The sequence below is a fragment of the Heterocephalus glaber genome, unplaced genomic scaffold (assembly GCF_053883595.1).
Source record: "Heterocephalus glaber isolate CG9 unplaced genomic scaffold, H.glaber_assembly_v1.0 deba00001733, whole genome shotgun sequence".
Lineage (NCBI taxonomy): Eukaryota > Metazoa > Chordata > Mammalia > Rodentia > Bathyergidae > Heterocephalus > Heterocephalus glaber.
Genome location: NW_028258444.1, coordinates 9,121,740 through 9,265,579, shown reverse-complemented (window position 1 = coordinate 9,265,579; position 143,840 = coordinate 9,121,740). Strand labels below are relative to the sequence as shown.

The following is a 143,840-nucleotide window of genomic DNA, read 5'->3' as shown; positions in this document are numbered from 1 at the left end:
AAATCCATATCTTGATTTGAGATATCATTACATTTGTTCTCATTATATACTGCTTGATCACATTAAATAGAATATCAATGTAATCCTAAATATTAATTGGTAATATAAAAATCAAATCATCTCTGGAAATATAACATAACCTGTATAGAAATCCAGCAGCTTAATCTAGAAACCCAAGAGTTTTCCTTGTTCCTTCTTCTCCTTCACAGTAAACCACCAAGTTCTGTCAATTTTGCCTCTAAAATAACACTCCAATCTCACTACCTCTCTCCATCTCCATGGTTACACCCCTGGTTAACTTATCAAAATCATTTGCCATGATTCCTTCAATAACCTCTATGCTTTTCTTAACCTACTCATGTTCTTCTCCAATCTGTTCTCCATTTCACAATCAATGTAATAGATCAAAACACCATCTGATTATTTTAGTACTTTTATTAAAACTTCTCCCTACTGTAGGCTACAGTATCCTCGATAAGACTTTAAGGAGCTTGCAAAAGCCTCCTGCTGCCTGACTCCACAGTGCATCTGCTTGCCTTCTTTCCCCCAACTCTCTCTGCTCCCAAACACTGGACTTCAAAGGCTTCCTTGCACTAACGCATACCATCGTCTTTGGGATTCTACACTCTTTCCTCTCCCTGTGATGTTTGTCTCCCCTCTGTTTGTCAGGCTGACTTTTTCTTCTGATTGTTCAGACTTCAGCTCATTCCCCAGTGGGAGAGTTGAAATCTAGAAAGTCCCTCAAAGCCCCATGTGTTCAGAGATGAGGCTTTTGGAATGCGATTGGATCATTGGACCTATATTCATGAGCTGACACATCCTTTGATGAGTTCGGTAGCTGAATGTGCTGTTAGGAGGTGGGGCCTGGTTGGAAGAGGGTCACTGAGGGTGTGACCTAGAAGTGCATCTCTCTCCCCAGCTACTCTCACTTTTTGCTTCCTGGCTGCTATAATCCTCCTGCTAGCCCATTCTTGCCTTGGAGCCCGCTGATTATGGACTGAAACTTGAGCCAGAATAAACTTCATGTCCTTTAAATTGTGGGTGTTGAAAGACTAAGATACACAGAAAAACCTCTACTATATATAAAAGCCATATTTCCTGTAGTTGGTTATAGCTTTCACTTCACAACAACCCTTCATTTAACGTCTCCGCCTTCCATAGCCTATGAGGGTAGTAACATGATTGTTATATTTATTTGGCATGGCTAATTAAACAACAATTATTTACTGAATGAATGACCAAGCAAAAATTATATAGTATTATGGAAACTAAAAGAAAAAGATCACTTTTCCTGGCTGGGGACGTAGCTCAGTGGTGCCACATCTGCTTGGGAAGAGCAAGGGCTTGAGTTCGGTACCAAAAAAAAGATCATTGCTTCTGAAGGAGAGGAAAGGGCAAAGAACTTTTCAGAGGGAACTATATTTGAGATGAGTGTTGAAAACTAAGTAAGAGCTTGTTGGGTAAAAAGAGCTCTTGGAATAGTCTCCACCCTGGGCCTGTGTGAGCAGAAGTGCTAAGTGAGTACAGTGTTCCAGGAATAGGGAGTTTATCAGGACTACAGTGAATGATGGATGGGGAAGTGATGGTATGTATTGCAAGTGAAGCTTATTAAGGCTCATAACAGTGAAGGCTCTTATGCAGCATAAGTAGTTCAATTCTAAAAGGAAAGCAAGATGATTATGATGATTACAGAAATTACTTAGGTGACACTGTATTACAACTGAGAACACCTGATACAACAGTGCATATCTTTCCTCTTTTTGTCAGAATTGTGTCAGCTAAATTACTTTTTGTTTGATTCTTTGTGACAGGATCTTGCTATATAATCCAGGAGGGTCTTGAACTCACTGTTTAACCTAGACTGTCCTCAAACGCTCAGGGACCCTTCTGCCTCTGCCTCCCCCATGCTGGGATTATAGACACGCACCACCTGATCTGGTGTGAATGAATTCATTTTCAAATATAAAATGTCTTTCTTATAATTTATTTTTCACATATGTTCTATGTTGCTTATAAATTTCTAATGTTTTATGAAAAAAATCTTATTTTTAATTGAATAAATTTGCAAATTTACATTTTTTTCTTTTCTGAAGATATCACATTATCCATTTAATTTATAAATTAGAAGTGTCTGAAATAAACACATAAATATCAAAAGAAAAAATCCATTGATGTTTTAAGTATACCTAGAAAATAATCATAGTTTAATATTCTTTTTTCTTATTCATTTTTTGGGGGGAAGTACCAGGGATTGAACTCAGGACCACCACTGAGCTACATCCCCAGCCCCCATAGTTTAATCTTAATTGGGGTAAAATGAAAGGGGAAGCATGCAAGAAGTAACTCTTTGCTGCCATCTGCTGGCGGTTCATTTTGCCACCAGACGGTCCTTCAGGTCCTACTTCCTATGAGAAGCCCGCAAAACCAATGACTCAGCAGTCTCTTGAGACTCGGAGAATCTTCTCTAGTCTGCGACAAAGCTACTCTGATTGCTCTAGTTTTTGAAATGTTCAGTAATTTCACTACTTCTTTAACAACTAGCAGATGGAAAGACTGAGATTGGTAATGAATGTAATAGATCCTTAAACTGGTTAGAAACTATGAAGGAACTCCTAGTCCTGATGTTAACCCAGAGCCTGTTGGAAACTGGCCCTGACCAGAGTGACTTCTGACCAGGCTGCTCTTGGTGTTTTCTCAAACTACAAGTTAGACTCTTGACTAATCAATCAATTCACGTATTTAACAAATGGTTAGGATAACATACCAAATAAAAAGACATGGAGTGTACATTGTAGGAAGGGTAACAGAAATAAAAACAAAAATAGACAAACATGCTAACATTTGTGAATTGTAATAATAATTTCGAAGGAAACAAGAATCTGCTGTAACATCAGTAAACTTACCTGAGGAAACGCGGTCAGGGAAGGCCTTAAATTGAGCCCTAAAGGAAGAGACTGCCTTAGTCATGCAGAAATGTAGAATGGGTATGTTCTAAACATTGGGCACAGCCTCGGCACATGCAGAAAGATAGGACGCACCTGGAAAACTCTACTAACGCAGGATTTAGAGGGCTATGGTGGGAGTGTGCTGGGGCAGGTCAATGAAAGATGAGCTATGATTAGGCAGTGAAGGACTTTTAAATCACTGAGAGGACTTTGGGTTTTATTCTGAGTTCAATGAATAACGCTGGGAAAGTCAAGAAAAAGAATAAGATGACACAATTTACATTTTAAATTTACTCACAGCTGACAAACAATGATTTATTGAGGGACTGGAATGAAAGTAAAAACTAGGTGAGGAAGTCAGCACCACCCTCTCGGTAATAGTGTTACTTTGTACTTTGTGATGAAAATGCTTGCAAAAAAGCAAACAGATTCAAGAAATCTTTTAGAAATAGAATCATCAGGACTTACGTGAGTGAAGCAAAGCGATGATGTTTTGACTTGAGCAACTGATAGGACAGTAGATTTGCCATGTACTCAGACAAAGAATGGGGGAGAAAGACGAAGGGGTGGAAAATGCAAGATTTCTATTTTGAAGCCTAAGCTGTGAGATGTCCTAGTAAAGATGCCATGTAGCTGTAAGTTTGTGAGATTGCTGCTTAGAAGGGAGATCTGGACTTAAATATAAATTCAGTAGTGACTGCATGACAATGATATTTTAATCCCTGATAACTGAAATATCTAGGAGGATATATGGCAAAAGAAGATAAGACAAAGAAAGGTATCATATCCTGTTAGATGAGCTTCACCCATGGTTTCTTTCTCTCAACTCACTGTGACCATGTAGTATCCCAACATGTCCTTCCTAAAATTCTCAGTCTTCTACCAAACTGTAGCCTCTGTTCCATGTTCCAGGTTTGACCTTCAGCCTGCTTTTGTCTAAGAACTTATCAGTGGCCAATTCAAGTGAATTCAAGTCCATCTGTGAACTCCAATTCCAAGGTATTTTTGCAGCCAGAATCTTGAAGGTGAGCAAGTGTCCACTCTGACTTTAGTAAAAGTTAAATCTACTCCAGCAAATCAGAATTCTTAGAGACTTTCATGAAGAGAAGGTGGTATGGAAAAGTTTCATGAAAAATTAAATTTCTCAGGCCCATTCCTTAAATTCTGTTTATTTTAGAAAGTGGGAATTTGTTAATGAAAAGTAAATATAGAGATGAAATTAGTGAATTCTGTGCATTTGCATTACTTTAATTCGTGCCATTTTACCATACATGGTTGAGATAGATAGATAGATAGATAGATATAAAATCTTCTCTAAAAATAATATCTGTTACTTTACAAGCAAATGCAATTTCTACAATTTAAAAGTATTCTAGTTTTAACCACAGGGATAGAAAGAGTTTATTTTCTAGAGACCACACAGAAAGAATGGTGGAGTTTTTTTCCTTGTATACAGTTTGCCACAGAAAATGACTCCTCAAATTAGTTTTGTAATAGTTCTAAAACATGGTTGGTACTGTCAACTAGAGAATTGATATTGGAAATTGTAAAGGAATTGTCCAGCTGTGATACTCCAAGAAAGTCTGTTTCAACCAGCAATAAAGATGAAAGCGTTTAGTTTAAATATACATTGAGCTGGCAGTACAAAATCCTTATAGATCATGATTTTAGATGAAAAGAGACTCACCTGCTGAAGCCTTTTGTTCTTCAGCTGGGATAGTGGCACATCCGGTCTAGCCTCCTCCTTTTCTAAGTGAAACTTGTGTAAAATCACCAAGTGATTTTTAACTAAAAACAATAAAATTTTTTTACGAATCACATTTACATGCTACATAAGTTTTCCCTCTGGTCAATGGACGTTAAGTTGGCTTAAATCTGTTTTCAAGTCACAAAACAAATCTTTGCAATTGAGAGGGAACTGGAGGTCAGAATGACAAACATGAGCCAAAAGAAAATTCAGGGAAGTCTTTCAATGACTCTTTTTCTGGCTCTGGAAGATGTTAGAGTGATTATGGTTTTATAAAAAGTAGTAATTACAAATTTTTAAGAACTTACTGTTTTCCATAGTATAAGCAAATGGCACAGAAACAGGAAGCCTACTTCCTGTCCTGCAAAGTAGATGTGTGAAAGCCATGAACCCAGGCAGGTACAATTCCAACATGCACTTCTGCTCACTGCACATCCTTGGACATCTCAGTTCATGTCTCTGAGCTTAGGAACACCACAGTGAGGGAATAAAACCTATGTGTGGTTCTTGTGAGTGTCAAAGATAATGATTATAAAACTTCTGGCATGTAATAGGTGTCTCATTAATTATATTGCATTGAAGGTTTCTCAGTCAGCGTCTGTGGGTAAAAACAAGCTGAGGTGCACTGCAAAATGCGTCTTTCCACCTTTCAAAGCCAGTCCTTTCATGATTGTGTTTTATGCTGCAACACAAGAAAGATTTACTACTAGTTCACTTTGAAGCGGTAAGCCATGATCCAATTTCCTAAAGCCAGATGGCAGTGTCACTTCCAGTGGGGCAGATGGGCCTATTGATTTTCGGTCCCATGAAAACATCAGGCTTGGATGATTCTCTGAGATCCAGCTAACGTACCAAAAAGATAGAGGAATGCCTTTGATATTGGTCTGAGTATCAGGGAAGCAAAAAACTGTCAGAAAGACACGTGTAGTTTTAGACACTTGCACAGTACTGAGGGCATGAAAGGAAACATTCAGAGGAAGCCAAGTTGCTTTCATTGGCACTGACAATACTCAAGAAGCTTCATCAACTAACCCTCTTTGTGTGAGATTTCAGCAGTGCTTCTGAGTACCAGACGTGCTCGCCCTGAAAGGAAATGGAAAAACTGGACATTCATATTCATTAATTAGGTAATATCAAAACTAATTTATGAAGGCACACTGTCACACTGACAACAAACATTTAAGACAAATATTACTGCAATAGAAAACATTTTAAGGATTATCTTCCTCTTGAAATAAATATAAATTATATATATTGAAAATAATAACCCACAAATCTAATACCCTGAACAGGAAAATGTATCTATTTGTCATACAATACATTTAAACTCCAAGAGAAGTTCTACTGCTTAATTTGTAGAAGTTCTACCCTTAGCAAGACACTATAAAAATAGAAGACAGATTTGAGTTAATAAAACACAGAACTTGCCACTAGTCAGGTATTTCTAAAAATAGAATTAATAACCTTAGAAATTGTGAAATTCTACCCCTGAAATACAGATATGCCTCACACACTATAGAAGATATTAGAATTGGCTCCCTAGGAGTGGCCATGCCATGGAACTTTATTGATAAGTCCAACCCTACATTTATCTCTTTCTGTAGGTTGAACTTCACAGACATTATCCTTTTGAAGAGTCATACAAATAGCTGTTATTTCCACTTTTCAGAACAGGAAACAGGAATAATAGGATTAGAATCCAGGTTTGAATCCAAGAATGCTTTATCTACAGCGTAGTTCTCTGATCTCTTTTATGTACAAACTACACTGAACCCCCGAAATTCATGGGGGTTCCTAGAGCACTTGCAAATTGTGAAAAACAGAATTTCAGATATAGTCAGAAAAATTCCAATAATGCTTGTTTTATAATTTAAGCCCTAAATATGCTATGTCTCCCACAGTTATGTAATTTAATTTAATAAAATACTGTACTAATAAAGCCTTAAAGGTGCAGGTTACAGGGCAGCAGCCAATCAGCAGCTGGGAGAGTTGAATAACACTTTTGGATTGACCACTTGCAAACCTCCTGCCAAAACAACAATTGTAGAAGATATTTGTGAGCTCCACAAAATGGCAGAGGTTTCTGCAAACAATTATTAGTTGGGTTCTAAGGAAAAATCTGCCAACCACTGAGGCCGTGAACTCTGAACTGTGACTTCACAGAAGAATATTGTAATATGTAATCTTTAGATATAAACATGCACTTATAGATCACTCTTTCAGGCAAATTACAAGTTAGAAATCATTAAATAAAAAGCACATACAGCATCTATGGAGACACTTTCTTTACCTATTCAATACATATTCTTATTTAACGTCAAAATCCAAATTTTATGTAGGGCATATATATTTATCTCCTTATGTTGTTCCTTGGCAGATATGAGTGACCTAATAATCTAATTCTGCCAAAGGTTTTATCAATGGAAGTGTATTTGGTGAGGCTTTGGGGAAAGGAAAATTCCTCCTATTAGGATAATTTTAATTTATATTTGTATTATAAAAACACTGCATATTATCATAGAAAATACAGGTATACAAAAAAGTAGATTCATCTAAAGTCCTACTTACACAGGTAACCACTGTGTGTCACTTAATATATAATGTTTTGCATACACACTCAGAATCATTTTATAAAAATGGTATAAGGTATATCTGCATCTCAGTTACTGCTTTTATCAAGTAATACAGCATAAGCATTTTTATGCCATTAAAAATTCTTCTAGTTTTAGTTATTTTCTTATCTCTGGGAAAAAATATCCACCAGCTACAACTTAAAGGAAGAGAGGTTTATTTTGACATATGTTTTCAGTCCATGGTTGGCTGGCTGGAAGGCAGAAATGGCATGGCAGAAGGGCCTGACCAGAAGAAAGCTGCTCAGAACATGGCAGCCAGGAAACAGAGTGGGAGGGAAGGAGCCAGGGAGAGAGATATGCCCTTACAGGTCACACCCCGGTGACCTGCCTCTTCTGATCAGAACCCCCTTCCAACTGCACAGTCAGCTGCTGAACTCACCAGTGTGTGAGTCCACTGGTGAGTACAGTACCCCATGATCTAAACCACAACACCTGCACACGATGATATTAAAGGCTCCAGTATGTGCCTTTATGTGATCATGGATACTCATGACTCTAAGGGTGAGAGTGTCATGGTGAGGACAAGAAAGGCAGCTGGAAAACCCTGTGTTTTTGATGATTGCCTCCCACTGTGGTACTAGCCATGAACTACTGACTTCCAAACTCACTTTTATATAAAAAAAAAAAAAGATGAATTCTAGGGTGTTATTAGCTATCTGTACATGATATCCATCTACACATTAAACAGGAAATAAATCATTGAAGCTCAGCAATTTAAACACATTTAAATACATTATCAATAAGGAAAGGTTACATTCATTTGATAGCTTCTTTTTAGAAAAGTGTAACCCACTTTAGGAAGTATTATTTGTGAAATATCAACAGATCCTCCAGTTTTCCATTGGCATGCAGAATTGCCACAATAGCACGAACAAATTGGGAAAACAGGATCTGAAGAGATGCCATTACCGTGACTTTAGATATGTGGTGAGCTACATGAGAAGAATAAAATCATGCAGGATTCAATCAGTCAATAGATTCACTGAATCATATTAAGTGGAAATAAGTTTTTCTATATGGAAGGAGTAGGCAAGTGGCTACTTGAACATGGTGGAAACATATTGAAAACCAATCCCATTTAAAATCTGTGGATGTAGGCTGCGATATCAAAGAGGGGCTCATTGAATTTTGTACATAATCAGTCTTCATTAACATATCTTTGTTTTAATCTATAAACTGATAAGAAATTGCATCAGTAACTTCAGTGGTCCTGAGTTGAAAATTTTTCAACTGAGTGGGTGGGTGTATTGGTCAGCTTTCCCACTTCTGGGACAATATACAGTGGTACCTCAGTTAAACTTAATTCTGTGAACAGAGTCATGAAAAGAATTAAGTTTGTGAACTAAGGTGCCACTGTAGCTGACACACCCAGAATTTGAAGAAGTTTACTTTGGCTCATGGTTTTAGAGGTTTCACTGCATGGTCAGCTGGCTCCAAAGCAGAAACACAGCAGAAGAGTCTAACCAAGCTGCTCATTTCATGGTAGTGGGGAAGTAGAGAACAGAAAAACAGTGCCAAATAGGAAAAAGCCAGTAACTAGATATAGTCCTCAAGATCATAATCCCATGCCCTGCCCCCTAGACAGGCAATGTACTTTGCTAATCTCCTAGGTGTCTCCCAAGCCAATCAAATTGACAATCAAGATGAACTTTGAGTGGCTATCTTTTCAACTCAGGGAGGATTTACAATTAAACCTGAAAAGGATCAAATTAATATAACTCATGATATGATGATTTTAATATTACATATGGGAGTAACTTGAATTTTTATTAATACTGTATTAGAGATTTTAAACTGAAAGCTTTAAAGCATTTGATTTAGTTTATAAATAGAATTGGAACACATAAAAAGCTGACAGTGTATTTCTGCATTTACCTTTTTTTTTAGATCTATAAGAGTTTTTTAATGTTAAGGAATTTTTTTATAGAGATTGTGAATTTCTCTTGCCAGGAAGTTGAAATGCTTAACTGGGTATCAAATATATAATTTAAACAGCTTGATTGAATGTGGTAGGCAGAATAACAGCCCTAAAATGTCTATACCCTGTACCCTGGAACCTTTAAGAATAGTATCCTATTTGGCTAAAGGGATTTTGTATTTGTAATTAAGTATCTTTAAATGGGGACATTCTCTCCCACTGTATGAATGTAGTCAGTATGATTGCAAGGGAATAAATGAGGGAGAGAAGCAGAAGTCAAAGAAGAGATTATGACTCTGGAAACAGACATCAGAATGTTTTGGACAATGAACCAAAGAATGTAGGAAACCTCTAGAAAGTGGAAAAAGTGGGAAACTGATTCTCCCTTCAACCCTCTAGAAGGAATGCAGCCCAGCTGACATGTTGGTTTTTAGCTCAGTGAGACCCATTTTGAACAGGAAACTAATATATTGAGGTATGATTCATATTCCATTACATTTACTAATTTTGGATGCATGATGAAATGATTTTAGTAAATTTTTACAGATTTATAGTCTTAACCATCACCTTTAATCTTTCCTGGCCATTGAAGTCACTCCTGTTATTTGTTTTCTATTTTGACTGCTATGAATCACTATAAAACCAGTGATTTAAAGCAACATAAATGGATGATTCTTATGGATCTAGAGGTCAGATGTCCAAAATTTAGTCTCATAAGACTGAATTCAAGGTGCTGACAGAGTTGCAGCGCTTCTAGATGCTCCAGGGGAGAATATGGTTGTTTGCTAGTAGCTCTTACAGAGATAATCTGTTCTTTCTCTAGCTTCTGGCAGCAGATGACAGGCTCTTGCTCTTGACCTCTTCCTCCATCTTGAAAGCCAGTAGCATAACACATTCAAGTCTCACCAACTCTAGCATTCTTGCTCTCCTCTTATAAGGACCCTCGTGATTACATTTGAGGCAACCTGGATATTCCAGAATGGTCTCCCTGTTAGGTATTTCAGAGCCCCCACAGAGCAAGCCCCCTCCTCTCCTTTCCCTTTGCCCCACTTGGGCCACAAAGAACAGGGAGCTTCCACATACCTAAGGCCTGACCTCCCTTTGTTAGTGACTCTCTGCCTTGTTAAGGTCTTTCTGCCCCACCGGTTTCTGAGTCAGATATTCCAGTGAGATAGCCCGCTTCCGAAACCTCTTGCTACATACCCCAGCCCAATCACCCACCCCCACCAATGGCCTAGTGCTCTCCCACCTGCAAGATCCCTATATAAGCTTCCAGCTCAGCCCATGCAGTTGCTGGTCTCCATTCTGTGAGTCAGCCCAGCAGGCTGCAGACTGCCACCCCAATAAAGCTTGCTTGAACGTCCACGTGTGCCCCCCTTCTTCGGTGACCTTTCACTCCCCACCTCTCAAGATTCTTGGGAGAGGAGAGGGGAGGCTTAGGGAGAGTTCAAGGGAAGTTGATTTTTTAAAAACAGATTCTCAAATTAATGACATCTACATAGTCCTCATTCCCCATTCAAGTTAATACATTCATAGATTTTGAGTATCAGGCTTTGGACCTCTTTCAGAAGGGGGCATTTTTTGACTACCACATTTCCTTTCCTTACATTCAACTCCTTGCAACCAAACACTAGTCTATTTTCTGTCTCTATAGATTCACCTTTTCTGAATATTTTGTATAAGTAGAGTAATATGTGGTCTTGGTGTCTGGCTTCTTTCACTTAGCATAATGTCTTCAAGGTTATCTATGCTACAGCACCCCTCCTTTTTATTGCTGAATAATAATCCCTTTATGAATAAACTAATTTTTTAAAACCTAGTCACATATTGATAAATATTTAGATTGCTTCTACATCATGGCTATTATGAATATTATTATGCTGCTATGAGCATTTACATTGAAACCTTTAATTTCTAGTGAGTAGGTCCCTAGGAATAGTATTTCTGAGTAATACGATAAATTTATGTTAAACTTTTCAAGAAACTGCCAAATTATTTTCCAAAGTGGCTGCCCCATTTTACATTTCTACCAGAAAAGAGGATTCTGATTTCTCTATATTCCTATGAATACTTTCATCATCTGTCTTTATGAGTGTCAACTCATCTTTCTAGTGGATATAAGGTGACTTCTTATGGTGGCTTGAATTTGTGTTTCCATAAAGACTAATTATACTAAGCATCTTTTACTGTGCTTATTTGTAAAACTTTGGTGAGATGCCTATTAAAATATTTTAACTTTTTTAGTTCAATTATTTTGATATGAAAAAGTTTTAGATAACTTAATATATTAAATATTAAGGTAGTTGTAAAAGCAAAATAAGTAATGTGTTCTTTTAAGATTTGCTTTTCCTATAACTCCTTGTTTAAGGTGAGGATTATCTAACTCTAACCAGTAACTTCATTAACCTAACAAGGTTACCATGCCAGGGTGAATTTACAATGTATATGGCCTATCTTTTGTCTGTGACTTGTAAATAGGAACTGGAATTGTATTTACATATCAAAGACCACTAGGGATGAGATAATGGCTAAAAAGGATATGAAAAGGGAAATGCTGAACAAAGTGGGGCGGATATTGACCAGACTAGTTTCTGGAGTTCCGTCCGCGAGAAGAAATTTTATTATTTTATCCAAATTCTGTGTCTCTGTGTATTTCTTTCTGAGATTTCCATAACAATTTATCTTCTTATGGAGTTATCAAAGTTTAAGGTATTCTGGATACCATTACTTTATCAGATATGATTGAAAAATATTTTATTTTCTCTCTATCCCTTTTCTTTTCACTTTTTATAATCTTTTGAAGTAAAAAGTTCTTAATTTACTGATTTTTTAAAAAATCACTTACACTTGGTTTAACACCAAAGAGCTTTGAGCCTAGTTTAAAACCATAAAGAATTACTTGAGCTCAGTGGCACCACACCTGCTTCCCAAGCGCAAGGTCCTGAGTTTGATCCCCGGTACCAAAAAAAAAAAATTGCTTCTTTATTTTCTTCTAGGGCTTTATACACATGGGTATTCAGCCTTTCAGTATATAATTCCTGAAGTAGAAGTTTTGGATCACATATAAAATATATAGTTAGAAAGGAACTATAAGTAACAAGTAATGAAATTTCCTTTATTTTTAAATATTTTTATTTTAAAAAATTAGTTAACACTAAACACTGTAGTTTTAAATCTACAGTCCATTTTGAGTTAATTTTTGTGTAGGATATGATGGAGGGATCTAAATTCATCTTTTGGCATATGGATAACCAATTTTCTCAGCATTCTCAGGCAAAAGGGCTACTATATCTCCATTGAATTATCTTAGTAACTCCATCTAAATTCATTAGGCCATACCTAGATAGAAGGTTTTATTTTAGACTTTCAACTCTCTGTGATCTATATATCTGTCTATTTTCCTTTTTGTATTAAAATCTTTTATTGGTACATTGTAGGTATACAACACAATTACATGTCTCATTGGGAATTGTACCTTTACATAATGCATCTTGGTTCTTATTTTTTCCCCATTCCTAGCCCTCCCTTCACGCCCTCCACCCTTCCCTATTTAAAAAGACTTTATTTCCATTTTTTCCATTTCTCAGCATTTTTCCTTTCCGTTCTTTCCTTTCCCCTGCCCTTCCCACTACCCCTACCCTTTTGGACCTTTTCTTCCTATTTTACATTATCGATTATTCATTCTAATCATTGGTACCTTTTAGGTATACAATATAATGACATTCATCATTGGAAATTTGCACCTTTACATAGTCTCTCTTGGTTCTTATTTTTCACCCTTGCCCAGCCCTCCCTTCAACCCCTCCATTCCTCCTTATTTACAAAGATTTTGTTCCTATTTTTCCATTTTCTCTTATTAATCCCATTCCCTTCTATCCTTTCCCCTAGCCCTCCCACTTCCTTCCCCTTTGCCCCTTTTCTTCCTATTTCACATTACCTATTATACATTTAGTTCTTATTTACACTTTCAGTTTCTCACACCAGAGAAACTATTTGGTATTTAAAAATGTGTGTCCTATTGATTTCAATTAAGAGTAACACCTCAATGTGCATCCACTTAGCTATAAATGTCTCTAATTTCTCATTTTTTATGGCTGAGTAGTACTCCATTTTATAAAAAAAACACCACATTTTCTTTATCCAGTCTCCAGTTGATGGGCATTTGGGCTGTTTCCAAGTTTTAGCTATTACAAACTGTGCTGCTATGAACATGGGAGCACATATATCACTGTGGTATGATTCTTTTAATTCTTTGGGGAAGATACCCAGCAGTGGAATAGCGGGGTCAAATGGGACTTCCAGTCCTAGTTCTTTGAGGTATCTCCATACTGATTTCCACAGTGCTTGCACCAGTCTACACTCCCACCAGCAGTGGATCAGGGGTCCTCTTTCCCCACAGCCCTGTCAGCATTTGTTATTGGTTGATTTCATGACAGCAGCCATTCTTTCTGGAGTGAAGTGAAATCTCAGCATTGTTTTCATTTGCATCTCTCGAATGACCAGTGATGTTGAACATTTTTTCATGTATTTATTTGCTATTTCTACTTCTTTATCTGAGAAATGTCTGTTCATTTCAGATGCCCATTTTTGGATTGGGTCTTTAAATTTGAGAGGTCTGATCTTTTTAAGTTCTTTATAGATTTGAGATAGTAGACCTTTGTCTGAGGAAGAGCAGGTGAAGATTTTTTCCCACATTGTGGGTTGTCTCTCCACACTGCTGGTGGTTTCTCTTGCTGTACAGAAGCCTTTTAATAAGAAGAGATCCCATTTGTTGATTGTTTGTGCTAGTTCACAGGCAACTGAGGTTTTGTTCATAAAATCTTTTCCTACACCGATGTCTTCAAGGGTTCTACCTGACCTCTGTTAAAGCCGGTTCAGAGTTTCTATTTTAATATTTAGATCTTTAGTCCATTTTGATTTTAGTTTAGTGCATGGTGAGAGATATAGGTCTACTTTTAATCTTTGGCAATTTGAAGCCCAATTTTTCCAGCACCATTTATTAAAGAGGCTATCTTTCCTCCAGTGAGGGTGTTTGGGTCCTTTGTCGAAGATGAGATGGCTGAGTGTGTCTGGCGTTGTTTCTACATCTTCTAATCTGTTCCACTGATCCTCAGGTCTGTTTCTTTGCCAGTACCATGCTGTTTTTATCACAGTAGCTTTGTAGTATAGTTATAGGTCAGAGATTGTGATACCCCCTGCCATGTCTCTGTTACCTAGAATTGCTTTTGCTATTCTGGGTCTCTTCTTGTTCCAAATGAATTTTTGGATTGTTTTCTCGAGGTCTATGAAGTATGCTGCTGGGATGTCAATTGGAATTGCATTAAATCTATATAGCAATTGTGGAAGTTAGGCCATTTTCACTCTATTAATCCTTCCTACCCAGGAGGAGGGGATGTCTGTCCATTTTCTGATATCATCTTCAATCTCTCTTTTCAGAGTGCCATAGTTTTCAGAGAAGAGGTCTTTGATTTCTTTCTTTAGGTTGATTCCTAGGTATTTCCGTTTTTTGGATGTTATTGTGAAAGGAATTATTTGCCCTATTTCTCTCTCAGTGAGTCTGTCATTGGTGTAGAGGAAAGCTATTGATTTTTGTGTGTTGATCTTGTAACCAGCTACTTGACTGAATTTGTTTATTAAGTCTAGATATCTTTTGGTGGAGTTCTTGGGGTCTTCTATATAGAGTATCATGTCATCTGCAAATAATGACAATTTGGCTTCTTCATTTCCTATCTTTATTCCTTTTATTTCTTTCTCTTGTCTAATTGCCGTGGCTAATGTTTCCAGAACTTTATTGAACAAGAGTGATGATAGTGGACATCTTTGTCTTGTTCCTGATTTTAGTGTGAAGAATTTCAGTTTTTGACCATTTAGTATGATATTGGCTGTTGGTTTTTCATAGATGGCTTCTATCAGTTTGAGGTAGAGACCATCTATTCCAATTTTTTGTAGGGTTTTTATCATAAATGCATGTTGGATTTTGTCAAATGCTTTTTCTGCATCTATGGCGATAATCATATGGTTTTTGTCCTTGGCTCTATTGATATAGTGTATTACATTGATTGATTTTCGTATATTGAACCATCCCTGAATCCCTGGGATGAATTCCACTTGATCAGGGTGTATGATCTTCTTGATGATCTTCTGCATTCTGTTTTCCAGTATCTTATTAAGGATTTTTGCATCTATGTTCATTAGTGAGATTGGCCTATAGTTCTCTTTTTCAGTTGGGTCTTTCTCTGCTTTGGGGATCAAGGTGATGCTTGCTTCCTGGAATGAATTTGGGAGTATTGCTTCTCTTTCAATTTCATTGAAGAGTTTAAAGAGTAGTGGCAGTAGTTCCTCTCTAAATGTCTTGTAGAATTCAGCAGTGAAGCCATCAGAGCCCGAACTTTTCTTAGTTGCTAAGTTTTTAATTACATTTTCAATTTCATTGGTTGATATTGGGTTGTTCAGAATTTTTAGGTCTTCTTTGTTCAACTTTGGTAATTCATATGTATCTAGGAATCTGTCCATTTCTTCTATGTTGTCCATCTTATTGGCGTATAGGTTCTGGAAGTAGGTATTGATGATCCTCTGGATTTCTGCTGGGTCTGTTGTCATTTCACCCTTTTCATTCCTAATTGCATGGATTTGGGCCTTTTCTTTCCTTTTTCTGACAAGGTTGGCTAAAGGTTTGTCAATTTTGTTGATTCTTTCAAAGAACCAACTCTTGGCTTCATTGATTTTTTGTATCATTCTTTTAGGCTCCATTGCATTGATTTCTCCTCTGATCTTTATAATTTCCTCCCTTGTATGAGCTTTGGGGTTGTCCTGCTCTTCTTTTTCTAGAAGCTTGAGGTTCAGCATCAGGTTGTTTAATTGGGCTCGTTCTGTTTTCCTAATATGCATATTCACTGCTATGAATTTCTCTCCTAAGACAGCTTCCATTGTGTCCCATAGATTCTGATATGTTGTATTGTCATTGTCATTTAATTGAAGGAACTGTCTGATTTCTTCTTTAATTTCCTCTGTGACCCATTGGTTATTCAGAAGTATGTTTTTCAATTTCCAGGTATTTATGAAATTTTTTGAGTTTCTTTTGCTGTGGATCTCCAATTTCATCGCACTATGGTCTGATAACATACAGGGGATAACTCCAATTCCTTTGCACTTACTTAAACATGTTCTATGTGTGAGTATATGGTCTATTTTGGAGAATGACCCATGTGCAGCTGAGAAGAATGTGTATTCTGATTTTGTGGGGTGGAAGACTCTGTAAACATCTGTTAAATTCATTTGTTCAAGAGTTCGATTGAGTTCTAGTATTTCATTACTTACTTCTAGTCTAGTTGATCTATCTATTTGTGACAGTGGGGTGTTGAGGTCCCCCACTACAATTGTATTAGTGCATAGATGACTTTTCATGTCCATTAGTATTTGTTTTATATAGTTGGGCGCAATAGTGTTTGGTGCATAGATATTTATGATTGTCATCTCTTCCTCTTGGATTGTTCCCTTTACAAGGATATAGTGTCCTTCTTCATCTCTCTTAATCAGTGTTGGTTTGAAATCTACTTGATCTGCAAAGAGGATAGCTACTTCTGCTTTTTTTTGAATCCCCGTCGCATGGAGTATTATTTTCCACCCTTTAACTTTCAGTCTACGAGTTTCCTTTTGAATGAAGTGTGTTTCTTGTATGCAGCATATTGTTGGATTTTGCTTCTTGACCCATTCTGCCAGTCTATTTCTTTTGATTGTTGAATTGAGACCATTAATGTTGATGGTTATAACTGAAATGTATTGACTTGTCATTGCCATGACTTTTTCTTTTTGTTGGGTTCTCCCCCTTCCCATTTAATTTCTTGTCATGCCAGATGGGTTCATTCTGCTTTGCTTCCTGGGGTTGTGATCCTCAATGTCTGTTCCTAGGATATTGTGTAAAATTCTTTGGAGTGCTAGTTGGGTATTCACGAAGTTCCTAAGGTGCTCTTTGTCATGAAAGTATCTTATTTCTCCATCCATTTTGAAAGATAGTTTTGCAGGTACATCAATCTGGGTTGGAGGCTGTTTTCTTTTAGGGCTTGGAATATGTCATTCCAAGCTCTTGTTGCCTTGATGGTTTGTGTTGAGAAGTCTGCTGTGATTCTGATGGGCTTTCCTTTGTGTGTGATTTGTTTCTTTTCTCTGACTGCTTGGAGAACTTTGTTCTTCTGTTGTGTTTCTGGAATCTTAACAATTATATGTCTATGTGTAGATTTTTTTTGATCAAGGCTCATTGCAGTCTTATATGCCTCACTTATCTGTATGTCAAGCTCTTTTCCCCTGCTTGGGAAGTTTTCTGCCATTATTTCTGTGAAGAGATTTTTTTACATCTTCTCCACTCTCTCCTGTTTCTTCATTGAGCCCAATCAGTCTTATGTTATTCTTTGCATCATCTAGCAGCTGCTGGATTGATTTCTCATGTTCCCTTATAATTTTGAAGCAATTTTTCTTTTCCTGGTCACTAATTGCAATCTTATCTTCTATATCTGAAATTCTGTCCTCACATTGGCTCATTCTGCTGTGTTGCCTTTCAATGGAGATTTTCATGTCCTGGAAATCTATTTGCATCTGTTTTATGGATTCCATTTATTTCTTATGTTGGGATTCCATCATGTTCCTCAGCTCCTCTCTAGATTTATTAATCATGTCTTGCACTAGGGGCACAATTTCTCCTGTTATCTGAGAAATTATTTCTGATTTCATTTTTTCCAGATCCCCTTTTGTTGCTAGTTCAGTGGGTCCAGGTGGTTGAGTATCAGAGTGTTCCATCTCATTTCCCTTTGGGGTTGCTGTAGGTGATCTGGAAGTCTGGTTTTGAGACTTATTTATGTGTTTTCTCATTTCGATTGGGGGGAGGGTTCTGTTGGCACCTGCACGGATTACCTCCTCTGAGCTGGGTGAGGTGAGCCAGGGGCCGCGAGCAGCAGTAGGGATGGTGACCCAAAAGCCCTTTCCTGTGGGCTGGGAGCAGCAGAAGGGATGGTGGCCAGGAAGCCCCTTCCTCTGGACCAGGAGCACTGGGATGGTGGCTCAGAAGCCCCTCCCTCTGGTCCAGGAGCAGTGGCAGGGATGTTGGCCTGGAAGCCCCTTCCTCTGGGCCAGGAGCACTGGGACAGAAGGTAGCCCAAAAGCCCTTTCCTCTGGGCTGGGAGCAGCGGGAGGAATGGTGACTGGGAAGCCCCTTCCTTTGGACCAGGTGCAGTGGGATGGTGGCTCAGAAGCCCCTACTTCTGGGCCAGGAACAGCGGGACTCAGTACCTTGGTCTGGTGGTCTGGTGTCCTCTGCGTCTTTGTAGTGTGGAACCAGGTGGCTGCCTGTCTGCAGAGGGGTGATTCGGTGTCTTCCGCGGGACTCAGGACCTCGGTAGGGCGTGCACAGACCTGCCTGTCTGCAGCGGGCTGATTTGGCATCTATATACCTGTCTTTTAACACACTGTCTTGATTACTGTAGCTTTGTATTAGTTATTAAAATTAAGCAGTAATACAAGCTCTCTAAATTTTTCCTATTTCAGGAATTTTTCTCTATTTCATCTAAGTTTTAAAATTGTCTTGCCAATTTCTGCAACCACAAAAAAATTCTGTTGGGATTTTGATGGCCTTTACACTGAACTTACAGATCTATTTGGGAATTATTGCTATCTTCATAATTTTTAATCTCAAGCTTTGAATATGGACTATCTCATTATTTGCTTAGATATGCTTATAAGAAATATTTTGTGGTTTCTTTCATCAATATTTTGAAGGTCAAATATGTTGAATTTGTAAAAGCAAAATAAAAATGCTCCAGAAAACTTAATAAATTAGTAAATGAGAGTACTACTACTTGCTTAAAGAAATTTATTGTTTTATTTAAGTTAATCAGATACTAATTCAAGGAAAATTAGAGACTTTCTCATTTTACTGGATTTATAAATAATAAGATTTGTGAGTAAAACTTGAAGATATAAGGAACACTAGACTATCTAAATTCTTAACTTTATTAAGTTGAATATTGATTTAAATCCCAATAATTGTAAGCAGTGCCTTCTATGCACAAAAACTCTGCTTATTTTTAAAAAACCCTTATTGATACTATTAATCACAACATTTTCTTTTTACACTACCCTCAGAGTTTAGCATGTTTTTGTGTAATGCCATCTGCTGAATAAAATGGTGATGTCAGCATATACCTCCACCTAGAAATATTAAGATTGAGGCAGAGAGGAATTGTAAAAATAAACACTCCACAGAAAATCCCATCTGGCCTGCCTGCTGATGCTCTCTTATCACTAAGGCCTCAGTTTCTCCACTGATTTTCTTCATATCCTATCTTCTGTCACATCTTCCCACAGTCACATCTTAATATTAAGAGAATCCTACCCAGAATACTCCTCTTCTTTTGCAAAAATGATTTTATTAAAGCTTTCATATCAAATCATACCAAATAAATATGTTCCCAAAGAGAAAAACTGGTAATCGTAGCAAGGGTCAAAGCCATGCCTAAGGCTGTTCTGAAAATCAATCGCAGCCCTCTCTGTGAAGACTATTCCTTTCATAGTGGAGACAGTTCTGCAAAACTAATTTTATAAACTTAACATCTGAGGAAAATGATTTGCTATCCTTGTTATGCATAGGATCACCACAACAATGAGCAGATAATGAGAAATGGTAATAATGTACTTTGGAAGCAATTAAGTAACATATAATGTGGGATTATAGGAGATTTTAAGCTGTTATTTTACCTTTAGAAGCAACTATTTAACTGTAAATTTTAAAAACAGTAGTGTATACTAAGTGAATATATAGATATAAAATTCATCAGAATCAAACTATTATGGGAAATGTAATTGACGTTAAGTCCTGGTACTACATAAAGCACCAAATTTATCTTCCTTTTGTGGGTTAAAAGGGTGTTTTAATTGTACTAATTTTCTCTACTGCTATTATTCCTCCAGGAATCCTGAAGATGAATTTGAGTGATAATTTTTTCATTTCATCATTTTCCTGCTGAGCTTCCTCTACTAAAAATTTCATGGCATTCTCAAAGTCCCAAAATAAATGCATCATTTAAACTAACTACTGTACTTCCTTCTCTATCCAGTGTTTCCCTTTTTGGTTAATATGTGTATCTGTCAGTGATAAATTGTAAGCTTCTGGAAAAATGAGGTTATGTTTATGAATATTTGCTTAGGGCACAAATCTAGACATAAAAGCTCAATAACAAGAATTAAAGGAATAAAATATGGCACTATTTAATTTTAACATCTATATATAAATGGATAATATATATACTCATATTTGTACTGTATTTTATATTTCTACTTATATTCATGTATATATATATACTCAGTAACTAGTCTTTCTAGAAAAATATTTGACAAAATTTTGCCTACAACTTTAACATTTCAGATTTTACTTTAGTAGCATAATGATTAGTGTAATTCTCCAGTTAAAATCAATCATTGTAGGGCCGACAGTGTAGCCCAGTGATAGACTGCTTGCTTAGCAGGCACAAGGCCCTGAGTTCAATCCACATCAACAGAGAAGAAATAAAGAAAGAAAAACTTTTTCATCTCAGCAACAGTATATTTGTTTTCTTGACTTGGAACATGAGAGGCCAGGGGTTGGGGGAAATATGCCAATATTGGGCATCTAAACTCTATTCTTATAAAAATAATCATGCCATTCAGTATTACTCTTTTACCTCATTTTCCTCTCCTATCAAGCCTAGTGCATTCTTCATCTTTGAATTCCTGTTACATAGCAGCATTTAGGTGTAGTATGAAAAATAAAATTAATTCTAGTACTTTGTCATGAGCAAACTATGATTTTTAGATGAATCACCTAATCTGTCTTTACCTGCAAATTACCAGAAAACTTGACAAGATTGTTCATTAAGTTCCCTTTCAGCCCAAGAATTCTATAAATGCAAGTGCATATGTACTCAAATCCCATGCCCTATCATAGACATTTTCATGATACTATTTTATTTCATAAAAATATTTACTTTTTAGAAGATTATGCCATGGATAACATTAGACCAGCTATTTGGTCCCGAAACTGATTTGCTCTATAATAACCAGTAAGACCACTGTATGTCTCTTGTCATCATTGTATGCTTGTATGATGTGGTTGGTGACACCTACCACTTTTCTTTAATATAATAACATTTTATTAAAAGCTTTTTAAGAGCAAAACAACTATAATGGGCAGCTAAAAATTAGTAGTATAAAAAATCTTGTTAAGGATTTCTCCAATACATAAAGCTATCCCTAATTCATAAGAGACACTCCTTAATTGAATTTCAAAGTTAAAAATTTCTTATATTAAGTCAGACAGTAAGAATAATAAACATAATCCCCAAATTTAGAAAAATTTGGCTAAATCTCATACCTGTCCTCTCCTGAGTTCTCCCATCTTCAACATTAATCATGTTTCTTAGGTGCCTGCCTATACCTGGATACTGTTCAGAGCCAAACCTATGATCCCAACTCAGCAGTAAAGTCACTGGCTGTGGAGGGCCCTGAAGCATATTCACTTATCCTTTCACAAGAGTCTGGTTATATCGAAACAATTACATGTTTAAGAATCACTAGAACTAATACTCAGCTGGTAAGCAAGAACTAGAGATGTCTTTCATTTGCTTTATGCACTGTTCTGTCTTCTAAAAATGTACCACTGGGCTGGGGATTTAGCTCAGTGGCACCGTGCCTGCCTCAAACGTACAAGGTTCTGAGTTCGATCCCCAGTACCAAAAGAATATATATATATATATATCACTAAGCTAAGGAAATGAAAAGATGTAAAGGAATGAGCTGTGTCACATGCTGGGTAGGAGGACACATGCTGAAATAACACTGAATTTGAATCCCAACTCTGCCACTTCCCAGCTGATTGACCTTAAGCAAGTTACCAAACATCATTTTTCCTGCTTGTCATCTATAAAAAGGGAATGATACTAGTATCCTAAATTGTAAGGTTGTTATGAAGACTAGATGAGCTGAGAACATAGTTTGGCACACAGTAAATTCTCAACAAATGAAGTTTTATTATTATAATTATTATTGCTTTAAGTGCCTGGACAGACCATTTAAGATAGGAACAAATATATTAAATTACAAGGTAAAAAATTAATTGTATATAATTTAAATTGTTAGCACAGTTTGAGATTGATGAAAATTGTCAATATCTTAAATATAGTGATTTCATCTTTGGAGACATATGTGAAAGCCACGCTTACCTCTACAGTTAGTAATGTATTCTTTAACAAAGAAGATTAATTCTCATGATATTCTTATGTCAGACATTTCCTTTCCAAAAGTAGATATAATATAGTTGCAGAATTTAATCTAGCATAATAGAAATTAGAATGAAATTTACTGCTTTCAGAAGAGTGTTTTTCATGCTTTATTTGATTCAGAAAATTTTTGACATATTCTTTTTTTTTTTTTTTTCAGTATCAGAGATCAAACTCAGGACCTTGCACTTACCAGGCAAGCACAGCGTCACTGAGCTACATCCCCAGCCCAATTTTGACATATTCTTTTTTTTTTGGTACCAGGGATTGAACTCGGGTCCTTGCGCTTGCAAGACAGGCAGCGTAAACACTGAGCTAAATCCCCAGCCCAATTTTGATATATTCTTAATGCTGGCTTATAGAATATATGGACCCAAAAAATTTTCTAGAGAAATAAGATTCAAAATGGATAAATATGCATTCACTTAGCTAAGATTATTTTAGGTATTTTTAACTAAGAAAAAGATGTTTACCTGTCCAGCTGTACCATAAATAATTGCTACACCTGTAATCCAGCAATATTAAATATCCAGTTTAATATTGGATGATTAAAAACAAAATTGTGCAAATAAATAAATAAATAAAAATAAATAATAAAAAATAAAAAACAAAACTGTGCATCTAAGATCATCCAGAATGAATAGACCAAACCTGATTTTATCACCTTTCATTTTGCTTTCCTTTACAACTCTGAATAATTTGGGAGTAGAAATCACAAGTTCTAATTTGACACCCTATGCTCTGCAATCTTTTTGCTAGACAGTATAGTCTTCTCCATCACTGAGAATTAGTTGGGGATTATAATCTGTGACATCAAAAGATACAATAAGGGCTGAGGATTTACCTCAGTGGTTTCGCCACCTGCTGCACAAGCACAAGGACCTGAGTTCAATCCCCAGTACCAAAAAAAAAAAAAAAAAGCTACAATAAGATATATTACAGTTAGATATAAGGCCTGAGTGTGTGAAATGACTAAAACAAAGCTCAGGGAAAGCACTTTTTACATCTGTATGCCCAATGATATTTTTGGCTATGACTCCAAAATTGTAGGGAATAAAAGCAAAAATTGACAAATAGGACTGCATCAAAATAAAATCCTTCTACACAACAAAGGAAACAAAAGGGTAAAGACACAAGCTATGGAATGAGAGAATATATTTGCCAATCATGCTTCTGATAAAGATACCCAAAATATATAAAGAACTCAATAGCTACAAAACAACCCAATTAAAAAGTAGGCAAAGAACCTGAACAGACATTTCTCAAAAGAAACATAGAAATGACCAAGAGCTATGTGATATGAAATGATGCTCAATATCACTAGTCATCCTGGAAGTGCAAATTAAAACCATAACAAGATACCACTTCACACCTGTTAGAATGACAAGTGTTAAAAAGACAAACATGTTGGCAAGGACACTGTTAGTGGGAATGCAAATTAATACATATTTTAAACAGTATAGTGGTTCCTCAAAATATTAAAAATAGAACTACCAATTAATCCAGCAATTCTATATAGGCAAAGGAATTGAAATCAGAATCTCAAAAAGATATTTGTACTCCCATGTTCACAACAAGCAAGCAGTAGAAATAACCTAAATGTCTACCAATAGATAAATAAAGAAGATAGATATGTATAGCATTTTATATATGTATATGTTAAAATTTATCCTTTATAAAAAAGGATTTATACTTTATAAAAAGCAAAAGGAAATCCTGTCATTTGTGAGAATGAGAATGAACCTAAAGGAAATTAGGCATATAAAATAAGCCAGCCACAGAAAGACAAATACTGCATGATCTCACATGTGGAATCTAGAATATCAAGCACATAGAAGCATAGAGTAGAATGGTGGATGTTGATAGGTCTCCCACTACCTCAGCAGCTATTATGTATAGTAGCTGCCCTCTTCCTATGGTGCCTTGCCCCCTCCCCTGTGTGACATCATGCCAAGATTGTTGCTCCCACCAAAGAACAAACCCTTCTTCCCAGCATGCCCCTGTTCCCGCCTAGAAAGTAACCTAATACTCGCTCACCTCCTACCACCTAGTGACATCACTGGCTCCTCCATTCCCTAGTCACTACCTCACTCAACCCCACCTCAGCCCCTACAAACCCCACCCCAGTCTCTATAAAAGACTCCCTGCCCCGGCCATGCTGCTTTTGTCTCTCCTTTGTTCAGAGACAGCCTGGCAGATCTATTCCCCTAATAAAGGCTTGTTGTGGCCTGGTCTGGTCTTGGTTTTTGGCCCTTTTACCTGACATTTCTGGTGCTGTGACTCGGATGGTAGATGGTCCATTAATGGATGATCCCCCGAAGGACAGGGTTGATTGACCTTTTGGCCATCTCTACCGGACCATATCTGCCATTGCCAGGACCCTCTGGGCTTTCTACCTTTGCCATTGCTGAGGCTACACATCCACACCGGACACCAATGTCTGGGTGAGTAGAGAGTTCAGCCTCCCTCTCGTCGGGTTGTCTGTCTCATTCTCTCTCCCTCTGGGGACTTCTCAGAAAACCAAGCGCTTGGTCTGAGAAACCCCCACGGCCGCTGGCCCCAGGACAGTGCCCCTGGGAGACATCCCATTGGCCTGCCTCCTCTCGTTCTCTCCCTTTGGGAGACTCACTTGGAGATTGTCAGAGGAGATAAGGACGCTTGTCCCCTTTGCCCTTCTCCCAGGGGGCTGCCTCCTCCTCACCTGCTGTAACCAGGGGGCCCAACAATCTAAACCCCACCCCTCAACGCCTCCAGGCTGCCTTCTGGCACAACTCAAACCAGACTTTAAGCCGAAAAGACTTGTTTTCTATTGTAATCAGGTTTGGCCTCAGTATAAAGTAGATAATGGGTTTCCATGGCCCAAAAATGACACTTTCAATTTTAACATACTGTGTGATTTACACAACTTCAATGCAATGGCAAATGGTCAGAAATCCCCTACATACAAGCCTTTTCTACCCATGCTCTTAACCCTCCCTCTGTCAAACCTGTTCTCCTTCTCAAGTACTCCTAGCCTGAGCCAATCACTCACCGCTCATACCTCCCCCACTTTATAACTCTGTTGATAGAAAAAAGTTTTAAAGTTTAATAGAGTAGCTATTAAAGTAGTTGTGGAAACAAACTAGGTAGTGTATCCCTTTAAAAACTTGCCTGAGCCCATTGCTTCTGCTGTTTAAAGTGAAGGTTATATAGCTCCTTTGATTTGTAGCTCCACTATAGATAACATCCTAGCTCTAAAGAACAAAGTGGGAATCCTTGAACAAACTTGTGATATATGTGCCTTAACTGTCATGTGTTTAGGGCTGTAATCAGTGACAGAAACCACCTGTGTCTAACTATTAAACAGGAATTGGAACTTTATTTACTTAACAAAGACCACTAGGGATGAGATAATGACTGACAAAAGTATAAAATGTTTATAGTGAGTCGGAGATAAAATATTTAAAAAGCTATAAGTAAAAGATATATTTTTGATATAAAAGGATTTTATATGTTTGTCTTGTTAGCAGGACAAGACCAAAAGGCCTAGGTATGTCAAGAAGGTGTGCGGAAGTAATTTATAAAGGAAATATATATGTTTACTTGTTGGTTTCAAGTTTGTTATAAAAGGTTTACAGGAATAGAGGTTTCATTCCTTCTGATTTTAATTCTACAAGAGATCTCTGTTAATTAACTTACAAAAAGTTTTAAATAGTCTTATTTATAATTATAAACCTAAAATTATAAAGAGATTATAATTCCATTGGGCTAAATATATTTGAGTGCACTCTAGTTTTAGAAATTGTCTTATATCTTTGTTTTTTGTCCAATCGTACAGCTGTTTTGTTTATAGATAAAGGTTATTAAGTTCAAGGCATGCTCCCCTTGGTGAGCAAAGGAGTGGCCGCATGGAAATATTTTCCAGTCTTTGTTCACTAGGGGGACCTCAACAGTTTTCATCTTACAACAGGCTGACCCAATAGTTTTCATAGCCTTATAAAAGACTTACAGAAATAAATATTACTTAAATATATTATTATACTATGTTTACATCAGTTGTCATCAAAGGGATAAATTCTAAATATGTTATTATGGTATGCTTACACTGGTCATTTTCAAAGAACTAAATATCCTGTAAAAAACAACAATAATAAGGTTTTATTTTTTTCTAGTGTATTAATGTATTTGTACTTTCTGACTATACAGGTTTTCTAATATTTGTTTATGATAATAACCTTTTGATTCAGGTATTTGCCTTTTGATACACTCCAGCTATTTATGACAACAGATACATATATGGGCTGAGATATTTTCTTTAGATGGTATCCTATCAAAAGATAATTTATTTATTTTTTTAAAAAAGATAATAATTTAGATAAAAACTTTTGGTGTTTTTAAAAAATGAGTATGTTTAACAATGGCTATTTTATATCAAGATGGACATTTAAATGTGTTACAAAGGTAAAGTCATCATAATTGTCAATTTAAAATATTATTTTCGGCTCTTTTTCTGTTAATATTGTACAGGAATTCAACTACTAAAAAACAACCATGACTGATAACAGTAAAAATTCTCTATATTTTAAATTCCAACATGCTTGTTATTCAGGTAAAACTATAATAGTTAAGTTCATTACTCTTGTTATAATGCTGACGCTATTGACCTTCTCTTCTGGGTGTTCAACAACTAAAGTTTGGAGACCAAAACTAAAAGGTAACTGGGCTATGAGGACAGCCAATATTTTGGCCCTGGCTCCTCAAGGTCAACAAAGTTCCAGGACATGAGGGAACCTTCTCTACAGGGTCCTACATCTTTGGTAAGTCACTCAACCTTCTAAACTGGGAGATTGCTGGACACCAGAGGACAATGTACTGTGTGCCAAAAGAGAGTCACCAAGAAAAAAATCTCCAATGCTTTCACTGAAAGCAACTGGGTCAAGCAAGGCCATGACCCATCCTGACGGCTGTCACTGACAGAAAAGCAGAGAGGCACTATGCATGGTTCCAAAGTAATGGCCTGGGGAGACTTAACTGACCTTAATAGATAACAAGAGGTTCATATTGATTGACACAGGTCTCACTTTAACTTGGTTTTAAACACCCAGCAGAAAAAATAACCAAAAGACGTATAAAACAATGACATAATAATAAAGCTAGACTTCAGAAAAATTAAGACATAGCCCACCCATTAAAATCTTTTGGTTCACTCATGACACAGCCATTTCAAAAAGACAAAACTTTGGGTACTAAATAGAAGGGAAAATCATTAATTAGCTACAACTGTGTACAGATTCTTTTCAGAAAAATTAAAAGAAGTTCTTTACAGGTGTCCAATCCTAGAAACCACTGGTCTCCAGATCTTTCCTTTTAGATAAGTATTTTTCTGATTCTGTGATAACTAACTATCGTGTAGTGATCAAAAACAAAAAAACAAAAAACCATAAAGTAAGAGTATTGGGAAAAAATCTCCTGCTTGTCAGCCACAGTCAGGATAAGTTCTATACCAAGCAGCTACAAGAGTTATTCCTTTTAAAATAATGTACCTCCTTGTTCTCTGTTTATGATGCCTCTTCTCATTGTGCTCATATTTCCTGGATGCCTACCTGTGTCTAAAAAGATCAAGCCTTTTATGTTGCACTTGATCTCCTTAAGTTGGCCAGTGTCCTTGTTGAGGTTATCAGTTCTCTTTATTTTTAAATATATCTAGGAGGCCTCCAAAAACTGAGAGATACAGGAATAAAACTGTCCTTTACACAACTATTCCATGGCTTTGCTGGAACTATCAACCTAAAATGTGTGTTTTCATGGCCTTGAATTTAAAGGACAAGTCAGGTTCATAGTAACACTACACTCATCGGTGTGTTGGCCTCCAAAAGACATTTGCTCAGTTACGTACACCTTTTATATTAAAAAAAGGATTATAAAGATTATATAAATTGTGTTTATCACTTTTCCACTCATTCTCTAAGAGCAAGGACATGACACATGGGCCCTTAGATCAGGAGCTGTGATCTCTTACTTCCATAACAGTCTCTTACTTCTATAACAAATGAGCCCCTAAACATCCAGCTGTCTCTGTAAAACCTATGTAAATAATGAATAAAAAAATTACATGTCAAATGAAAAAAAAATAAAACTCAATGGGCCAGATAGATATGTCCCCCAAGGTACTAATCAATGGTGGGGTACATTTGGTTCCTGGAGCTCATAGCTCCCCTGGCTATTACTATTCTTGGTACCCCTCAGTATTATCTGTTTAATTCTCTGTTTTGGACTGTGCCTGGTCTGCTGTTTTCAAAATTTCTTGCAGGAACGATTGAGGGCATTCACCAATCAGACAGTCACGGAGTTCATCATGGCAGGGTACCAGCTGGTACGACAAAAGGAAGAGGTCCCCACTTGCCACAGACCTCATCAGATCCAGGTCTAGCCCCAATCTTCACCCTTTGTCAGCAGGAAGCAGCTCCAGAAGAAGAGACCTACGCCCAACTGTCATAAAACAAAAGCCTGGAATGATAGGTCTCCCACTACCTCAGCAGCTATTATGTATAGTAGCTGCCCTCTTCCTATGGTGCCTTGCCCCCTTCCCTGTGTGACATCATGCCAAGATTGTTGCTCCCACCAAAGAATAAACCCTTCTTCCCAGCATGCCCCTGTTCCCGCCTAGAAAGTAACCTAATACTCGCTCACCTCCTACCACCTAGTGACATCACTGGCTCCTCCATTCCCTAGTCACTACCTCACTCAACCCCACCTCAGCCCCTACAAACCCCACCCGAATCTCTATAAAAGACTCCCTGCCCCGGCCATATTGCTTTTGTCTCTCCTTTGTTCAGAGACAGCCTGGCAGATCTATTCCCCTAATAAAGGCTTGTTGTGGCCTGGTCTGGTCTTGGTCTTCAGCCCTTTTATCTGACAGATGTCAGGGGGTGGAAGTGAGGGAGATGTAGAGAAGTTGGCCAAAAGGAGCAGTATAAAATTTCAGCTTGACAAGATCAACATATTCTGGAGATCTATAGTGTGGTATGCTGCCTATAGTTAATAACAATAATACAGTGTATCCTTAAACATTGATAAGAAAATAAATCAAAAATTTCTCATCACCAAAAAATAAGTATATGAGGTGTTAGATATGCTAATTAGCTTGATGTAATCATTTCATAATATAGTCATATATCAAAATATATACCAAAAAACATAATTTTTATTTGTCAAGTATGTCTTAGTAAACTATGGAGGAGATAAGATACCTAATAGTTATTCCTGAGCTTTAGAGCAATTTATTAAACTCACTTTCTACAAAAAAATGGATGAGAGGAGGACCGAGGTGTTAAAATTTTTATCATATTTAATATTGCTGCTGCTCTATGTCCTTATATTTCTCTGGGGGTACTCATTGCAAATTAGATTATTTTAATAAAGTAAATGACATCTTGTCAGTAAAAGTAATATCTTTATGAATATTTATATAATTTCAAGTAGGATCCTCTATTCATTTTGGAAGATGTAATGACCTTTATGACTAATTAATTTTTTTTCTCAAAAACTCTCTTCTATCCAAAAAAATCCTTTTCCTGTGAGGGGCTGAAGTAAAGTAATTTTTAAATCTCTTCAGGGGGGCTTTGACAAAAATTATATATATATATATTTATTTATTTATTTATTTTTGTACCAGGGATCTAACTCCGGTCCTTGCGCTTGTGAGGCAGGCGGCGGAACAACTGAGCTAAATCCCTGGCCCCAAAAATTATATATTTAAAACATAATTAGCCTCAGTATTTATGTTTAACTTTAAAATTTTTCATTGTAGTATTTGCTATATTTTCAATGTTTGTTTCTAATCACATTCTTTTAAAACAATTTTAATCAGTCAGTTGAAAATTCCAGAGACTGAGTTTGGGAGGCAGTGTGGAGACTGTAAGGAAAAGTCGGATTTACTATGTATTCTTGAGTTATGGGGAGGGAGGAGAGGAGCAAATCAATGTCTCCAACTTCTTTTCATTACCAATATTGTACTGACAATTATTGGAATAGATACTGGATTCAAATATGATCTGTAGAGAAGTAGGGAGAAGCAGCCAATGGGGGTTAGATCTGCAGAGACATTCAAGGCATTATCATTGAAGACCCTTGGTGAACACCCAGGATTTTCTCCTCCCACTCTGGGCCTTCTTTCTCTACTCCTTGGAAGGCCTGAGGATCCAGCATCAGCATCTGGACAGACTAAATCCATAAGTGATCCACAGCAATGATTTCATGATTACCTATCATTCGTGAATCACTCTCTAATGAATTTCTAGTACAAACCATTCCTTGAACTTCAGATTTAGATCCTCAACCCTCTGGCATCTCCACTTGGTTTTCAGTAGATTCCTTACTTACTCTATGCCAAATTTAGCACCCAAAACTCCTCCCCCAGTGTTTCCTATCTCAGAAACTGGGTCCATTCAGTTGTTCAGGACCAAAGCTTTAGTGTTGCCACCCCGTGCCTACTCTGTCCCATCCTGGCTATGTCACACTGTCCCATTTGTTCAGCCACAGCCATGACCAACGTCATCTTTTGGCTGAACTACTACAATTGCCAAATGATCTCTCTCCCTACTTCGTCTTTTGCAGTCCTGCTACAATCAACACTAGAAGGGTAACTGGTAATCATTTAAAAATTTCAAATTCAAATCTCAGCCTATAAGTCTTCTTTTTTCATTGTTCCTTTAGGGGAAAAGAACCAGAAACAAACAAAAACAAAATCCAATGTCTTTCCCATTGCCTTCAAGTTCTATATGACCTGACCCTGGCTCATTTCTCTTACCTCATTTTTGGCCATTTTCATCTCACTCACTCCTCTAGCCACCCTAGACAGTCAGGAAAACATAAACCATATTCTGAACTCAGTGCCTTTCAGTTCAAATTTTCATTGCCTGTAATATCCACCCCCAGGATTTCTAGGACACGATTCCTCATTCTTTTCATGTCTAGGTTCTATGATCACTTTCTCAAAGAGGCCTCCTTAAAATCTCAGTCTAGCCTTCTCTTGTCCCCTCCCAAATCTGTCTATCTCCTTGTCTTGCTTTATCTTTATTTCTCACAGGACAGCCTAATATTGTATTATAATAGTTTGCTTAACTAAGGCAATCTCCTCCAGCATAAATATACTCCTTGAAGACTTAGATTTTTTTTTTTAAAGATTTAATGCTGTGTCAGAAATACTCAGAATAGTGCCTCCCATACAGTGGACACTATACATATTTGTTGAAGGAATCATTGGTTTTTCCCCTAAACCCAGACTTCTAATACAATAACATTAGCACATACAAATAAAAGGGACCATCCTGAAACACCTACCTATGGGAATTCAGGCAAACATATGACAAGGAATTTTGCTGAACACCCAAATCCCTGTGAGGAAGTGTGTATATACATGTGTATCGGTACTTACATATTCAAAGGGAAGAGCTGGCAACAGAAGAAGGAACACAGAGTGTCTACAAAAGGTGGAATAGACACAAAATTTGCTAAGTGATAAAAGCAGTTTTCAGGGAAGGATGCTTGGCAGTTGTTTCTGGTTTCATAGTTGCATCAGCAGGACTATTTTATGGAGAGATTACTGTTTCAAGACATCTTTGAGTTTTCCTTTGGGTACTAAACTCACCAAGTAGTGGTTACGTGAAGTATTCCAACAAGTCTGCTTATGAGAAACTTGCTAATCTTTTTTTTCCCCCAGTACCAGGGATTGCACTCAGGACCTTGTGCATACGAGGCGGTCACAGTGCCACTGAGCTAAATCTCTGGCCCAGAAATTTGCTAATCTTATAAAATTCAATGAATCAAAGTCCTTCCAGAGTTGATCATTTCTTGTTCCATTACTGTATTTTTAGAATGTGACATGAAAGCCATGAGGGACACATCAAAAAGGCTTTGATGAAACTGACCCATGTAAATAATTACAGCACTGCCCACGATATGTGTCATACTTCCATTCCTAGGACATGATACTGAATTCTGAGAAAATACAAGTACATAACTAAAACATTTATTTGCTCTTATTTATTTTTTCTATTCATTTGTTTTTAACAGTCTGTCCCATCCCTGTTTTAGTTACTTTTCTTATTGTTGAAACAAAATACTCGACACCCAAAGTTAAAGAGAAAAGGTTTATTTGGCTCACAGTTTGTAGAGGTTTCAGTCCATAGTTGGCTGGCTCCAAAAGCAGAGTGGCATGGCTGAGGGGCATCACAGAGGAGAAACAGTTCATGGCAGGCAGAAAGTAGCAAAGCAAGCAAGGAGTAAGACAAGCGTCTTTTCGTGCCTTATACTGTATCCAAGCTACTGGGATTAGAGTGGTGCCAAACCAATCAGTGGGCTGATTTACTAATCACTCACCCTTAATCCCAGCACCCTTAATCCTAGCACTGTACCATGAATCAATCACACACTCTAGATTCAGCCACCTCTGAAAAAGCCCCACCTATGACTGCAGGAAGCTTTGAGGGGACTTCTAGACACAGCCATAACACTATCTTTGGAGCTCTTATTGTGGACATTGGAAATACTGGACTGTTACTGGAAGATAGGAGGGTCTAGAATGTCTGAGTAGAGCCTTATGGATGGCTGAGGGTCAAGCTGAGGAGGCTCTGAGCAAAGGCTTTCCAAGGGGTGGAAATGAAATTGAATACTTAACCTGAATCTGAAGTGGCTACGTGGAGAGTACAGTGTGACCTTTAAAAACATCTGACCATCCAGGAAGCATCCCAAGTGGCTCACTGGGCCTGAATTCAAAATGGAATGTGGTAGCCATTTGCTGATTTTGGATGCGGGGACAGCAGATCGCACACAGTCTGGTCCTTGTAGCCCTTGCTCAGAAATGTTCCATTTCAACTGCCAAGATAGCCTCAGAAAAGTCACACTTCCATACCTGGACTTAATAAATGAACTATGACCTGCAGTCAAATGTAAGTCTCAACCAATCAAGTTAAGCTTGCTTGCACCTCACATTTGCATAGCGGACTGCAGTGGGAACCTGGGCCAAAACTTTATATAAACTGTCCCCTTTTTCTGTTTTATCTGAGTACTCTTTGGTTTTGTAGAGATATTTGTGTTTCTCTGATGTGCAAACTGCTTATTGAAATAAATCCTCCCTTTTTGTCTTAAATTCTTTTTCCTAGTGAATTCTTGTGGACAAAGACAACGAAAACAGCTGAATATCCAAGCAAGGCAATTTAGAGAGGAGGGCAGAGTCCAGAGTCATGGGTCTATGAATCTGCAGTTCTCTTTCATGGGGTGCTACCACATTGGCCATGCATAATAAGGGGACAGTTAGAGGCACTAAAGTGGCCTCCTAAAGATGCAATTGCTTTAGGTATGGAACTTTGTAACCAATATCTGCCAAATGAGGTAGTATTACTAAATCATAAATCAAGTGCAGTGGTGCACACCTGTAATCCTAGCACTTGGGGGGCTGAGGCAGGAGAATTGCATTTTCTTATAAACATATGTCTACAGATACCATCATGTAACCACTACTTGGGAAATTTAGTATGCAGGCCAGCCTGAACTGCACAGGGAGATCCTCATAAATCTGAATCATCTTTCTATTACTTTGAGATATACTTTCCTTCTTATACTACTTTTACTGTAATAGTTGCTTTAGGAATATTTTCCATATTTATAAATTTATGTTCTAAGCTCCTGGTTAATTCCCTACTGATAGGATGATACCATACTTCCTTAATAAATTCATCCTACTCATACATTATTTCCTACGTAAAGTCTACTTTCCTTGTTCAGTCCTCTAAGATGTTACTCAGTTTGGCATAAACCAGTGTTCATATTTGGTTTCAGAAGTGCACTTTGAGAGAAGGCAGGAGAGATTAGGGAAAATTAATTTTGGGTTCTTCATTTCTTTATGTAAATTTTTCTGTAATCCATTCTTATATTTCCCTCACAAAAGAGGAGTTCCTTCCCTACCCCCTTGAACCTGGCCTCAGCCATGTAGTCACCCTTGGTCATACATTAGCAGGTGTGGTGTAGGTCACAATGTGGTGCCTGGGGCGGGGGGTGGGCAGTCCCCATGTGCTCTGCCTTCATCACGCCAGGGTACTGAGAGACACATGGGATAGAGGCACTCAGATGTTGTGAGTTGCGAAGTTAAACTACCCCAGCTGGCCTGCAAATTCATGAGCTACAAAGGGTGCTTGTGTTGTTTACCACTGAAGTTTTAAGTTTGTTAGGTAGCAACAGTTTAAGTTCATTAGGTAGCAACAGTTTTAAGTTAGGTAGAGTCCAAGAGTTGACTCCTCTCCACACTCAATTCCCTCAATTTATTCATTTATATATTCAGAGTTTTTCTTGAGTTTCTCTTCTGTACTATGCATTTATATGATTCATATAGTAAACAAAAATTCCCATAAGTATCTATATATTATATATATGAGTCCATATATACAATAATATACACACATGTGTGTATAAATTTAGTGGCTTATACATATTAGTTTCTTATTACTTTTATAACAAACAACCATAAACTTAATGATTTAAATCACTACAAATATGTGATCTGTTCTGGAGGTCAAAAGTCCCAAATGAATCTCACTGGGCTAAAATCAAAGTATAGATCAGGCTGTGTTCCTTTCTGGTTTAGAAGATAACTCATTTGTTGCCTTTTTTTTTAACTTTCAAGGGCTGCCCACACTTACTGGCCCCTGATCCTCTCCTTTTATCTTCAAAGTTAACAACCCAGAACTAATTCTTTCTCACACCCAACATCCTTGCAGTTCTCTGTCTTCTGCCTCCCTCGTGATTGCAGTGGGCCCAGCCAGTTAACTGAGGATCATCTTTCCACCTCAAGGTCAGTCAACAGCAACCCTATTCTATCTGCAACCTTAACTCGCCTTTGCCACATGATTCGACATAGTCTCAGATTCCAGGGTGTATGATGTAGACATCTTTGGGGAGCCTTTATTTTACCTATCTTAATACATGAGCCATATGATAAATCCTAAGGACCAGTTGTAATTTGGAATTAAGAATTTTTAATAACTAAAGGTAACATTTCCAGTGGTTTCTCTAATACCTCATATCCGTGACATTAATTACTCCTTGGGAAATGTTTAAATATTCATCAAAAGTGGGATAAACAAAGACTATTAATAACTGCATGTCAGTTAAGGTCAGAATTTGTCTTTGATGAGTTCAGTTCAGGTTAAAATTTTTTTGCAAAATGAGCTATTTAAAAGCCTTGGGTATTGAACTTTGAACACTGCAAAAGCACAAATATTATGTGTAGGTATATACAAAAATATTAACATCCACCGTGGTTTTCTAAATATCTCTTTGAAATTCAAGAAGAAAAGTCAGAGTGAAGATCAAGGAATATTTTGAAAGCTAGGATGAATATTAAAGTAGAGGTGCTGTTATGGCTTGTGTCGAGATGTCCCCACAAAGCCTCATGCAAATACAATAGCAAAAGCAATTCTAGGCAACAGAGACATGGTAGGGGGTATCACAATCCCAAATTTGAAACTATACTACAAAGCCACTGTGATAAAAACAGCATGGTACTGGCAAAGAAACAGACCCAAGGATTGGTGAAATAGATTAGAAGATGCAGAAACAACTCCAGACATACTCAGCTACCTTATCTTTGACAAAGGAGCAAACCAACCATCCTCACTGGAGGAAAGATAGTCTATTTAATAAATGGTGTTGGAAAAACTGGATTTCAACTTGCCAAAGATTAAAACTAGACCCCTATCTTTCACCATGTACTAAACTAAAATCAAAGTGGATTAAAGATTTAAATATTAAAACAGAAACACTAAACTTGCTGGAAGATAAGTTAGGTAGAACTCTCAAAGACATTGGCATAGGAAAAGACTTTATGAAAAAATTCTCAGTAGCATGGGAGCTAGCACAAAGAATCAATAACTGGGATTTCATATTTTTAAAAAGCTTCTGCCCTGCAAGAGAAACCACCAACAGAGCTAAGAGACAACCTACCATGTGGGAAAAAATTTTTATCGGCTGTCCCTCAGACAAAGGTCTACTATCTAGAATATATAAAGAACTCAAAAAAATCAGACCCCCCAAATATAAAGATCCAATTTAAAAATGGGCATCTGAAATGAACAGACATTTCACAAAGAAGTAAAACCAGCAAATAAACATATGAAAAAACTTTCAACATCACTGGTGATTTAAGAGATGCAGATGAAAAAAACACTGAGATTCCACCTCACCCCAGAAAGAATGGCTGTTAACAAGAAATCAACCGATAACAAATGCTGGTGGGATTGTGGGGAGAAAGGAACCCTTCTCCACTGTTGGTGGGAGTGCAGACTGGTGCAACCACTGTGGAAATCAGTATGGAGATACCTCAAACAACTAGGCTTAGAAGTCCCATTTGACCCAGCTATGCCTCTGCTGAGTATCTTCTCAAAAGAGTTAAAAGAATCATACCACAGTGATATATGTGCACCCATGTTTATATTGGCACAGTTTGTAATAGCTAAAACTTGGAAACAGCCCAAGTGCCCATCAACTGGAGACTGGATAAAGAATATGTGGTTTGTTTTTTTTAAATGCAGTACTACTCAGCCATAAAGAATGAGAAACTAGGGCCGGGGATTTAGCTCAGTGGTTCCAGTGCCTGCCTCGCAAGTGCAAGGTTCCAAGTTTGATCCCCAGTACCAAAAAAAAAAAAAAGAATGAGAAACTAGAAACATTTATAGCTAAGTGGATGCACATTAAGGCCATACTCTTAAGTGAAATAAATAGGACACACATGTGTAAATACTGAATAGTTTCTCTGGTGTGAAAGATGAAAAGTGTTAATAAGGATCAAAATGTATAATTGAGATCATGCAATAGGAAGAAAAGGTCTAAAGGAGTAGGGGAAGTGGGAGGGGTAGGGGAAAGGAAAGAAGGGAAAAGGAAAAATATGAGAAAAGGAAAAAAATGGAAACAAAGTCTTTGTAAATAGGGAAGGGTGGAGGGTGTGAAGGGAGGGCAGCAGAATGGGGAAAAAATAAGAACGAAGATATGTCATATAAAGGTACAAGATGACCTTGAGGGAATATATGTTATGATTTAGATCTAAAATGTCCCCCCAAATGCTCATGTGTTTGGAAGATGACTGGATCACTACACTCATTAGTGGGTTCATCCAATAAGTTCAATAGCTAAATGTACTGTTAGGAGATGGCTCCTGGCTGGAGTTGGGTCAGTGGAGGTGTGATCTGGAAGGCTGTATTCTTATCTAGGGTGCTCCTTTCTCCCTATGCTACCTGCCAACCACGGAATGAGCAGCTGTCCTCTGCCAGCCCCTTCCACCATGCTGTTTCTGCCTTGGGGCGAGCTGACTTTGAATAAAAGGAATGGAGGGGGCCAGGGATTTAGCTCAGTGGTTCTGCTCCCTGCCTTACAAGTGCAAGGACCAGAGTTCAATCCCCAGTAGCAAAAAAAAAAAAAAAAAAAGGAAAAAAAGGAATGGAAACTGTGAGCCAAGTAGAGTCAGGTATTTTGTCTCAGGGTTAGGAAGGAGGTGGCTAATACAATACAATTGAGGGTTTTTTTCCTTTTTATCACTCAGCCACTTGTTTTTTCACTCACTGATTCATAACCACTTGTTAAGTATACACCCTGGTGGACACAGACATGTAAAAGTGCATGCAGCAAAGATTAATGGGGGATGCAAGATAAACAGGTATGGGATATATGAGTGTTATAAATCTTTTTTCTTTTTTGGGGGGGGGGGTACCAGGGATCGAATTCAGGTCCTTGCGCTTGTGCAGCAGGCGGCGAAACCACTGAGCTAAATCCCCGGCCCCTAAATCTTTTTAATATAGTGGCTGCTCAATATAGATTCTAGGCCTGAATAACAGTTGTTTGAAACCTACCCTGTCACTTTTGACCTAGTTAAAACTTTACCCCCTGCTGTGATTGAGCTATAGCCCACTTGTTTTTCATCTCATCAACTCAATACCTAACACATACACAGCTGCTCATCGCAATAAACCCTGATGGCCAATACCAAAGTCCTGTGAATAAGAGCCTTATTTGCATATGTTTTCCTTGAACTAGCCAATCCACACCAAGAAAAAGCAAGGGGACGGTGCCCATGCCCCTTAACAAAGGAATAGTACTAGTGGTCTTCTCTCTTTTTCTCCCTGCTGCTGATGGAGCTCCGCTGCCACCTCTCTAGGTTTACCGTTAGCTTCCTGTCAGCATTCCTGATTTCTCTGGAATCAGTAAGCAATATATTTCTTTTGCTTTATGTATTTTAATTTTACTTTCTTATTGTGTTTCACCTGACATACTCCTGAACCTGACTTTGCCCAGTCATGCTCTCGTAGGAAGTGGCAGTCTTGGTTTTCTGGATAGAGAGAGCTCAAGACTAAAAAAGAAGCCATAATAATAAAGGAACTAACATTGAAGCATCTGAGAGGGGTCTTTCTCCTGGGAGAGATGACTGTGGGACTAGAGGTGGTGTTAATGTAATAATATGTTAGGTCAAAAAAGACCTGTAGCAAGACCAAGAAGACAACTAGTGCACGAAAATTTAAAGTGAAGGCTTATCACCTCTGGTGACCTCACACCTGAGTCTTGACTGTGGGAGTCGGGCCCCTCCCAGGAGTGTTTGAGTTTTAGGAGACGTGGGGAAGGGTGACTGGGCAGATAGGCACAAAGCAGGGTTGCCTGACAGGTTGAGCTAAATTCTGTTTTTCTAAGTTGGGTTTTTATTTATCTGCAGTGGTGTCACCTGGTCAAGATTGAGGTCAAGATTAAATTGTACTTTACCAAGTTAGGTCTTCATGTCATCACAAGTGACATGGCCTGTCTGGCTGGAGGGGGGGGGAGGGTGCTGCCCTCCTCCTGTTCCCAACTTCTCAAGGACAAAATGGTTTGAGGAGACAGATTTTTTTTTTTTTTTTTTTTTTTTTTGGTACCAGGGATCAAATTCAGGGCCTTGTGCTTTTGAGGTAGGCTCAGTGCCAGTGCCCTGGGGAGACAATTTTTGATTTGGCAAAAAAAAAATTACTCTTTCTATAAGGATAAACAGATGCTTCTTTTCTTGGCAGGTGGGTTATCCAAGTCCCTTCAGTGTTTTAGGGCTGTAGCTGCTTGGATTGAGCCAGTGGAGGTTTTTTTAGCTTTTTTTAAATTTAGGCAGGGGTGGGTAAGTTTAGGCAAAGCTAAGTAGGTAATTAGGGTCTGCTACCAGGGAAGTAAGCTGTTTGAGTTGGATGTAGACAGGACATAGGGTCCAGATGTGAGCATGAGAACAGAACATTTTGACTCCTAAGGAATGGGGGCACAGGGTAAGGACCCCACAACATAGTGTTCTAATAAAAAGTTTTGGTGAAAAGTATAGAAGCCTACTCCAGTTAGCTTGAAATGAAAAGGAATTCAGTTTTAAAAATGGCAGGAAATCACTGCAGTGGGGACAAAAGGTTTGGACTCTTGAAGGTGACACATTTACACGTTTTCTCTTTTTCTGACTTTCTAGACAATGTGTTCTCTCAATTCTGCTTCTTTCTAGTCTTCCTGCTTCTCTAAAATTCTTCAGTTCTGCCTTCCCATTACTTCGGCTTTCATGTGGCTTGGTTTGATGGCTGCAGTAGCACCAGATCTTATGTGATCTTTCTGTTCCATGACCTCCACTGGCTTGTCTCTCTTGGTGTCTCTTATTCAATAGCCTGAAGCACCTCAGTATCCCAAATGCAAATTCCTGGGGAAGAGGGTGTGAGTAGCCATGGTTGAATCAGTTGCCTATACTGATCCTGCTGGCTATGCAAAGGATGCAGCAGGGATTCTTGACAAGTAGGACCCTGTTCCAGAAGTTAAAAGTATGCCCTTGAGAAGAACTTGTGATAAGATAGGCAAGGATAGGCCAGCTGTTGTTTTCTGTATGAACAAAGTAGAAAAGAGAAAAAACGTCAGAGATGAAATAGAACAACATGTTCAAGAAAAGGCAAGTACTGCCCATGAATCTTAGAACAGAGAAAGCTTAAATATTAAGAGAAATGAAGAAATAGTAGAAAATGATCAAAGGGAGTATTGCTCTAACCCTTCATATATTGTGGCTTGAAAAGAATATCTAGCTTCAGTTATTTTTCCATGAAAGGACAGTCACCAAAAGGAATAGGTCCATGAGTTATAATGAAAGGAAACAGTCTGTGAAAGACAATTTTGAGAGTGGAATGACTTGTATATCCTACACTACTTCTTCAATTATTTGTATGTAGATTATGAGAAGTTCCTACTAATTCCATTCATTAAAATGCCAAATGGAGTTCAGAGATTTTTTTAAAATCCTACTTTTGTGATTAAATTAGGCCCTGGATTATGAATTGCACTGGTACTTGCTATTTGTGCCTGTATTTTGTTAGTTTTCAATTAAAATAAGCTTCTGGTAACAAGAGAAGATCTGTGCAGAAATACATGTCAAATATTTCAGGGAATGTTGAAAGAGTTTCAAAGATGTGAACCACAGGGGATGCCCTCCCTTTCGGCCCTGCCATGGCAGTGGGCAAAGGTTTCAGTAATACTGAATACATTAGAGGCTAGGTCAGTGGGCAATGAATTAAGCTGCCAAATTCTTGCCCTAGAGAATTCTTTAGCCCATCCAGCAGTAAGTGAAATAGCTTCTAGAGTCCTTCAAATATGCATTAACTGGACTGTCCTTTTTTAAAAGTAAATGTTATAATGGGTCTATTTGCTCACCCTTAATCTTAATTCTTTTAAATATCTCTATTTGGGTTGGGGATTTAGCTCAGTAGTTCTGCTGCCTGCCTTGCAAGCACAAGGTCCTGAGTTCGATCCCCAGTACCAAACAAACAAACAAACAAACAAAAAAAACCTCTTAAATATCTCTATTTGATGACTGAAGAAATATAAACTTAAATGAGAGCACTGGGAAATCTAATTACTATAATCTATTATTCCTTCATATGGATGAAATTCTATAATGATCAACATCACTAATTAATAATCATTCAAAGTTTGGTTCTGGGATGGAGTTGGATCCTACATTTATTAACACTAGAGTTGAGGTTATATTTATTCCTTGAAATTCAGCCTCCTTATGAAAATGTTTCTGAGCCTTCATGATTTTAATTGAGTTTATTCCACAAGTATTTTCTCCCTTTCTAAATTAATCCAATTTATGAAATGAATTATTAGCTTAATCTTCAGTGTAAGGTATTAAACATGTTTGTTAGTATGTTTGGATTTAAACTTGGTTCATGTTAGACAAGAAACTAATTCATATAAATACAAGACTAGCTAGCTGTGTAATATTTTGGTTCTACATATAGACATTTACAATAATTTTTTACTTATACCTGGGAGAGAAAGATAGTTAGGCCCACTCTTCTTATTCCACAACTGTCCATGACAGAGAGCATGTTTGAGTCTGGTAGAATGATTATAAGCTGGGTAACTGACTTAAAGGTGGATGAATGCAAGTTGAGAGTTTAGAAAAGACATAAACACAGATATTTGGGTGGGTCTGAGGTTTGCATATTTAGCTATAAGCGATAATGACTTAGTTGCAGTCTGAATTCAGAAACAATGCATTGAGTAAAAAAATGAGAAACACATCTCTAGACCAAATGATGTATTTCCATAAATTTCTTTCTCCTATGAGAAGTTGAGTAGCACAGGCTGCTTTATCATATGTAGATGATGGCAAGCTTCTACATTGTATTTTCTGCCTGTTGTGCTCATCTCAGTGGTATTTGCATGGCCAGGACTTTCTCATCTTTGTCATTTTATCTGAAGCCTCAGCTCCTCAGAGAGGCCTTGCATTATGCCATAATAAAGTAAGTTCCCTCTTGATTTGCTTTGTAATCACATACCAACCATCCATGAGTGCAGAAACATGCTGAGGGCCCACTTACAGAACACATCACATAATAGGTGCTCCATTAAAATTTACTGAATAAGTGAACAAAATAAGAAATAGTGATTATTATGAGATGCAAATGAGTATTCATCTGGCTTCTTGAGTTCAACCCTATTAAACTATCAGAATAACTTATTCAAGCAGTGTTTGTGCCTAGTTTCCTTCATGGCATTTAAAGTCTTCATGCCTGTTTCTTTCTGAAGGTATTCAGAAAGAATATAAAGGTATTCAGAAAGGTATAAACTACAGTGACTTGTGAAATCTTACAGTCCAGAACTAGCACAAAATTAGTGTCTTTTTAGAGTTTTTGGGGGTGCATATCTTAGTTGATTAGAGCTTTAAGATATTGTTTGTGTTGGTGAGTATCTTAGTCCATTTTCTGGTGCTATAGGTAAATACCTGAGCCTGAGTAATTTACTGGAAAAAAAAGTGTATTTAGCTCATGTTTCTGGAGCAAAAATTCCAAGATTAAGTGGCTCCATCATGAGATGGCAGAAAAGCACAAAGGGCAGGCAAGCCCTATAGAAAAGAGGGGGCCAGACACCTTCTTTTCAGGAAGACATTAATCTTTTTATGAGACCTTTACCTCTATGATCCAAATACCTCCATTGGATTTCAAATCTCAACACTGCCACAGGAATTCATATTTCAGCTTGTTCACTTTGGGGGACACAGTCAAACTATAGTAATTTGACAACCAAGTAGTTTAGATGTGAATTCTGCTATTTTCTCTCTGCCTTTTTTTGTCTCTTTTTTACATTTTGGCTATCTATTACTAAACCCATCTTTAGAACCAAGGTATGGCTTTTTAAAAATTATGGTTGATTGGACAGGAGGATTGGACTTCCCAAATTCCACTTTGGCCCTGTATTCAATTCTCCCACTTGTCAGATTTTCCAATACCTCTGACACAGCTGAGAACTCCTAACATTGAAATCCGGCTCCATGCCTTATTCTCTCTTTTCTATATCTGCTACAATCTTTTGCAAACCATAAAATAAGAGTATTTACCTTTTAGTTGGAAGCGCTTATAAATTTATTGTAAAAAGATATAGATATAAAGTTTTTTTAAAAATTATTTACCAAAAATCCATGCACTCATCAGTAATTTCGGTCCATATGACATTAACTTCCAATGTATAACAAATATTAAAGGAAATAGCCTCTAACGGTGGTGACAAACCTATGACATGTGTACTTCAGCCAGCTCTTTGTATCATTGACAGCTCTGAAAGATTCACCATCACTGGCTACAGGCTATTTTAAAAGAAATTGTTGAACTTTGACCATATCATTTAGTTCATTTCAATATTTTGATGAGGAATTCAAAAGATGTATATGTAGCTCTATTATTGGGAATACCTACCACAATTTTATATGATTATTATAAATGTAATTAAAATTTTTCATATAATCTAGTTTCTAAAACAGTGATGATAGAAATGCCACATTTAGAGCACAGTGGAACTTTTGGTACCACAACAGGTACAGTAATGTGATTCTGAGCTTCTGCTCATTATATGCCTCAGACCACAAGAGCAGGCCAATTTTTCCTCTTTGCAAGTTAATTAAATATGAATATTGTGATGGAAATGTCAGACAATGAAACTTTCAAGCTGACACCAAAAATAGATGTTGTTTTTATTGAATTATGCAAGAACTTTTAACTTGCAAATGTATAAGAAGACATGATCAGGGCAATGACCCACAGGTACAGTGCTGAAGGACAACCAAGCCAATGGTGTGATAGCAGTGGATGCTCCACTCCCATTGTGGGCTGTTGTCACATTGAAAGGGAATATACTGTAATGCTTATGGGTTTATTTCATGTCACACTGGGTCTTTCAATCCTTCACATTTGCCAAGGGCAACTGTAATAATTCAAAGTGAGGAATGCACACAGGACTGTTGTGAACCTGGTATAACTTTGGTTTAAAAAGAAAGATGTGGTCTAGGTGTTTTTGTGAAATATAAATGAATTTTATTTCAAATGTTCATATAGTCAAAGCCTGGCATTAGCCCTTTATACTTCATTGTCTCTAGAGAATCTCTTTTGTAAAATTCCATCTACCATTTAAGTATCACTACTCTTTGTCCAAGAGTACTTATAAGCAAATCATCTCACCAGAAAATACTTTAATGCATATGTCTCACAAGCCAACATGAAAGACAAAAACATAATCACAACCAATGAAATTAATATCAATTCTTTTATATTATTTAGTGTATAATGTATGTTCAGCTTTCCATATGCAAATATGTCTTCTTATGATTTTTTCCAGGCACCACCTGGACAAAATTTTCAAAATTGAGACCTTTAAATGACATCATTAAGGAAATGAAAAGTAGTCCTTAAACAGACCATATTTATAATACATATAACCTATGACAAGCTTATGTAAAGAACTCTTACAGCTCATTCATAGATAACCCAATTAAAAAGTAGACACAAGAAGATAATAAACAGCCAGTACATCACAAGGAAAGGTGTGCAGCACTAGAATCAGAAAAATACTATTCAGTACAATAATAAGATTGAGTTATACACTCAGGGAGATGAAGTTTAAAGTTTTATATGAACAAATGTCAGCTTAGGTATGAACCAGTTAGAACTGTCTAATGCTGCTAATGTGAATGCAAAATGAAAAAACCATTTTGGAAAAAAAATATAGAAATTTCTTGTATTAACCAACGTTCTGTTCTTAAGTTTTTACTTAAGAGGAATGAAAACACGTTCACAATAGATTTGCACACACAAGTTGACTATTGCTTATCTGAAATTCTTGGAACCAAAAGTGTTTCAGATTTTGGATTAAAATCTACTTGATCTGCAAAGAGGATAGCTACTCCTGCTTTTGGGGGGGGGGGGTTCCTGTCACGTGGAGTATTGTTTTCCACCCTTTAACTTTCAGTTTATGAGTTTCTTTGTTAATTAAATGTGTTTCTTGTATGCAGCATATTGTTGGATCTTGCTTCTTGACCCATTCTGCCAGTCTATTTCTTTTGATTGGTGAATTGAGACCATTAATATTGATGGTTATAACTGATATGAATTTAATTATCATTGTCATGACTTTTTATTTTTGTTGGATTCTCCCCCTTTGCATTTAATTTCTTGTTGTGCCCAATGGATTCATTCTGCTGACCTTCCTAGGGTTGTGATCCTCATTGTCTTTTCCTAGGATATTGTCTAAAATTTTTTGGAGTGCTGGTTTTGTATTCATGAAGTTCCTAAGGTTCTCTTTGTCATGAAAGTATCTTATTTCTCCATCAATTTTGAAAGATAGTTTTACAGGATACATCAATCTATGTTGGAGGCTGTTTTCCTTTAGGGCTTGAAATACGTGACTCCAAGCTCTTCTTGCCTTGAGGGTTTGCATTGAGAAGTCTGCTGTGATTCTGATGGGCTTTCCTTTGTATGTGATTTGTTTCTTTTCTCTAACTGCTTGTAGAATTTTGTTCTTCTGTTGGGTTTCTGGAATCTTAACAATTATATGCCTATGTGTAGATTTTTTTTTTTTTTGATCAAGGCTAGTTGGAGTCCTATATGCCTCACTTATCTGTATGTCAAATTCTTTTCCTCTGCTTTGGAAGTTTTCTGCCATCACTTCTGTGAACAGGTTTTTTATGTCATCTGCTCTCTCTCCCATTTCTTCACTGACTCTGATCAGTCTTATGTTATTCTTCTTTGCATTGCCTAGGAGCTGCTGGATTGATTTTTCATTGTCCCTTACAATTTCAAAGAAATTTTTCTTTTCCTGGTCACTAATTGCAATCTTATCTTCTATATCTGAGATTCTGTCCTCACATTGGCTCATTCTGCTGCATAGACTTTCAATGGAGTTTTTAATCTCCTGGAACTCTTTTTGCATTTGTTCTATGGATTTCATTTGTTTCCTATGTTGAGATTCCATCATGTTGCTCAGCTCCTCTATTTTTTTTAATCTGTGTCCACTCTGGATTTATTAATCATGTCTTGCACTATGGGCACAATGTCTGCTGTTATCTGAGAAATTATTTGTGATTTCATTTTTTCCAGATCCTCTTTTTTTTTCAGTTCAGGGAGTCCAGGTGGTTGAGTATCAGAGTGTTCCATCTCATTTCCCTTTGGGGTTGCTTTAGGTGATCTGGAATTCTGGTTTTGAGACTTATTTACATGTCCTCTCACTTTGATGGGGGGGGGCAGTTGCTGTTGGTCCATGCATGGCTTACCTCCTTTCTCTGGGGGTGGTGGTATGGTGGCCCAGAAGCCTCCTCCTGGGCACTGGCAGCAACTCACCTTCTCTGTTCTGGGCGGGTGGTATGGCAGCCCATAAGCCTCCTCTTGGGCACTGGAAATGGCTCACCTCCTCTGCACTGGGGGGGGGTATGGTGGCCCAGAAGGCTCCTCCTGGGTGCTAGGAGTGGCTCACCTCCTCTGTGCTGGAGGAGGTAGTATGATGCCCCAGAAGCCTCTTCCTGGGTGCTGAGAGTTGCTCACCTCCTCTGTGCTGTGGGTGGGTGGTGGAAGAGGATTCCTTTTTCACCACAGGTATGCTAGCATTTGTTATTGTTTGATTTTCTGATGATTGTGATTCCTTCCAGAGTAAGATGGAATCTTGGGGTTATTTTAATTTGCATTTCTCTAACTGCCATAGATGTTGAACATTTTTTCATATATCTGTTGACTATTTGTAGTTCTTCCTCTGTGGAGTGTCTATTCATTTCTCTTGCCAATTTCTTGCCTGGGTCTTTAATTTTAGGTGGTTTAAATTTTTGAGTTCATTGCATAGTCTAGATATTAGTCCTCTGTCTGAGGAGTAGCTGGCAATTTTTTTCCCATTCTATAGGTTGTCTCTTCAATCTACTTGTTGTGGGAAATATGAAGTATGAAATATTATATTTTCCAACCTGTGAATTGTATGATATTCTGAGTTCTTATTCTCTAGAAATGGAAGAATGAGTCCTAGGAATTATGGAGTTTAAAAATAGCAAGATATTTATTGATAGTATTGCAGATGGGTAAGTTAGTTGGATATCTTGTATGCAGTTAGATGGGACCAGCCCTCCAGAAGCCAACATTGCAAGGAACCCACATGGAGAAAAGTTGAGGCACATTCACTGGTTAGCATTATAAAAAGAAGAGGCACTACTTCCTCTAGAGACAGATAGCAGTGATTGATACTCTAAATGGGAAATTCCTTGTATGTGACTTGTTTTCTCATTTGATCCCCATTTAATCAATATTACCTGGGTGGCTATACTTGTAATCTTATTGGTTGGTTGTGGTTTTGTCCCACCTCATGCTCACCCTGTAAATTTCCATTGGGTCTTACAGTTTTGTCCCACCTTGTACCCACCCACCTCACCACATGGCTTTGCTGTATAAAACAGCTTTGAAAAGTGGTGTGGGCAGGCAACCTACTTTTCAGTCCCCCTTCTGTCTCTCTTAGGCAGAAGCTTTCTTTCTCCCAAAAAGAAACTTTCTTTCTCCTACTCTTAACCTCTGTTGTTCCTAGAATTCATTCTTCAATTTTAGAGAACATGAACTCATACTTTGGATATCTAGTAGGTTTGGGAGTTACATCTCTTCAGCCTATATCAATAGGAAAGCTCCTGAGGGGCAGAAGGGGTCCCAAGTGGGTAGCCCAAGGACCCCATTTTAAAGAGAAATTTTATAGGGTGAAACCCATGTGGGTACAACATGGGCCACAGCGATGAACATCCAAAAAAGTTACAAGTATAGTCACTTAGGTAATGGTGGTCCAATTGGGAACCAAGTCATGTAGCAAGAGTGGATGCAAAGAACAAGGATTCTCCTAGGAGATGGTGGGTCCAGAGGTCTCTGGTCATCCCCAGAGTGGTCAATGCCTATCTATACTTCACTAAGTCCAGTTCTTCGAAGAAGAATGTAGGTCTGTTCATCTTGTCTCCATCTTGAGGTCTAGTTTTCAGCTAATGTGCCGCTGTGGTGTGTTTCACCTTTGTCCTGGCCCTCTCAAAGACTTAGCCCTGTCTGACTGCCTATAATATTTCTACCTAGCTCATCTATCTATAATATACTGACTGATTATTTTGCTGTACAGAAGATTATTAGTCTGATATAATCCCATTTGTAGATCCTTACAGCTATTTTTTGTAAAATTGAGGTTCTGTTTAGAAAATCCTTTCCTAAACCTATATCTTTAAGAATTTTACCCATTTTGTCTTTCAGAAGGTTTAATGTTTCTATTTTAATGTTTAGATATTGATTTTATTTTGATTTTAATTTAGTATATGGTAAGAGATGAGGGTCCAGTTTCATCTGCAAACAGGTAAACAGTTTTTCCAACCACTTGTTGAATAGATTATCTTTCCCCCAATATATGCTTTTGGCCCCTCTTTCAAAGATCAAAGATTTGAATATTTCCGGGGAGGTACATGTGTCCTACATTCTGTTCTTTTTTTTTTTTTTTTTTTGTACCAGGGATCGAACTCGGGTCCTTGTGCTTGCAAGGCAAGCAACAGAACCACTGAGCTAAATCCCTGACCCAACATTCTGTTCTATTGATCCATGTGTCTGTTCTTGTCTCAGTACCATGTTATTTTTATTGCTACTGCTTTGTAGTAGAGCTTGAAGTCAAATATTGCTATGCTGCATGCTTTGCTCTTATTATTAAAAATTACTTTGGCTATTCTGGGTCTTTTTTGGTTCCACATGAATTTTAGAATTGCCTCCTCTAGATCTGTAAATTATGCCATTGGTATTTGAACTGCATTGAATCTATATAATAGTTTTGGAAGTATGGTCATTATGATAATAACAGTTTTGTCTATCTAGGAGCAGGGGATATCTTTCCATTTTCTGATGTCTTTTTCAATCTCCTTCAGTCTACTGTAGTTTTCTTTGCAGAAGTCTTTCATTTTCTTGGTTAGATTAATTCCTAGATATTTCATTTTTCTTGAAGCTATTGTGAGTGATACTGTTTCATAATTTCCTTCTTATCCCATTCCCTGCTGGTGTACACAATTTTTGTGTGTTGATCTTGTATCCTGCTATATTGCTCACATTAGTTGTCACTTCTAAGTGTTTTTTTGGTGGAATTCTTTGGGTCTTCTATGCAGAGTATCATGTCATCTGCAAATAATCATAATCTGAGTTCTTCCTTTCTGTCTTAATTATTTTTATCATTACTGAGACAGAATACCCAACACCCAAAATTAAAAAGGGAAAAGTTTATTTAGCTCACAGTTTGTAGAAGTTTCATTCCATAATGAGCTGGCTTCAAGGAAGGGTGGCATGGCAGAGGGGAACAGTTCATAGTGGAGTAAAGATAGCAAAGCAACAAGGGAATCTTAATAGCATCTTTGTGCCCCTTTTACCTTATCCAGTCTACCCAGATGAGGGCAATCCCAAACTAATCCATGCACTGGTTTAGTAATCACATGTTCTTAATCCCAGAATCACACACTATGGTTCAGCTCTGAAATTTCTTTATTGGTTTTTTGCTTAGTTGATCTATCTCTTTGCAAAAGTAGGATGTCAAAATCCTCCACTATGACTGTGTTAGTGTTTATTTGATCTTTTAATTTCAGGAGTTTTTGTTTTATGACAATAGGTGCTCCAGTATTTGGTGCACATATGTTTATCAACATTATCTTTTCTTGTTGGATTTTTCCTTTAACTGGTATGTGGTGACCTTATTTGTCCTTTGAATCCATTTTAACTTGAAGTTTACCATGTCTGATATTGAAATTGCTACCTCTGCTTTCTTTCATGGTCCAGAGCATGAAATGTTCTTTTTGATCCTTTAATTTTTAGTCTGTGAATTTTTTTTGAAATTCAATGAGTCAGTTGAAAGCAACAGATTGTTGGATTCTGTTTTTCTATTCAGTCTGCGAGTCTGTGTCTTCTTTAAAATTTTTTTTTTCAATCTGTGTCTTTTAATTGGAGAGGTCATGCCATTAACATTGAGAGAGATTATTGAGATCTGCTGGTTATTTACTATCATTTCCTTCTTTATCTGTTGATGTATCATTTGATTTTCTTTTCCTGATACTTTTTGTTGTTGTTTATCCATTGACCTTGCTAGTTTCCTGTGTTTTTAGCTGTGTCCAATTAATGGTTTCTATTAAGAAAGTTCTTGTATATTTCCTTTAGAGCTGGTTTAGCATACATATATTTTCTAAGCTGGCCTTTTTCATAGAAATCTTATTTCTCCATCTGTTTTGAAGGATAACTTTGCTGGTAAAATAATCTCGGTTAGAAGTTATGTGCTCTTGGGGATTAAAATACTTCCCTCCAAGCTTTTCTGGCTTCCAGCATTTTGTTGAGACATTTGCTGTGATTCTAATTGGTTGAACTTTGTACATGATTTTTTGTTTTTCTCTGGCTGCCTTTAAAATCCTGGGTTTTTGCTGAATACCTGTGAATTTAATGAGGATATCCCTTAGTGGACTTCTCCTTTCATTGTGATTGTGTGGTGTTCTATAAGCACACTTACTGGTATTTTAAATTCTTTTATTATATTTGGGGATTATACTTCCATAAATTCTGTAAGTGAAATGTTAGTGAATCCATTAATCTGTGAATCTATCTGTGCTATTTTTTAGTTTTTCTCTATCTCTGATTAGCTTTAGATTAGTTTTTATAGTGTCATCTAGTAGTTGCTGGAGATTCTTCTCTTTTTCTCTTATTTTCTTTCTGGCTTATTTGAGCACTTTATCATAATTGACTATTTTGTCCTCAATATCAGACACTCTATCTTTACATTGGTCATTTCCACAATTTATGAATTCTATACTGTTTTTTATTTCAGATATTTGTTTGACATCTTTTTAAGGATTCTGTATCTTTGTTGAATCTGTCTTTCAAATTTTGAACTGTTTTGATTAGCCTATCCAATTTTTTTTTTACCTATTTCCTTCAAATTCACCATGGGAATATTGAGGAATTGTTGTGAACTTTTGGTTCATTTCCTTTTTGAACTCAACTATTTTCTTCATTCCTTCTAAAAACTTTTCATAGATTTCTGCTACCTGGTATTTGTTTTCTTCCCTTTTTTTCTCCTTGCTCTCCCTTGGGAGAGTTGGAGGGGTTTGTTTTTCCTTTTTGTATTTCCTTGTTTCCCCATTCTCCTACTTATATCTGTGTCTGTTTGTTTATATATCTCTATATACCTTTTTAAAATTATATATGGCTCCCTCTTTCTTCTCCTCAATTTTTGGAGGGTTCTGCAGGTTAAAGACTAGAAAAATTAGGAGAGTATGTGGTTATATGGAGCTTTTTAGTAGGATATTGATTCCTCGTGAATAATTTCCAGGTTTTTATGTCCAGTGCTAGTATGTACTCCTTCTGTTATTTACTTTATGTGATTTTGCCTTTGTCCCTGTGTTTTCCTGAAGGAAATGCTCCTATTTATTACAGCATCCACAAATATACTCTTACAGTACTTCTGTATGATAGCCCTTATATTTATTTTCCCCACTTTCTCTATTCTCTATGAACACTATGATAGTTTATTATTTGTGGTTGCTTTGCAGTGAGTTATGTAAGGTGTAGTGGGGAAAATGGGAGGTGGTTGGATATGTAGTGTTAGAAACTAAGGGGAGGTTTGAAGGGGAGAATAGTGGTACATGAGAAGGAAAGACTGATGTGGGGTGTGATTTTATTGGAGTATGTATAGTAGAGTTGAAAGTTTAGTAATGAAATTTTCCAGAGGATATGTGAGGGTTAGGGAAAGAAATAGGAGAAAGAGTTTCAATTTGTAATTGAGAAAAGCTATGTGGTTATCCAAACTAGCTTATAGGACAAACTTGCTCATAGGACAATAAGCTGGGTAAGATATGAAAGATCCAAAGGCTTAGGATATGGAGGATTAAGGACATTTACTAGTGATTATGAGGGAGCTATGTGTGTTGAATCTTAAAACTTGGGAGTAGGAGTTTATGTTTAGAAAAAGACTAAAGAAGTATGTTAATTATATTGTTTCAGGGAATTAAGATGAAGAACATAGGTAAAGAGTTGAGAGGTGGGAGAGAATCTAGACACCTATTAAATCAGTCAATGAAAGAACAAATATACTAGGATGTCAACCTAATAAACACATGGAACCATACAAGAGCATAACATAACCCCATGTTAATAAATCAAGAAACATGTCTCAGTATAGTGCTCGCATTTTTCATGCGCAAAGTTGTTCATAGTTTCACTTTGCCTCTGGCAGCTATCCAGCCACTGCTGGCAGCACCATGCAGTTTCTTTCCTCTGCAGCATTCTCTATGTCTTCTGTATCACTTATTTCTTTGTTCTTCTCCTCTATCAGTTCCCTGATGGTCCTGTGTTGCCTTCACTCACTTCAGTTCCTCCCATGCTATAGTTTTCCAGACCCTATACACTATGTTCTGGATAAGCTGGCATTCACTGCCCTGCCATTGATTTCTCCTGTTTTTGAATTTTATAGGGGCTCACAGTTAATAATTTGCCTTAAGTCTCAGAGGAGACACTGGACTTGGACTTTTCTGGCAATTCTGAGACTAAAGACATTAGCAACTATATAAATACACTAAATGTACATTGCATGAGATGAATATGAACCTTTTGAAGACTCAGGGAGAAATATTGTTTTAGATCTAAAATGTCCCCCCAAAAGGCTTGTGTTCATAGGTGAAGCTTTTGGATAGTAACTGAATCATGATGGCACAATATTTACTAGTGATTTAGTCTATTAATGAGTTCATAGCTCGCTGTGCTGTTCAGAGGTGGGGCCTGCTCAGGAGCGGCAGGTCATTGTGGAAATGACTTGGAAGCGTCTTTTCTTATCCTGGCTCCTTCATTCTCTCTATACTTCCTGGCCACCGTACTGCTCTCCTGCCATGCCATTTCTGATGTGAATCCAGCTGATCATGAACTGAGTCCACTGAAATGGGGGAAAAATTAACCTCTCACCCTTTACATTGTGGGTGTTGGGTATTTTTTCTCAGAAATGGAAAAGCTAATTAATACAATTCTCTTTTAAAAGATTATCAGATCTCAGCAGTGAAACCATGTAGTCCTGAGTATTTCCTTGATGGAAATTATTTTGGTTAGTGATATAATAACATTACTTATTATTGGTCTATTTGGGTTTCCTTTTCATTCATAATTCAATCTTCATAAGATACAGATGTCTAGAAATTTGACCATTGCTTCTAGGTTATCAAATGTGTTTCTACATTTTTGTTAACAATAATCTTAATGATTTTTGTATTTCTGTGGTGTCACAATGTTTCCATTTTCATCTCTGATTTTATGTGTTCTCTCTTAGTCTACCAAAGGGTTTGTTTGTCATCTTGTTTTTTCAAAGAACAACAATTTTATTTCCTTAACACTCTTTCTCTCTCTTTGCTTTTGTTTATGCCTATGTTTTAAAAAAATTAATTTTAGGGCCGGGGATTTAGCTTAGTGGTTCCACCACCTGCCTTGCAAGCGCAAGAACCCGAGTTTGATCCCCGGTACCCAAAAAACAAAAACAAAACCAAAAAAATTAATTTTATTGGTACATTTTAGGTATGCAATATAATGACATTCATCATTGGAAATTTGCACCTTTACATAATCTCTTTTGGTTCTTATTTTTTCCCAATTCCCCTGCCCTCCCTTCAATCCCTCCATCCCTCCCAATCTACAAAAACTTTGTTTCCATTTTTTCATTTTCTCATATCAATTCCATTCCCTTCTATCATTTTCCCTACCTTCCTACTTCCCCTTCCCTTTTTCCCCTTTTCTTCATATTTCATGTCTATTATACCTTTTAGTCCTTATTTACACTTTCAGTTTCTCACACCAGAGAAATTACTTGGTATTTACACATTTGTCCTATTTATTTCACTTAAGAGTATCACCTCAATGTGCATCCATTTAGCTAGAAATGTCTCTAATTTCTTATTTTTATGGCTGCATAGTACTCCATTAAAAAGCTCATTTTCTTTATCCAGTCTCGAGCTGATTGGGCTGCTTCCAAGTTTTAGCTATTACAAACTGTGCTGCTATGAACATGGGTGCACATATATCACTGTGGTATGATTCTTTTAATTCTTTGGGGAAGACACCCAGCAGAGGAATAGCTGGGTTAAATAGGACTTCCAGTCCTAGTTCTTTGAGGTATCTTCATACTGATTTCCACAGTGGTTGCACCAGTCTACACTGCCATCAGCAGTGGACCAGTGTTCCTCTTTCCTGACAGCATTCCTCTTTCCTCTGTCAGCATTTGTTATTGGTTGATTTCATGATAGCAGCCATTCTTTCTGGGGTGAGGTTGAATCTCAGCATTGTTTTCATCTACATCTCTTCAATGGCCAGGGATGTTGAACATTTTTCATCTTTATTTGCTATTTTTACTTTATTGTCTGAGAAATGTCTGTTCATTTCAGATGTCCATTTTTGGATTGGGTCTTTAAATTTGGGAGGTCTGATCTTTATAAGTTCTTTATAGATTCTAGATAGTAGGCCTTTGTCTGAGGAACAGCAGGTGAAGATATTTTAACACATTGTGGGTTGTCTCTTCACACTGTTGGTGGTTTCTCTTGCTGTACAGAAGCTTTTTAGTAAAAAGAGATCCCACCTGTTGATTGTTTGTGCTAGTTCATGGGCAACTGAGGTTTTGTTCATAAAATCTTTTCCTATAACAATGTCTTCAAGAGCTCTCCCTAACCTCTGTTCCAGCCTGTTCAGCATTTCTGTTTTAATATTTAGATATTTACTCCATTTCAATTTTAGCTTAGTGCATGGTGAGAGATATAGGTCTAGTATCAATCTTTGGTAAGTTGAAACCCAATTTTTCCATCACCATTTATTAAAGAGGCTAACTTTCCTCCAGTGAGGGTGTTTGACTCCTTTGTCGAAGAAGAAGAAGAGGTGGCTGAGTGTAACTGGAGTTGTTTCTGCATCTTGTAATCTGTTCTACTGGTCCTCAGATCTGTTTCTTTGCCAGCATCATGCTTTTTTTTTAATCACAGTAGCTTTGTAGTATAGTTTCAAGTTTGGGGTTGTGATACCCCCTGCCATGTCTCTGTTACCTGGAATTCCTTTTGCTATTCTAGGTCTGTTCTTGTTCCAAATGAAATTTTGGATTGTTTTTGCAAGGTCTGTGAAGTATGCTGCTGGAATTTTAATTGGGAATGCATTGAATCTATATATCAGTTTTGGAAGTATGGCCATTTGTACTATGTTGATTCTTCCTACCCAGGATGTCTTTCCATTTTCTGATATAGTCTTCAATCTCTCTTTTCATAGTGCTATAGTTTTCAGAGAAGAGGTCTTTGATTTCTTTTATTAGGTTGATTCCTAGGTATTTCACTTTTGTGGATGCTATTGTGAAAGGAATTGTTTGCCCTATTTCTCTCTCAGTGTGTCTGTTGTTCGTGTAGAGGAAAGCTATTAATTTTTGTGTATTGCCTTATATCAAGCTACCTTACTGAATTTGGTTATTAAGTCTAGAAGAGTTGGTGGAATTCTTGGGGTCTCCTATATAGAGTATCATGTCATCTGCAAATAATGACAATTTAACTTCATCATTTCCTATCTTTATTCCTTTTATTTCTTTCTCTTGTCTAATTGCTGTGGCTAATGTTTCCAAAACTATATTGAACATGAGTGGTGATAGTGGACACCTTTGTCTTGTTCCTGATTTTAGTGTGAAGGATTTCCATTTTTCACCATTTAGTATGATATTATAGGCTGTTGATTTTTCATGGATGGCTTTTATCAGATTGAGGTAGAGACCATCTATTCCAATTTTTTGTAGGGTTTTTATTATAAATGCATGTTGGATTTTGTCAAATGCTTTTTCTGCGCCTATTGAGATGATCATATGGTTTTTGTCCTTGTCTCTATTGATATATGGTATTACATTTATTGATTTGCATATGTTGAACCATCCCTGCATCCCTGGGATGAATCCTGCTTGGTCAGGGTATATGATCTTTTTGATGATCTTCTGCATTCTGTTTGTCAGTATCTTATTAAGAATTTTTGCATCTATTTTCATTAGTGAGATTGGACTATACTTCTCTTTTTTGGTTGGGTCTTTCTCTGCTTTGGGGAACAAGGTGATGCTTGCTTCTAGGAATGAATTTGGGAGTATTGCTTCCCTTTCAATTTCATTGAACAGTAGTGGCAGTAGTTCCTCTCTCATTATCTTGTAGAATTCAGCAGTGAAGCCATCAGGCCCTGGGCTTTTCTTAGCTTGTAAGTTATTAATTAGGTGTTCAATATCATTGATTGATATTGGGTCATTTAGAATTTTCAGGTCTTCTTTGTTCAACTTTGGTCATTTATACATATCTAGGAATCTGTCCATTTCTTCTGTGTTTTCCATCTTATTGGCATATAGGTTCTCGATGTAGGTAACAATGATCCTCTGGATTTCTACTGGGTGCATTGTAATTTCACCCTTTTCATTCATAATTGCATGGATTTGGGCCTTTTCTTTCCTTTTTCTGATAAGGTTGGCTAAGGGTTTGTCAATTTTGTTTATTCTTTAGAAGAACCAACTCTTGGCTTCATTGATTTTTTTGTATCATTCTCTTAGTCTCCATTGCATTGATTTCTCCTCTGATCTTTATAATTTCCTCCCTTGTATGAGCTCTGGGTTTGTCCTGCTCTTCTTTTTCTAGAAGCTTGAGGTTCAGCACCAGGTTGTTTAATTGGGCTCATTCTGTTTTCCTAATATGCGTATTCACTGCTATGAATTTCCCTCATAAGACTGCTTTCATTGTGTCCCATAGATTCTGATATGTTGTATTGTCATTGTCATTTAATTGTAGGAACTGTCTAATTTCTTCTTTAATTTCCTCTGTGACCCATTGGTTATTCAGAAGTGTGCTTTTCAATTTCCATGTGTTTATGAAATTACAGCAGTTTGTTTTGCTATTGATCTCCAGTTTCATCGCAGTATGGTCTGATAATATACAGGGGATAACTTCAGTTCCTTTGCACTTACTTAAACATGTTCTATGAGTGACTATGTGGTCTATTTTGGAGAACAACCCATGTGTAGCTGAAAAGAATGTGTATTCTGGTTTTGTGGGATGGAACACTCTGTAAACATCTCTTAAGTTCATTTGCCCAAGAGTTTGATTGAGTTCTAGTGTTTCATTGCTTATATTTTTGTCTAGTTGATCTATCTCTTTGTGACAGTGGTATATTGAGGTCCTCCACTACTATTGTAGTTCTTATTTGATTTTTCATGTCCCTTAGTATTTGTTTTAAATAGTTGGGCACACTATTGTTTGGTGCATATACATTTACAATTGTCATCTTTTCTTCTTGGATTTTTCCCTTTAGAAGGATGTAGTGGCCTTCTTTTTCTCTCTTATTCAGTGTTGGTTTGAAATCTGTTTTATCTGCAAGGAGGATAGTTACTGCAGGGTTTTTTCAGGTTTCTGTCACATGGAGTATTGTTTTCTACACTTTAACTTTCAGTATATGAGTTTCTTTTTGAATTAAGTGTGTTTCTTTATGCAGCATATTGATGGATCTTTCTTCTTGACCTGTTCTGGCAGTCTTTTTCTTACAATTGGTGAATTGAGACCATTATATTGGTGGTTATAAGTGATATGTATTGACTTATTCTTATTCTAACCTTTTCCTGTTATTGGATTTTCACTCTTTGCATTTAATTTCTTGTCTTGGCTGATGGATTCATTTTGCTGAGCTTCCTTGGACTGTGATCTTCATTGTTTATTCCTAGGATATTGTTTAAAATTTTTTGGAATGCTGGTTTGGTGTTCATGAAGTTCCTCAGGTGTTCTTTGTTATGAAATATCTTATTTTTCCATAGATTTTGAAAGATAGTTTTGTAAGGTACATCAATCTGAATTGGAGGTTGTTTTCTTTTAAGGTTTGAAATACTTCACTCCAGGCTCTTCTTACCTTGAGGGTTTGTTTTGAGAAGTCTGCTGTCAATCTGATGGGCTTTCCTTTGTATGTGATTTGTTTCTTTTCTTTACTGCTTGTATGATTTAGTTGTTCTGTTAAGTTTCTGGACTCTTAACTATTATATGCCTAGGTGTAGTTCTTTTATAATCATGGCACATTGGAGTCCTATATGCCTCACCTATCTACCTGTTAAATTTTCCCCTGCTTGGGAAATTTTTTGCCATTAGTTCTGTGAATAGGTTTTTATGTCCTTTGCACTCTCTCCTGTTTTTTTATTGACTCCAGTCAATCTTGTTATTCTTCTTTGCATCATCTAGCATCTGCTGTATTGATTTCTCCTGGTCCCTATGTTTCAGAAATTTTTCTTTTTCTGGTCATTAATTTCAGTCCTGTCTTCTATGTCTGATATTCTTCCCTCACATTGGCTCATTCTGCTGCATAAAATTTTCAGTGGAGTTTTAAAAACTTTTTTCATTAATTTCATGTGTACATTTTATGTATACAATATAATGACATTCATCATTGGAAATTTGTACCTTTAATGGAGTTTTAAAATCTTCTGGATATCTGTTTGCATCTGTTTTATGGGTTCCATTTGTTTCCTATGCTGGGATTCTATCATATTTCTCAGCTTCTCTATTTTTTTTTAAATTTGTGCTGCTCTAGAGTTATTAATCATATCTTTCACTATGGACACAGTCTCTGGTGTTAAATGAGAAATAATTTCTGATTTTATTTTTTTCAGATCCTCTTTTATTGTCAGTTCTGGGAATCCAGGTAGTTGAGTATCAGATTGTTCCATCTCGTTGCCCCTTGGGGCTGTTTTAGGTAATCTGGAAGTCTGATTTTGAGTGTTTTTTACATGTCTACTCATTTCAACAAATGCATCCTGCTGCACCTTTATTGAGGTGATTCTTTGCTTGCCCAGTGGTTTCTAAATTCTCAGCAAGCCTCAGAGAGGCCTTTTCTCTGCTGCTCACCACTGCACCAATTCCTGGGTTTGGAATAGTGGCCTTCTGGACCCCTGAGTTGCACTGTTGTCCAGGTGGGGTTCTGGCTGGGGCCTGTGCACACTTAGGATGGTGTCTGTGCATGCCTTTGGCAGGGTCCTGCCCCTTACATAGCTGTTGTCTGGGAGGACCTTTGGGTGGGGTCTGTGCACTGCAGTCACTGGTATCTGAGTGGGTTTCTCACTGGAGCAGCATGCACTTACTGATGGTATCTTGACAAGCCTCTGGATGTACCCTGTGTGCTTGTGCAGGTGTTTTCCAGGTGGGCCTTTGGCCAGTGGTGTCTGGGTAGGGCCCTGGCTGTGACCTCTGTGCCTGCACAGCATTTTTCTGGGCAGGTCTTTGGCTATGGCCTGTGTGCCCAATCTGCTTTTGTTTGTGGAGGGCCCTGGCTTGGGTTTTGTTTCTTGATTCATTCTGTCAGTCTGTGTGTTTTGATTGGAGAATTGAGACCATTCACATTGAGAGTTATTCCTGAAAGCAGCTGACTTATTCCTGTCATTGCATTATTTTCCTATTGCTGATTTCTTCATTGTTTCCCATTTTGCTTAGCTGATCATCCCAGTCTGTGTATTCATTCTTTTTGACATATTAACATTGTTGGCTTCACAATCTTTTTCTAGGATATCCCTAAAATGTTTTTATAATGCTGGTTTGTTGATCATGAAATTTTGAGGTGCTTCTTATCATGGAAAGACTTTATTGGTCTAACAACTGTAAAAGAAATTTTGCTGCTTTCAAAACCTGGGCTTGGAAGTTGCTATCTTTTAGGGCTTGAAACACTTCACTTCAACCCTTCCTGGCTTTTAAAGGTTGTGTGAACAAGTCTACCATGATCCTTATTGGTTTATCTCTAAATGTGATTTATTGCCTTTCTCTAGCAGCTTTCAAAATGTTGCCCCTGTGATAGACATCTGAAACTTTAAGTAGGATGTGGAGTGGGTGAGGTTCTCTTTTGTTCATGGCTATTTGGGGTTCTCTGTGCTTCACTCATCCAAATGTTTCTTTCTTTTTCTTTCTTTCTTTCTTTCTTTTTTTTTTTTTTTTTTTTTGTACCTTGGGTTAAACTCAGGACCTTGGGCTTTCCAGGCAGATGCAGCACCACTGAAGTACATCCCCTGCCCTATATGTTTATTTCTTTCCATTTATTTGGGATATTTTCTGCCACTAATTCTGGGAGCAGGTTTTTATGGCATTTGTGGTATCTTCTGATTTTTCACTTATTCCAACTATACTTAGATTACGTTATCCAATTATCCTTATCCTTCATTGCATCTTCTAGAATTTTTAAATCCATTTTTCATGTTCTCTTGTTACTTTTAATGTGACTCTGAGTACTTGGTCTGTGAAGGCATGATTATCTTCTAGGTCTGAGATTCTGTCCCCACATTGGTTGGTTCTACTGCCTATACTTTCAGTATGATTTTTCATCTTCTGTATTTCTGATTGAAACTTTTTCAAAACATCTTATTCTTTGGTAAACTGATCATTCATGTTCCCTCTTGTTTTGTTTAGCTTGTCTAGCTTTTTATTAGTGTCTTCTGAAAGCTTCTGTATCTTTTTGGTTACTATTTCCATTATATACTTTTAGTTATACCATCTCTAATTCCAGCAAGTACTTTTTTGGGCTGCTTTATAACCTTCTCTCCTACCCTTTCAATTAATTTTGGTGTATAGCTTATGCTTTTCCACCCTTAAGTACTCCCTGGATTGGCTCCAGGGGACTTGGGAGTTTTGGGATCCATTTTGTTGCTTTTCTTCTCATGTGTTTGTTGTTTTTGTTTTTGCTTGTTTTGTTTTGTCCTAAGGTTTGTGGATGCTCATAGTCCAAAGACTTTGTTATTTGTACAGAGATCTTTTTAGTTGGTTTTCAGTGATGCTTTGGACATGTTTAACTATAGTCACTTACCGTAGACCCAAGATCCAACCACCTTGGTCAGTTTGAAAGGTGATGATGTTGTGTAGTTAGCCTAGCATGAAATTTCTCTGGGAATGTACTCTAGTATTGTTAGTGTCACAAAAGTAATGTAAGTGTTGGCTTACAGGGAGACAGCAAAAAGTATGTGACCCTTTTAATATCAAGCAAACCAGGTACATTGATATTACCCAAGACAAAATATATATTAACATACCATGAAAACCAGTTATGTACCACTCTTAATCTTAGAGAAAAAAATCAGCAATTATGAGATAAAGAATTAATGTAATCCTTAGTGGTATTGAGTAATAGCTAGAATGTGCTAATTGTGACAACTGCATCTTTGCTAATGGTAGAAAAGAAGTTGATGGTAATTTTACAATTAAGCACCAAAAGATTAACAAAGCTTTATGTTTGTACTATTAAAAATATAGGATTTGGGAGTGGGGAAATGCAAGAGAAAAACTTTGAAACCTTAAACTCTATAATATAAGAAGAAGGAAAGAAAAATGTTCCAAGGGATCTTATTGGGAAATAGAAGGATATGTATAGAATTAGATAAAAATAGGTGAAAAACTTAGCAAAAAAAAAAGAAGATAAAATAAAAAGAGGCAAAAAAAAAAAAAAAAAGAAATTGTGTAGATAGTGAAAATAAGAGAAAAACCCTTAAGAATAGAAAACTTCAAAAGAAGAGAGAAGAGAAGAGAAGCAGAAAAAGAGATTAGAAGCAAGGCAGGGGACAAAGGAAGATCACCTCCAGGAAACTGATGACAATGAAAGGAAGGAAAGAAAGAAAGAAAAAAATATAAGAATAAAATCAACCCCCCCCCAAATCTAAATACAATGTTCCTAGTATAGAAAAACACAAAATAAACAACAAAACCAAAAAGAAAAAAAAGGATAAAAAACAACCCAACCAAATGAATATTCAAATGTATGATCAACTTCCAGGGGACAATCCTGGGGGAAACATCCAATTCAAGACATGTCCCTGGGTCTCCTTGGCAAAGAAGACAGTCAAAGTCCAGGTCTGCAATGTACACAGTCACCAGCAAGCAGGAAGTAGGACCAGAGTGGGAGTGCTACCCCTAGGGATTTCAAATTCACAGAGACTCAGGCTGAACCTGGCCTCTGGGTGTGGGGCCCATTTAAGCACTCTGGGTATCTCCTGACCATGGCTCTCTAACCATGGATGTCTCCCATGACTGACCTTCACTCAATCACTCTGGGAGTATGAAGCTGGAAGCCCTGAAATAAAGCCAACCCATGGCTGCTCTGAGGCACAAGCTTAGTCAGTCCCCTCCCTGGTGTGATGTCTGAGTGTTTATTTCAGGGAATATGGCAAGTTCTTGGCCTGGAGTCACTCACCGACTTGTAACTCACAGCATCTGCTGGTCTGTTCCACTGCTGCCTTTCTCCCTGAGGGATTTTGGAAACCCCTACTTTCACTGTGTCTCCTGTAAAATTCAGCCCTACTTTCTCACAAGCCATAAGCCAGGAGCCAGGGAGAAAGTGCAGATTGCTCTTTTCTTTTTCTGCATTATCTCCTGTCTCTTCAACTTCTCTGCAGGCCAAAACTTTCCCATCAAATTATTCCTGAGTCCCAGGACTCCACCTCTCTCCTTTTTTTTTTTTTCCTCTCTCCTTCTTTTCTGCCTGAGGTTATTACTTTCCTGAGAGAGCCTGATTTGTTGCTGCTTACCACTCTGCCATTTTCCCAGAAGTCCAAATGACTACTTGCTCCAGCTAAGTCCTTCTTCATAGTTTTCAATATCTCCCAGTAGCACTACCAGCTTTGAACCAAGCCATCAACACATGAGACCTTGGGAGATATGCCAGACTGAAACTCTAACACAGACTATAAATAAGAGAATCATTCTTTATCTATCACCTGTTAGGGTTTGACTTTGATATATGTTGGGGTAGACTTGGATGAGCTAAACCTGACTAGTGACCTTTGACTTTTCTGTACTTGGACTGAGCTACATAGCCATACCCAATCCTTTTTTACATTTTTTATCATGAGACAGAATCTCACTAAATTGTTCAGGCCGGGGTCAAACTTGAACCTCAATAACCCAAATACTTGCCCACTTAGTACCCTTTCAAAATTTCCATACTCTTTCTTCATTCTCTTTCATTCTCTTTTCTTTTCTTCTCCTTCAAATGAGCATTTTCATATAGCCTATCTTCCAGCTCACTAATTCTTTGTTTGGTATGATCTATCCTACTATGTATACCCTTTGTTTTGTTTTGAATTTAGCTCAGTATATTTTTTTTGCATCTCAATTATTTCCACTTGATTTATTTCCTTCCATGTCTGTTAAGTTTTCCTGTTAGGCTATTGAAGCATTTCCCTGTTCCTGAAGCTCATGGAGTCTCTTTAAAACAGCCCTTCTATGGGCCAGGGATTTAGCTCTACCTCAGTGGTTTCACCGCCTGCCTTGCAAGTGCAAGGTCCCAAGTTTGATCCCCGGTACCAAAAAAAAAAAGCAAGTAAAACAGCCCTTCTAAATTCTTTTTTTTTTTTTTTTTTTTTTTTTGGTACTGGGGATCAAACTCAGGTCCTGGCTATTTCTTTCTTTTTTTTGGTACTGGGGATCGAACTTGGGACCTTGTGCTTGCAAGGCAGGCAACAGAACCACTGAGCTCAATCCCCAGCACCCACTTCTAAATTCTTGATACCAGAGTTTTTCCTCACTTGTTACTATTTGGTCATTTTTTTGCATCTTATTTTAACTGTTAGGTGAGGCCAGGGGTCTATGAAATTTCTTGATACTTGTTGATGTCCTAAATCATCTGAAAATTAAAGAATTAGATTTTTTTTTCCATTTTTGTATTCTGCCTGTATTTATAGGTGTGGCTTTCTTTTCAGAAATTCTAAGGAGGCTGTTTTCTGTCATTCTGGATCATTTCTACTATTTCATCAATAGATGACATCCTAATTTCACATTTTTCTGGGAATTTTCTGTTATTGTTCTTGCTGTTTCATCAGTAGAGGCCAATCCAAGCCTAGGTTTGTCCTAAATCAGCACCTGTATGTTATTTAGCATAAATTAGTGGAATATCTAAATAGTGAGTCTGTCCTTGAATGTTTCTTTCTAGGGCTAGTGCAGACCCAGGCCTTTACTCTGTGGTCACTGATCTGTAGTCAGGCACTATGGTATTCTGCTCCTCCCTGTCCAGAATCACCATGGAGAAACCACCATGGGTTCCTGTGTCATTCCAGTGGCCACCCACACCATCAAACTGTCACAGTGAGAGACCACAGTTTGCTGGGAGCAATGCAGCACATGATAGGTTCTAAGCCTGCCTGCTGCTTAGATGGATTCATGACCCAATCTTACTACAGTCAGCCACAGGTAATGTTGGGCAGAATAGAAATCTGACAGACTGGGGCCAAGTTTCTGCATCCAATACCCAGGCTGTTCCAGGGACTCTGTCCACAGGTGCATCTAGGACCCCAAGGCCAAGTCCTGTAGTAGCTTTCATCCCATACTCCCCAGCAAGTGGAGTCTTGCTCTCCTCCTTTGCCTGGAGTTGGAGACAGAGTGATACAGGCAACTCTATCCTTCTCCCTTCTTCATACATGGTGTCTTTTCTTATTGTACTAAAACCAAGAACTATCATCTCTTTCCTGGTTTCCTTAGTTCTTGTGACAGTAATTTGTTCTTAAAGGGCTGTTGAAATTGATGTGTCCATGGGGAGACAATTACTGAAGAATGTTAGCCACCATCTTTGATGCCATTTTATTTAGCCTAAAGATATAGTTTAATATAAAAAGAATGGCCAGGCCGAATGCAAACAATTCTCCATAAATAGTTTAAAAAATTTTTTTTAATTAAATAACTTATTATCAAACACACATACAAAAAATTAAAACCACTCAAAGAAGAACAATGCAAGAGGAAAAAACTATAATAATATTCCAATACAGTAGAACTCAACCAAAACAAAACTGAAAAGCACTTAAACATTTTTCCATACAACTTAGAAAAGCATCTCAAGCACCAACAAGACACCAGAGGACGTGATTTATTTCAGAAAGTTCCCCAAAACCAACATTGAACAAATAATGATCTGGGAAAAAAACTCCAGGTAGTTAGCAGACTCTACATAAGCCAAACTTCTCCCTAATTTAAATTTCGATACAGTCATATGACATGCAATGGAAACACAATCTGAGAAATATGTTATTAGGCCACTTCATCCATGTGTATCCTTAATTACACCTTCAGTTTCTCACACTAGAGAAACTATTCGGTATTTACACATATGTGTCCTATTTATTTCACTTAAGAGGATGGCCTCAGTATGCATCCATTTAGCTATAAATGCCTGTAGTTTCTTGTTCTTTATGGCTGAGTAGTATTTCATTTTATTAAAAAGCCACATCTTCTTTATCCAGTCTCCAGTAGATGGGCACTTGGGCTGTTTCCAAGCTTTTGCTATTATGAACTGTGCAGCTATAAACATGGGTGCACGTATATCGCTGTGGTAAGATTCTTTTAATTCTTTTGTGAAGATACCCAGCAGGGGGATACCTGGGTCGAATGGGACCTCTAAGCCTAGGTCTTTCAGGTATCTCCATACTGATTTCCACAGTGGTTGCACCAATCTGCACTCCCACCAACAATGGAGAAGGGTTCCTTTCTCCCCACACCCCTGCCAGCATTTGTTATTAGATGATTTCTTAATAGCAGCCATTCTTTCTAAGGTGAGGTGGAATCTCAGTGTTGTTTTCATCTGCATCTCTTGAATGACCAGTGATGTTGAACATTTTTTCGTGTATTTATTTGCTGCTTTTACTTCTTTGTTTGAGAAATGTCTGTTCATTTCAGATGCCCTCCATGAATAGTTTTTAAAAAACAACTTTTCACAATAACTAATCTTTGATAATAATTTCAGAGCATATGTTTCATTATAAAAATATATCTTTGAAGTGTAGTCCTATGTAAGTAATTGAATTAACTGGTTGTCTTTGATTTCATCATTCAATATTCAACACATATTTATAATTATCTAGTATATGCTAAGTCCCTTCTAGGTATTGGAGATAGAGCTACTGAATAGAAATACAAGCTTCCTGCCAAGTTCAGAACACTTATATTCCAGAACAAAGAACAAATAAACGTATTAGAGATGACTGAAATTAAAAATATATGTAAGGTTACCAAGTACACAGATGCAGATAAGCAGTGACTAATATATCCTTTTCTCTCTACCTGTATTCTATATAATAGTAGAAATATTGAGTTTTAAAAGTGTTCTGACAAAATTATAACTCTAGATTTTAAGGATTAACCATCAATTTTTTTCACTAATTTTATGATTGGATCACTTATTTGAAGTTGCTAAAATGATATCATTGACATATAGAAAACTATCTTCATGGGGGCCGGGGATTTAGCTCAGTGGTTCCAGCACCTGCCTCAAAAGTGCAAGTTCCAGAGTTCGATCCCCGGTACCAAAAAAAAAAAAAAAAAAAAAACCAGAAAACTATCTTCATTATATAAAAAAGTGAGAGAAAGGAATGAAAGATAGGGTCATAGATGAGGCTTCATACATGGAACTCATTTCAAAGCTACTATCACAGACTTGAATCCACAGGGTGGGCTCATTTCTGCATTCTTCCTCATTCAGTCCTCAGGCCCCAATCCTACAAACCATTGGGGATCTTAGAAAATGATGCTAACTCCCCCATGAGAAATACAGGTTAGGTTCCCTTGGAATAGACTCTGAGATGAAGATTTACATGAAACAGTCTTCTTATAGAATGCTCTTGGAATCCAAATTGGAGGGAGGAAGGCAGATGGACAGACAGACTGGGTGGATGCAAAAGTCAAGACAATATGCTTCTTCATTGAAAGTCTCTACCAACCCTGTAGGTAGCGCTTAGACTCAAGTTGGAGTGAGTGAGAGAGATTAGACTTTTCTTCAATCACTGGATGCTCCTCTTTCTCCAGAAGCAGGAGGTAACAGAATGTGTGGCTCTTTTCAACCAAGGCCATTCCCCTAAGGAGGCTGACAACTGAAAGCAATCTTCTGACAGTACTCTGGATGCCTGGGAAATATATACTTTATATCTGATGGGAAATCTAGGCAGTGAATCTCAGTATTTCCTGCAATAATCTTAATTTGGTGGTGACTCAAATCTCAGCTTCTGCTCTGGATGTTTCTGTTACTAAGGGGAGCGATATGCCCCCTAGAACTTGGTTTGCAAATATTTATTTGGCTACCTAATTTTGTGATCTATGGACCAGAACTCTCTGAAGATGAAGTTGATATATATATGTATTTTTACAAAGATACCCAATGTAGTTCATAGACTTTAATTTTGGAATTATTGTTCCATAGGTAGCCGTGCCTCTGTAATTTTGGCCAATGGGATGTTAGTGGAGATCTATGTACAGCTTCTGGGTCTTGCCCTTAATAAGCAGGAGTATACACTCCCTGTTTTCCAATTCTTCTTTCTTAAAAACTGGAATGAGATAATAGATACAGCAAACCATTATAAGTCATCAAGATAGAAAGTATATATTGAGAATGGCAGAACAAATAGGTGGAAGATGCTAGTAATAGCCATACCTGGTCTGATCACCTACCCAGTCTTGTGAATGAAAGAGAAATAAATTTTTATCTCTCTTGAATTACAGTTACTTTGGGGTTTCTGTAATCTATTTAAATCATAATAATACAGAGATAATGAGCCCTTACCTTTGAAGGACAGGCTTTTGTACTTTGTTTACCTACACCAGGAAATGGACCCATTTGATTTTGGAAATAAGATCTTTTGTAGGTCCATTCACTGGATGATGTAAAAATTACTAATTCTTGAGAACTGATCAAAGCAACAGCTGTTCAGATTATCAATATTTCAATATAATCTATACCAATCAAATGGTTCTGGAAGAATCTACAGCAGAAAAATAAAATGTAGTGAGGTCAAATACAAGTTCTAATATAATTATAGCAATAGAGCCTTCTGGGGGTTTTGAGCAAGATCAAGCCACTTTTTGGAGCAGCTATTCTACTTTTTTTCGTTTGTTTTTTTCAGTACCAGGGATGGAACTCAGGACCTTGCATTTGTGAGGCAGGCGGCAGAACCACTGAGGTAAATCCCCAGCCAGCTATTCTACTTTTTAACAAATAGCCTTCTTCAGTAGTGCAATAACATATCACCATGAACCAGAACAGCTCATCCTGGACCTGACCATGAGCTTGTCTACATGGCTATGAAATTATAAATTTGAAGCAGCAATCCATGAATCTAAAGTCATATATACAGGATAGGTCTCACTTGGAACCATTCAAGTCTCAAAGGTGCAAGTAAGATCCATGAGATGATTTCTTAATGCCCACAGCGTGCTACCACTATATGGCTACCGCATTTCTCTAAATTTGTCCTTTGTTCACTTTTGCTCAAAGGAGGTAGTGTGGTTTAAATACGATTTGTCCCCACCAAAGCTTATGCTGAGGTTTAAGTCCTAGGGAGTTGAAAGGTGGAGTCTAATCGTAGATATCTTGATCTTGGAGGCAGAACCTGCACAAATACATTAATGCTGACATGTAGGAGCAAACAAGTGAACTCTCACAGGAGTGAGTTCTCACATTCATGGGGCCGAGTTAGTTTCTGTGAAGATGGACTGTTAAAGACATTAAGCCTCTTTGTGATAAGGCTTTCATGTGATACCATCAGCCATGTTGTAGCACACAAGACCCACATCAGACACAACCACCTGATCTTGAATGTCTATATCTCCAGAACTAGGAGCTAAATAAATCTTTCCTTATTAATTATCCAATCTCAGATATTCTGTTAGAGCAACAGAAATGGACTAAGTCAGAGTAGTTGCTTATGTCCCTTTGACACAGGGTGAAGAGTCAAGGTTGATATTGTATGACCCTATTATCAGTAAAAAGTGAGCCATGCAGGATTACAACCTAAGGGGAAACATAAAAACTACCATCAAAGAAAATTATCTGCTGGGGATTTAGCTCAGTGGTTCTGCCACCTGCCCAGCTAGTGCAAGGACCCGAGTTCAATCCCTGGTACCAAAAAGAAAAAAATTGTCTTTGGCCATTGTGCATGCTAGAAGTCAGATTGGTTTGAGTTCAGGATTTACACTGGTTCTGAGAAGTAGCAAATTTGTATAAACAGCTAAGGATTGAAAAGAAAGAAATTGGCGGAGGATGCCAAGAAGAGGAAGGGTTAGGGTAATCCGGAACTGATCTGGGCCTGAACATAAGTAAGCAGCTGCTCATCCAAGATGCCCTACCAGGTATTTTGATGGTAGAATTTCAATGAATGTGAGTTAACTTTGATAACTTGTAGTTATCAGAAAGCCTTCTCTTTTTGCCGAGTAGTTGCTAAATGAGGTTAATGAATACAATAACAATTGTGGCAGGGATAGAGGTCTTGCATGGGCTCAGCAGCCTAAATTTCCTCCCCTGAAGTCATTTGAATACCACTGTGCCAGTGATAGAATGCTTTTTCCTTATTGTTATTGTCATGGAGTGCTAGTCATCAAGTAACTAATCTTTTTCTGGTGAAAAGAGGACAGTATTTGTTTTCTGAAGTAACCAATTATTGATTTGTATTTTTTTCTTTTGTCTAATATCTTTTGGCAAGCACTGCTATGGAATTATTGAATAATCCATAACACTGCTATCAAATCTTGTACACACTGCTTCCAATCAAGGAATTTATTTCCAAGAAAAGAAAGGTAACAGGGACATACAGCATTATTGCCTAATTTTTCAGATGGTAGATCTTAAATTTGGCCTATGGACCATACAATTCTGACAGTAGCTGAGGGATATGAACTTGTGAGATGGTATACCAATGGCAGGATGTAACATACTAGCTTAAACAGAAATCAATATTGACATTATCTGTCATGTCCTAAAATTCTCAGCTCACTACTTGGGGTTTTTCATAATTCTAAATTAAGCCTTGCAAAGTAGAAGAGGTTATTGTTATATCATCTGAGATGATCAATTCTGACTATCAAAGGAAAATAGAGTAGCTACCCCAGTAAGGTGTAAAATGTAGGTACATTGTTGGCTCTATGTTCTACCATTCACTGAGATGAACGATATCTCTCCCTCCTTTGGATTATCTAGGATTCAAACTCTTTATAGTTTTTCCACCTGATTAACTGCAGTATGTTATGAAAGGAAGAAAAATTTAGAATCAGTGACAAGAATAGAGGAAAGTCTCAAAGGCCTTGAGACTGTCTGTTGAAGTGACATCAGTAATGGCCACCTTTATAGAGTTATTTTCCATCTTTGGTGGCAGTTATCAATATCCTAATGAACCAGTTTTCCACCCACCATTGGACATACAATGCTCGATGATGGTGAAATTTAAATTTTCTCCAAATGATACAGAAAAGTGAGGGGTAGTACATAAATGGGTTGAAGTCAGTCAGATTTGCCTGCATGTTGGGAAAGGGATAAGTGTTTATTGCACATTTTTACATTTGTAAATAATGCTATCCAATGTCCCCTTGAATATTAATGCACAGGAAGGATATCTGTGAGGCAGTAAGCAACAGATATACTGAAGATGATTGCCATAATGTTAATCTACTTCAACTTCTTTTATCTAAAGCTACAACATACAGAGGAGTGGTGGGTGATATTTGACTGTGGTCTTGCTGAGGTTGTGATATAGAACATAAAGAAGGAGATGATAAAGTCCAAGTGGCACCTGTGTGTCTGGAATTCAGGGAAGAGTTTAGGGTTAGTGACAGATACTAGAAATTCTCTGTGCCTAAACACATATGCATTTGAGTGGACAAAATCTGTCAAAGAGCCTGAGTAAACTAAGAGGAAAGAACAGAAGGCAATGAGAAAATGAAAATGTAAAGCTGAGAGGAATGTAAATGGAGAAGTAAAGTTGTGCACAAAAGCAGTAGTGCTAACTTAAAACGATGAAAAAATGTTTCAAGAAAGGAGTAGAAAAGATGGCGAACTCTAGGGAGAAAAAAATTGAGGGGTCACAGTGTCCTAGGAAAGGATGCTGGGGTAGAAGAACGAGGGTGATGCACCCAGCATAGAGCACTGGGAAAAAACAGCTACATTTCCAAGTAGTGAGAAGAGGAAACAAAGCAGGTTACTGGCCTAAGGAGATAAGGCAGCAGAAACGTGCGTTGGAAAGTGACGACATGACTCTATATCTATTTAACGTGCAGGGTTTTTTTTCCCAGTACTTGGGGTTGAAGCCAGGGCTGTTACACTGAGCTCTCCCTATCCTTTTCCTTATGCTTTAAACTGAGACAGTCTCTCAGTATGTCTCAGAGGCTGGACTTGAATTTGGCATCCTCCTGCTTAGCCTTCCCAGGTGCTCAAATTACAGATGTGAACCACCCTGCTCAGGTGACTTGCAGAATTCTTATTGCTATAAAACAAATGCATACACTCACCAGTTGCTTGCAACATTGTATTTATTTTTTCAGAGCCACTCAACAAGAGAAACAAATGTCTCATTACACGTACTCATGCTCTGGGTAAGATACAAGCGTTACTCTTACTCCTTCATGACTTTTTCTTCACTCATAAAATAAATACAACTAGAAAGGTGGTTTCATCATCTAGATGAAGATAGAAAGGTGGTGTTAGAATTAACGGGTCACGGAGGTTTTTGAATTTTCGCACAGGTCAGCACAGGAGCAGGTTGTGGTGTGTCTGTATCTGTAAGACAGTGTGCTGCCATCCGGGCAATCCAGGGTAATGTCTCTGTACTCATAGTTTTCTTCTCGGCAGCAAAGGCATGAATTTTCCAACTGAAACAGATCATAATTGTACCTGAAAGAAAAGAAAATTCAATAATGAACATTTTTGAAAAGGCTTTTGACATAAACTGCCACCAATGTTTAAATTCTAGTTGTCTGCATGACTTAAGCTTCTAGGCAATGTAGTCTTTTCCCAGCCCTTGCACCTCAGCCTTGTAAATTTCTGATGCAGGTCAATGATAATTGGTGTGTAATGCCACAAGAATAGGAAACCATAAAAGATGATTTATAATTTCACAAGTAGAATATTATGTTGCAAAAAGTAAACAAGATAGATTTCTAAACATCACATATACTGCCAAATTTTCTTTATCAATTAATCTATCTGCAAAATGGTACATAAAGGGAAAATATATAATAACTAAAATTCAAGTTGAAAAATAACTTGGGAAATATACTTGCTTATGTAATCACTATAGTCACTGCAAAAAGATGAATACCTTTGGCCACCAATATTAAGGGATGTTTGTAAAACTATCTCAGAATGACTCTTCACTATAATGCTTGGTTTTTATTTTATTATTTTTTTTTGTACCAGGGATCGAACTTGGGACCTTGTGCTTGTGAGGCAGGCAGCAGAACCACTGAGCTAAATCCCCGGCTCTATAATGCTGGTTTTAATATTCACGTCTTAATTTAGATATTTGTTTCATGAGGTCTAAATCATCAAACAGTATTGCTCTCATATAAAAATTTATCTATGTAATGTTTAAAGATTAATTTCATCCACAAGCTTACAAAGTACATGCATAATGGACATGCACAGAAAAACTCACTGGACAGTCTTTTTACACTCCCCTACACATCTCGCCATCACAACTTTTTTCTTGCAGTTGTTGTAGTTCACAGTCACATTCACAGGAGAAGCTCTGCAGTTGTTGTTACCTAAAACAAAGTAGGTAACAGAGGCACAAGTGAGACCTAACCTCTTAACAAGTGTTAAATCTCCATTGTTTCAGCCAGAGGAAATAATCATCTCAAGTATTAATGTTAATAAGGGTATTAACTATTTCAGCACCCAGGACTAGGCACCTGGTTATCATTACCAATGAAGGAGGGGAGGGACTAAGTAGAAGGAATTGGGAGAGGGAAGGAAGGACATGCATTAGTTTTGCCAAGCATTTTCTCACTGGTGATCAACACCTGTAGGCTTACAACACAACTTGATGTTAGGAGAGCCAGGTAATCTTTTTCTATGAAAAAAAGATTTTTCCCCTTGTAAATATAACTGGTTTATACAGGGCAGGATGGAGCAACCAAGAAAAATAAGTAACTATAATATATAAGTATCTTTGGTAGTTTAACACATAGATTAGAAAACCTGAAAACTAACTTAGGGCCGGGGATTTTGCCCAGTGGTTCCGTCGCCTGCCTCGCAAGCGCAAGGACCCGAGTTCGATCACCGGTACCAAAAAAAAAAAAAAGGAAAACCTGTTAAAAGTATAGGAAACTTTCTGTTCATATCTGCTATTTTGTTTTAAAGAAATGTTAAACTCATCAACAGCTTATATTTTCTCTATATGTGCAGGTTAACTTACATTTATAGCAACATTTGTTTGAGTCATAGATTCTTTCTTTCTGTAAAGAGGAAAAAAATTAGAAAATTAATACTTTTTATAAGCCACATAGAATCAGAAATGGGGAAATGGAAGGGATGAACATGTTAATGTCAGATCCAGACCAGACACAAGAAAGGAGGAAGGGGAGCTCAGTAATAAAAATTAGACTCAGAATTTAGACACAAATTTCCAACACTAGTTAGAAAAGGAAAATAATGTTTAACCCAAATTATTTTAAAGGAACATGTGAAAAATAAAAGATTGTTCCTCACTTTAACAACCAATGATACTAGTAGTTTCTCATAATCAAGATCTGTACCTTAGGCTCTGTTATAATTTCATACCTACCAGTGTCTCAAAGTAAACACTCAATGAAATGTTAAAATACAGTGTTAGAGTTATAAAATCTGAAATTACATTATATACTGTAACTTCAGAAAGAAAAATGATAATTTGAAATGAAGATTTCATTAATTGAACTGAGTCACTAATAGGAAAACCTCTATCACATTTGGGGGCAGAAAAATTAAGGTAATTGTGGCTTAAAGATATGTACGAACAGTACACATATATGTAATTATGGAAATTTTATATTTTTATAGAAATTGATTAACCTGAGCCCATAAGCTTTTGGAAAAAAATGTTGGGTTTTGTTTATAAAAATAGCAAAATGTTTTGTATAACAACTTACTCTTACAGTAGCACTAGAGTTTTATAGAGCCTACAAAATGTGAGTCTTACTTAGGAAAAGGTAGATATACCAGGAATCATTTGGCTCTTGATGTGATAAATGAAAGATCTAAGTTATCAATGAGATTTAAGTCTGTTGGCCAGATGCAAACTTTTCCAAGTGAGAGAGGAGACAGGTTGAGTTTGTGTTTAACAAGAGGTGATCTTGCTGTTGAATGAATAGATGACTTACTTCTGCACACCAGGTCTGTTTCGGGCAGTTCTGAACAACTGCAGCTAAGCCAGCACTACTACAGGAGTAGGAGACACACGGGTTGCTGGGGTCATCGAATGAAGCACCAATCTGGAAGGTAAGAGGGGGAGAAAATATTTGTCCTGATTTCTCTTTGAGATTGATAATTAAATTTTAAAAATCCTATTTAGTTACTGTTCAGTGACGCTTTCACCCATGAGCTTAATACTAAGAATAAAGGTAGTTTGAAAGTCTTCTATTTCCACAAACAAATTGAAATTCTTCAAGGGGGGCACAGAACAGAATGTGTCAAGATTCTCTAGCTTCAGGAGCCGGGGATTTAGCTCAGTGGTTTCACCGCCTGCTGCACAAGGACCTGAGTTCAATCCCCGGTACCAAAAAAACCAACCAAACAAAAAAAACCCCAAGATTCTCTATCTTCAAAATAAAATTCACTGAAAAGTGTTTAAGTTGGAAAAGTTCAAAATTGGTTTATCACCTTAGAACAAATGATCAGTCACCCAAGATGTCTTCCATTTTACTTGTGCTCCTATGTGTTTAAAGCTATTTAAACTGCTTTATAAATAGCTGATGTTCAACGTTCAAATCAGTTTGAGAAATTATTCATCTCAAGATCTCACCCCACAAGATGAACTTTCTTAATAAATTAAAATTTTACTTTTTCAACTGTTTTGTATATACATAATTATTAGAAAATTTTCCTTTTGTTCTTTAAACACCATTATATTTTGTGTCTGAAAATTATCATAGGTTCTCAAGTCAGATTGACTTGGTAAACTAAAAATTAAGAATCCCAGGTGGTAAATGGGTTATATAAATAAAACTGTCATACGTTATTTTATAGATTTCCTAACCTGCCACATATATTTTTAGAATTTTAATATTTAGTATCAAGAGGTCAACTGTATTAATATCAATTTGAGAGTCATCTGACTTTCATGGCTTCCTGACACTTTTTTTTCCAAAAAGTTGAATTACTGTCCAAAATGTCAAATCAGTTGTCAAAATACAGCCCTCACTCGCTTGTGTTCCTAAATCCACATGGTGGGGTTCTAGTCCTTTGGATTCTCTCCTTTGATCTCTGACAGTTTGGCCATCTGATCTTTCTGGTTATAATTACAATTTAAGTTTGTTCATTGATTTAAGTGTTACAAAGTATGTCTTCTCCATCTGGCAAGACCCATGGGGGGAATTCTGTTCAGAAACTCCACTGCTGAGTAGTTAATGATCAAGTGTATTTTCCCCCTTTGAAAAGAGCCATGGTGAGTGCTACATTTGACAGTCCTTTGAAAATTAACATGAAAAATGAAGAAATTATTCCATTATTACCAATGTTTTTTGGGGGGTTCATATTATAAATTGAAAGACCCATGGTGTAGTTTGGCATTGTATTTATTCATATGATTATATTAATAAAAATATTTTAAGCAAAAGGCCATACCTCATAGTCAGTGTTATTATATAAGCATGTCCTTGGTTCTGAAAAATAAATACAAATTTTTATTCTAAAATAAATTCTTTTATAAAACTGAAATTGTAGATGAGATCCTACTTATCAACCAATTATGTTTCTCCTCAAAATATAAGGTCCATTTAATCTACTGATTATATTGGGTTTCCCTCATTCCAAAGATACTAAGTTTTAAGGGGAAGAATAATACATCTATTTTATTTATCACATTACTATTGTGTATAATAACACATAATAGCCTAACAAGCATCTCTTGAATATGTAAATAAGTAAACAATGAACAGACTGAACCCAAATATTGTATCATGCATACACACCACAGAGTCCAATATCACAGCAGGTGCCATTAGATTTAAACAGGACAAGCTTTTCTCCAGTTTTGCATGTGGGTGGAGAGGGACATTCCTTCGGTTGACAGTCTACAGCCTTTGCATCAGTACAGATACACTGGTAGCAATTAGAAGTCCAAGTGTCTCCAGGCTACAGATAGAAACCAAGGTTAGACTTCTATGCAAATGTAGGAATGAAAGCAAATGTGGATTATAGTACAGCAAAACCGAGTACTTACAGATTTCTCTTCTCCCAGTGGACCATGACAAACTGTTAACATGAAATGATGAATGCTAATTAGATTCGGCAAAATACAACCATCTGTTATTTATAGATAACCAGCAGGTGGCCAATACTGTAATTGGCACCAGGATTTGAGTGACAGAATTATGGAAGATTATACAGTGCCTAAAGGTGGATAAATCACATCCACCTACTTCAAGCAAATTGTCCCTAAGAAGTGTGTGTGTCCTATTTTTATAAATCCCAGCAAAAGGTAATTCCTGACTTCTCCTGGGAGTGGACAATGAATCTTATGACTACTGTTTAACTGTTATATAGTCTGATTCATACTTCTACAATTCTGTAAAGTCACAAGACTTTATAATTACCAGACCCAAAGGCCCTTTCTAGTTGTTTAAGTTCCTTGCCACAGATGACATTATTAAATCTGACCTTTGTGAAAATGTTCTTCTTCCTTTAGATTTAATCAGGGGAAACTCCTGTCTTCTTATCTCTATACTTTCTCTGCAGATTTTGTTTCCACAATGTTTGCTATAAAATTAGGTGCTGGCTCTCATACTTCTGGCTCCAGTTCAGTCTTAACTCACTCATCTCATGAGCTGTGGACTCAGTTCCCTCCCTACCTAACAGACAGTACCCCAACCTCAGGCTTGAAGTACACAAAAGAGATTGTGCCATCTCACCCCTATACTAGCTTTATCTTCCACACTAGCTTTTTCTTAACAACCACATTTATTCTTTCAATAATTCCAGTTTAAAACTTAGGAGCCATTTTGATTCTTTCCTTTCCATCATTTGTGATCTATCCTACTGCCAAATCTTATACCTTCCTCCTCATTTTAATCCTTCATTTCTTTACCCTACTTGATACCACACTACTCCAATACCTTCTTATCTTTTATAATACTAAGCTGGCTTAGATCTCTTTCTGATATAATCAACTCCTTTTGCCATAGGTAAAGCAATTTTCCTAAGGTCCAAGTCTTAGCACTGCTTTAATTAAAAACTTTTAATAGCTTCTTAGTCTTGTAAAATAAACATCTTATTCTAGTTTTTAAGGCCTCCCATACCATGACTCACCACCTTTTAGCTTTATCTCACTTCCATTAATCTACACTCAATTAATCTACATATTGTTCTCAAATTCCAATACTATAATAAAGTAATACATCAAAAATATACAATATATATGACATACAACATGCACCTCTTATATAATACAAATTTTTCTGTGAAATTTACTACTGAAAGAAGCAATAAATTTGAAAGCTAAACTCAACTGAAAATGATCTCTTTTTCATTAAAAGATCTTTCTTCTCTTACTAAATAATAAGATTAGAGAATTTTTTAGTATTTTTTCCTATTTACTATAAGATATTATCACATTATCTTCAGAATAGTGAGGACTCCATTTTCTAAATTACTAAATTCTGGCTGAATTGAATATTTTTTGCTACAGTTTAACCCTTTAAAAAGTCAGAATGATCTACTTTTTCAAACCTTCATTTTCCAGTGACAAAATTATGGTCAAGATTTATAATGACATAAAGAAATAAATCTAAGTTCAAGAAACTAATACTTGTTTTCTTTGGGTGCATTCTTTGTGAGTGAAAAATTTGGTGAGTGAAAGCTGTATTTATCCACTTCAACTTACAACATTTTCATGGCTAGTGGTTTAGTGGCCTGGCAGATGAAATTTGATTTACAGGAAGTAGCACTGCTGAATGATTGTGTTAATGGAGGTGTTCTTACCTGGAGCTGGTGGAAGTGTTGCTGAACATCCTGCATAAAAATAGAAAACTCAATAAGTCTCTGAAGTTCTTGGAATCATGCTGGGGAAAGGATAATTACCTAGTTCATTATTCTATTGCTGAAGAAATGGCCACATAGCCAGTCTTAGACATATTCACATCTATCTCTTCTGTCTGCTCCTCGTGGCAATTAAGAACACTACTACAGAATACTTCCTTTGGACCTCAAGTTTTAATATCACAAAAATAAGAAAGTTGAAAGGACAAAACATCAAAATAAACTTTTCAAACTTTTCAAAATTTTCTTGAAAAATATTTCTGATGCATACAGCAACAAAATAAAGAAAAGGATAATTCAGGTTTAGTAAATATCTTTAATCCTTTAAGAACTTTTGTCTTCTTTGTATATTCTCGAATACTACTACTTTGTTCTATCTTCATCCCCACTAAATGCTTTAAACTGGTCACATGTATGTTTTTTGAGCATCAGCATATCACAGATTTTGGTCAACTCAACAATTTACTCAAAAATTTCAAATTCTATTTTAAAGCTGCTAAAAATAAAATTATTTGTGTTCACCCTCCCCCAAAGGCTGGTAGTTGTAAAGAAAGCAAAATTTCTCTATGTTTGACTCCAAGAGAAAGATGTGAAAGTCTGGGGATTAAATGTCTCTATATTTTTGCTCTGGTACCCTAAAATGGCTCATAATCATGCATGCTTACCAAACTACCAGAAATGAGCAAGGGAAATCATCAATTAAGAATAAATACACCAGAAAGTCTTTACGACAACTATAAGATCATCAAATTTATTAGTAATAGGCTGATAAATGATAATCTCTTAACTTCCACATGACTATTTCCAAAAACAACTGATCATATCATTAGTGATAAAATTCCGAATGAGATTTCAAGTAGTATGAGGATAGAGTTGCATTGCATTTTAAAATTAAAATACTTCATAAACTCCAAATACTCACTGCCAAAATTTGCTTGATTCCTGAACCCACCCATCTTTTCATTCTATGTTCCTCTCTCCTGCTTCTTTCCTACCATCCCACCCCGCAATGGGGAACTCCTTCTGCACCCCCAAAGCCACGCTAATTATTGAGGAGGCTATGTTGCCAGCATTCACCGGATTGTGCTCCCATTCCTACAGTTTCTTTGGGTCCGATGGAAGCAGTGACTGCTAACAGAGCGACAAGAGCGTTGAGTACCGGTCCCTGGACATATGGGTAATCCAGAGAAGCCATCCTGTTTCCTGAGATGCTGCAAGAAGAGCTCCTTCATTTCTATCTCTTTGACTTACCTGTGGTAGTAATCCCAGGAGCAGTGGTTGTTTCAGCTCTGTCCTTGGAAGTACCTACAATGAACAAGGGAAGAATAATGCCCTTTGGGAAGGATCATGGGCCATAGGCATCCTACATGCTCAGGACTCTGATACCATTTCAGGACTCTATCACTGAAATGGGAGGACATCTCTAGCGACTTCCCATTCACAGAGATGAAGATTTTTATATGACTTCCACTTCTCCATCCTCCTTAAGTGACAAGAGCTTTTCTTAAACTTAACTCTTTCACTTCTAGAACTTGGTTTCCTAGTACTCTCTTATACATTCTTTCCTTCTACACTAATACTAATGTGTGAGGAAATATCTGTGTTGATCAAGATGACTTAATGTTCCCCTCAACTTGACTAATTTTTAGGCAGATTTTCTCCTAGCTACAAGTCCCTGGCTTCCCTTTTCTTATATTCTTTTCTTCTATTTTCTTATATTTCCCTTAGAAAACTTGTAATTCAATGTTTCCTCTACCACTTGAAGATTGAAATCTTCAACTCCTGACTCTTGCAACTCAGGAATATCTTTGTCAAGGATCTAGGAGCCACTTCTTGGAAATGCAATTACGAGGAAAAAGTCCCTCAGTCTCTTGGTCTCTGTGGGAGACTGGGGGCCTAACTCTGACCAGATTAAATGCCAGTTAGCCAGCGGATGGCCTAACCTAATCCATGCATGGCTCTCGCCCCTGCCCACCCCCCCAATCCCAATGAACTCCAGTATTTTCCACTAGTTCACCCCAGCAGTTAGACTCTCTGTTTGTTTTAGCGGGGTTTAGTGCAATCTTGCCCTTCTCTTGAAATGGCCTTGATCCCTATTGCAATAGGTTTGAATAAAGCCTTCTTTGCCTCTTTAGCTCTGTATGGTGAAAATTTTCTTTTATAGTTGAAGCTTGATAGTCCTTTGTAAAGTTACATGGTCATTCTCTGAAACCCTGGTGTTAAAGGGTGTAGAATGTTGAGCCTTCCTTCAGGGTGGTCCCTTCTATTACCTGAGTGGGGACTTGCTGATGTCCCAGGGATTCTGCTCAGTATCACAGTGGTTCCTGCAAAGACAAAGGAGGAACGTTTTACGTCAGCACAGCCTCTATGCCTGCCTTTACAGAGCAACATCAGGAGGAGAAATTGCTGACCAGTAGTACATGGAGCCCCTTTGAGAAGCATGAAAAGAAAAATCCCTTAGGCAGATGAGGCCTCTTAGATGTATGCCTTATCTATACTCCCTTTTTTGCAGTTTTGCATTGGGAGTCTTCACTATGTTAACTGGGGGCCCAGGTCTAAGCTCTGGACAAACAGAAGGAAAAAAAAAAAGAAAGCTAGAAAAAGTAAATTCCCCAAAGAGATTCAACCCTACATCCTAGGCCTTTACCCCCAATATTCCCCTATGTCAGAGTACAGGCTAGTAGTTTTTTTTGTTTTTTTGTTTTTGGCACCGGGGATCGAACTCAGGTCCTTGCGCTTGCGCAGCAGGTGGTGAAACCACTGAGCTAAATCCCCAGCCCAAGCAGTTGATGACAAACCAACAGGTTTAAGTCCCTGGCAGTCACTCATTTAACCTTCAGTAAAGCAAAGAAGTATGAAGTAGGGACTGCTACTTAAATTACAGTCAGTTCCAGAGAGGGAATTTATTTTGTAAGCATTAAAGTTAGAGCCATTTACTCCACTTGTACTTACCTGTGTTTGAACTTCCAGGGATACCAGTTGTCCCAGCTGCTCTCCCAGGAGTGCCTATAGGAACAGAGAAGGATAAGTGTCACAAAGCCATTCCCATCCTAAGACTATGACGTGGTCATATTTTCCTGTTTCTCTGATGCAATAGAAAACAACTGAACACACTGTCTTGCAGTGGATGGTAAAACTGCTCTGTGTCCCCAGGCCCCTCTCATAAATACATGTTTAAAGGGGATGTATGGGAGAAAAGTCACAGTTGTGTCATCCATCCACTTGTCTAGCACTAGAATCATCTGCACACTGATGAATAAATGAGAGACTCTTCCTTATAAACACATGATTTTCTTCCATTGACTTATCTCTGGGTCTCCACACAGAAAAAAATGTCTGAGCTTGTGATTAACAATCATCAATTTGCAAAATGATTTGCTTCTATTTTAGTAACTTCCATGATCCTAGGAAGCACTGACTCACTGCTTGGCAGAACAAATGGAATAGAGAACAGATGTAGCCAGAGAACTAAACCTATAATGTGTCTTCTAGGAAAACCCAAGAACTCCATACTGGAGGTTGGCCGCCAGATCTCTCCTTAAGGGAAAGTGATCACTCTGCAGCCACATTCACTTTTCATTCACAGTCTGTATACAAGAAACTCAATTGAAAAATCATTAAGAACTCAAAATCTGGCAAAATTTACCTGATGAAATTTCTGCATTGGTGGTTTCAACATCTTCCTTAGAAGTCGTGGCCTCTTTGAGAACAAAGGAGTAAAGTTGAGCAGATGAAGAATTTGCAAACATAAAAATCACATGGTAGCTCCCAATCTTGTCCCCAGAGCCATTTAGAGGGGGATTTGACTTACCTGTGTGGTAACTTCCAGGTGAGGCTGTAGTCCCAGTGGGACCTGGGACAGGAGAGAAAGAAAGGGGAGGGTTACGTGAATAACAACTTCCTTCCTTCCTTCTTTCCCTCCTCCTTCCTGCCCTTTGGTACTGGGGATTGAACTGAGGTCCTTTGCACTGAGCTACATCCCCAGACCACCCCTTCTTTGATGTGCACAACCAAGGTCTCACTAAATTGCTCCATTGTCCCATCTAGGCTTAAAATTTTGATCCTCTTTCCTCAGCCTCTCAGAGTTTTTGGATTACAGGTGTGGCTGCAATGTCTGTCTAATTGGACAGAGATTATTTCCTGAGGTCAGTCCATTTTTTTATGTTAAACAATATACTTCTGCACCTGGATTCATTGTCCTAAGACTTGGAATTGCATGATTTTGCCTATGGTGTTGTATTCCTTTAGCCCTCTGGGATCCTTCTGTCCCAGAGTTAGTATCAAAGAGATGAGGCCTTCCTTATCCTCACCTTTTTCGGTTTCCTATGCTTACCTGTTTACTTCTGGTACCTCAATTCCCTGGAATCATTCTAGCATCTCATAAAGGTTAAGTAATGGAAAAGCCTGAGTATTTGGATATCTTAAATCTTTCAAGATATTTCTTCCCTTCTACTCTCATAGGTTTTTTGCTATGAGGCTGAGTTCTCAAAAAACATGAGTTTCATTCACCAAATGTGTTTCTGGAAAATCCCAGCAGATCCTACAAATTTAATATGAGATTCTGAATTCCTAATTTATAGGCAGTTTGTTCTCCCAGTATTTCTCAGTGCTCCAACATTCTGTTAGGCTAAGGCAAACACATTGGCAACTGCTAAGCCAAAAGGTCTCCCCTTTTCAGGCTCTTTTGTCTTTGCCCACTCTGTGATTATCCTTAATAAACTCACTGGCACCCACAGTGGCAAAATCATCTGTAACAAAAGGCTGACAAATGTTTATCTCCAGTACGAGCCACCTTCTGGGCTCCATGAATCCTTATCAGTTCTCCTGGGTATCAGTATCAGGAAGCCTATAGCATTTTACAAACTATCAAAATCTGACTTATCTTGTTTTCTATCAATTAGTTTTATTTTTATTTAAAGGAAAATATTTTTAAGAAGATAGCTTTTTGCCTGAAATACTAATAGAGAGCTTTCCTCAATAATTGACTAATCCACAGTGGAATTTCTAGCAACAGGTGCAAGGTAAGAAGATACTCCATTTGAATTGAAATAGAAAAGACAGAAATTGTGAGATAGTGAAATGGAGGGAGAGAACCAGATCAAGATATCATAGTAATGATTTTTTAACCCTGATAACAGCATGAACTTGAACAAGTTCATGCTTCTTATAAGAAGTAAAAGGTCCTCTTTGTGCAAGAGAAGCAAATATTATGTTTTCTTAAATTTATTCTCTTTTTATCAAGCCAATATGAAAAACTCTCATTTGGACTCCTTTGCTGTGGTTTAGCACTTTGCCTGGAAGTGCTTTTCCTCTGACTTGGTTCCATGGTACTTTGAGGATGTCATGGTGGGGATAGAGGGTTTATTAAAAATAGTTTAAATTTGTTGGGACCTTAGTAATTAGGATTAAACTCATGAGATTAGGTTTTATGCTTGAGAAGCACAAATAGGTGAATTAATCATCTCTCCTGACCAGGATTAGAATTTTCTGGGCCCCTGGAAACACTAGCTGAATCTGAAGTGTTTCCTACAAAATGAGATGGATAGAGGACTGAGAGTAATACATCATTCTGAGCTTGATAAAATCAATCACATCTAAAAAGTTGGTGTGTGGAGCAAATCAGTCTAAAGAGCAAAGACCCAAACCTGGTTTAAGTGACATATTATCTCTTCAAATAAAATACAAAACCCTCTTTCAGCCCATCTCTCACCCCTGCATCATCTACCACAAATTTGGAGGACCACTGAGAACCCAAAATACTGAAAGGGAAACTCCCTTACCAGTTGCCCTTCCAACTTCAGTAGTAGCTCTGATTTCTGTGGAAGCTGTAGCTTCTGTGAAGAAATAGGAAAAAGTGGTATGGAATGCAGATATTTGAGGAACTGTATAACACTGTTATGTTGTATCTCTATGGGAGACATCAGGTCCTCTGAAGTTCAAAGGCAAATCTCTCCACCACTTTGATGACGCATGTCTTTTGGAACTCTCAGGGGCAATGGTTGTGGCAACAGTTATCCGAGTGGTAACAAAAACCACAAAAGAGAATCAATATGGATTCCCTAATTAGTTTAGAATAAATTTATGGGCTCTTTTTGAGACAGGGTCCTACTTTGTAGTTCAAGCTGGCCTTGAACTCACTATGTAGCCCAGGCTGGCCTGGAACTTGCAGTGATCCCCTGCCTCAGTGCTGGGATTACAGTCATGAGCTACCAAACCCAGCTAATTTATGGGTTTCTTGAGTGAAGGGAAAGAATGATGCATCCTGCATTGGTCTTAATTATGCCACTCTCTTTCAAATTTATAAAAGGTAATTCATAGGGTAACGTGTTAGCATACTGCCAATTTGTACTTAGAGAAATTGGGTATAATTTCCACTGAGTTTATTATAACCAATGTACTTTAAGAAAAGAGAACAATAATTATTTGGTGGCAAGTGCTCATCTGTTTTAACCTTCATCTCTGGGGTTCCGACACCTCTTAGAGAAGTTGTAGCTTCTAAGTGAAAGGAGAAAAGGAGAAGTGAATTCAGAAGCACCACATAACTGAAGCTCCATTCTGTTAAGTTATTGATTTACCTGTGTTGGAACTTTCAGATGCAACTGTTGTCCCAGAGACTGTCCCAGTGGTGCCTGAAGTCACAGAGAGGAAGCGAGAGAGAGAATCAAAGTAATATGTTTATCATCCCAAGAGTGTGGCCAACAATGACTGTTGGTGACTTGAGAGCAGCAGAAAGCCCTTCTTGGGCATCCAGTCATGATAAAGTACATTTTCCATTTTTGACTTCTAAGTCACAATAAACACATTAACACATGCAAGAACATCATTTTCAGGTATAGCTTGTTCCAGAATTGTTTTGTGTGCTGACATAATGCTTCAGTATCACTATAAAGTTAGTAGTAGTGGGGTACAGTATGGGTTGGTGGTGGATTCAATGACAACATCCCTTTGCCTGGGCTCGATGTCAGAGAAATAAATGTATCTTCCTTTATTCACCTGGTTGAATGCCAGTGAGTTGGCTACCAGATACTTCCAGAAGAAGAAACAAGTCACATTTGATTACCTACATTTTCATTTGGATAAAGTACTGATATTATAGAAATGTGACAAAGAAATTTAGTAGTATTGTGTAGTGGTAATGTAATACCATGGATAGGAGAGACTGGATCCACACCACCTGAGCTGAAATCTATTTACTTGCAGTAGGACCTTAGGCAAGTCAGTACCTATGAGCCATAGATTTTCATACTTGTAAAATCAGTAAAAAATAATAGTATTCACCTCAGAGTGTGGGGTAAGGAATAAAAGAACTAAGTAGAAGGTATAGGGTAGTATCTGGCACATAGTCTGCTAGAAAGTGTTTGAAATTGCATGTCACCATTCTTACAATTGAAAAGTGGAGAAGTTAGGAAATTTGTGAGCTCACCAGTATTCATTCCACCTTCTTTGGTTGTACCACCTCTAGAGGATGCTGTAACTCCTAAGAGCAAAGAAAGAAAAATGTGAGGTGACAAGGATTTAGCATTCTGAGGACAATGAAGAATGTACTTTTGTTGAGAGTTGTATTGTGAGAGATACTTCACAACTAGAGAAGATCCTGTGGGGTTTCTCACCAGGTGGTCAGCTCAACCATGTTTGAAATCTGTGCAAGTGTGGTGCCAGATGCTAACTAAGGGAAGTGGTGAGCTCCTCCCATTGGGGTGAGGGTAAGTTGGGAAGGAATTTGGGCTTTTAAAACTGGTGGTGAACTATTTACATTTTCTCATCCATAATTTTATCCCCAAGCCAAAGAAAGATGGAAATTCATCAACATAGGACCCCCACCTCTGGAATTTAATGGAACTAAGAGGCTCCTTTCCTGCTATATTTATCTACTGTGCTTGTAGTTTCCTGACTTACTGATGTTCCAGTGGGAGCTCTTAAAAAGATGAATAGAGAAAAACTTTTGAGCATAAAGGTAAAGTAGAGTTATTGGAAAAATTACTGCACATTTCAGTGACTTTTGTGCCCAAGGAAGAATCTATTGCACTGAGGTTAATTTTCTGTGTTCATGTTGGCCTTCTGTTAACCTGAAATAAAACTTATTAAGCCTGTATTTTCTTCAGTCACTATTGTGGTAATACCTGAAGTGACAACAGGAAAAGAAAACTTTCTAGGTAATTATCACTTCCACTCTCATTTGCAGGGATTTATATAGGTGTCTGAGTCATTTCTTTCTTTTTTTTTTTTTTCTGAGCCATTTCTAAGACTTCAAAAATCTGTCCAAGTTGACTCAAAATCAAGTTACAAAAGAAAACTCCAGTTGTCCTTCCCAGCTGGTTGATTTACCTGAGTTGGTGTCCTCATGGGCAGCTGTTGAAAGAGAGGTTGTTGTAGCAGAATTCCTTGTAGCGGTGGCTGTTGTAGCAGAGGCTACTCTAGAAGTTCCTATGTAAGGAGGAAAATAAAACAACATGGTTATATTTTCCTAACCTTAATATGGCAAAAAGATACTTCCTGCACCTGTAACTGACAATAGGAGAGACATCTAGCATGTGCTGTTGCAAAGCCATGGGTAATGCAGTAACTAACATCCCTGCCCCGATTATCTCCTTGTTTCCCAGTGTTGATGGTCTCATCAGCCTGTCTTCACCTGTCTCACTGCCTAGTGCTTCAGTGGTCACTCCTAATAAGAAGAAAATGGGAAACAAAAATGTATATTTTCAACTGTGAGCTTCAAAATAAGATACCCTACTAGTTTCTATGTTGAATGGAAGTCAGTGACATTATACAGTTGAAACTTTTTTCAAAGGGGAAACCATTTCAGAGCCAGGACTATTGTACCTCCTCTCCACAGATCTAGATCCCCATGGTTAGCCTCTGAGAAAGGAAAACCTTTGGGAAACTGGGCCCAAGTGACTCCAAATTTATAAATAAACACTGATTCCCTTGAAATGATATAGCCTCAAAAGCAAATTTTAAAACTCTACTCCACTTTAGAGAAAATCTCTGTATTATCAAGGTAAATTATGTATTAATTAAAATTATACCAAAATAAAAACTTACTTTAAAATTCCACAACAATAAATAATTCACAGCAGAAATAAAATCAGGTGAAGATATGGGGGTTTTAATTATTTATTGTTGTTAGATTTGTTGAAGGAAATGGAGTTTATAAATAATTTTTTTTAAATTGTGGTTTCTTAAAAGAGAACCAAAATGAATTCAATATCAAGAAAGAGGGATGAGCTGAGGTAAGCATAATCTAAAATTCATTATTACTTATTAAGTCCAAAAAGAACCGCCTCTGATGTTAAAGTAATAGAAACATTCATCAAACCAGTTTAATTGCCTGAGAATTGAGAATAAAAATTTTAACTACAAATGATTCTTAACTGGTCATTAAGTTTCTTACTTTGAATAAACTTCTTAATAATAGTATGAAACTTATAAATGTTAGATGTACTGATTACTATTATCACCTTTTGTTTAAGTATTAGACTTCCCATGTGCAAGAGTTTTACCAGTAGCTACTATATTGGAACTTGAAATTAGTGAGTGATGGGAATCAATATGCCAATTCTTTACCCAGAATTAGAAGAAAATGGCCTCAGATAGGGATGAGGGAACTCTTAGCTTTTCTCAATATGCCAAGAAATTCTTTTCAGGAATTTCTAGATCCCACAGAAAATTTAAGGACTAGTTTCAATAACTTAATTATTTCCTTTGGATAGCAATGAGAGAAAGAAAAACATTTTTCTTGCAGTAAACTAACAGATTCCTAGGACCTTCACTCTGTAGTGGAGTCTCCTTGGAGCAGATGAAAAGAAGATAAGAGCTTGAGTGTCTGACTTTTAGTCACTAGGTTAAATTCTGGCTATCCATGAATTTTTGTTTAGAAAATGCTCCTCACAAGAGGTACAAATACCAACACAATTCACACAACTTTGTGTACTGGGAAGTAGGTAGGAGGCTGTCAGGGTTTACCTGCAGTGGTTCGAACTCTAGTTGTTCTGTTTTCTCCAGGGGAAGTTGTGGCTGCTAAGAGAAAAAAACACATTCAAGGAACAGATTCAGGGAGTTTGGAATAAAACTGTGGTGAACCAAATGGAAAGACACAGCACTGCAAGAAATCTCAGAGAGGATTCACTCACCAGTGCCAGAACTTCCAGGGGCAGTTGTGCTGGAATCTACCCCAGAGGTGCCTGAAATATGGAAGAACTGACCTTATCATGGTGGCTCCCTAGGTCAAAGGAGGCACCTACACACGTGTATATGTGTCATGCCTACGTTTATTCATTGGCCATAACCAAAATCTGTTCTCAGGGCTGGGGATTTAGCTCGGTGGCACCATGCCTGCCTCACAAGCACAAGGTCCTGAGTTCGATCCCCAGTACCAAAAATAAATAAATAAATAAGACAAATAAAACAAAATCTGTTCTCAGCGCATATGGTAAATCGGCTCTGTTTTCCTGCCTTCAACAAATCATAACCAGAAATAGACAGTGTTCCCAATTTGAGGTACTTCTGCCTGAGTTTGATTTTAACTACATGCTTTTTTCCCCTGTTGTAGTAAACTCTGCTGTGAGGTACAAAAAGAGGAATAAAAGGTTTAAACATGCTGACAACTTTGAATGTCCAAGCAAATTTTCATACACGTGTACATACACATAAACATGCACGTGTCCTGGTTCCATGGAGCTCTTTTCTATTTCACATGTGTACACATATGCTCGTACAGACTGAAAATTTCGTGGATTTTAGCTAAAATGCTGGTGATGTTTGGAACATCTGTAGGGAAATCTCATCCCATTTCCAGACTTGGGATTTTCAAAGACTTTTTCCCCTGGTTCTAGGGATTAAACCCAGAGTCTTGTGAATGCCAGATAAGCACTGTACCACTGAGCTACATCCCCACCCCTTTTTTATTTCAAGACAAGATCTTGCTAAATTGCCCAGGCTGGCCTCAAACTTGTGATCCTCCTGCCTCAGTCTCCTCAGTAGCCACTATGCCCAGGTCAAAGTTATTTCTAATAACAAACCCACTTTGATTCATTTGGAACATTCCTAAACAAAATGCAAACTTTCTCAACAAAAGTTTATCCAATAGCCCTAAATCACAGAGTATTGTATTCTCACCTGTTTTCAGTCCAGTCTCAGTAGTACCAGGCCCTTCTGTGGAAGTTGTAGCCTCTGAGGAAAGAAATAGAATGATGAAATCTGGGAATTTGGGATAGTAGGAGGAAATATTAGGGTGCTATTTTGTTGTTGTAATTCTGTTATGGTTCATATCCAGATGTCCCTCAAATCCTCATGCATTCATAGGTAGGGCTCTGAGGAGGTAGTTGGATCATGTGGTATGATACTCATGAGTAGATTAGTACATTGATCAGCTTATAGCTAAATGTGATGTTGGGAGGTGAAGCGTGGTCAAAGGAGGTGGGTCACTGGGGGTATACCCTGGGTCTATCTTTTTTCCGCTCCTCCCTGAAGCTCTCTCTGCTTCCTGGCTACTGTGCCATGAGCTATTTCCCCTTTGCTGTGCCCCTTTACCATTCTGCCCTTGGGGCCAGCCAACTGCGGACTGAAACCTGTACAAACTATGAGCCAAATATACCTTTCCTCCTTAGACTTGTCAGGTATTGTGTCTCAAAAATGAAAGTAACTAGCCTCAAAAGAGATATCATGACGTTTGAGATTAAATATGAGACACTTCTTTCTTACCTATGTTAGAACTTCTAGATATAATGGTGGTTCTTGAAAATTCTCCAGTGGTAACTTAAACGCAAAAAAGTGAATGGAACCATAGAGCATTACTTCACCAAATTAACCTTGGAAGCATTAAGCACTGCAAGCCCTTTTCTGAGGACTCTATCTCTGAAGAGAATGGAAAATAACTTTCTAATATTGTATTTCCAAGGCCTAAGGGAACACAGGTAGTTTTCTTCCAAGTTCACCTGTCAGAATCCCAGTTGCATGGCTTCCTGGTGTTGTGGTGGTACCTACAGTGGGGAACAGACCAGAAAAATATTTGAATGTACCACGATCATGGGATAACACTCAGTATCATTATGGATTTATTAATTAAATATTTATACAGGATAGGATGGCTTCTAGAACTCACACTGCTTTCCCTTCTTCCTTGAAATACATTCCTTAACTCCCCCAAACCTTAGTAACGTGTACAGCATCACATTGACACACAGCACATCTTTACAAAGTTACAGCTGTGAGTCTAGATGCTGTGTGAGAGCTTTCATAGAATGTGCTCAGTGTAAGAAAATACTAAAAGTAACTGCACACTATTCAGCAGGAAAACACTCCTCCCCCCAGGTGAGCCGATGGAGAGCCATAATCCTTGTGCAGCCACACTGCCCTGCTCAGCCTCACCTGGTCTGGACCCACTTCCAGGAGTGCTGCTGCCTCCTGCTAAAGTTGTGGCCTCTGTAGGAAGAAAATGATGAATGGTGGGGTTTGAAGATTTAGGATATGGGGTAAAGAATTATGCTGATATTTCATCAAAGTGAGTCTAACAAATTTATTATCATCTCAAGTAAATATGAATTCCTTATTAACCTACTTACATGGGAACTTCCTGATATAATGATTGTCCTAGATAATTCCACTGTAATACCCAACACAAGAAAAATAAAGGTTCACCTCTGACATTAGCTACGTGGCCATGTGGCCTTGAACCACACGAAGAACTCTCCTGAACACCTCTGCTTGGGAAGGGAACAGAGGCCACATGGGCACCATCTCATCTCCTGGCCCAGCCATGGATCACTGTTGGTTCTCAAGCTCCCTCCCCACAGAGCCCATTCCAGCATGGAAGCAGATCTTGTCCACCTGTCTGTTACCTGTTTCCCTTCCAGACCCAGGGTTCCCTGTGCAACAGACAGATGGGAACAAGGTAGACAGAGATTCATGTTTCTAAATTTGACACATCAAGGACTCAAAGTGTTTTTATATTCAAATGCTTAAAATAGAGTCCATTGACTCTAAAACTCTCAAATTGGATTTAGTCCATCCTGCCTAGCTTGGAACTGCGAACTCCTTCTGCCTCTAGGTGAAACTGTGGTGGCACCAATTAAAGTAGCAGGAAAACAGCTTCAAACAGTACATCTCACCATTCCACTAGTACTTTTTTTTGGTACTGGAGATCAAACTCAGGATCTTGGGCTTGCGAGGCAGGTGTGGTACCACTGAGCTAAATCTCCAGCCCTCCACTAGTACTTTCTAAGAATTCCTTTCTCTCTAACATTGTTTTAAGCCCTGGGAATGTAACAGCAAAATATTCAATGATCTCTTCCATAATGTAGTTCACATACTAGCAGCCAGAAAAAAGCAGTGAAAAAAAAAAAAGCATATAAGTCAGTGTGATTTGACTCCTAGTGCTTGTGGCATTTGTAATTTCCCAGAATTAATGACTCTGAACAATTAGTATAACCATCCTCAGAAATTATACCTATGATTAGGGAGTATTAGTGACAGTTTTCAGGGTAATTCCAACCCTGTAAAAGAATTAATTGGCCAAAACAGAAGTACATATCAGTAAATGGAAACTGCCCTCCAGAAATGTCCCCTCTGTAGCTCTCCTAGGAGTACCACAGTTGGCATTAATAAAGAAGACGTGAGCTTCCACCTCTCCTCTGTTTTGAATCCAATTCTGGTGGTGCCAATGTCTTTCTGTGAAAGTTGTAGCCTCTGAGGGAGCAACTGGTGTAACACTAAGTTCTGGGGATTTAGGGTATTTTCTGTGGTTTTATGAGTGCAATCCTACCAAGAAATCATTTCCTCTGGGTGTCCATAGAGGTGATGTTCATATTACTTCAACTATCTGTATTAGAAATTTATATTTGGATAGCTGTCTCAGAGCTTGAGCTCTGCAATGACACTTAAAACAAGAAAATTTAGCAACACATCCTAATTCATCATGGAAGCAGCTAACGGGCCTCAGACCTAATGCTCCAAATGATAAATCACAAATGTCCTCTTATGTCATCTCCTTGGCCTAATTATTCATAGCTGCCTTGCAAACAGATATTTCTACATTCTAAATTTCATGCCTGTTTTACTTCTCCTTTTATGTCTCCCTAGAGTTTCAGGAGTGAATACAGAGGTAAGCAAATGGAAGATAAAGTTATTATTATTACTGCCTATCATACTACGGTTGCTTTCCATGACATCCACAAAGTATTCACACATACAACATGCTCAAACACTCATGTGAGAATAAAATCCAGCTTACATTTCATTTATGTAATATTACCTGTGGTGGAAACTTCTGAAGTAGTTCTGATTTCAGTGAAAATGATGGTGGTCACTATTAAAAACAAAATCATGAACTTCAAACAGGAACATTTGGCTGAGGGCCTTAAAGCAGGCAAATCCAGAGGGAATAACAATTTTTCTTGGGCTTGAGTACTGTGTCCCTAGGAAAATGTGGTCTCAGCCATCATGTTCTTTTGTTCCTTGCTGCAATCCCAAACAATAAAGCAATGGAACCCCAAATCTCCAAACAATGCCCACCTCTAGATAGCACTGCACTGGTGGTCCCTGTAGCAGTTGTGGCCTCTGAGAGAGAAAAGAAGGAAAGTGTCTTGAACTACTCCACTACCCAAATGGCCTGCCCCGGGCTCCTTATTATGTGGTGATTTACCTGTGATGTAAGCTCCAGTTTCCAGGGCTTTGCTTGTGACACTGCCAGAAGTTTCTGCAATAAGGAAGAAATGATCATGCTATGATTTGAAACCTGCCCATTTAAAAGTCTCCATTTCTTACCTGCATTAGGAAGTTCCTTCTTTGAGATTTCTAATATCAAGAATTAATTTGTATGCTTCCCATGTTGCATTTCTTCCCCGCAGCTAAATTTCTGAAACAATTCTAGACTCTTCTGTCTTTCTTTAAGATTTGATGCCAAGAAACACAAGTTTTCTCAGTATTGTTAAATAATTTTTTTGTAGAAGAGTTTAATCAGAGCAATTGAGCTCTGGGAGCTGCAGAAGGCCTTGTAGCCAGGTAATTGATTGGGCTATACATGGTTAATTTTTTGTAGTTAACTGACTAGTTGATTAGGCTACAGCCAACAAACTCATTTTCTATTTCTCATTTTCACATTTCTATAAATGGATGATACTGGTGGTCGGACTTCTCTGGTTTTGGGAGCTATACAGTTCACAAGCCATACTTTTGTTTTGTTTGCTTTGTTGAAATAAGCTTTCCTAAGCTTCACTGTTCTTCTAACTGTTCTGTTAATTGTACCCATGTATCTGATTGCCAGTGACCTCGCCCCTTGGTACCTTTAGTGGGTTCTTGGGGTGGAACAAAGTTTCAGGGTCCTGAGTCTTGTCAATTGTTTTCAAGTAGCTGACTTTCATTAAAAATGTTTGTTATTGGGGAATAGAAAACTGTGGCTCTATTTCAGGAAAAACTGTTTATTGGGAAATGATCAGAAAATGCCAGGTGCAAGAGTCATTCCAAAGGTCACCCCAGTGGAACCTGAAATACAGAATCCAGGGGTCACTTTAGTGACTCATTCTGCCATGAAATAACTTTGATCTAGATGCCAAATGTATGTTTCTTTGCTATAGCAAGTAGTGTTTTGTAGGCACTTGGCAGAATCCAATGGTAGGAGTTTCTCCCCTTCAACTGTCCCAACCTCTAAACATGTTCTTCTTTTGACACATTCTCCCTTGGCATTCCTTGACAAAATATAAAGAATAAAGGTGATTTTCATTCACATGTACTTGATTTACTCTCTGTGCCTTAGCTCTCTGCTACAAAAGACAGTTTATGTCTGCTGAAGTACCTGAGATAGTGGAAAGCTACTCAGCATTACACATTCCTCCTGGTCAGTAGGACCAAGAAAAGCTTTCTGGAAAAAAATGAGATCTGAACCGGATCTTTACTAGGAGTTAGGTTTTGTCTATTTGAAATTCAGAAAGAAGTACAGCAGATAGAAGACACAGAGAGAATGAAGACTTAGAGAATTATAGAAATATATGTTAACCACCAATTTAGCTTGAAATAAAACTTTCTGGTGACTAGTTTATAAAATACCTTTTTATTGTTGTTGTTGTACTGGAAGCTGAACACAAAGCCCGATTCATATTAAGGAAGAGCTATACCCAAGTCCTTCATATTTTTTATATTTTCATCTTGAGACCAGGTATCACAAAGTTATCTAGACTGGCTTCAAACTTGCAATCCTCTTATTTCAGCCTCCCACATAGCTGAGACTACAGATATGTATCACCATATCTAGAAAATATATTCTTTTAATAACTTTTTAAAATAACTTTTTAAATAACTTTTTGTGGTAATGGGAATCAAACCCAGGGCCTCATGCATGCTAGGCAAGTATCCTACCACTACTAAGATATACTCTCAGCTCCTATATTACAGTATAAATTCTTATACAGGAACTTTATACAGTGCCATCAAGTAATTCAGGTAGGCTAAAAGGTGGTCTGGCTATGAGGATGAAGATAATGAGAAGTAAAAGATTAGAACTCCACAATCCCTGGTACCAAAAAAAAAAAAGATTAGAACTCCAAATACTGGAGTAAAGAATTTAGAATTTATTTGAAGATCAATGGGTGGTTGCTAAGGATACTGATGACAGAACTGACATGAAAGAGATAATAATCATTATAGAACCACTGACCACCACTTTGTATAGAAAGCATCTGAGAACAGAGAAAACTGAAAGGGAAGAAACTTGCCTACAATAGTCCAAACTAAAGGTTCTTATGAATGTGAATATAGTAACTCCTTCAACTGAGGAAACACAGCAAAGTAGAATGAGTTCAAGCTTTGAATCAAGCAGATGTGTCTGGTTTTAAACAGTTTGAAATTCTCTGAACCTGTTTTGTCACCAACAGTGTAAGGCAAATAATGCCTCTGTTATTCAAATGAGGGACTAGATGGAACCTAAATAAAGTTCAAATGCAGGGAGTGCTCAGCACCTGCCAAGCTTTCTTGAGTGATACCTTAATGATGCACCAGGCACAGTCTCTGTCTTCTTGCAACAGAGGCAAAAGCCAAGGACTTTAACCGTGAACAAAATAAAATGAAAATATCTGTTTTGGGGGAGCATACCTTCTAATGTAAATGCTGAAAAAACGTGGAAAGGGTACTAGTTAAGGAAAATTGAGCCAGGCATGGTAGTGAATGCTTGTAATACCAGGACTCTAGGGGGCTGAGGCAGGAGGATTGCAAGTTTGATGCCAGCCTGGGACACTTAGGAAGAACGTGTCTCAAAAAAAAAAAAAAAAAATTAAAAAGGGCTGAAGATGTAGCCCAGAGCAAAGGCCTTGGGTTCAATCTCCAGTACTGCAAAATAAATAAATATTTGACATGTTCTGTAGGATGAACTTATATCCCTCATTTTTTTTAACTATTAAGTTTAAAGAGGGACACCAGGATATAATAAAAGCTACATTATTTGCATGGGAACGGTAGGTGACTACACTAATACGTTGAGAAATATGGTACTGCTTTTTCATAAGGGGGATATTTGGGGAGCTGTTTTCTTTTGATAGAGTTTGTAACCTTATATACAACCAATGTAGTTAGCTATTATGAAAGTGAATCAATGCACCTTTATTATTATTTAAGAAGGCATAAGAATAGAAAATAGCAAAAGCCCTATGCTAACAAAATCTAATTTAAAGTTCATGTTTTATTAATAAGATAAATTAAAATTGTTACCATGTTTCTTATTCTAGTTATTACAACACTATTTCAAATGCAAATTTATAATCTCATATTTTCTTACCAGCTTTTTCAGGCTGTCTTGATGGCAATAAAATTTTAAAACACAAATATATTTATAAGAGTACTTAAAAAAATTCACGTATCAATTTAAGTATTATATTACAATTTGAGAAGAATGCCATATTCCCTTAGATATTTTTCAAAATTCAAATGAGAAAGATAGAAATCCTCATGTCAACAAACCACATTGTGCTGAAACACATTTTTTCATCATTTTAATTCCAACTTATGGGGCCTAAGAAGAGAAATAATAAATTCATGCTTTAATTAAAGAATATGTTTGAATTTTATTTTAAAATTCACTTTAGATTAAAATGCTACAGAAAATTGGAATAGATGATCTTTATCTCAATCTGATAAAAGGCATCTATGACAAACCAACAGCCAATATCAAATTAAATGGACAAAAAATGGAAGCTTTCACACTAAAATCAGAAACAAGACAAAGATGTCCACTATCACCAGTCTTATTCAGTATAGTTCTGGAAACATTAGGCAGAGCAGACTAGAGAAAGTGATAAAAGGAATGAGAATTGGAAAGGAACAAGTTAAATTATCATTATTTCCAAGTGCCCATCAACTGGAGTCTGGATAAAGAAGATGTGGGGTTTTTTTTTATAAAATGGAGTACTACTCAGCCATAAAGAACCAGAAACTAGAGACATTTATGGCTAAATGGATGCACATTGAGGCCATGCTCTTAAGTGAAATAAATAGGACACACGTGTAAATACCGAATAGTTTCTCTAGTGTGAGAAACTGAAAGTGTAAATAAGGATACACATGGATAAAATGGCCTAATAACATATTTCTTGGATTGTGTTTCCATCGCGTGTCATATGACTGTATTGAAATTTGAATTAGAGAGAAATTTGGCTTATGTGGAGTGTGCTAGCTAACTGGAGTTTTTTTTCCAGCCCACTATTTGTTCAATGTTGGTTTGGGGGATCTTTCTGAAACAAATCACATGCTCTGGTGTCTTCTTGGTGCTTGAGATGTTTTATTAAGTTATATGGAAAAATGTTTAAGTGCTTTTCAGTTTTGTTTTGGTTGAGTTCTACTGCATTTGAATATTATTGTAGGTTTTTTTTCCCTTGCATTATTCTTCGTTGAAAGGTTTTAATTTCTGTATGTGTGTGTGTTTGGTAATAAAGTTATTTTTAAAAATTTTAAAAAAATATCATTATTTGCAGATAACATGATACTCTACATAGAAGACTCCAGAAACCACCAAAACACTTCTATATTTAATAACCAAGTTCAGTAGTGTAGCTGGATACAAAGTCAACACTTAAAAATTAATAGCATTCCTGTACACAAATAACAAACCCACTGAAAGAGAAATTAGGGAAACCACACATTTCACAATAGCATCCAAAAAAAAAAAAAAAAAGAGATACTTGGGAATCAATGTAGTGAAGGAAGTAAAAGACCTTTACATTAAAAACTACAGTACTCTGAAAAAGGGTGTCAAAAAGGATATCGATATCAGAAAATGGAAAGGTATCTCTTGTTCTTGGGTAGGAAGAACCAGTATAGTGAAAATGGCCATACTTCCAAAATTGTCATACAGATTTAATGCAATCTCAATCAAAGTACCAATAGCATACCTCACAGAATTAGAGAAAACAATCCTAAAATTCATTTGAACCAGAAGAGACCTAGAATAGCAAAAGCAATTCAGGGCAACAAAGGCAAGAGAGGGTGCCTCATAATCCTTGACTTGAAATTGTACTATAAAGCTAATGTGATAAAAACAGCATGGTACTGGGGGAAAAAAAAAAGATCTGAGGATCAGTGGAACAGATTTGAAGATGTAGAAACAACTCCAAACAATTTCAGCCACCTCATCTTTGACAAAGGGGCCAAACACCTTCACTGGAAGAAAGATAGCCTTTAATAAATGGTGCTAAAATGTACCAATAAAAGAATTTAAGCAAAAAAAGAAAAAGGGCAAGGTAGAAGCTCTGATCACAAGAGCTTTGTCTATTTTGGAGGATGATAACATCAAGAAAGTATCGAAGCCAGTTGTAAAGTGTGGTAGATGTCTCAAGCTGTGGATAATTTTCATCACCTCTCTGTAAGATCTGTGCTGAGATGAGCGTGTGTTTCTAAGGGGAAGCATCTTTGGTTTTGGACACTGTGGAATGAAAGCGTGTGTTTGGGTTGGCGTCAGATTCACATAGCACTGTTGAACAATTACAGATACGAAAGTATAGTCCAGACAGCGAGATAGTTCCCAGGAACCACCAGCTTAGAATATTAGATAAAAGTGTTGTGAATTGTTTATCTAGAGAAAGGAGTTTTTAATTGCATATGTTTTGATCACACATCATACCATATAAAATTGCCATGATGTTGGTTTATTGGTAAGGGGATTTGTGATTCCCAATCCTGTTGAAGTTTTCCAATAAATGCTGCAATGATATATAAATAAATAAATACATACATACATAAATAAATAGACGGTGCTGGTAAAACTGGCTTTCCATTTGCTGAACATAAAACTAGACCCATATCTCTCACTATGCACTAAACTAATATCAAAATGGATCAAAGATCTAAATATTAAAACAAACACTAGATCTACTGGAAGATAGAATAGGTAGGACTCTTGAAGACATAGGTGTATGCAAAGACTTTATGAATAAAACCCTGATCACACAGGAACTATCACAAAGAATCAACAACCGGGATCTCATCTTACTTTACACACCAAGAGAAACCACCAGCACCATGAAGAGACAACCCACAGTGTGGGAAAAGTTTTTTTGCCAGTTGTTCTTTAGAGAAAGGACTAATATCTAGAATATGTAATAGCTCTAAAAATCAGACCCCTAAATTTAAAGACCCAATCCAAAAATGGGCATCTGAAATGAATAGACACTTTGCAGATGAAGAAGTAGAAACAGCAAATAAATATATGAAAAAATGTTCAACATCACAAGTCATTTGATAAATGCAAATTAAAACAACTCTGAGATTCCATCTCTAGAAAGAATAGCTGTTATCAAGAAATCAACCACTAACAAATGCTAGAAGGGCTATGGGGAGAAAGGAACCCTTCTCCACTGTTGGTGGAAGTGTAGACTGGGGCAACCACTATGGAAATCAGTGTGGAGATTCCTCAAAAAAACTAAAACTAAAGGTTCCATTTGGCCCACCTGTTCCCCTCCTAGATATCTTCCTGAATGAATTAAAAGCATCATAAAAACAGTGATATATGCACACCCATGTTTGTAACAATTTGTAATAGTTTATAATAGCACAGTCACAGTTTGTAATAACTACAGCTTGGAAACAGCCCAAATAACCATTAGCTGATGAGTAGATAAAGAAGTTGTGTATTTTTTATATAATTGTGTAGTACTCTACCATAAAGAAGCATAAACTTGAGACATTTCTAAGTAAATTGATGCATCTTGAGACCATACTCTTAAGTGAAATAAATTAGACACACATGTGTAAACATTGCATTATTTCTCTGGTATAAGAAACCAAAAGGATAAATAAGAACCTAAATGTATAACAGATATTGTGAAATAGGAAGAAAATGTTCATTTGGGAAGGGGAACAAGGGTGGGGAGGGAGGAGGGAGAAAGAAAGGAAGGGAAAAGAAGAAAAGGAGAATAGAAGGGGGAAAAAGCTTTTGTAAAGAAGGAGAAGAGGGGTTGAAGGGAGGGGAGGTCATCAGGGGAAAAAAAGAATCAAGAAAAATTATGTACAGGTACAAATTCCCAATAATGAATGCTATGAGTATGTATATTTAAAATGTTGCAAATGACATTAATTTTAAAAATAAAAATAGCAGTAAAAAACTCACTTCAGTGTTTCAAATGGCAAAATATACAATTTAAAAAAAAAAAAAGTATTGTATTTCCATAGAAAAATACAGTATTTTAGAAATTTAAGTCCAAATGATAGAGATCTTTGGATAAAGTGCTACTAACAAATCATCTATGGGTTAAAAATTGTCAAACTGAAAACAAATTATTTTTTCTAAATAAAATGTTTACACATATGTCTTTGTTTAGTCCAATTAAAGAGTACATCTTGAACTTAGAAAATGCTGGAAGAGCTAAAATACATACTATGCCCAAAATGTCACTTAATTGTAAGCCATGGCACTTATTTATAATATAATTATGTCCAATTCACATTTACTATAGTTTGAATATAGAGTAATTATAAATTTAGTTTTGAATTCAATTACTGAATTATTTTCTTTCTTTTTTTGGTAGCAGGACTCGAACTCAGGACCTTGTGCTTGCGAGGCAGGCTCCTGAACCACTGAGCTAAATCCCCAGCCCTTGAATTATTTTCTAATGAAAATAAATTCATTAAATTCATTAAAATAAATTCATATTGTGTAAGTGGATTTATAAAAGTAGAGTAAACGTAGCAGGAATCTATCAGAAAAAATGTGTGACCTATCCATTCCTTGAAGTAATAATGAACAATGTAGCCACTAAGACCTACATTCTGTTTGATATCCTGCAAATTGCAAAATGATATTTCTGTCAAGTACTATTAGTACAGGTAGCACGGTGGAGCTGGGAGACCACTCCCCTCCACACACTTCAGTTCAGGACTCTTCCCAGGGCCAGTCCTCCTCCCACTGTTCCATGTAACTTAATCAGTGTGAGGTCAGGAACAAATCTACTTGTAGAAAATTCCTACCCAGGATGACTCTGCACTCTGTTAATCATTCCTGTCAGTCTTACCTAGAGACTCAATGAAAGGTGCTGGGCTCCGGTGCACCTCCTTAGAGATCTGAAAGCCTACTTTATCTGTGTGCTTTTTGCCTTCCTTGTCATCCCAGCCCCACTTTATTTGTACTATGGTTCTCTCAGCACGGACTTGCCCTGAGCTCCTGGAATCTATCTGTTGGATCCATCCTATGGTACCACTATAATATTGAGTATATTACTAGACCAGAAGCTTAATAATTTACTGTAGCTTGGAAAAATAATTTAGTCCGTTTATTAGTGTTAGGGAAAAAAAGTAGCCCTATAAGTATTTGTGAATTTTATGTCTGGTCAGAATAATGTGAAAAGAAAGTTACAATATTTGATTTATAAAACAATGGTACTACAATTTTTATTACATAACATGTTTCAAATCTTGTTTCAGAATAACAAATGCTACAGCCTGTCATTATATAAAAGCTTTAAACCTCTTTTTATTACCTGCTCCTGCAGCTCCAGTAATTAGAAATGGGAAACATTTAGCTTTGTTATTTTTAAAGCAAGGCTTATTGATGGCTTATTAAGGATCACATTTTATTTTGCTTCAGAGGAGGATGGGATCAAGCTAAGAAATACAGTCTTTGCAGTCAGTACCGAAGGATAAAAATGTGGGTTCTATCTTTTGACCTGCTGTGGCACCTAAAGCTTGTAGACCCCTTTGGCTCAGTTCCTTATGAACAAAATTGAAAACAAGACAAAAAATACATCTGCCATCTCTGGCTTACTTACCAATAGGGATAGTTCCTGGTGCAATTGTCAAGTCAGGCCCAATTTCTGTAGAACCTGAGATTAAAAGTAGAAAAGCATGAGCAGTGTCCTTATTTTACTGGAGCACCATCCAGATGTTCATCAACTGCTCTGCATCTAGGTGTGGCTGCTCTAGTACCTGCTGTGAAGGCTGTGCTGCTGCCTCTTGTTGCTGTGGAGGTTGTAGCTGGCACTCCCATTGTACCTGAAATTAAAAGAAAAGAAAAGGAATTTAATAACATAGTTTTTACTGAACTTCTCTGTGGTATCTCTAACTTAATCAAACCTGATCCTGTGATATTCCTACCACAAAGTGCTTCCTTTTTTGTTTTTTTGGTACTGGGGATCAAACTCAGGACCTTGTGCTTGTGAGGCAGGCAGCAGCACCACTGAGCTAATTCCTCAGCCCCTTAATACTTCCTTTTTAAATAGGTGATATCATCACGCTGAAAACTGAATATGTCTGCTTGAAAATGATTCTTAACCAGATTCTCATTCAAATCATTGCCAAATCCCCTCAAAGGCTCCTTAAAAGTATTTTTGAGTCTTTTTATTTTTTTCCAGCTGCTACCATAGTTTATTTGAAACCATTGCTTCTTATTTTGCCTCCTAAAAACCTCTCCACTTCCTTCTTACCTTAAACTATCCTTCTTCACATTGCACTCCGGTTTTGTAAAAAATGCAAACCTGATTGTATTACACTTCTTTCCCACAGTTTTTGGTAGCCTACATAAAGTCTTAAAAGGAAGTCCAAAATGCCTAAATCCTTAACTTCTGCTGCAAGACTGCAGGATGAAGTTCCTTCCTCCTTCTGTAGGCTTGGATTTTACCATTCTCCTGCTTCCTACTTGGGCACCACAGGGCATGGGGCATCGTGGCCTCGTTCTATCTTAAACTTGCTAACAGCCCGTGGCTTCCCCCTCTCTTACCATTTCCCTCTCTAACTAGCTCCTCTTCATTCTTTAGGATACCAGGTGGAATGCCACTTTCTAACACCCTTGTCTTATTCTTAGCACTAGCACAACTATAATCAACCATATTATCGAAGTGCTTCCTTTCTTACCAATATATCCCCTCATAGACAAGATGCACTAAGAGCAAAGACCTTGTCAAACTTGTTTATCTCTGTACCCCCATACCTTTCACAATATCTGGCATGCAGCTTGAAAAAAATAAAAATAGTGAAATACTACAAACGGTAAAATTTGAGGCTTTGTTGTTACAGAAAACTTCAAATTTTGCCATAACATATGTTCTGCTATACTAGTCCTTTTACTCACCTCATTTTCAGAGATTGAATTTGGTGTATCTGAGGCTTTATTGGGATTTCCCTTCAGAAACTATATTTCCTTTCCTAATTTTAATTTTTATTAGTACATGTACAGTACATAGTGACTGCATTCCTTGTGGGGAGTTGGTACGTGTACATAACCCATCTTAATTTCTTGCTCCTCCCCTTCCCTCACTTCCCTTCCTCTCCCTCCATCTCTTGGTCACCTTCCCTTTTTATAAAAGATCTATCTCTCTGTTTTCTTTCTGTTTTAGTTTATGTCCATTGTCCTAGAAGGGAGGACTGTGCAGTAAGCAAGAAAGATACACTCATGCCAGACCTGCTAGGTTTAGCTTTTTACTTACACATGCTAACTAAATCTCTCATCTTTCTCATTTGAAACCATCGTGCAAAGTAATATCACTCCGATTGCTGTGAAAATAACTTACATGTTGCATAACTTCAAATAGTGGTTGCTGTACAATAGCACTCCATATTGTTTTAAACTTCAAGATTTATATCCTGATATAATAAGGACTGTTTGTTTGTTTGTTTTGGTACCGCGGATCGAACTCTGGACCTTGTGCTTGCAAGGCAGGCTCTGGAACCACTTGAGCTAAATCCCGGCCCTATAATAAGGATTGTGAAGACAATTTCCTATTTTTCCATTATAGTCCTAAACCACTTAACCAAATATAAAATCCTAATATGAGATTATTTAGATTTGACATTCTTATTTCCCTATGTACAAAACATTTGTTACCATTACTGGATTTATCAGAAAATCCCTCATGTTATACTATAGTCTGGCCAATTAGTTTCCTTTCTCACTTGCCTGATTTTCCAGGACTGGTTAATCTGGTCACACTTCCACCTGCTCCAGTGGTGGATCCATACAGCTCGTTAGCAGTGCCTGGTGAAAGGAGTAATCAATATTGTTTCCACATGCATAATTTTAGTAAAAATTACCTTTCTGCTACTTAAGTAAGTTAAAAATTCAGTTTTTGATAAATCTAGATCATCTGTTAATCATTTCTCCCAAAATGTATGTCCTTGGCTAAATTACTTAGTCTTTTTATCATAATTCGGGTCTTGGCCATGTTTATGTTGGGCCACTATTAGGGCACCCAGGTGAGCCCTGTCTGCTTTGTCCACAAAGGTAGTGGCCCTAGAGCCTGAGGTCCAGTGGTGCTTTCCCTCCATGCACTTATGAGGATCCTCCTCTCCATCATCTGCTTATAACCAGTTTTGGCTGGGGGGGAGGGAGGTTGTTGTGGTAGTGGGTTTTTTATTTGTTTGTTTGTTCTTGTCTGGTGAAAATAAACTTCTCAAGAATTAAGATAAATCAATTTAAAACAATAATGTTCTGGAAATCTACCATCATATTCACCAATCTGAGTTTTTAATGCCCTATTTGTGATAAATTTATACAGACTCAAGTACTGGGATTCTGACCAAAAATTACACACATCATGTGCTTTATCTTTAGTTAATTAATTTGTCTTCAGCTACTCTGACCTTACTTCCTGGTTCTCTGGTAACTACCCCCTTGGAAATGCAAGCTTATGATACAGCTGTACCATATCCTCCTGATGATGGATTAGTTGTCCCAGTTGTCCCTTACCTGACGGTCCACTTGTCCCAGCTACTCCAGTTGACTGTTCAGTTTTGCTTGTCACTCCATCTGACAGTCTGCCATTACCAGTTGTTCCAGCTGATGATGCAGTTATTTCTGATGGCCCTGCTGTAGTTGACCCTTCAGTTGATGGTATAGTATTCCCTGTCTCTTCAGATGAAGTCCCTGTCACTGCTGATGGCTGTCCTGAAGTTCCTGTGACTTTCACTGACGGCCCAGTGGTCTCTATAAACAAGTGATACAAGGAAAATGACGTTAATAGCTGGCTTGGTCCCATTTCTTCCCCATACTCACCACCTTATTTCCTACTTTTCTTTTTACTACAGTGTAATTGCTTCTGTTCATTTATGCCTTTAGCAAGCATTTATTCAATGCTTATTATATGTTGAAGAATTTCTCAGAAACTTAAAAGCATTACCTTATTTTATCATAAGAACAAGCCTATGAATCATACATTATTATCTCATGCTACCATCTAAGTCCCATCTTCCTTCTTCTTACCTGAAAGATTCCAATTGTTTCCTAATTTCACACATAATTACCAAATAAGTATTCTGTACCAAAGTTCTGCTTGTGTTCTCTGCTTAAGCATATGGTATAGTAATTCTTAAACTTTAATGTGTGTAAAAGTTACCCACTGAGACTATTAACAGTGTAAATTTCCCCAGTTCCCTTGTAGAAATTTTATTTAAAAATATTTAAGAGATTAAGCTTGAAGTACAATAAAGTTCATATATGTACTTTTAGTTTCTAGGACAACCATTGGAGAAAAGAATAAGTTAACTGATATCACAAGGAAACAATCAGTTAAATTTAGAATAATCTAGAAAGGGATATAAGAGCATGACTAGAGTCAGGTATATCACTTGGAGTAGGAATACTTTCTTGGTGATGTATCACAAATGAGACACATGATACCAAGTTCCAGTGATCAGTGATGCCATGTTTGATCACTAGGTTTAGGTGGTGACAGTCAGAAGTCTCTGATGCCAAGTATCTTTCTACTCTGCAAATAGTTGGGTGGTACTTTGGCCTCATGAAAACATGCAGGTCTTTCTCAGTCTCTTCCCTAACATTACTAGTATTTATTTACACTCCTTACCTATTTCACCCAGGATTGCAGAACAGCAATTTTTTTAGTTGTACCTTTCTTTCAATATTTATTAGTTGGCATTTAAAAAAAAATTTCTTTTCACTGAATTATATCAATACCTTCCTCCATAGTTTCTAGTGAAAATCTTGGATAATTACTTAATTTTCCCTTGAATTACCGAATTTTAGAATAAAGAATTGGCATAATATTCACCTCCAACAGTACCAAATGGGCTGTTGCTGTTACTTCTCTTTTTTATCATTGGAGGCACATATATTTTTAACCAAATACATGTATGTCAATCAGTTGTGATGATTATTTTTTTCCCCAAACAAGCCAAATTGGGCAGTAGATGCTCCTTCTTCTGGGGACCCTTGACACTTTGACTGCACACCTTTACTCTTTGAATGCTTCCTTGTCTTCTAACTGCAGAAGTCTCAAGCTCACCTAGCATTTTCCCTGACCAAGACCTGGAATCAGTTATTATTCATGCTTTCTCCAGCAGCAGCAAACACATGAGTTTAGGAGGACAGAGGCAGAGTTACGAGCCACACCAGTGCAACTAAAGATACTTGCAAAAGAGGACTTCCAGAACTGTTTCTGAAAGTGGCAAAACTAATGGGACAAGAGTTATCAAAGCTAGGAGGAGTATTTTGAGGGGGACTAATGGCAATATGTTTTTACTGTAATAATTGTTTTAATTTGAGCATTCACTATTTTTATCATACCTTATATATATAATGTACATCTTTACAAAACATTTAGATAGCAACCCCAATTTTTCTTAAGGCTGTGAATTGTATGCATGCTTTTTCTGTTGCTTGCTTTTTCTCCTTAGTGAATTCTGGAAATAGATAATTACATAAAGATTTTCTTCATTCACTAATATGGCTTCCTGAAACTTTATAACATGTTTTATTCCATATGTTTTTTTCTATGAAGGTGTGAAATGTTCCTAATCTTTGTCTATTGAAAACAATCCTAGTATGAATAGCTTGTACATATGTCATTCTGTAGGTTGTGTAACTTCACTATAGTGCCCAAAAGATGGGATTTCTGGGCCAAAGGGCAAATGCATTTATGCTTCTGTTAGATTTTTGCCAAGCTGCCTTCCATGGGGTTGGAACATTTTCAGCTGCCACCTGCACTGTACAGAGCCACCTGCAATGTACAGAGCCACCTGTTTCTTTCCAGCCCTGTCAGTAGGGCTGTTGTCAAACTCTTGGATTTCGGCCAATCTGAAAAATGAGAAATGTAGTTTAATTTGCATTTTTTCCCATGTGTGAAGTTAACTATGTATTTCAAATTCCATCCTTCTAATCACCATACTCATCATAGAGGAAAGGAGGGCACAAATATCTTCTTCCCTTCCACTCCTTTTCCCTCTCTTTCTCTCTCCCTGTATTTTTTCTTTTTGTTTTATGTTTTTGGTGTTTATTTGTGGTTTTTTGAAACAGAGTCTTACTATGTTGTCCAACCTGGCCTCAAATTCACTAGATAGCCAAACCTGATCTTAAATTGTGTCTGATCCTCCTGTCCAGCCTTCACACTTCTGGGATTATAGGTATGTATCACCTGGATGTCATTTCTAGTTTTCCTAAGGGGAAGAACTGAGGAACCTCAATGGACAAGAGAGACGGACGGACGGGGAGGCAGAAAACATCCCCGCGTGGACATGGCCCCCTTCCCTCCTGTCCCAAGCAGCGCTCCGCCCGTGCCTCCCCCTGCCTGGGGTGTTGTCCACACCGTGGGGTGCCCCCTCTGGCACAGCTGGCCTTGGACCCCCAGCGCCCGCCCCGGGCCCCAGGGGAGGCGCTGCCTTGCCTGTCGCCGGTGGTCCCGAGCTGGGCGCCCCAGTGGATGGTCTTCCAGAGGTGTTCTCCCCGCCTGGCCCCGAAGTGGTGCCCACCTCCTGTCCTGTTGTACCTGACAAACACAGGAGCGGTCACGCCACATGTCCCAGCACGCCTGCAGGGAGGCCCCGGCAGAGCCCATCCCAAAGTGCGCCCTCCTTTGCACACCGCCTCCCTTGGGGCCCGAGCCCGCAAGCTTCCTGGGCCCTGTCCGCTTCCCTCATGCTCCAGCCCCCGTCCTGGCCTCCCTCAATGCCCTGGGCTCCCCCCACATCCTGCGCCCGGCTGCTGCGGGCCCGTGCTGCTCTCCTGCTCACTACGCGTGTCCCGGCTTGGGGTCGCCAGTGGAGCCTCATCAGACACGGGCTAGCACTGCACACCCCGGACATGGTCTCCTGCGCAAAACGTGTCGGCCGTGGCCCCATGCTCTTGGCAGTGGCTTTCCAAGTCCTCCAGCCCCAGGCCTTCTGAAGCCCGGCCACCAATGGGGCCCCTCACATCCACACCTGTGCCCGGCCTCAAGGGCCTGCTCGGCGGCCAGACGCACACAGAGCTGCACAGGCCTGCCTGCAACGGGGCGCTGCGCTCACCGCTTCCTCTCCCCTCTTCTTTGGCTGCAACCTACGAGCAATGTCCCGTGGGATGCCCGAGCCCTTTGACTTTCTGCACACACGTGAGCGAGGCTCGGCCCTCCCGGTCGGTCTCCCCACAGCCCCTTGGCCTCACCTACCTACGCTCTCCACATCTGGACACTGGCCTCACCAAGACACCCCAGGACTTCAGACTGCCCAGGGCCACCCGGGCCTGTCTACTGACTGCCCAATTCCTCCGCTCACATGACACACCTGCAGAGCCTCCATCAAACCCACAGGGCTCCGGGGAGAAACACTGACCACGTGGGGGCCGCATTCAGCTCTCAGGACTGCATCCTGGGCCAGAACGCCCACGTGGCTCTGAGGAAGCCAGCAACTGGACACCGGTGCACGGCAGCACCGGTCGCTACAAGAGACTGGCTTGCCTGCCTGCCTGCCTGCCTGTCTCCTTCCTTCCTGCTTTTCTTCCTTCCTTCCTTCCTTTCTTCTGTCCTTCCTTCCTCCTTGGCTGGCTCGCTCGCTTGTCCTCTTCCTTATCCCCTTCCTGCCTGCCTGCCCTCCTGCCTGCTTGCCTGCCTTCCCTTCCCTTTCCTTTTTCCCTGGCCAGGCCAAAGCCTTCCAGGCGCTTGGTTCCTCCCTTCTTTTCAGCTCCTCTCCCTAGAGTCCCTGCCCTTTCCTCCTCACTCTGTAGCTCCGCCTAATGCATGTGTCCATGCCTCTCCCTGTGAGCTCCAGCAATGCCTTTGCAGCCGCAGAGACAAGAGCAGGAAACGGCCCTCTCCCGGGCTCTCGAGGCCCCTGGAGTCAAGGGTACGTCCAGTCCCATCCTGTGGGGGTCCCCGCAGAAGCCCCGGTCAGGGACTCCTGGGGGACTCCCAGCTTCAGCTTCCAAGCCCGGGAGTCAGGATCTCCTACACTTCCCACGCCAGCCTCACGTGGCTCAGAGTTCGGGAGTGGAGTCCCGGACTCCTCGTGGGCCACAAGCAAAGCCAGGGATCCCAAGGGTGGCCGCCGATGCCAGAACTGCCATCCAATCCAGACTTTGGGAGCACCCCGCTAGGGTGCCAGCCAGGGGTCAGGCTGCCCGGGTGCCTGGCATCTCCTTGGTCGCACTGGCGCCCTCTCCTTTATCGTTCATTTCCCAGCGGGAGGCTGACCCAGGGCCCCCCTGCCTGGCTGACACCCTCCACTGGGGCTCTGCACGCCCCAGCGATGTGGCCCTCCCTCGTGCTCACCTGCCGGGCTGCTAGCAGAAGTCGTGGCACGGGGTGCCACCGGGGATCCCGAAGACACAGATTCTCGCGTGGTCCCTGGAGGCAAGAGCAGGTTGGCGCCCGGGCTCAGCGTGGGGCCCGGTCCTGCTTCACCAGGAATACTCCCCAGGGACAGCAGGAGACAGGACACACCCAATCCCTGCTGCCTGCTCTCCGCAGGCCTGGGTCTCGGGCTCCCGGGCCAGGCAGGTCGGCAGGGCCCGGGGCCCAGGCCCCAGGCCCCGAGGGCCGCAGAATGGCCGTGCATGGCAAGGGGGGCCGAGGGAACAGTGCAGCCTCCCGCAACTCACCAGGACGCGAGGAGCCGCTGGGGCTCACTAGCGTGGTGCTGCCCACTCTAGTTCCTGGGCTGCTTCCAGGGGATACGCCGGGTGACCCTGAGGGGGGAGGGGGAGGAAAGAGTGTCACGCCCTGCACAGCCCAGGAGTGAGCCTCCTAGGGCTGGGACACTCCATCTGCCCGCTCTCCGACCTTCCCCAGGCACTGGAGCTTCAGCGGCCAAAAGATGGCCCGCTCGCCCAAGGGCTTCTACCGCGTGGAGCCCACAGACGTTCAGCTGAGCCCGAGCCCGCCCCGACTCTCAGCGGGGCTGGCCGTGCACAACAGGGAGCACGGGCGCCACAGGCGGTCCAGGGGGACCCGCCCCGCGGGTGACCTGCGCTATCTGCATGGGGCTCGTCTGGGGATCCAGCTCCTACGGCCTCCCCGCTTCCTAACAGGCCCGCTTCCAGAAGCCTCTGCGGATGGCTGTCTCTCTGTGACCGTGCTGCCTCCTTCTCTCAGGCCGACAGCTCTGGCAGCCTGGAGACCGCCCTCGGGCCCCTGCAGCCCCTGCGGCCCCGAACTGCCCCTTCTCCCTCCACGGCTGCTCCGCTACCGTGTCCCCCGGCTCCCTTGGCCCTCTCCAGGTCACGGGACCTCCCTCGCTCCAGCACTGGAGGAAATGGGCCCCTTCCCCACGAGAGCCCATCTCCGACAAAGGTCTCAGCACCAGGCCTCCCCCGGGCTCCGCCAGGGTGTCCGGCCTGGATCTCCTCCTGCTGGGGCTTGGCCAGTACCTGTTGCTTCAGACGTGTTGTCAGCAGGTGCCGGAGTGGGGCCTGTAACCGGCCGGCCGCTCGTTCCTAACGGGAAGAACCGTGGGACCTCGATGGACAAGACGGACGGTCGGACAGACGGACGGACGGGGAGGCAGAAAACATCCCCGCGTGGACATGGCCCCCTTCCCTCCTGTCCCAAGCAGCGCTCCGCCCGTGCCTCCCCCTGCCTGGGGTGTTGTCCACACCGTGGGGTGCCCCCTCTGGCACAGCTGGCCTTGGACCCCCAGCGCCCGCCCCGGGCCCCAGGGGAGGCGCTGCCTTGCCTGTCGCCGGTGGTCCCGAGCTGGGCGCCCCAGTGGATGGTCTTCCAGAGGTGTTCTCCCCGCCTGGCCCCGAAGTGGTGCCCACCTCCTGTCCTGTTGTACCTGACAAACACAGGAGCGGTCACGCCACATGTCCCAGCACGCCTGCAGGGAGGCCCCGGCAGAGCCCATCCCAAAGTGCGCCCTCCTTTGCACACCGCCTCCCTTGGGGCCCGAGCCCGCAAGCTTCCTGGGCCCTGTCCGCTTCCCTCATGCTCCAGCCCCCGTCCTGGCCTCCCTCAATGCCCTGGGCTCCCCCCACATCCTGCGCCCGGCTGCTGCGGGCCCGTGCTGCTCTCCTGCTCACTACGCGTGTCCCGGCTTGGGGTCGCCAGTGGAGCCTCATCAGACACGGGCTAGCACTGCACACCCCGGACATGGTCTCCTGCGCAAAACGTGTCGGCCGTGGCCCCATGCTCTTGGCAGTGGCTTTCCAAGTCCTCCAGCCCCAGGCCTTCTGAAGCCCGGCCACCAATGGGGCCCCTCACATCCACACCTGTGCCCGGCCTCAAGGGCCTGCTCGGCGGCCAGACGCACACAGAGCTGCACAGGCCTGCCTGCAACGGGGCGCTGCGCTCACCGCTTCCTCTCCCCTCTTCTTTGGCTGCAACCTACGAGCAATGTCCCGTGGGATGCCCGAGCCCTTTGACTTTCTGCACACACGTGAGCGAGGCTCGGCCCTCCCGGTCGGTCTCCCCACAGCCCCTTGGCCTCACCTACCTACGCTCTCCACATCTGGACACTGGCCTCACCAAGACACCCCAGGACTTCAGACTGCCCAGGGCCACCCGGGCCTGTCTACTGACTGCCCAATTCCTCCGCTCACATGACACACCTGCAGAGCCTCCATCAAACCCACAGGGCTCCGGGGAGAAACACTGACCACGTGGGGGCCGCATTCAGCTCTCAGGACTGCATCCTGGGCCAGAACGCCCACGTGGCTCTGAGGAAGCCAGCAACTGGACACCGGTGCACGGCAGCACCGGTCGCTACAAGAGACTGGCTTGCCTGCCTGCCTGCCTGCCTGTCTCCTTCCTTCCTGCTTTTCTTCCTTCCTTCCTTCCTTTCTTCTGTCCTTCCTTCCTCCTTGGCTGGCTCGCTCGCTTGTCCTCTTCCTTATCCCCTTCCTGCCTGCCTGCCCTCCTGCCTGCTTGCCTGCCTTCCCTTCCCTTTCCTTTTTCCCTGGCCAGGCCAAAGCCTTCCAGGCGCTTGGTTCCTCCCTTCTTTTCAGCTCCTCTCCCTAGAGTCCCTGCCCTTTCCTCCTCACTCTGTAGCTCCGCCTAATGCATGTGTCCATGCCTCTCCCTGTGAGCTCCAGCAATGCCTTTGCAGCCGCAGAGACAAGAGCAGGAAACGGCCCTCTCCCGGGCTCTCGAGGCCCCTGGAGTCAAGGGTACGTCCAGTCCCATCCTGTGGGGGTCCCCGCAGAAGCCCCGGTCAGGGACTCCTGGGGGACTCCCAGCTTCAGCTTCCAAGCCCGGGAGTCAGGATCTCCTACACTTCCCACGCCAGCCTCACGTGGCTCAGAGTTCGGGAGTGGAGTCCCGGACTCCTCGTGGGCCACAAGCAAAGCCAGGGATCCCAAGGGTGGCCGCCGATGCCAGAACTGCCATCCAATCCAGACTTTGGGAGCACCCCGCTAGGGTGCCAGCCAGGGGTCAGGCTGCCCGGGTGCCTGGCATCTCCTTGGTCGCACTGGCGCCCTCTCCTTTATCGTTCATTTCCCAGCGGGAGGCTGACCCAGGGCCCCCCTGCCTGGCTGACACCCTCCACTGGGGCTCTGCACGCCCCAGCGATGTGGCCCTCCCTCGGGCTCACCTGCCGGGCTGCTAGCAGAAGTCGTGGCACGGGGTGCCACCGGGGATCCCGAAGACACAGATTCTCGCGTGGTCCCTGGAGGCAAGAGCAGGTTGGCGCCCGGGCTCAGCGTGGGGCCCGGTCCTGCTTCACCAGGAATACTCCCCAGGGACAGCAGGAGACAGGACACACCCAATCCCTGCTGCCTGCTCTCCGCAGGCCTGGGTCTCGGGCTCCCGGGCCAGGCAGGTCGGCAGGGCCCGGGGCCCAGGCCCCAGGCCCCGAGGGCCGCAGAATGGCCGTGCATGGCAAGGGGGGCCGAGGGAACAGTGCAGCCTCCCGCAACTCACCAGGACGCGAGGAGCCGCTGGGGCTCACTAGCGTGGTGCTGCCCACTCTAGTTCCTGGGCTGCTTCCAGGGGATACGCCGGGTGACCCTGAGGGGGGAGGGGGAGGAAAGAGTGTCACGCCCTGCACAGCCCAGGAGTGAGCCTCCTAGGGCTGGGACACTCCATCTGCCCGCTCTCCGACCTTCCCCAGGCACTGGAGCTTCAGCGGCCAAAAGATGGCCCGCTCGCCCAAGGGCTTCTACCGCGTGGAGCCCACAGACGTTCAGCTGAGCCCGAGCCCGCCCCGACTCTCAGCGGGGCTGGCCGTGCACAACAGGGAGCACGGGCGCCACAGGCGGTCCAGGGGGACCCGCCCCGCGGGTGACCTGCGCTATCTGCATGGGGCTCGTCTGGGGATCCAGCTCCTACGGCCTCCCCGCTTCCTAACAGGCCCGCTTCCAGAAGCCCCTGCGGATGGCTGTCTCTCTGTGACCGTGCTGCCTCCTTCTCTCAGGCCGACAGCTCTGGCTGCCTGGAGACCGCCCTCGGACCCCTGCGGCCCCGAACTGCCCCTTCTCCCTCCACGGCTGCTCCGCTACCGTGTCCCCCGGCTCCCTTGGCCCTCTCCAGGTCACGGGACCTCCCTCGCTCCAGCACTGGAGGAAATGGGCCCCTTCCCCACGAGAGCCCATCTCCGACAAAGGTCCCAGCACCAGGCCTCCCCCGGGCTCCGCCAGGGTGTCCGGCCTGGATCTCCTCCTGCTGGGGCTTGGCCAGTACCTGTTGCTTCAGACGTGTTGTCAGCGGGTGCCGGAGTGGGGCCTGTAACCGGCCGGCCGCTCGTTCCTAACGGGAAGAACCGTGGGACCTCGATGGACAAGACAGACGGACGGACGGACGGGGAGGCAGAAAACATCCCCGCGTGGACATGGCCCCCTTCCCTCCTGTCCCAAGCAGCGCTCCGCCCGTGCCTCCCCCTGCCTGGGGTGTTGTCCACACCGTGGGGTGCCCCCTCTGGCACAGCTGGCCTTGGACCCCCAGCGCCCGCCCCGGGCCCCAGGGGAGGCGCTGCCTTGCCTGTCGCCGGTGGTCCCGAGCTGGGCGCCCCAGTGGATGGTCTTCCAGAGGTGTTCTCCCCGCCTGGCCCCGAAGTGGTGCCCACCTCCTGTCCTGTTGTACCTGACAAACACAGGAGCGGTCACGCCACATGTCCCAGCACGCCTGCAGGGAGGCCCCGGCAGAGCCCATCCCAAAGTGCGCCCTCCTTTGCACACCGCCTCCCTTGGGGCCCGAGCCCGCAAGCTTCCTGGGCCCTGTCCGCTTCCCTCATGCTCCAGCCCCCGTCCTGGCCTCCCTCAATGCCCTGGGCTCCCCCCACATCCTGCGCCCGGCTGCTGCGGGCCCGTGCTGCTCTCCTGCTCACTACGCGTGCCCCGGCTTGGGGTCGCCAGTGGAGCCTGATCAGACACGGGCTAGCACTGCACACCCCGGACATGGTCTCCTGCGCAAAACGTGTCGGCCGTGGCCCCATGCTCTTGGCAGTGGCTTTCCAAGTCCTCCAGCCCCAGGCCTTCTGAAGCCCGGCCACCAATGGGGCCCCTCACATCCACACCTGTGCCCGGCCTCAAGGGCCTGCTCGGCGGCCAGACGCACACAGAGCTGCACAGGCCTGCCTGCAACGGGGCGCTGCGCTCACCGCTTCCTCTCCCCTCTTCTTTGGCTGCAACCTACGAGCAATGTCCCGTGGGATGCCCGAGCCCTTTGACTTTCTGCACACACGTGAGCGAGGCTCGGCCCTCCCGGTCGGTCTCCCCACAGCCCCTTGGCCTCACCTACCTACGCTCTCCACATCTGGACACTGGCCTCACCAAGACACCCCAGGACTTCAGACTGCCCAGGGCCACCCGGGCCTGTCTACTGACTGCCCAATTCCTCCGCTCACATGACACACCTGCAGAGCCTCCATCAAACCCACAGGGCTCCGGGGAGAAACACTGACCACGTGGGGGCCGCATTCAGCTCTCAGGACTGCATCCTGGGCCAGAACGCCCACGTGGCTCTGAGGAAGCCAGCAACTGGACACCGGTGCACGGCAGCACCGGTCGCTACAAGAGACTGGCTTGCCTGCCTGCCTGCCTGCCTGTCTCCTTCCTTCCTGCTTTTCTTCCTTCCTTCCTTCCTTTCTTCTGTCCTTCCTTCCTCCTTGGCTGGCTCGCTCGCTTGTCCTCTTCCTTATCCCCTTCCTGCCTGCCTGCCCTCCTGCCTGCTTGCCTGCCTTCCCTTCCCTTTCCTTTTTCCCTGGCCAGGCCAAAGCCTTCCAGGCGCTTGGTTCCTCCCTTCTTTTCAGCTCCTCTCCCTAGAGTCCCTGCCCTTTCCTCCTCACTCTGTAGCTCCGCCTAATGCATGTGTCCATGCCTCTCCCTGTGAGCTCCAGCAATGCCTTTGCAGCCGCAGAGACAAGAGCAGGAAACGGCCCTCTCCCGGGCTCTCGAGGCCCCTGGAGTCAAGGGTACGTCCAGTCCCATCCTGTGGGGGTCCCCGCAGAAGCCCCGGTCAGGGACTCCTGGGGGACTCCCAGCTTCAGCTTCCAAGCCCGGGAGTCAGGATCTCCTACACTTCCCACGCCAGCCTCACGTGGCTCAGAGTTCGGGAGTGGAGTCCCGGACTCCTCGTGGGCCACAAGCAAAGCCAGGGATCCCAAGGGTGGCCGCCGATGCCAGAACTGCCATCCAATCCAGACTTTGGGAGCACCCCGCTAGGGTGCCAGCCAGGGGTCAGGCTGCCCGGGTGCCTGGCATCTCCTTGGTCGCACTGGCGCCCTCTCCTTTATCGTTCATTTCCCAGCGGGAGGCTGACCCAGGGCCCCCCTGCCTGGCTGACACCCTCCACTGGGGCTCTGCACGCCCCAGCGATGTGGCCCTCCCTCGTGCTCACCTGCCGGGCTGCTAGCAGAAGTCGTGGCACGGGGTGCCACCGGGGATCCCGAAGACACAGATTCTCGCGTGGTCCCTGGAGGCAAGAGCAGGTTGGCGCCCGGGCTCAGCGTGGGGCCCGGTCCTGCTTCACCAGGAATACTCCCCAGGGACAGCAGGAGACAGGACACACCCAATCCCTGCTGCCTGCTCTCCGCAGGCCTGGGTCTCGGGCTCCCGGGCCAGGCAGGTCGGCAGGGCCCGGGGCCCAGGCCCCAGGCCCCGAGGGCCGCAGAATGGCCGTGCATGGCAAGGGGGGCCGAGGGAACAGTGCAGCCTCCCGCAACTCACCAGGACGCGAGGAGCCGCTGGGGCTCACTAGCGTGGTGCTGCCCACTCTAGTTCCTGGGCTGCTTCCAGGGGATACGCCGGGTGACCCTGAGGGGGGAGGGGGAGGAAAGAGTGTCACGCCCTGCACAGCCCAGGAGTGAGCCTCCTAGGGCTGGGACACTCCATCTGCCCGCTCTCCGACCTTCCCCAGGCACTGGAGCTTCAGCGGCCAAAAGATGGCCCGCTCGCCCAAGGGCTTCTACCGCGTGGAGCCCACAGACGTTCAGCTGAGCCCGAGCCCGCCCCGACTCTCAGCGGGGCTGGCCGTGCACAACAGGGAGCACGGGCGCCACAGGCGGTCCAGGGGGACCCGCCCCGCGGGTGACCTGCGCTATCTGCATGGGGCTCGTCTGGGGATCCAGCTCCTACGGCCTCCCCGCTTCCTAACAGGCCCGCTTCCAGAAGCCTCTGCGGATGGCTGTCTCTCTGTGACCGTGCTGCCTCCTTCTCTCAGGCCGACAGCTCTGGCTGCCTGGAGACCGCCCTCGGGCCCCTGCGGCCCCGAACTGCCCCTTCTCCCTCCACGGCTGCTCCGCTACCGTGTCCCCCGGCTCCCTTGGCCCTCTCCAGGTCACGGGACCTCCCTCGCTCCAGCACTGGAGGAAATGGGCCCCTTCCCCACGAGAGCCCATCTCCGACAAAGGTCCCAGCACCAGGCCTCCCCCGGGCTCCGCCAGGGTGTCCGGCCTGGATCTCCTCCTGCTGGGGCTTGGCCAGTACCTGTTGCTTCAGACGTGTTGTCAGCGGGTGCCGGAGTGGGGCCTGTAACCGGCCGGCCGCTCGTTCCTAACGGGAAGAACCGTGGGACCTCGATGGACAAGACGGACGGACGGACGGACGGACGGGGAGGCAGAAAACATCCCCGCGTGGACATGGCCCCCTTCCCTCCTGTCCCAAGCAGCGCTCCGCCCGTGCCTCCCCCTGCCTGGGGTGTTGTCCACACCGTGGGGTGCCCCCTCTGGCACAGCTGGCCTTGGACCCCCAGCGCCCGCCCCGGGCCCCAGGGGAGGCGCTGCCTTGCCTGTCGCCGGTGGTCCCGAGCTGGGCGCCCCAGTGGATGGTCTTCCAGAGGTGTTCTCCCCGCCTGGCCCCGAAGTGGTGCCCACCTCCTGTCCTGTTGTACCTGACAAACACAGGAGCGGTCACGCCACATGTCCCAGCACGCCTGCAGGGAGGCCCCGGCAGAGCCCATCCCAAAGTGCGCCCTCCTTTGCACACCGCCTCCCTTGGGGCCCGAGCCCGCAAGCTTCCTGGGCCCTGTCCGCTTCCCTCATGCTCCAGCCCCCGTCCTGGCCTCCCTCAATGCCCTGGGCTCCCCCCACATCCTGCGCCCGGCTGCTGCGGGCCCGTGCTGCTCTCCTGCTCACTACGCGTGCCCCGGCTTGGGGTCGCCAGTGGAGCCTGATCAGACACGGGCTAGCACTGCACACCCCGGACATGGTCTCCTGCGCAAAACGTGTCGGCCGTGGCCCCATGCTCTTGGCAGTGGCTTTCCAAGTCCTCCAGCCCCAGGCCTTCTGAAGCCCGGCCACCAATGGGGCCCCTCACATCCACACCTGTGCCCGGCCTCAAGGGCCTGCTCGGCGGCCAGACGCACACAGAGCTGCACAGGCCTGCCTGCAACGGGGCGCTGCGCTCACCGCTTCCTCTCCCCTCTTCTTTGGCTGCAACCTACGAGCAATGTCCCGTGGGATGCCCGAGCCCTTTGACTTTCTGCACACACGTGAGCGAGGCTCGGCCCTCCCGGTCGGTCTCCCCACAGCCCCTTGGCCTCACCTACCTACGCTCTCCACATCTGGACACTGGCCTCACCAAGACACCCCAGGACTTCAGACTGCCCAGGGCCACCCGGGCCTGTCTACTGACTGCCCAATTCCTCCGCTCACATGACACACCTGCAGAGCCTCCATCAAACCCACAGGGCTCCGGGGAGAAACACTGACCACGTGGGGGCCGCATTCAGCTCTCAGGACTGCATCCTGGGCCAGAACGCCCACGTGGCTCTGAGGAAGCCAGCAACTGGACACCGGTGCACGGCAGCACCGGTCGCTACAAGAGACTGGCTTGCCTGCCTGCCTGCCTGCCTGTCTCCTTCCTTCCTGCTTTTCTTCCTTCCTTCCTTCCTTTCTTCTGTCCTTCCTTCCTCCTTGGCTGGCTCGCTCGCTTGTCCTCTTCCTTATCCCCTTCCTGCCTGCCTGCCCTCCTGCCTGCTTGCCTGCCTTCCCTTCCCTTTCCTTTTTCCCTGGCCAGGCCAAAGCCTTCCAGGCGCTTGGTTCCTCCCTTCTTTTCAGCTCCTCTCCCTAGAGTCCCTGCCCTTTCCTCCTCACTCTGTAGCTCCGCCTAATGCATGTGTCCATGCCTCTCCCTGTGAGCTCCAGCAATGCCTTTGCAGCCGCAGAGACAAGAGCAGGAAACGGCCCTCTCCCGGGCTCTCGAGGCCCCTGGAGTCAAGGGTACGTCCAGTCCCATCCTGTGGGGGTCCCCGCAGAAGCCCCGGTCAGGGACTCCTGGGGGACTCCCAGCTTCAGCTTCCAAGCCCGGGAGTCAGGATCTCCTACACTTCCCACGCCAGCCTCACGTGGCTCAGAGTTCGGGAGTGGAGTCCCGGACTCCTCGTGGGCCACAAGCAAAGCCAGGGATCCCAAGGGTGGCCGCCGATGCCAGAACTGCCATCCAATCCAGACTTTGGGAGCACCCCGCTAGGGTGCCAGCCAGGGGTCAGGCTGCCCGGGTGCCTGGCATCTCCTTGGTCGCACTGGCGCCCTCTCCTTTATCGTTCATTTCCCAGCGGGAGGCTGACCCAGGGCCCCCCTGCCTGGCTGACACCCTCCACTGGGGCTCTGCACGCCCCAGCGATGTGGCCCTCCCTCGTGCTCACCTGCCGGGCTGCTAGCAGAAGTCGTGGCACGGGGTGCCACCGGGGATCCCGAAGACACAGATTCTCGCGTGGTCCCTGGAGGCAAGAGCAGGTTGGCGCCCGGGCTCAGCGTGGGGCCCGGTCCTGCTTCACCAGGAATACTCCCCAGGGACAGCAGGAGACAGGACACACCCAATCCCTGCTGCCTGCTCTCCGCAGGCCTGGGTCTCGGGCTCCCGGGCCAGGCAGGTCGGCAGGGCCCGGGGCCCAGGCCCCAGGCCCCGAGGGCCGCAGAATGGCCGTGCATGGCAAGGGGGGCCGAGGGAACAGTGCAGCCTCCCGCAACTCACCAGGACGCGAGGAGCCGCTGGGGCTCACTAGCGTGGTGCTGCCCACTCTAGTTCCTGGGCTGCTTCCAGGGGATACGCCGGGTGACCCTGAGGGGGGAGGGGGAGGAAAGAGTGTCACGCCCTGCACAGCCCAGGAGTGAGCCTCCTAGGGCTGGGACACTCCATCTGCCCGCTCTCCGACCTTCCCCAGGCACTGGAGCTTCAGCGGCCAAAAGATGGCCCGCTCGCCCAAGGGCTTCTACCGCGTGGAGCCCACAGACGTTCAGCTGAGCCCGAGCCCGCCCCGACTCTCAGCGGGGCTGGCCGTGCACAACAGGGAGCACGGGCGCCACAGGCGGTCCAGGGGGACCCGCCCCGCGGGTGACCTGCGCTATCTGCATGGGGCTCGTCTGGGGATCCAGCTCCTACGGCCTCCCCGCTTCCTAACAGGCCCGCTTCCAGAAGCCTCTGCGGATGGCTGTCTCTCTGTGACCGTGCTGCCTCCTTCTCTCAGGCCGACAGCTCTGGCTGCCTGGAGACCGCCCTCGGGCCCCTGCGGCCCCGAACTGCCCCTTCTCCCTCCACGGCTGCTCCGCTACCGTGTCCCCCGGCTCCCTTGGCCCTCTCCAGGTCACGGGACCTCCCTCGCTCCAGCACTGGAGGAAATGGGCCCCTTCCCCACGAGAGCCCATCTCCGACAAAGGTCCCAGCACCAGGCCTCCCCCGGGCTCCGCCAGGGTGTCCGGCCTGGATCTCCTCCTGCTGGGGCTTGGCCAGTACCTGTTGCTTCAGACGTGTTGTCAGCGGGTGCCGGAGTGGGGCCTGTAACCGGCCGGCCGCTCGTTCCTAACGGGAAGAACCGTGGGACCTCGATGGACAAGACGGACGGACGGACAGACGGACGGACGGGGAGGCAGAAAACATCCCCGCGTGGACATGGCCCCCTTCCCTCCTGTCCCAAGCAGCGCTCCGCCCGTGCCTCCCCCTGCCTGGGGTGTTGTCCACACCGTGGGGTGCCCCCTCTGGCACAGCTGGCCTTGGACCCCCAGCGCCCGCCCCGGGCCCCAGGGGAGGCGCTGCCTTGCCTGTCGCCGGTGGTCCCGAGCTGGGCGCCCCAGTGGATGGTCTTCCAGAGGTGTTCTCCCCGCCTGGCCCCGAAGTGGTGCCCACCTCCTGTCCTGTTGTACCTGACAAACACAGGAGCGGTCACGCCACATGTCCCAGCACGCCTGCAGGGAGGCCCCGGCAGAGCCCATCCCAAAGTGCGCCCTCCTTTGCACACCGCCTCCCTTGGGGCCCGAGCCCGCAAGCTTCCTGGGCCCTGTCCGCTTCCCTCATGCTCCAGCCCCCGTCCTGGCCTCCCTCAATGCCCTGGGCTCCCCCCACATCCTGCGCCCGGCTGCTGCGGGCCCGTGCTGCTCTCCTGCTCACTACGCGTGCCCCGGCTTGGGGTCGCCAGTGGAGCCTGATCAGACACGGGCTAGCACTGCACACCCCGGACATGGTCTCCTGCGCAAAACGTGTCGGCCGTGGCCCCATGCTCTTGGCAGTGGCTTTCCAAGTCCTCCAGCCCCAGGCCTTCTGAAGCCCGGCCACCAATGGGGCCCCTCACATCCACACCTGTGCCCGGCCTCAAGGGCCTGCTCGGCGGCCAGACGCACACAGAGCTGCACAGGCCTGCCTGCAACGGGGCGCTGCGCTCACCGCTTCCTCTCCCCTCTTCTTTGGCTGCAACCTACGAGCAATGTCCCGTGGGATGCCCGAGCCCTTTGACTTTCTGCACACACGTGAGCGAGGCTCGGCCCTCCCGGTCGGTCTCCCCACAGCCCCTTGGCCTCACCTACCTACGCTCTCCACATCTGGACACTGGCCTCACCAAGACACCCCAGGACTTCAGACTGCCCAGGGCCACCCGGGCCTGTCTACTGACTGCCCAATTCCTCCGCTCACATGACACACCTGCAGAGCCTCCATCAAACCCACAGGGCTCCGGGGAGAAACACTGACCACGTGGGGGCCGCATTCAGCTCTCAGGACTGCATCCTGGGCCAGAACGCCCACGTGGCTCTGAGGAAGCCAGCAACTGGACACCGGTGCACGGCAGCACCGGTCGCTACAAGAGACTGGCTTGCCTGCCTGCCTGCCTGCCTGTCTCCTTCCTTCCTGCTTTTCTTCCTTCCTTCCTTCCTTTCTTCTGTCCTTCCTTCCTCCTTGGCTGGCTCGCTCGCTTGTCCTCTTCCTTATCCCCTTCCTGCCTGCCTGCCCTCCTGCCTGCTTGCCTGCCTTCCCTTCCCTTTCCTTTTTCCCTGGCCAGGCCAAAGCCTTCCAGGCGCTTGGTTCCTCCCTTCTTTTCAGCTCCTCTCCCTAGAGTCCCTGCCCTTTCCTCCTCACTCTGTAGCTCCGCCTAATGCATGTGTCCATGCCTCTCCCTGTGAGCTCCAGCAATGCCTTTGCAGCCGCAGAGACAAGAGCAGGAAACGGCCCTCTCCCGGGCTCTCGAGGCCCCTGGAGTCAAGGGTACGTCCAGTCCCATCCTGTGGGGGTCCCCGCAGAAGCCCCGGTCAGGGACTCCTGGGGGACTCCCAGCTTCAGCTTCCAAGCCCGGGAGTCAGGATCTCCTACACTTCCCACGCCAGCCTCACGTGGCTCAGAGTTCGGGAGTGGAGTCCCGGACTCCTCGTGGGCCACAAGCAAAGCCAGGGATCCCAAGGGTGGCCGCCGATGCCAGAACTGCCATCCAATCCAGACTTTGGGAGCACCCCGCTAGGGTGCCAGCCAGGGGTCAGGCTGCCCGGGTGCCTGGCATCTCCTTGGTCGCACTGGCGCCCTCTCCTTTATCGTTCATTTCCCAGCGGGAGGCTGACCCAGGGCCCCCCTGCCTGGCTGACACCCTCCACTGGGGCTCTGCACGCCCCAGCGATGTGGCCCTCCCTCGTGCTCACCTGCCGGGCTGCTAGCAGAAGTCGTGGCACGGGGTGCCACCGGGGATCCCGAAGACACAGATTCTCGCGTGGTCCCTGGAGGCAAGAGCAGGTTGGCGCCCGGGCTCAGCGTGGGGCCCGGTCCTGCTTCACCAGGAATACTCCCCAGGGACAGCAGGAGACAGGACACACCCAATCCCTGCTGCCTGCTCTCCGCAGGCCTGGGTCTCGGGCTCCCGGGCCAGGCAGGTCGGCAGGGCCCGGGGCCCAGGCCCCAGGCCCCGAGGGCCGCAGAATGGCCGTGCATGGCAAGGGGGGCCGAGGGAACAGTGCAGCCTCCCGCAACTCACCAGGACGCGAGGAGCCGCTGGGGCTCACTAGCGTGGTGCTGCCCACTCTAGTTCCTGGGCTGCTTCCAGGGGATACGCCGGGTGACCCTGAGGGGGGAGGGGGAGGAAAGAGTGTCACGCCCTGCACAGCCCAGGAGTGAGCCTCCTAGGGCTGGGACACTCCATCTGCCCGCTCTCCGACCTTCCCCAGGCACTGGAGCTTCAGCGGCCAAAAGATGGCCCGCTCGCCCAAGGGCTTCTACCGCGTGGAGCCCACAGACGTTCAGCTGAGCCCGAGCCCGCCCCGACTCTCAGCGGGGCTGGCCGTGCACAACAGGGAGCACGGGCGCCACAGGCGGTCCAGGGGGACCCGCCCCGCGGGTGACCTGCGCTATCTGCATGGGGCTCGTCTGGGGATCCAGCTCCTACGGCCTCCCCGCTTCCTAACAGGCCCGCTTCCAGAAGCCTCTGCGGATGGCTGTCTCTCTGTGACCGTGCTGCCTCCTTCTCTCAGGCCGACAGCTCTGGCTGCCTGGAGACCGCCCTCGGGCCCCTGCGGCCCCGAACTGCCCCTTCTCCCTCCACGGCTGCTCCGCTACCGTGTCCCCCGGCTCCCTTGGCCCTCTCCAGGTCACGGGACCTCCCTCGCTCCAGCACTGGAGGAAATGGGCCCCTTCCCCACGAGAGCCCATCTCCGACAAAGGTCCCAGCACCAGGCCTCCCCCGGGCTCCGCCAGGGTGTCCGGCCTGGATCTCCTCCTGCTGGGGCTTGGCCAGTACCTGTTGCTTCAGACGTGTTGTCAGCGGGTGCCGGAGTGGGGCCTGTAACCGGCCGGCCGCTCGTTCCTAACGGGAAGAACCGTGGGACCTCGATGGACAAGACGGACGGACGGACGGACGGACGGGGAGGCAGAAAACATCCCCGCGTGGACATGGCCCCCTTCCCTCCTGTCCCAAGCAGCGCTCCGCCCGTGCCTCCCCCTGCCTGGGGTGTTGTCCACACCGTGGGGTGCCCCCTCTGGCACAGCTGGCCTTGGACCCCCAGCGCCCGCCCCGGGCCCCAGGGGAGGCGCTGCCTTGCCTGTCGCCGGTGGTCCCGAGCTGGGCGCCCCAGTGGATGGTCTTCCAGAGGTGTTCTCCCCGCCTGGCCCCGAAGTGGTGCCCACCTCCTGTCCTGTTGTACCTGACAAACACAGGAGCGGTCACGCCACATGTCCCAGCACGCCTGCAGGGAGGCCCCGGCAGAGCCCATCCCAAAGTGCGCCCTCCTTTGCACACCGCCTCCCTTGGGGCCCGAGCCCGCAAGCTTCCTGGGCCCTGTCCGCTTCCCTCATGCTCCAGCCCCCGTCCTGGCCTCCCTCAATGCCCTGGGCTCCCCCCACATCCTGCGCCCGGCTGCTGCGGGCCCGTGCTGCTCTCCTGCTCACTACGCGTGCCCCGGCTTGGGGTCGCCAGTGGAGCCTGATCAGACACGGGCTAGCACTGCACACCCCGGACATGGTCTCCTGCGCAAAACGTGTCGGCCGTGGCCCCATGCTCTTGGCAGTGGCTTTCCAAGTCCTCCAGCCCCAGGCCTTCTGAAGCCCGGCCACCAATGGGGCCCCTCACATCCACACCTGTGCCCGGCCTCAAGGGCCTGCTCGGCGGCCAGACGCACACAGAGCTGCACAGGCCTGCCTGCAACGGGGCGCTGCGCTCACCGCTTCCTCTCCCCTCTTCTTTGGCTGCAACCTACGAGCAATGTCCCGTGGGATGCCCGAGCCCTTTGACTTTCTGCACACACGTGAGCGAGGCTCGGCCCTCCCGGTCGGTCTCCCCACAGCCCCTTGGCCTCACCTACCTACGCTCTCCACATCTGGACACTGGCCTCACCAAGACACCCCAGGACTTCAGACTGCCCAGGGCCACCCGGGCCTGTCTACTGACTGCCCAATTCCTCCGCTCACATGACACACCTGCAGAGCCTCCATCAAACCCACAGGGCTCCGGGGAGAAACACTGACCACGTGGGGGCCGCATTCAGCTCTCAGGACTGCATCCTGGGCCAGAACGCCCACGTGGCTCTGAGGAAGCCAGCAACTGGACACCGGTGCACGGCAGCACCGGTCGCTACAAGAGACTGGCTTGCCTGCCTGCCTGCCTGCCTGTCTCCTTCCTTCCTGCCTTTTCTTCCTTCCTTCCTTCCTTTCTTCTGTCCTTCCTTCCTCCTTGGCTGGCTCGCTCGCTTGTCCTCTTCCTTATCCCCTTCCTGCCTGCCTGCCCTCCTGCCTGCTTGCCTGCCTTCCCTTCCCTTTCCTTTTTCCCTGGCCAGGCCAAAGCCTTCCAGGCGCTTGGTTCCTCCCTTCTTTTCAGCTCCTCTCCCTAGAGTCCCTGCCCTTTCCTCCTCACTCTGTAGCTCCGCCTAATGCATGTGTCCATGCCTCTCCCTGTGAGCTCCAGCAATGCCTTTGCAGCCGCAGAGACAAGAGCAGGAAACGGCCCTCTCCCGGGCTCTCGAGGCCCCTGGAGTCAAGGGTACGTCCAGTCCCATCCTGTGGGGGTCCCCGCAGAAGCCCCGGTCAGGGACTCCTGGGGGACTCCCAGCTTCAGCTTCCAAGCCCGGGAGTCAGGATCTCCTACACTTCCCACGCCAGCCTCACGTGGCTCAGAGTTCGGGAGTGGAGTCCCGGACTCCTCGTGGGCCACAAGCAAAGCCAGGGATCCCAAGGGTGGCCGCCGATGCCAGAACTGCCATCCAATCCAGACTTTGGGAGCACCCCGCTAGGGTGCCAGCCAGGGGTCAGGCTGCCCGGGTGCCTGGCATCTCCTTGGTCGCACTGGCGCCCTCTCCTTTATCGTTCATTTCCCAGCGGGAGGCTGACCCAGGGCCCCCCTGCCTGGCTGACACCCTCCACTGGGGCTCTGCACGCCCCAGCGATGTGGCCCTCCCTCGTGCTCACCTGCCGGGCTGCTAGCAGAAGTCGTGGCACGGGGTGCCACCGGGGATCCCGAAGACACAGATTCTCGCGTGGTCCCTGGAGGCAAGAGCAGGTTGGCGCCCGGGCTCAGCGTGGGGCCCGGTCCTGCTTCACCAGGAATACTCCCCAGGGACAGCAGGAGACAGGACACACCCAATCCCTGCTGCCTGCTCTCCGCAGGCCTGGGTCTCGGGCTCCCGGGCCAGGCAGGTCGGCAGGGCCCGGGGCCCAGGCCCCAGGCCCCGAGGGCCGCAGAATGGCCGTGCATGGCAAGGGGGGCCGAGGGAACAGTGCAGCCTCCCGCAACTCACCAGGACGCGAGGAGCCGCTGGGGCTCACTAGCGTGGTGCTGCCCACTCTAGTTCCTGGGCTGCTTCCAGGGGATACGCCGGGTGACCCTGAGGGGGGAGGGGGAGGAAAGAGTGTCACGCCCTGCACAGCCCAGGAGTGAGCCTCCTAGGGCTGGGACACTCCATCTGCCCGCTCTCCGACCTTCCCCAGGCACTGGAGCTTCAGCGGCCAAAAGATGGCCCGCTCGCCCAAGGGCTTCTACCGCGTGGAGCCCACAGACGTTCAGCTGAGCCCGAGCCCGCCCCGACTCTCAGCGGGGCTGGCCGTGCACAACAGGGAGCACGGGCGCCACAGGCGGTCCAGGGGGACCCGCCCCGCGGGTGACCTGCGCTATCTGCATGGGGCTCGTCTGGGGATCCAGCTCCTACGGCCTCCCCGCTTCCTAACAGGCCCGCTTCCAGAAGCCCCTGCGGATGGCTGTCTCTCTGTGACCGTGCTGCCTCCTTCTCTCAGGCCGACAGCTCTGGCTGCCTGGAGACCGCCCTCGGGCCCCTGCGGCCCCGAACTGCCCCTTCTCCCTCCACGGCTGCTCCGCTACCGTGTCCCCCGGCTCCCTTGGCCCTCTCCAGGTCACGGGACCTCCCTCGCTCCAGCACTGGAGGAAATGGGCCCCTTCCCCACGAGAGCCCATCTCCGACAAAGGTCCCAGCACCAGGCCTCCCCCGGGCTCCGCCAGGGTGTCCGGCCTGGATCTCCTCCTGCTGGGGCTTGGCCAGTACCTGTTGCTTCAGACGTGTTGTCAGCGGGTGCCGGAGTGGGGCCTGTAACCGGCCGGCCGCTCGTTCCTAACGGGAAGAACCGTGGGACCTCGATGGACAAGACGGACGGACGGACGGACGGACGGGGAGGCAGAAAACATCCCCGCGTGGACATGGCCCCCTTCCCTCCTGTCCCAAGCAGCGCTCCGCCCGTGCCTCCCCCTGCCTGGGGTGTTGTCCACACCGTGGGGTGCCCCCTCTGGCACAGCTGGCCTTGGACCCCCAGCGCCCGCCCCGGGCCCCAGGGGAGGCGCTGCCTTGCCTGTCGCCGGTGGTCCCGAGCTGGGCGCCCCAGTGGATGGTCTTCCAGAGGTGTTCTCCCCGCCTGGCCCCGAAGTGGTGCCCACCTCCTGTCCTGTTGTACCTGACAAACACAGGAGCGGTCACGCCACATGTCCCAGCACGCCTGCAGGGAGGCCCCGGCAGAGCCCATCCCAAAGTGCGCCCTCCTTTGCACACCGCCTCCCTTGGGGCCCGAGCCCGCAAGCTTCCTGGGCCCTGTCCGCTTCCCTCATGCTCCAGCCCCCGTCCTGGCCTCCCTCAATGCCCTGGGCTCCCCCCACATCCTGCGCCCGGCTGCTGCGGGCCCGTGCTGCTCTCCTGCTCACTACGCGTGCCCCGGCTTGGGGTCGCCAGTGGAGCCTGATCAGACACGGGCTAGCACTGCACACCCCGGACATGGTCTCCTGCGCAAAACGTGTCGGCCGTGGCCCCATGCTCTTGGCAGTGGCTTTCCAAGTCCTCCAGCCCCAGGCCTTCTGAAGCCCGGCCACCAATGGGGCCCCTCACATCCACACCTGTGCCCGGCCTCAAGGGCCTGCTCGGCGGCCAGACGCACACAGAGCTGCACAGGCCTGCCTGCAACGGGGCGCTGCGCTCACCGCTTCCTCTCCCCTCTTCTTTGGCTGCAACCTACGAGCAATGTCCCGTGGGATGCCCGAGCCCTTTGACTTTCTGCACACACGTGAGCGAGGCTCGGCCCTCCCGGTCGGTCTCCCCACAGCCCCTTGGCCTCACCTACCTACGCTCTCCACATCTGGACACTGGCCTCACCAAGACACCCCAGGACTTCAGACTGCCCAGGGCCACCCGGGCCTGTCTACTGACTGCCCAATTCCTCCGCTCACATGACACACCTGCAGAGCCTCCATCAAACCCACAGGGCTCCGGGGAGAAACACTGACCACGTGGGGGCCGCATTCAGCTCTCAGGACTGCATCCTGGGCCAGAACGCCCACGTGGCTCTGAGGAAGCCAGCAACTGGACACCGGTGCACGGCAGCACCGGTCGCTACAAGAGACTGGCTTGCCTGCCTGCCTGCCTGCCTGTCTCCTTCCTTCCTGCCTTTCTTCCTTCCTTCCTTCCTTTCTTCTGTCCTTCCTTCCTCCTTGGCTGGCTCGCTCGCTTGTCCTCTTCCTTATCCCCTTCCTGCCTGCCTGCCCTCCTGCCTGCTTGCCTGCCTTCCCTTCCCTTTCCTTTTTCCCTGGCCAGGCCAAAGCCTTCCAGGCGCTTGGTTCCTCCCTTCTTTTCAGCTCCTCTCCCTAGAGTCCCTGCCCTTTCCTCCTCACTCTGTAGCTCCGCCTAATGCATGTGTCCATGCCTCTCCCTGTGAGCTCCAGCAATGCCTTTGCAGCCGCAGAGACAAGAGCAGGAAACGGCCCTCTCCCGGGCTCTCGAGGCCCCTGGAGTCAAGGGTACGTCCAGTCCCATCCTGTGGGGGTCCCCGCAGAAGCCCCGGTCAGGGACTCCTGGGGGACTCCCAGCTTCAGCTTCCAAGCCCGGGAGTCAGGATCTCCTACACTTCCCACGCCAGCCTCACGTGGCTCAGAGTTCGGGAGTGGAGTCCCGGACTCCTCGTGGGCCACAAGCAAAGCCAGGGATCCCAAGGGTGGCCGCCGATGCCAGAACTGCCATCCAATCCAGACTTTGGGAGCACCCCGCTAGGGTGCCAGCCAGGGGTCAGGCTGCCCGGGTGCCTGGCATCTCCTTGGTCGCACTGGCGCCCTCTCCTTTATCGTTCATTTCCCAGCGGGAGGCTGACCCAGGGCCCCCCTGCCTGGCTGACACCCTCCACTGGGGCTCTGCACGCCCCAGCGATGTGGCCCTCCCTCGTGCTCACCTGCCGGGCTGCTAGCAGAAGTCGTGGCACGGGGTGCCACCGGGGATCCCGAAGACACAGATTCTCGCGTGGTCCCTGGAGGCAAGAGCAGGTTGGCGCCCGGGCTCAGCGTGGGGCCCGGTCCTGCTTCACCAGGAATACTCCCCAGGGACAGCAGGAGACAGGACACACCCAATCCCTGCTGCCTGCTCTCCGCAGGCCTGGGTCTCGGGCTCCCGGGCCAGGCAGGTCGGCAGGGCCCGGGGCCCAGGCCCCAGGCCCCGAGGGCCGCAGAATGGCCGTGCATGGCAAGGGGGGCCGAGGGAACAGTGCAGCCTCCCGCAACTCACCAGGACGCGAGGAGCCGCTGGGGCTCACTAGCGTGGTGCTGCCCACTCTAGTTCCTGGGCTGCTTCCAGGGGATACGCCGGGTGACCCTGAGGGGGGAGGGGGAGGAAAGAGTGTCACGCCCTGCACAGCCCAGGAGTGAGCCTCCTAGGGCTGGGACACTCCATCTGCCCGCTCTCCGACCTTCCCCAGGCACTGGAGCTTCAGCGGCCAAAAGATGGCCCGCTCGCCCAAGGGCTTCTACCGCGTGGAGCCCACAGACGTTCAGCTGAGCCCGAGCCCGCCCCGACTCTCAGCGGGGCTGGCCGTGCACAACAGGGAGCACGGGCGCCACAGGCGGTCCAGGGGGACCCGCCCCGCGGGTGACCTGCGCTATCTGCATGGGGCTCGTCTGGGGATCCAGCTCCTACGGCCTCCCCGCTTCCTAACAGGCCCGCTTCCAGAAGCCTCTGCGGATGGCTGTCTCTCTGTGACCGTGCTGCCTCCTTCTCTCAGGCCGACAGCTCTGGCAGCCTGGAGACCGCCCTCGGGCCCCTGCAGCCCCTGCGGCCCCGAACTGCCCCTTCTCCCTCCACGGCTGCTCCGCTACCGTGTCCCCCGGCTCCCTTGGCCCTCTCCAGGTCACGGGACCTCCCTCGCTCCAGCACTGGAGGAAATGGGCCCCTTCCCCACGAGAGCCCATCTCCGACAAAGGTCTCAGCACCAGGCCTCCCCCGGGCTCCGCCAGGGTGTCCGGCCTGGATCTCCTCCTGCTGGGGCTTGGCCAGTACCTGTTGCTTCAGACGTGTTGTCAGCAGGTGCCGGAGTGGGGCCTGTAACCGGCCGGCCGCTCGTTCCTAACGGGAAGAACCGTGGGACCTCGATGGACAAGACGGACGGTCGGACAGACGGACGGACGGGGAGGCAGAAAACATCCCCGCGTGGACATGGCCCCCTTCCCTCCTGTCCCAAGCAGCGCTCCGCCCGTGCCTCCCCCTGCCTGGTGTGTTGTCCACACCGTGGGGTGCCCCCTCTGGCACAGCTGGCCTTGGACCCCCAGCGCCCGCCCCGGGCCCCAGGGGAGGCGCTGCCTTGCCTGTCGCCGGTGGTCCCGAGCTGGGCGCCCCAGTGGATGGTCTTCCAGAGGTGTTCTCCCCGCCTGGCCCCGAAGTGGTGCCCACCTCCTGTCCTGTTGTACCTGACAAACACAGGAGCGGTCACGCCACATGTCCCAGCACGCCTGCAGGGAGGCCCCGGCAGAGCCCATCCCAAAGTGCGCCCTCCTTTGCACACCGCCTCCCTTGGGGCCCGAGCCCGCAAGCTTCCTGGGCCCTGTCCGCTTCCCTCATGCTCCAGCCCCCGTCCTGGCCTCCCTCAATGCCCTGGGCTCCCCCCACATCCTGCGCCCGGCTGCTGCGGGCCCGTGCTGCTCTCCTGCTCACTACGCGTGCCCCGGCTTGGGGTCGCCAGTGGAGCCTGATCAGACACGGGCTAGCACTGCACACCCCGGACATGGTCTCCTGCGCAAAACGTGTCGGCCGTGGCCCCATGCTCTTGGCAGTGGCTTTCCAAGTCCTCCAGCCCCAGGCCTTCTGAAGCCCGGCCACCAATGGGGCCCCTCACATCCACACCTGTGCCCGGCCTCAAGGGCCTGCTCGGCGGCCAGACGCACACAGAGCTGCACAGGCCTGCCTGCAACGGGGCGCTGCGCTCACCGCTTCCTCTCCCCTCTTCTTTGGCTGCAACCTACGAGCAATGTCCCGTGGGATGCCCGAGCCCTTTGACTTTCTGCACACACGTGAGCGAGGCTCGGCCCTCCCGGTCGGTCTCCCCACAGCCCCTTGGCCTCACCTACCTACGCTCTCCACATCTGGACACTGGCCTCACCAAGACACCCCAGGACTTCAGACTGCCCAGGGCCACCCGGGCCTGTCTACTGACTGCCCAATTCCTCCGCTCACATGACACACCTGCAGAGCCTCCATCAAACCCACAGGGCTCCGGGGAGAAACACTGACCACGTGGGGGCCGCATTCAGCTCTCAGGACTGCATCCTGGGCCAGAACGCCCACGTGGCTCTGAGGAAGCCAGCAACTGGACACCGGTGCACGGCAGCACCGGTCGCTACAAGAGACTGGCTTGCCTGCCTGCCTGCCTGCCTGTCTCCTTCCTTCCTGCCTTTCTTCCTTCCTTCCTTCCTTTCTTCTGTCCTTCCTTCCTCCTTGGCTGGCTCGCTCGCTTGTCCTCTTCCTTATCCCCTTCCTGCCTGCCTGCCCTCCTGCCTGCTTGCCTGCCTTCCCTTCCCTTTCCTTTTTCCCTGGCCAGGCCAAAGCCTTCCAGGCGCTTGGTTCCTCCCTTCTTTTCAGCTCCTCTCCCTAGAGTCCCTGCCCTTTCCTCCTCACTCTGTAGCTCCGCCTAATGCATGTGTCCATGCCTCTCCCTGTGAGCTCCAGCAATGCCTTTGCAGCCGCAGAGACAAGAGCAGGAAACGGCCCTCTCCCGGGCTCTCGAGGCCCCTGGAGTCAAGGGTACGTCCAGTCCCATCCTGTGGGGGTCCCCGCAGAAGCCCCGGTCAGGGACTCCTGGGGGACTCCCAGCTTCAGCTTCCAAGCCCGGGAGTCAGGATCTCCTACACTTCCCACGCCAGCCTCACGTGGCTCAGAGTTCGGGAGTGGAGTCCCGGACTCCTCGTGGGCCACAAGCAAAGCCAGGGATCCCAAGGGTGGCCGCCGATGCCAGAACTGCCATCCAATCCAGACTTTGGGAGCACCCCGCTAGGGTGCCAGCCAGGGGTCAGGCTGCCCGGGTGCCTGGCATCTCCTTGGTCGCACTGGCGCCCTCTCCTTTATCGTTCATTTCCCAGCGGGAGGCTGACCCAGGGCCCCCCTGCCTGGCTGACACCCTCCACTGGGGCTCTGCACGCCCCAGCGATGTGGCCCTCCCTCGTGCTCACCTGCCGGGCTGCTAGCAGAAGTCGTGGCACGGGGTGCCACCGGGGATCCCGAAGACACAGATTCTCGCGTGGTCCCTGGAGGCAAGAGCAGGTTGGCGCCCGGGCTCAGCGTGGGGCCCGGTCCTGCTTCACCAGGAATACTCCCCAGGGACAGCAGGAGACAGGACACACCCAATCCCTGCTGCCTGCTCTCCGCAGGCCTGGGTCTCGGGCTCCCGGGCCAGGCAGGTCGGCAGGGCCCGGGGCCCAGGCCCCAGGCCCCGAGGGCCGCAGAATGGCCGTGCATGGCAAGGGGGGCCGAGGGAACAGTGCAGCCTCCCGCAACTCACCAGGACGCGAGGAGCCGCTGGGGCTCACTAGCGTGGTGCTGCCCACTCTAGTTCCTGGGCTGCTTCCAGGGGATACGCCGGGTGACCCTGAGGGGGGAGGGGGAGGAAAGAGTGTCACGCCCTGCACAGCCCAGGAGTGAGCCTCCTAGGGCTGGGACACTCCATCTGCCCGCTCTCCGACCTTCCCCAGGCACTGGAGCTTCAGCGGCCAAAAGATGGCCCGCTCGCCCAAGGGCTTCTACCGCGTGGAGCCCACAGACGTTCAGCTGAGCCCGAGCCCGCCCCGACTCTCAGCGGGGCTGGCCGTGCACAACAGGGAGCACGGGCGCCACAGGCGGTCCAGGGGGACCCGCCCCGCGGGTGACCTGCGCTATCTGCATGGGGCTCGTCTGGGGATCCAGCTCCTACGGCCTCCCCGCTTCCTAACAGGCCCGCTTCCAGAAGCCTCTGCGGATGGCTGTCTCTCTGTGACCGTGCTGCCTCCTTCTCTCAGGCCGACAGCTCTGGCGGCCTGGAGACCGCCCTCGGGCCCCTGCGGCCCCGAACTGCCCCTTCTCCCTCCACGGCTGCTCCGCTACCGTGTCCCCCGGCTCCCTTGGCCCTCTCCAGGTCACGGGACCTCCCTCGCTCCAGCACTGGAGGAAATGGGCCCCTTCCCCACGAGAGCCCGTCTCCGACAAAGGTCCCAGCACCAGGCCTCCCCCGGGCTCCGCCAGGGTGTCCGGCCTGGATCTCCTCCTGCTGGGGCTTGGCCAGTACCTGTTGCTTCAGACGTGTTGTCAGCGGCTGCCGGAGTGGGGCCTGTAACCGGCCGGCCGCTCGTTCCTAACGGGAAGAACCGTGGGACCTCGATGGACAAGACGGACGGACGGACGGACGGGGAGGCAGAAAACATCCCCGCGTGGACATGGCCCCCTTCCCTCCTGTCCCAAGCAGCGCTCCGCCCGTGCCTCCCCCTGCCTGGGGTGTTGTCCACACCGTGGGGTGACCCCTCTGGCACAGCTGGCCTTGGACCCCCAGCGCCCGCCCCGGGCCCCAGGGGAGGCGCTGCCTTGCCTGTCGCCGGTGGTCCCGAGCTGGGCGCCCCAGTGGATGGTCTTCCAGAGGTGTTCTCCCCGCCTGGCCCCGAAGTGGTGCCCACCTCCTGTCCTGTTGTACCTGACAAACACAGGAGCGGTCACGCCACATGTCCCAGCACGCCTGCAGGGAGGCCCCGGCAGAGCCCATCCCAAAGTGCGCCCTCCTTTGCACACCGCCTCCCTTGGGGCCCGAGCCCGCAAGCTTCCTGGGCCCTGTCCGCTTCCCTCATGCTCCAGCCCCCGTCCTGGCCTCCCTCAATGCCCTGGGCTCCCCCCACATCCTGCGCCCGGCTGCTGCGGGCCCGTGCTGCTCTCCTGCTCACTACGCGTGCCCCGGCTTGGGGTCGCCAGTGGAGCCTGATCAGACACGGGCTAGCACTGCACACCCCGGACATGGTCTCCTGCGCAAAACGTGTCGGCCGTGGCCCCATGCTCTTGGCAGTGGCTTTCCAAGTCCTCCAGCCCCAGGCCTTCTGAAGCCCGGCCACCAATGGGGCCCCTCACATCCACACCTGTGCCCGGCCTCAAGGGCCTGCTCGGCGGCCAGACGCACACAGAGCTGCACAGGCCTGCCTGCAACGGGGCGCTGCGCTCACCGCTTCCTCTCCCCTCTTCTTTGGCTGCAACCTACGAGCAATGTCCCGTGGGATGCCCGAGCCCTTTGACTTTCTGCACACACGTGAGCGAGGCTCGGCCCTCCCGGTCGGTCTCCCCACAGCCCCTTGGCCTCACCTACCTACGCTCTCCACATCTGGACACTGGCCTCACCAAGACACCCCAGGACTTCAGACTGCCCAGGGCCACCCGGGCCTGTCTACTGACTGCCCAATTCCTCCGCTCACATGACACACCTGCAGAGCCTCCATCAAACCCACAGGGCTCCGGGGAGAAACACTGACCACGTGGGGGCCGCATTCAGCTCTCAGGACTGCATCCTGGGCCAGAACGCCCACGTGGCTCTGAGGAAGCCAGCAACTGGACACCGGTGCACGGCAGCACCGGTCGCTACAAGAGACTGGCTTGCCTGCCTGCCTGCCTGCCTGTCTCCTTCCTTCCTGCCTTTCTTCCTTCCTTCCTTCCTTTCTTCTGTCCTTCCTTCCTCCTTGGCTGGCTCGCTCGCTTGTCCTCTTCCTTATCCCCTTCCTGCCTGCCTGCCCTCCTGCCTGCTTGCCTGCCTTCCCTTCCCTTTCCTTTTTCCCTGGCCAGGCCAAAGCCTTCCAGGCGCTTGGTTCCTCCCTTCTTTTCAGCTCCTCTCCCTAGAGTCCCTGCCCTTTCCTCCTCACTCTGTAGCTCCGCCTAATGCATGTGTCCATGCCTCTCCCTGTGAGCTCCAGCAATGCCTTTGCAGCCGCAGAGACAAGAGCAGGAAACGGCCCTCTCCCGGGCTCTCGAGGCCCCTGGAGTCAAGGGTACGTCCAGTCCCATCCTGTGGGGGTCCCCGCAGAAGCCCCGGTCAGGGACTCCTGGGGGACTCCCAGCTTCAGCTTCCAAGCCCGGGAGTCAGGATCTCCTACACTTCCCACGCCAGCCTCACGTGGCTCAGAGTTCGGGAGTGGAGTCCCGGACTCCTCGTGGGCCACAAGCAAAGCCAGGGATCCCAAGGGTGGCCGCCGATGCCAGAACTGCCATCCAATCCAGACTTTGGGAGCACCCCGCTAGGGTGCCAGCCAGGGGTCAGGCTGCCCGGGTGCCTGGCATCTCCTTGGTCGCACTGGCGCCCTCTCCTTTATCGTTCATTTCCCAGCGGGAGGCTGACCCAGGGCCCCCCTGCCTGGCTGACACCCTCCACTGGGGCTCTGCACGCCCCAGCGATGTGGCCCTCCCTCGTGCTCACCTGCCGGGCTGCTAGCAGAAGTCGTGGCACGGGGTGCCACCGGGGATCCCGAAGACACAGATTCTCGCGTGGTCCCTGGAGGCAAGAGCAGGTTGGCGCCCGGGCTCAGCGTGGGGCCCGGTCCTGCTTCACCAGGAATACTCCCCAGGGACAGCAGGAGACAGGACACACCCAATCCCTGCTGCCTGCTCTCCGCAGGCCTGGGTCTCGGGCTCCCGGGCCAGGCAGGTCGGCAGGGCCCGGGGCCCAGGCCCCAGGCCCCGAGGGCCGCAGAATGGCCGTGCATGGCAAGGGGGGCCGAGGGAACAGTGCAGCCTCCCGCAACTCACCAGGACGCGAGGAGCCGCTGGGGCTCACTAGCGTGGTGCTGCCCACTCTAGTTCCTGGGCTGCTTCCAGGGGATACGCCGGGTGACCCTGAGGGGGGAGGGGGAGGAAAGAGTGTCACGCCCTGCACAGCCCAGGAGTGAGCCTCCTAGGGCTGGGACACTCCATCTGCCCGCTCTCCGACCTTCCCCAGGCACTGGAGCTTCAGCGGCCAAAAGATGGCCCGCTCGCCCAAGGGCTTCTACCGCGTGGAGCCCACAGACGTTCAGCTGAGCCCGAGCCCGCCCCGACTCTCAGCGGGGCTGGCCGTGCACAACAGGGAGCACGGGCGCCACAGGCGGTCCAGGGGGACCCGCCCCGCGGGTGACCTGCGCTATCTGCATGGGGCTCGTCTGGGGATCCAGCTCCTACAGCCTCCCCGCTTCCTAACAGGCCCGCTTCCAGAAGCCTCTGCGGATGGCTGTCTCTCTGTGACCGTGCTGCCTCCTTCTCTCAGGCCGACAGCTCTGGCAGCCTGGAGACCGCCCTCGGGCCCCTGCAGCCCCTGCGGCCCCGAACTGCCCCTTCTCCCTCCACGGCTGCTCCGCTACCGTGTCCCCCGGCTCCCTTGGCCCTCTCCAGGTCACGGGACCTCCCTCGCTCCAGCACTGGAGGAAATGGGCCCCTTCCCCACGAGAGCCCATCTCCGACAAAGGTCTCAGCACCAGGCCTCCCCCGGGCTCCGCCAGGGTGTCCGGCCTGGATCTCCTCCTGCTGGGGCTTGGCCAGTACCTGTTGCTTCAGACGTGTTGTCAGCAGGTGCCGGAGTGGGGCCTGTAACCGGCCGGCCGCTCGTTCCTAACGGGAAGAACCGTGGGACCTCGATGGACAAGACGGACGGTCGGACAGACGGACGGACGGGGAGGCAGAAAACATCCCCGCGTGGACATGGCCCCCTTCCCTCCTGTCCCAAGCAGCGCTCCGCCCGTGCCTCCCCCTGCCTGGTGTGTTGTCCACACCGTGGGGTGCCCCCTCTGGCACAGCTGGCCTTGGACCCCCAGCGCCCGCCCCGGGCCCCAGGGGAGGCGCTGCCTTGCCTGTCGCCGGTGGTCCCGAGCTGGGCGCCCCAGTGGATGGTCTTCCAGAGGTGTTCTCCCCGCCTGGCCCCGAAGTGGTGCCCACCTCCTGTCCTGTTGTACCTGACAAACACAGGAGCGGTCACGCCACATGTCCCAGCACGCCTGCAGGGAGGCCCCGGCAGAGCCCATCCCAAAGTGCGCCCTCCTTTGCACACCGCCTCCCTTGGGGCCCGAGCCCGCAAGCTTCCTGGGCCCTGTCCGCTTCCCTCATGCTCCAGCCCCCGTCCTGGCCTCCCTCAATGCCCTGGGCTCCCCCCACATCCTGCGCCCGGCTGCTGCGGGCCCGTGCTGCTCTCCTGCTCACTACGCGTGCCCCGGCTTGGGGTCGCCAGTGGAGCCTGATCAGACACGGGCTAGCACTGCACACCCCGGACATGGTCTCCTGCGCAAAACGTGTCGGCCGTGGCCCCATGCTCTTGGCAGTGGCTTTCCAAGTCCTCCAGCCCCAGGCCTTCTGAAGCCCGGCCACCAATGGGGCCCCTCACATCCACACCTGTGCCCGGCCTCAAGGGCCTGCTCGGCGGCCAGACGCACACAGAGCTGCACAGGCCTGCCTGCAACGGGGCGCTGCGCTCACCGCTTCCTCTCCCCTCTTCTTTGGCTGCAACCTACGAGCAATGTCCCGTGGGATGCCCGAGCCCTTTGACTTTCTGCACACACGTGAGCGAGGCTCGGCCCTCCCGGTCGGTCTCCCCACAGCCCCTTGGCCTCACCTACCTACGCTCTCCACATCTGGACACTGGCCTCACCAAGACACCCCAGGACTTCAGACTGCCCAGGGCCACCCGGGCCTGTCTACTGACTGCCCAATTCCTCCGCTCACATGACACACCTGCAGAGCCTCCATCAAACCCACAGGGCTCCGGGGAGAAACACTGACCACGTGGGGGCCGCATTCAGCTCTCAGGACTGCATCCTGGGCCAGAACGCCCACGTGGCTCTGAGGAAGCCAGCAACTGGACACCGGTGCACGGCAGCACCGGTCGCTACAAGAGACTGGCTTGCCTGCCTGCCTGCCTGCCTGTCTCCTTCCTTCCTGCCTTTCTTCCTTCCTTCCTTCCTTTCTTCTGTCCTTCCTTCCTCCTTGGCTGGCTCGCTCGCTTGTCCTCTTCCTTATCCCCTTCCTGCCTGCCTGCCCTCCTGCCTGCTTGCCTGCCTTCCCTTCCCTTTCCTTTTTCCCTGGCCAGGCCAAAGCCTTCCAGGCGCTTGGTTCCTCCCTTCTTTTCAGCTCCTCTCCCTAGAGTCCCTGCCCTTTCCTCCTCACTCTGTAGCTCCGCCTAATGCATGTGTCCATGCCTCTCCCTGTGAGCTCCAGCAATGCCTTTGCAGCCGCAGAGACAAGAGCAGGAAACGGCCCTCTCCCGGGCTCTCGAGGCCCCTGGAGTCAAGGGTACGTCCAGTCCCATCCTGTGGGGGTCCCCGCAGAAGCCCCGGTCAGGGACTCCTGGGGGACTCCCAGCTTCAGCTTCCAAGCCCGGGAGTCAGGATCTCCTACACTTCCCACGCCAGCCTCACGTGGCTCAGAGTTCGGGAGTGGAGTCCCGGACTCCTCGTGGGCCACAAGCAAAGCCAGGGATCCCAAGGGTGGCCGCCGATGCCAGAACTGCCATCCAATCCAGACTTTGGGAGCACCCCGCTAGGGTGCCAGCCAGGGGTCAGGCTGCCCGGGTGCCTGGCATCTCCTTGGTCGCACTGGCGCCCTCTCCTTTATCGTTCATTTCCCAGCGGGAGGCTGACCCAGGGCCCCCCTGCCTGGCTGACACCCTCCACTGGGGCTCTGCACGCCCCAGCGATGTGGCCCTCCCTCGTGCTCACCTGCCGGGCTGCTAGCAGAAGTCGTGGCACGGGGTGCCACCGGGGATCCCGAAGACACAGATTCTCGCGTGGTCCCTGGAGGCAAGAGCAGGTTGGCGCCCGGGCTCAGCGTGGGGCCCGGTCCTGCTTCACCAGGAATACTCCCCAGGGACAGCAGGAGACAGGACACACCCAATCCCTGCTGCCTGCTCTCCGCAGGCCTGGGTCTCGGGCTCCCGGGCCAGGCAGGTCGGCAGGGCCCGGGGCCCAGGCCCCAGGCCCCGAGGGCCGCAGAATGGCCGTGCATGGCAAGGGGGGCCGAGGGAACAGTGCAGCCTCCCGCAACTCACCAGGACGCGAGGAGCCGCTGGGGCTCACTAGCGTGGTGCTGCCCACTCTAGTTCCTGGGCTGCTTCCAGGGGATACGCCGGGTGACCCTGAGGGGGGAGGGGGAGGAAAGAGTGTCACGCCCTGCACAGCCCAGGAGTGAGCCTCCTAGGGCTGGGACACTCCATCTGCCCGCTCTCCGACCTTCCCCAGGCACTGGAGCTTCAGCGGCCAAAAGATGGCCCGCTCGCCCAAGGGCTTCTACCGCGTGGAGCCCACAGACGTTCAGCTGAGCCCGAGCCCGCCCCGACTCTCAGCGGGGCTGGCCGTGCACAACAGGGAGCACGGGCGCCACAGGCGGTCCAGGGGGACCCGCCCCGCGGGTGACCTGCGCTATCTGCATGGGGCTCGTCTGGGGATCCAGCTCCTACGGCCTCCCCGCTTCCTAACAGGCCCGCTTCCAGAAGCCTCTGCGGATGGCTGTCTCTCTGTGACCGTGCTGCCTCCTTCTCTCAGGCCGACAGCTCTGGCGGCCTGGAGACCGCCCTCGGGCCCCTGCGGCCCCGAACTGCCCCTTCTCCCTCCACGGCTGCTCCGCTACCGTGTCCCCCGGCTCCCTTGGCCCTCTCCAGGTCACGGGACCTCCCTCGCTCCAGCACTGGAGGAAATGGGCCCCTTCCCCACGAGAGCCCGTCTCCGACAAAGGTCCCAGCACCAGGCCTCCCCCGGGCTCCGCCAGGGTGTCCGGCCTGGATCTCCTCCTGCTGGGGCTTGGCCAGTACCTGTTGCTTCAGACGTGTTGTCAGCGGCTGCCGGAGTGGGGCCTGTAACCGGCCGGCCGCTCGTTCCTAACGGGAAGAACCGTGGGACCTCGATGGACAAGACGGACGGACGGACGGACGGACGGGGAGGCAGAAAACATCCCCGCGTGGACATGGCCCCCTTCCCTCCTGTCCCAAGCAGCGCTCCGCCCGTGCCTCCCCCTGCCTGGGGTGTTGTCCACACCGTGGGGTGCCCCCTCTGGCACAGCTGGCCTTGGACCCCCAGCGCCCGCCCCGGGCCCCAGGGGAGGCGCTGCCTTGCCTGTCGCCGGTGGTCCCGAGCTGGGCGCCCCAGTGGATGGTCTTCCAGAGGTGTTCTCCCCGCCTGGCCCCGAAGTGGTGCCCACCTCCTGTCCTGTTGTACCTGACAAACACAGGAGCGGTCACGCCACATGTCCCAGCACGCCTGCAGGGAGGCCCCGGCAGAGCCCATCCCAAAGTGCGCCCTCCTTTGCACACCGCCTCCCTTGGGGCCCGAGCCCGCAAGCTTCCTGGGCCCTGTCCGCTTCCCTCATGCTCCAGCCCCCGTCCTGGCCTCCCTCAATGCCCTGGGCTCCCCCCACATCCTGCGCCCGGCTGCTGCGGGCCCGTGCTGCTCTCCTGCTCACTACGCGTGCCCAGGCTTGGGGTCGCCAGTGGAGCCTGATCAGACACGGGCTAGCACTGCACACCCCGGACATGGTCTCCTGCGCAAAACGTGTCGGCCGTGGCCCCATGCTCTTGGCAGTGGCTTTCCAAGTCCTCCAGCCCCAGGCCTTCTGAAGCCTGGCCACCAATGGGGCCCCTCACATCCACACCTGTGCCCGGCCTCAAGGGCCTGCTCGGCGGCCAGACGCACACAGAGCTGCACAGGCCTGCCTGCAACGGGGCGCTGCGCTCACCGCTTCCTCTCCCCTCTTCTTTGGCTGCAACCTACGAGCAATGTCCCGTGGGATGCCCGAGCCCTTTGACTTTCTGCACACACGTGAGCGAGGCTCGGCCCTCCCGGTCGGTCTCCCCACAGCCCCTTGGCCTCACCTACCTACGCTCTCCACATCTGGACACTGGCCTCACCAAGACACCCCAGGACTTCAGACTGCCCAGGGCCACCCGGGCCTGTCTACTGACTGCCCAATTCCTCCACTCACATGACACACCTGCAGAGCCTCCATCAAACCCACAGGGCTCCGGGGAGAAACACTGACCACGTGGGGGCCGCATTCAGCTCTCAGGACTGCATCCTGGGCCAGAACGCCCACGTGGCTCTGAGGAAGCCAGCAACTGGACACCGGTGCACGGCAGCACCGGTCGCTACAAGAGACTGGCTTGCCTGCCTGCCTGCCTGCCTGTCTCCTTCCTTCCTGCCTTTCTTCCTTCCTTCCTTCCTTTCTTCTGTCCTTCCTTCCTCCTTGGCTGGCTCGCTCGCTTGTCCTCTTCCTTATCCCCTTCCTGCCTGCCTGCCCTCCTGCCTGCTTGCCTGCCTTCCCTTCCCTTTCCTTTTTCCCTGGCCAGGCCAAAGCCTTCCAGGCGCTTGGTTCCTCCCTTCTTTTCAGCTCCTCTCCCTAGAGTCCCTGCCCTTTCCTCCTCACTCTGTAGCTCCGCCTAATGCATGTGTCCATGCCTCTCCCTGTGAGCTCCAGCAATGCCTTTGCAGCAGCAGAGACAAGAGCAGGAAACGGCCCTCTCCCGGGCTCTCGAGGCCCCTGGAGTCAAGGGTACGTCCAGTCCCATCCTGTGGGGGTCCCTGCAGAAGCCCCGGTCAGGGACTCCTGGGGGACTCCCAGCTTCAGCTTCCAAGCCCGGGAGTCAGGATCTCCTACACTTCCCACGCCAGCCTCACGTGGCTCAGAGTTCGGGAGTGGAGTCCCGGACTCCTCGTGGGCCACAAGCAAAGCCAGGGATCCCAAGGGTGGCCGCCGATGCCAGAACTGCCATCCAATCCAGACTTTGGGAGCACCCCGCTAGGGTGCCAGCCAGGGGTCAGGCTGCCCGGGTTCCTGGCATCTCCTTAGTCACACTGGCGCCCTCTCCTTTTTCATTCATTTCCCAGCAGGAGGCTGAGCCAGGGGCCCCCTGCCTGGCTGACACCCTCCACTGGGGCTCTGTACCCCCCATTGATGTTTCCCTCCTTCGTGCTCACCTGCTGGGCTGCTACCAGAATTTGTGGCACCGGTTGTCACTGCGGATCCGGAGGACAGAGATTCTCTCGTGGTCCCTGGAGGCAAGAGCAGGTTGGTGCCTGGGCTCATCGTGGGGGCCAGTCCTGCTTCACCAGGAATACTCACCAGGGACAGAAGTGATTTTCAAAAATTGTTCATGCATTTTTGGCCTATTATATGGACTCTTTGAGTTGGGCATGTGTGGGAGGTATTTATTTCAATAGAGGATGCTGTTCTTGCTAAGAAATGAAGCTCTTTTTCCTGAAACATACTTACAATAACCTGAGCCTTGTTCCAACCAACACTCTTTGTCTCTTTTCATCCACTTGTGATTTCTGACTCCTTTGATGCTCCCACCTTTGTCATCCTTCACAGTGACAGAAATGAGAGGCCTCTCTTCTCAATTGAATCTAATTAGGTGCCAAGCCCTTGAACCTCTGTATCTTCTAACTAAACAATCTTGTCTACTCCATCTGTTATCCTTTCTCAGGTACTTCATATTGAAACCAAAAGCTGACTGATAGAATCATTAATATTCCATTAGTACCTATATCTTGACTATTCAATTTCCCCCCAATCTTCCAGTTGACTGATTTCCAATGCTCGACTCTCATTATCTCTGATTCCACTCAGGTCAAAGTTGTTGATGAGCAGATACTATACTTGATCACATCCAAAAGTCTGAGAAGTGATTTTTGATGAGTAGCAATGGGTGATGACTTGTGGAAATGTCCTGTGAACAGTGCATTGAACTCATTTCTTGCTCTTACCTGCTGAGAAAGTTGTGACACTTCTGCCTCCATTGTCCCCTGCTGTGGTTATACCTGGTGACAGTCTAGCTGTCCCTGAGAAAGGCCAGGTATAAATAATCCAGACTAAAAACCTGTTAAAGCACTATTCATTACCAAGTCTGTGAGAGTATTTAAGATATATATTAAGCAAGTAACTTGTGAATAGACTAAATTATTACATCATAATTACATAGAATGAATAACCACCTAAGGCTGGCACTTTGTTAGAAAAATATTTCCTGAGTACTGTGCTAGGAAAATATTTTCCTGGGCACCATCTGAAAGCAACTTAGTTGGGCCAGTATGCTTTATCCCAATCTGTTTTCCTGATCTGTTCTCAGGAGTCATGACTCCAGGGCTCTGTGCTGAAGCACCTGCCATGCTGGCTGTGGAGGGGCTGGGAGCTGATTGGCCACTAAATCCTGAGGAGACTGGCAAAACATCTTCTCACCGAGAGTCCACTTGGACATGATTATCAAGGCGCGGCTAAGTGTCCAGCCAGTTTATACTTTAGAAAATAGAACAAATCAATTTAAATGACTTTCTGCCTGGAATACCCTACGTTTTGTTCAAATGCTGAACTGTAATACTTTTTCCAAGATTTTGGTTTAGTCAATGCCTTTTTTCTCTTTACAAGAATATGTTCCTGCAAGATAAACTGGGTTGCCCTAATTCTTCATGCTTTTGCCTCAATCACTTTGCTTTAAAATAAGCAGAACATTATTTTCTCATTTCTAGCATGCAAACCTCATGACAACCATGATAAAACATTGTAATAAAATACATGTATTACTACTTTTACACTTAAATACCTAAAGAAGTTAAATAGTTGAAGATTTATATAGAATTTTTCTCTCAACCTGTGTAGGTTTTAAGTATCTGAGTTATATATTGCCGTATATTTTTAAAATAGCTAATAGTAAGGAAGACTATAGAACTAGGAACGTACTATACCTAGTTAACAGAAACTGACTGAAAAGAAGTTCAATTCAGTTTTTAAAAACTATTTAATACCAGAGAAAAAGCCTTGTAAACTACTTTCTTGAGATATTTTTCAAAATCCAAATTATCATATAAATTATTTCATAAAAGCCCTAAATTACTAGTAATTTACTGTGAGATATTTTTATTTCAATTAAAAACAAGAAGTAATTTACTGACCTGTAGTAAAAGGCTCAGTGAGAAGACTTAGAGTTGTACCTGATAAGAAAAACAGA

General features: G+C 44.4%; 2 protein-coding genes and 1 long non-coding RNA gene across 3 annotated transcripts; 1 reads left to right on the top strand and 2 right to left on the bottom strand.

Annotated features, from left to right (window-relative positions):
- The first annotated feature begins 38,655 nt into the window (after positions 1-38,655).
- Positions 38,656-74,765, top strand: LOC110347345 (uncharacterized). Its single transcript, XR_002391922.2, has 3 exons — positions 38,656-38,767; positions 68,289-68,345; positions 74,525-74,765. It is a non-coding gene; the product is annotated as an uncharacterized LOC110347345 (long non-coding RNA).
- Positions 71,673-101,840, bottom strand: LOC106008570 (uncharacterized). The gene is made up of 27 exons (XM_021251558.2): positions 101,777-101,840; positions 101,620-101,673; positions 93,024-93,077; positions 92,894-92,938; positions 92,634-92,687; positions 90,752-90,805; positions 90,319-90,363; positions 89,501-89,554; positions 88,516-88,566; positions 88,349-88,402; positions 86,711-86,809; positions 85,809-85,862; positions 84,961-85,014; positions 84,166-84,219; positions 82,197-82,238; positions 82,032-82,085; positions 81,338-81,391; positions 80,656-80,709; positions 79,637-79,690; positions 78,329-78,358; positions 76,572-76,603; positions 76,321-76,483; positions 75,974-76,011; positions 74,512-74,622; positions 73,569-73,608; positions 72,807-72,915; positions 71,673-72,043 (listed from the first exon to the last, which is right to left on the bottom strand). Exons 1-27 carry the CDS (start codon positions 101,835-101,837, stop codon positions 71,860-71,862), a joined length of 1,752 nt encoding a protein of 583 aa, XP_021107217.2. The 5' UTR covers positions 101,838-101,840; the 3' UTR covers positions 71,673-71,859.
- A 5,393-nt stretch (positions 101,841-107,233) lies between these two features.
- Positions 107,234-139,809, bottom strand: LOC147821484 (uncharacterized). The gene is made up of 39 exons (XM_087199958.1): positions 139,656-139,809; positions 138,897-138,983; positions 138,568-138,642; positions 136,633-136,812; positions 136,406-136,471; positions 135,638-135,724; positions 135,309-135,383; positions 133,155-133,553; positions 132,396-132,482; positions 132,067-132,141; positions 130,132-130,311; positions 129,905-129,970; positions 129,137-129,223; positions 128,808-128,882; positions 126,951-127,052; positions 126,650-126,715; positions 125,891-125,977; positions 125,562-125,636; positions 123,704-123,805; positions 123,403-123,468; positions 122,644-122,730; positions 122,315-122,389; positions 120,458-120,559; positions 120,153-120,218; positions 119,394-119,480; positions 119,065-119,139; positions 117,208-117,309; positions 116,907-116,972; positions 116,148-116,234; positions 115,819-115,893; positions 113,962-114,063; positions 113,665-113,730; positions 112,906-112,992; positions 112,577-112,651; positions 110,522-110,821; positions 110,415-110,480; positions 109,647-109,733; positions 109,318-109,392; positions 107,234-107,562 (listed from the first exon to the last, which is right to left on the bottom strand). Exons 1-39 carry the CDS (start codon positions 139,807-139,809, stop codon positions 107,234-107,236), a joined length of 4,200 nt encoding a protein of 1,399 aa, XP_087056084.1.
- Between the last annotated feature and the right edge of the window lie 4,031 nt (positions 139,810-143,840).

Bases quoted from the DNA above. Each gene is read 5' to 3' on its own strand.
- LOC106008570 (XM_021251558.2), bottom strand. From the start codon at position 101,837: ATGGGAGTGCCAGCTACAACCTCCACAGCAACAAGAGGCAGCAGCACA. The intron at 90,364-90,751 runs GTGAGGCTGAGC...TCCCCACTGTAG, and splicing joins TGGAAGTGGGTCCAGACCAG to GTACCACCACAACACCAGGA. The intron at 82,239-84,165 runs GTAAGGGAGTTT...CTCCTGTCCCAG, and splicing joins TGAAGTTGGAAGGGCAACTG to GTCCCACTGGGACTACAGCC.
- LOC147821484 (XM_087199958.1), bottom strand. From the start codon at position 139,809: ATGTCCACGCGGGGATGTTTTCTGCCTCCCCGTCCGTCCGTCCGTCCG. The intron at 123,469-123,703 runs GCAAGGCAGCGC...TCTTCCCGTTAG, and splicing joins CTCGGGACCACCGGCGACAG to GAACGAGCGGCCGGCCGGTT. The intron at 109,734-110,414 runs GTACTGGCCAAG...CTCCCCCCTCAG, and splicing joins CAACACGTCTGAAGCAACAG to GGTCACCCGGCGTATCCCCT.